Here is a 119,712-nt window from a genome sequence, read left to right on the forward strand (position 1 = left end):
ACTTCCCAATGGACAGTCAAACGTGTATCATGCAACTGGAAAGCTGTAAGCACTGACTTTCAGAGTTTTCACTTTTCTTTAGAAGACTTGTATGTTTATATATATATATATAAAACTTATACATATATATATGAGTTAAGCTGCCCTTTTGTGTGCAGTCGGCTACACCATGAATGACTTGGTCTTTGAGTGGATGGAGAACGGAGCAGTGCAGGTGTCGGACGGACTCACCCTGCCTCAGTTCATCATGAAAGAGGAGAAAGAGCTGGGTTACTGCACCAAACACTACAACACCGGTCAGACAACACGCACACATACAGAAAACTCCGGTTTGTTCTGTACTAATTGTTCACATGGGAATATGTGCGTCTTTCTGCCAGGTAAATTCACTTGCATTGAGGTGAAATTCCACCTGGAGCGACAGATGGGCTACTACCTGATCCAGATGTACATTCCCTCCCTCCTCATCGTCATCCTCTCATGGGTGTCTTTTTGGATCAACATGGATGCTGCTCCTGCCAGAGTGGCTTTGGGAATCACCACTGTGCTTACCATGACCACCCAAAGCTCTGGCTCCAGGGCTTCTCTTCCAAAGGTGAACCACAACAGGGAATCAAGTATTCACAATTATATTTTCATTTTTCTTCCATGTTGTTGTAACTCTCAAATTTACAGAGACCCAGACATGGCATGGTTTACAAAAGCTATGATGTATACGCAAAACACAAATTCGTGGCCAAAAAACAAGTATAACGTCACATGAAATAGCAATTAATAATAATAATAATAATAATAATAATAGCATTTTATTTTATTTTAGGCTGGGAATGAGCTACAAAGACATTCTGAAAGGCCTGGCAATGTAAGAAACCATTACTGATTGCCGCGAATTAGCGTTTCGTGTGCATGTCAAAGCTAATTTGTGGCCACACTTAATTATTTTTTGTAGCATTTTAGCATTTTGGGCTGAAAAAAAAATGCAGATTTTGTGAAGACATTGGAGAAATAACAACATATTATTTATAATATTGAAAATGGCAATTATTTAACGTCATTAGGTCACTAACGGTGGTGATTTCAAATGCAACCATCAGGCACCAACAACTTATCTTATACGGTATATACTGTACAATATGTGAAATGATATGCATGTATAATATTATAGCTGTTGCATGCATAATTAATGCTATCTTAAATATATTGCGTATATACATGATAAACATAAAACTGTCTTCTCCAAAAATAAACCCCTCTCAAAACCTTGAAATATACAATTCCCTTGTGTAATTATATCCCTTCAGTATATGTTTCCCACGCCTGTTTCCCTGCAAGACACATATTTGCATTTCAGCATACCATGCATATCTAAAGAACCTCAAGGGGCTGAGCGTGTTTTGTACTCCGTTTACGTGAATGAGGTTTTACTATGGGTTTTACATGTATTTCTCATATGACGCTGCCTGCGAGCATTCAAAGCTTCGTTAATGTCTGCAATATATATGCAGGAGATCTGAAGTGTCAAATACTGGCCTGAAGTTTGTGGCAAAGAAAGCGCTTCATGGAACAATTGAGAAAATTAAAAACCAATCAAAAGAAATGGAGTGCTTTGTGAAATTAGCAAATAGGTGCTTGTATAAATGTGCTGCCGAGGTGTAATGAGATGAAAAATCAACGGGGAGGAAGAAAAGCAAGCATTCTGATTAAACAATGCATTTGTTTTTAGTGCAGGAGTGTCCAATATATGGTCAGCTGACCAAAAGTGCCCAACCAAAGGATAGATTTCAGTTAAAGAAAACTGGAAAAATGGTTAGCTGGAGTCTCTAAATGAAAGATTTCCAGGTGTCAGCATGAAAAATGGGCACAAACCTCCTTGAATGTAATGGATTGAAGGTGCAGCATGAATCTAACTATTATTGTCATTATATTATTATTCATCTTTTGGAAAATGACAATTATTTCCCAAGATTTTGACTTACATTTTAATTTGATGAACAAAAGGGACCGTTAGCCTTGGAGGCTTCTACCACGTCAAAGATTCCCACATGAGTGGCACATATGCTGATAAATATTTAAATAGACACCTTTGAGGGCCAATGTTATTATAAACAATAGAACCATGTGCCTCAAGCAGCTCTTACACGCTGAGTTGTTTTCTCTGAAAATGCTAATCAAATGTCATAAAGAGATGAGTTCAACTGCAACGCGAGAAGCCGTAAAATTCCAAAGTCGGATTAAAAGTTAAAACCCATGTACTTTTTCTGTTGGTATCTGCTGCAGAACTTTTTACAATTTTACTAGTTGTCTGTGATTCGTTTACTAGTACTAGTAGACAGTTTGACAAGAATTCACACCCTCAATGACAAGGTATTAATAACTATTTAAGTGATCTAAGTCACTAGAACGCTATTTTACTTTCATATTTTTCCCCATATCATCATTAACAAACATCTAAATGTTGGCTATAATGCTGTTAATGTAAAGGTTCTAACTACAGACATGTTTTTCCCCCCCACCCACAGGTCTCTTACGTGAAAGCCATTGATATCTGGATGGCTGTGTGTCTGCTCTTTGTGTTCGCGGCGTTGTTAGAATATGCTGGGGTAAATTTTGTCTCCAGGCAACAGAAAGAGTTCCTCCGCCTGAGACGAAGACAAAGGCGGAATAATAAGGTAAGCTTTCAAAGTCTTGATGATGTGACGCTCATCAAACTTTTGATATATATGTTCTTAAAACAATCACAGCTAGAAATGATGTCATGCCACTAAATCCACAATGTCTGCCTTGAATGCATGTCTTTAATGGCTTTCAGGGTCAAGTGTAATATCACACATTCTGTAACTACTTTCTTAGCCAACAAGCCACTTATGACATACTTGTCTCTGAGCCATTACCTGGACATGATCAAGATTGTGTCATAAAAGTAGTAGGCCTGGGCAATATATCGAGAGACAAGATACTGTATAGTGAGATCTCTGTTTTGGCGATACAGAAAATTACAATATCGCCTATATTCATATATTTTTTTTATTAAAATACTTGTTTTAACAGTTGCTACTTTCACTACTTCTCAGAGCAGCAGTGTGCGTCCTAACCCAGACCTTCCCCTAAACAAGCCACACAACCGAACTTACTCACACGTGCTGTCCCTTATAGTAGAAAAAGCCAAAAGATGCACATATTGTACAGCTGTTTGTTAATAAATGTGCCATTGTGGCGTTTCGCATCAGCAAATTTAACCCAGGATTGTCTTTCCGGGTTATGGAGTTAAAAACCTTGATATTGTATATTGCCATTTTGAGAAACAAGATCTGCTGAACTACAGCCGGGCCTGCGGCCTGTGCCGAATAGCACGTACCGAGAATTCTGTGGAATTACTCAGTTCCACCGAGTAAAACAAATGAAACTGTGCGACATAAAATCGCAATCTACATTGAATTGCCTTTGAAATGATATATCACACGACTATGTTCCGATAAATTGTTGTCATGTGTTGCCATCTGCTCATAGAATATCCATGTGAAAGTACAGCCCACTCAACGTGCGAGCATTAATGGAGGAGTAGCCCCCGTGGCACATACCTAGCAATGGGCCCCATTCATATATTGGTATGCGTCAATAATTCGATACCACCACCTGTCGCAATATTTTGAAATGAGGGCCTAATTGAATTACGTGAGGCATAATCGTAATCTACGTTGAAATACCTTTAAAACAGTATGTCTCACGACTCAACTTTCATTTTTATTTTCTTTTGGGGCCCCCCTAGGCCCTATTTTGAAAATCGGGCTAGTGTACACAACAACAAGAAGAAGAACATGAAGAACAAAGTGAGTGGCGTTTTGAGTCCAGAAGCCCAGCCTGGAGAATGAATTTTGGTCCATATCGCCCAGCCCTACCATCAAAACCTTTACATTTTCTTCTTTGTTAATGTAAAAACTTGCATGGGCAAAAAAACTAAACAAAAATACAAAACTGGATGCTTGAAGGCAACTTGCTCCTATAAAGATCTAGTCTCTGTTTGGTGAAATTGGTGGAATTGGTCTTTGACATCATGAGTAATGAAGCTTTTTAATCACCGATGCTAGACACATGCAGGACATTTTCTTGTTTTCTTTGTAGAGATGGGAGCAGATCTATCTTCTATCAACTTATACAAACACATGAAATATAAAAACACAGCATACTTGGCTAGCACGTTTAGGTTGTATCGGTAATTCTTTATAGCTGTACATGTTCTTACATACTTTTCGGTAATGCTGCAGATAAAAACGAATGCGTGTCACGATTCAGACTTTTTTGGATTGTGGTTTCAATATGGAACTTTGAGTTATCTTGAGAATTTGTTTCAATTACCTTGGATTTGTTTGTAATGGCTCATGAATAATCTTCATTCCGTGGTTTGAAAACAAAAGCCTAGGCAATAAGAAGTAGCAGCTCGTGCTGCCATCTTTTCAAAAGATAACATTCATTCCTGTGTTCCAGGATGATGATATGCGTGAAGGCCGCTTTCATTTCTCCGGCTACAAAATGAGTCAATGTCTGCCGGCAAAGGATGGCTCAGCCGTGAAGAATGCGATTCCGGCTCCCAACCCTCAGCCGACAACCCAGAAGGACACGGACACCATGAAGAAAAAGTTTGTGGACCGAGCGAAGAGGATAGACACCATCTCCAGAGCAGCTTTTCCTCTGGCTTTCCTCATCTTCAATGTCTTCTACTGGGTCACCTACAAGATTATCAGGCATGAGGACATCGACAACAAGTAATCGACAGCTTTGCCTCACAAAACTGAACAGAAACTACTCGGTATCTGATTTCTCAGTGTGAGAAAGGCATAGAAAAACACAGTAAGATGGGAGGGGATACACTGGACTGGAATGCACCGTGCTGATAATGGTGGTGGTCTTTCAGGGATAATGTACAATGTTCATAATGAAATGCTGGTGTGCTGATAATGTGAACAGTTTTTGGGACACTTGTTTGATTTTCTTCTTGCTGCACACCATTTGCAGATGTGTTGGGTGCAAATGGGTTTAAACTTCAGGCTTAGTAAAAATGCTGGTGAAGATGGACCAAATCTTTCCTGAATCCTCTCGACCTCGGCATCATGGTGAGCAAGGAACAAAGAAACTCCATGAAGATCCATGGATTCTTAGCTGTAGCTTAACGAAACCCTCAAAGACTTTTGTGCTTTTGCAGTTTTCTTATTATGGATGCTTAGGACAGTGTTGTTGTCTCATATTCTCATCGTTCTTCCTTTGTCTTTATACAAACTTGAGTCTATTAAACCAGGGGTTCCAAACAGGGGTGGACTGGGACAAAAATTCAGCCCTGGCATTTTGTTTCCAGACCAGCTCACTACTACACATAGTCTTAATTTGAATTATTATTCCCCAAGAAAACCTTTTTTAACCTATTAACGTTTTGAAACTTTCTTTGTCCCATTTTTGCCCCTTTTCAAAAAGTTATTTTTTCAGACTTTAGCTACCCATGCCAATAAATATCCTTTTTTTCCTATTTTTGCAAGTTCTTTTTGACACTTTTATGAATTTTTTTTTTCCTTTCAAAAATCTTTTTGAGCTACTTTTCATCTAAATAAGCTAACTTTTGCCCAATAAATACCACTTATTTCATTTTTTTCCCTACATTTTACCTATTTTTGTTCCACATTTTTGGACTATTGTTTACCACATTTTGCCCGTTTAAGCTACCCTTTCCCATTACATACCACCTGCTTCCTCTTTATTTGCCCATATTTTGGCCACTCTACACTCTTTTATTGCCTTGTTTTTGCCACTTTTGGGCCATTGTCTGCCTCCACTCGCTCGTCCAAAAAACCCCCCCAAAAAACAGCCCACTTCGGGTTGACGGCCCACCAGGACGATGCTTGGTTTGCCAGATGGCCAGTCCTCCCCTGGTCCCTAACAACCAACCAACCAACCAATTAACAGGCTCTGGGATTGTTTCTAGACTTTTATGTTCAAACTAGGAATGTGTCAACGGCAGTTCATTGTTGTTCAATACAACTGCAAACTTGACAAATCTGAGTACGCCACGAACTTCAGTTGAAGATAAAGGCTGTGGATATTTTTCCATTTTAAATCCAGTCCGTGTTGAGAAAAGGAGTTAGGGACCCCTGTGCTGATTTCTTCAAGCGTAGCACACACATCTCAGAAATATTAAGCAGCAGCAAACGTCTCAGGCACGAGGGAGAACAAAGCAGATGGAAATCTGGAATGGGATTCTGATTTTTTTTTATGTAATACCTGAGGCCTTAGATATCAAGGATTCGGCGAGATGAAAGTGCTGTTCCGTAATTTATCAGGCATCTTGGTTTGTTACGCATTCAGTCAAAGCCGAACGCATCCTTTGAGCTTTTCTACCTGTGGCCAGATATCTTGAGGTCCTTTTCGGTCTTGAATTACAAACATCATTCATGAGAAAAATGTGCCCATCCAAGATTATTGTATGTTTTATTCAAACGTTTTTATTCAGCTAGTTATTGAGTCAATCCCTGTTCCAATGTGTCTCACCAAAGCAGAAACAATTTACGTTGAAGATTGACATCTCCATATGACTCCATTTATATTCCAGGAAAAAAATCTCCTAGGGGGCTTTTGTAGATCAGATCTAATAAGATATCTATTCTTAAAAGGGCGTCGGGTTACTGATGTTTATAAATTACTATCTTTCTATATCCTTCTTCTTTCTTCGTTATGGAATATTTCCCTTCACTTAATGTACTTGTTGCTGGATGGTACCTGGATTTGACAGAGGAAAAGGGTCATGTCCATGGTACAGAGCAGCTAAACGCCCTTGCACTCATAGTATATACTGTGTTGAATCTACTTTCTTGAATGCTATTTATGAAAATGGTTGTTTACTGACCTGTGCATCAATAAATTTGACTGTGCGCATATTAACATCCTCTCCTGTCATATTTAAGCGACCCCTGTGAGTATGATCTGATAACATTGCAGACAAAATTGCCTTCTTATGGTGACGGAAATTAATAGGCGTATTCCTGTTGGAAAAAAGTGGATAAATGCCGTTTCACACCCATGCTTTTTGCAAACATTGGCAGATTAAATAAAGAAAAAGGTACTCGCTTCCTTTCAAAGTAGATAAGGCAGTGTGATGACACTTGCTGGCCCGGGGTGACATAGATATGATGTGACAGTGGGTTTTCCATTAATGCACGATAATGGACTTCACACTGTAGTACATTGATTCCATCAGTTGGCACTCGCCCACCGGCTGGTTGGTAAATACGACTGTGGGTTCAGAGTCACAATAGGACAGCTTACACTCATGCGCGGACAAATAAACATCAAACACTGTGAGCAGCATCACTATATTAATCTTAATCGCTTCATTCAGAGGATCCTCTACATTCATGGCTCCCAACTCACACGGCTTCAACTTAAGCTCACTTTTATTTTGACATAAAACTGGAATCTAAAGAGTGATAAGCTACAATGACTTGCAGGTGGTGATGCAAAAGAAAGAAATATTCCCTTTCACACTCTATCAGCTGCATTTTCATCAAAAATCAGAAGTTGAGCTTAAAAAAACATGAAAATATCCCTACCTCAAGCCTTTTTGGGCCAACTTCATACGAGAGTACTTTCATGCACAATACTAAAGTTAAACATTACAGCTATAGAGGAAAAAAAGCTTGAATTACGTGAGGCTATGTGCCATTTAAAGACGGACGAGACATAAACAATTACCTTTTCCTCCACATGAGTAGTAGTTAAAGCCTGAAAAACAATGTGGATCTTCAAAAACTTGAAATTTGTAGTGAAATAGTGAACAAATTGTGCTCTACTGCAGTGATAAATTCATTTGATATGCTGTTTTATTTCAAGAAAATGCACAAATACAAAAAAAAAAACTATATTACAATAAACAAAATATTTGATGCAGATGGCTTCCCTACAAAAAAAAACCCAACAAAAACAAAACAATTACATATATTAATGCATACACATACTTTGTGTTCGAAAGGGAGTAGGTGGCAGTATAAACTTATTTTATTAGTCCCATCCCTTTTTTCTACATTACAGTTACAAATAATCAATTATCAGCATCTTGTTTCCCAGCTATTGCTGCTGTTAATAAATCAATTCTGTCATATATTCATATATATGATTTCGATTAAATACACACAAAAATTGTCATACACTATAAAGACGTTTCCTGTATATTTTCTTTTAAATTTATTGATATTTGTACACTCTTTAATTTCCATTGGCAAACTGTTCCACAATCTTATTCCATTTTTTGTTATCTTAAAATTAACTTTTTGGCCATTTAAAAGTAACCAAGATGTGTGCGTCATTCCTCCCACTGCTTTCATAATGTGTAGAACAGTTTACAAAACCTCATCAGTGGTAATAATCCTCACAGAAACACCATCCATTCTACCATAAGAGCCTTACACAACCGCTCATACTGATGCACCCCCCCTCCCCATGCAATCAAGTTTTGCATGATGACTAGTTGCGGCTTATAATTCAGTTTAGGAGGACAATAACTTTCCATCATGCATGAGGGTTATTGCGGTTGGTTGACGAAGGTCTGAGACAGGAAAGAAATTGGGGTTGCTATGACAACTGCACACCAAATGATTGGGCCAGTGTGAGAGTAACAGAGGGAAAAAATAATGAAGTTAAGCGCACTTGTGCAATGTGCATGGTTCTGTTAATGAAATCTATTATGCATGAATCTAAACCGCACTAGATTAAAAATCCCTTTATATACAGTACATGTAGTTTAGCGAGGCAATGAAAAAAGCAGGAGTTAATTTAGCCCATTTATTAAAGCTCCATGCATTCACAATACATTCACTGCAATAAGGATCAATGATATCCAAGCTGATTTGAAATACAATATGCTCGTCCTTTTCTACATCTACAGCAGTGAGACTCGCTGCAGCTCACCCACAAGACAAGGAATCTATTTCAGCTCTTCAACTTTCTCAAGTTCTTTCTGAATTTAAACACAAGATAGAAACTTTTGGAAATTGTGTGTGTGTGTGTGTTACTGTGATGATCTACCTGTTTCATGATAGACACTGCATGTGCGCACCCTTTATTACGCCCATAACAAGCTGCAGTGGTCTCTAAATGAAAGCAATTGATTTGGGAAAAAAAGAAAGAAAAATCATATAAATAGTCCTCATTAAAATAATCATGGCTGCTTTGAAGACATTAGCATTAATATTAATATAGATTAATATTAAATTAAAGGTAGTCATAATTCATGTTTTTTTTTTTTTTTGTTAAGGTTTTGATTTGTCTTCAACTATAAAATGATGTATTGGTTTAAACCAGGGGTCTGCAACCTGCGGCTCTGGAGCCTCATGTGGCTCTTTGACTCTTTTGCAATGGCTCCCTGTAGCTTTAACAAAACAAAACCTTATTTCTTACAGAGGGTATTGATAATTAATGACGATAACTTTAAATAAAATTATGATAAATTAATTGGTTAATCTAAAAATAAATCACCTGCAACATCTAGAGATCATCAACTTTCCCTGGACCTGGGACTAACCTAAAGGTGTAAATCCCTAGTAAGATAATTAAACTAACAAAAACACTATTCTGGAAGAAAATAAAGATTTCATTTGTGTGGCGAAAGATTTATTTCATTGCTAACATGCTGGCTTAATATGCATGCTATGATATGTTGCAAGAAACTAGCAATTAGCATGTGACATCATATGCGTTATCAAATTCAAGTTATTTTTTTGTTTCCCTTCAAGTCCATTAACTCATAAAATTATTCAATACTATTTTAACTGTATAGAATTTTATACACTATTATCTTCATTCAGAAGATAATTTTTTTCGGCTCCAGAAAAAACTTTAATCCAGGCGAGATGAGGCAAAATGGCTCTTTGAGAGTAAAGGTTGCAGACCCCTGGTTTAAACCAATGGTTCTCATGTAGTCTCACAAAACAAATCTATATACTGTATTTTCCTGTGCAACATGCATTCCACAACATGCCTGTCAAAAGAAAAGTTTCTTTCAAAAATAAAAGACAACTCCAACATGGAAGACATTAAAAGTCCCATATCATGCTATTTTTCACCCATCTCTATTTGTTCTAAGAACCCCAAAAACATAGTATTTGAGGTTTATTTTCCCAAACTCGCCTGTTTTCCAGAGTTTTAGCCTCTGAAAAGTCACTTTCTGAGCAACTCTACACAAACAGGCTGATTTGCGGCCTACTTATACATATTCATGACATAGGGCCAGAGGATGGCCCACCATCCTCCCACCCACTCCGTAGCTGAGCTCATGCTGCTTTATAAATACGAGACAGAGCGCGGGGGCGGGGCCTTCACCAGTACATACATAGACTGTAAAATACATACATAGCACTGTGCGAAGGATGCTGACATGCTCACCTTTGTGGGTGTGTCTGTTTACATGTCAATTATGGCAGAGAGCTTCCTGGAGGCATGGCTTCTCCAGCTCAGTGCCGCCTCAAATTCGTCATCAAAGTGGGAACGCGTCATCAAATTGGAGCGAGGTGTTTGGGCTCACCCTGCAGTAAGAAAGGAGCAAAATCACCCTCTAACTAACGATTGAGGGAATCAATGAAAAAAACACATTAGGCATGTGTATGAAGCCCAAATAGCACTTTTATCATGTTTAAAGCACAGAAAAGTTGATTTAGCTTAACGTGGGCTCTTTAAGTATTTATTTATTCTTGATCAGCTATCTGCAACCGACCCAGTTCAGGATTGGGACCCACTGTTGGGTCCCGACCCACCAATTGAGAATCACTGGTTTAATATTACTATATTTGTGTGGAAGTCTTCAAAAGTAGCGATACCTTTCTGAACATCTTTAATGTCATTAAATACAAATGACAACACAATCTGTCATTTAATAAGTTTGTCAAAGCTAAACTAGTACATTTTCTAATATGTTTGGATGAAATCAGCAGCATACTTTGATTCACCCTGTCGTCCCACTGCCATTAGGTGAGATGGTGTGAGAGGAAAGAACCCCTCTGGTGTTCTTTAACCCTTCAGAGTAAATACAACGTAACAGGCAATAACAGGATGACAAAACATATTCTATTAGGGTCGCAGTCAGCACAGCACACACACACAAGGAAATACCAGTACCACTGAGGTTTCTTTTTCACATCTCCCTCAGGACATTCACTGCTGCTATTTACTGTGGAGGATTCAAACATCCTTATTCCTTGAAGTGGCAGAAATATTGGTAACAGCCAAACCGGCTGTGGGCGCTTTCAGAATGAGAGGGATTGTAGGAGCCCAAGAGTTACGGTGCGTGTGATTGGTTTCACTTTGAATTGTTTACACTTCAACACGAGAAAAAAGGACTTTCGGCTGCAATATTTTATCAATCCACAACAGTCGGCGTGTTATTTTTTAAACTTGTCTTGCAGACGACGAGTTAAAAATCACTCTCGGAAATGTGTCAAACTCAAAGCTCAGGGGCCAAATCTGCCACCTTTGGAGAAGCCAATTTGGCACCAAGGAAAAAGTAAAAATGACAGAGAAAACATGAATCATTGTGTAAATTACCAATGAATTCAGTTGTGAAGATATCTCAGCTCCTCCAAATACACAAATAGAATTAAAATCAACAATAATGCCTGAGGCTCACGCTTTTACATTGCTTATATAACATGATGGCAGTCATTTTTACGCTTAAATTGTTGAAAGAAGTCTAAATATTTCCAAAATCCTATTCTCAATAAATTGCCCAAATTGAATAGAAATTGGTCAAAGAAAGTGCACATCCTGAAGGGACTGATATTTGTCACTTATTGCTCAGATATCGACAACGCCTTACATATTTTATACATGGAAGTGGTAAAATTACTGAAATGAATTTTGACACCCCTGCTCTAGAACAATAGATTTTGAAAAGTAACATTTTTTCTCTATCATTGTATAAGAATGCTGGAATGATGGAGCGCATCCCAAAGTAACTCCAATCTATTCCTGTTGCTATCCAACCAAACCCAAACCTGATGTGACCTCCAAAGCTGAGGTCATATTATGGATAATTCAATTTCACTAGGATGAAAAACCACATAAACAGCTTCAAACGTGTAAAAGAAAGTGATTTATTTCATTCCATCAACTGGCAGTAGCTGTATAAAAAAGCACAATCATCTCCTAGTATACATAACAGACAGAACAGAGGCAATGACAGACATAAACAGGCAAAAATAACAAATGAGCTGGTTATATTAACAGAACAGAATCAGATCACTGTTGTGAAAACCAAAAATGAAATGTCCTTTGTCTGCACATTAAGTGACATTGTTGGATTGATAAAACCCCCTGGAAAATGATTATAAATAATAAAAATTAGCTTAGTAACATCAATGTGTTATTACACACATGCACAAATTCAGTCAAAACCACTTTATCTGGAGGAAAAAAGAGTAAACTGTATTTATGTATTAAATATTAGCAGAGCAAAGTACACTAACTAGCTAAGAGAGCTGCCAAATCCCCATCCAGGTGGACTTTGGACATTCTTTGCACCAAGCTACGATACTGCCCTACATCTACCAGAGAGCTCAAGCTCCTTTTACTCCTCTCCACTTCCTGCTGCCACCCCTCCCTGCATGTCTGCAGCCCCTCCAAACTACCTGGTTCAGGGATGTCCTCGTGTCCAACGATGCTCCTCCTCTCTGTATCCTTTTTGTCTTCTTTACAGAGCAGCAGCAGCGTCAAACACTCTTTGAGGGACATCACCTCCTTCTCCAACACTGAAGCGAATGCTCGTGCTGTATCTGGATGTGTGGTGCCTCTAACAGCCTTCACGGTGCAGGATGTAGGGAGGAACTCCATCAGTGAGTTCAATAACTGGAGCATCTGAGAGTGGCTGTAAAGCAACACCAGGGACAGAATTATTTATCACATAAAATACATAGAAACCAACCTTTAAAAAATGTGTCACACTTTTCTTTTTCCTGTCATTAGTGGGCTGACGCGACGCTTACCTGCCTGTTCAGAGTTTATGAGCAGGATTTGTAGTTTGAAGTGATCTACTTGGCACCAAACTCTAATCTGGGTGATTTTAGGAGGAATATTTCATGCAGCCACATTTCTAAGCAAACTTCAAAGCCTTGTCAACTTTGAATCTATGAATATAAATGAGTGCTGGTCACCTCTAGTTGAACCACAATAATATATACTGTATATATATAGCTATTGCCCAAATACAGTCAACACACAGAAGTGATATATTACAGTTACACATCAGCTACAAATTGAAAATATTTATCCCTCATTAATGTCAAAGTTTCAAAAATTCCAATCTTGGTCCGTAATTAACCGTTCTTTATGAAATTTGTCTCGGTTATGTTATATCGAGTTGGTTCTTCTATTGCCACACTGAGTTTAAACTGGGTTGTGTTGCATTTTATGCTGCGGTTCAGGGACAAACAGAGCTGAGACTTTCAACATGGCTGCTGCTTGGTTCAAGGGTGTGTAATGTTGGAAGCGCCAAAATCTGGCGCTTGACAGAGGCTTGCAGTCTGTGTGCTCTTGTTTTGTTTTTGTCATACCCTGTAAAAAAAAATGTCTGTGAAATTTACAGGAAAACGTTAACTTGCAACAGAATAATAACATAAACCTGGAGGAAAAAAATGTGTGTTAAAATCACTGTGAAATTCAATAATTTCTAAAACAAAATGTTTCTGTTACAATTACAGGAAGAATGTAAGATTATTATCATTATTTATTTATTTTTTTCTAACTACAAATCATAAGAATAAAAAAAACAGATATAGAAAAACAGATAATTTGATCAAAATCACAAAAATATTGCAAAAAGGATTTTTGGAAGTTATTTTAGCAAAAAACAGAATATAACTGTAAGTCACTGTATATGTTTATGGCGTACTTTAAACATGATTAACGGATTGCTGAAAATGAATTACATTTAAATTCAGCTTGTTTTGATCATAACAAAGTGGGTCTAGTGTTTTTCAACCTTTAGGTTGGGATCCCATGTGGGGTCGCCAGGAATTTAGATGGAGTCGCCTGAAATAAAAAAATAAAAATCTGTCAGAATCAGAATCAGAAATGTTTTAATGGCCAAGCACAGTTTTTAGGACAGTACAAGGAATTTGTCCTGGTAGTCGGTGCGCGAAACAAAAAATAAACAAATTGTGTTTTATGAAAATGGTACACATTACAGAAAGTTCAGTACATCCAGCAAGTTTATTTTGTCTTCTAAAAATGAAGTTTGTCTGAAAAATGAAGCCTAAGTATATTAGAAAGTTCAGTTAATCATTATTGTGAGTAATTGTGATGTAAAAACATCTTTTTAGTGTCTGATAATGGAATATTTTACCTGGAATAAACAGACAGCTCCCCCCGGAAAGGTGTTAACTGATGCCATCGCAGAAGCATTGGAGCGGATGGGCCAGCAGAGTTGACCAGTACATACTGGGTGTTGACTTCTACCTTTTTACCACACACTCTTTTCTCCATCCAGCCATTGATATCACACAGGCTGTAGTTGGGAGAGTCTATAAGGAAGTGCCAGCGCTCCAGTACAGCCAGCAGACACAGCAGGTCCTTACTGGCCTCATCTGCACAGATTACACATCAATAAGCAACATGTGTCTGGATTAAAATTCTCACTTTTGCAGATTTACCTGTTTTGAGTTGAGGGTTGGCCAGAAATTGGGTTTGAGAACCGTCATGTATATCTAAAGCAACGTGACCACAAAGCAGGACAGCAGGTGTTGCGTTGCTTGCGAGGGCAAAAGCGTCTTGTCTGTGTGTGTAATGGAGCATGACACGGCACTTGACGCAGCCAGAGTTTAACAGAGGTGCCAGCTCGGTCAATGCAGTCACAGCCAGTCGGCATGTGTTGAGTTCATCCTGTCTGCTGGCGTCGTGCTGCCTGCTTCTTTTGGCTGCAGGCTCTGAGAACGAGGAGGAGGAGGAGGAGGAGGAGGAAGAGTTGAATTCAGGGAGCAAGGACGCTTGGCTGTGGGTTTGGGTGACTGCGGGTGTTGTACTCTGGCCAGACTCTGTCAGGATGGATAAGCTCACGCTGCTCACGGCTCTACAACAGAAAATAACAACACCTCACTAGCAAAGAGATATCAGCATCTCATCAGGATCATCAAACTAAAACTTCACAAAAACAGTCAAATAACAGATTTAGTGTGTGTATGAATCAGGGTTGGGGTCAATTACAATTACGTCTTCAATTATCCATGTTCAATTACAATTCAATTATGATTAGGTTGACCAGCATGTTTTTCATTTTTTTTCTTCCTTTGTCTGCACTACAAGAAGTACAATCTATGTAAAACAAAAATGCATGTTTTGTTATTGCAATTAAATAAATAAATGTATTTCATTGCATAATTGTGGACCAGCATTTTTTCCAATTACAATTTCCCTGAAAGTCAATTACAATGACATTATCAATTACAAAAGTTTAATTACAATTACTGAGCCTTTAATAAATAACCCCAGAAAACATAACCTTCCTCTTGTGTTAGCTTTCTGTTAGCATGTCTTATGATAACAGGTCAGATTGACCCATGTCTTAAATCAGCCGTAAAATATTATATTTTTTTTAATTTTAAAATAAAATAAAAAATGCTAAAAAATATTATCTATCATTTAATGCCTGGGTTTCCAAAGTGGGGTACGGGTACCCCCAGGGATATGCAAATTGTCACAGGGGGTACATGAATGAAAAATAAAAATTGGAATTTAAATTGACCAGCAGTCAAGAGCCTCCATGCATTGCCACAAATTACACATTAGCCAATGTAAGACTACACATGGTTACAGATTATTATTATTTTATTATATATTATTCCTCAACAGGATAGATAAAAAAATTAAATGATCCTGAAGAGAAGTGATGTAGTGGGAAAAGTTAATATGTAAGTACTTACTTACTTACAATACATTTAATTTTTATCAATTATAATGACACCATAATTGTAATTATTATGCGAGTTTACTTATAATTGACCCCAACCCTGGTTTGAATAAATGGCTGAGTGCTGGGAAAGTGATTAACTGTAATTATTTCAGGTGGTGAGGATGCAGCAGCTGTGTGAGAGCTCCAATCACAGCAGCACAACGTGGGCTCTCGAGGCTGTTGTGGTTTTCATCCACACGCTTTCAAAAAAGGGAAGAAACTAGAGCAGGTATGGGTAGACGGTGGAATCCAAAGAGCTTCTTCTTCTTCTTGCTCCCACAAAAACCCAAAGAGGGGGTTATTAAAAACGTGTTTCCATGGTGACCACAGAGCGACCCTTATCTGCCTGGGAGTTGGGCAATCACAAGCCATTAAAGAGGCAGTGTTACAAAGAGAGGGGGGTATTTACTAGAACTAATCATTCACGTCATTATGAAGGAAGGTTTTTTGGGGTAAATTACTCAATTAGAAACACTGTCTGTCAACATTAACTCCTTTGTTTTAGATATATCTAATCAGGCAGGGATGATGCAGCATAACGGGCAGACAGCAGTGCTTCTCAGCAGATTCTGTTAGGCATCGCCCTCAGCGAGCTTAAAGTAAACCATCATAAATTGTCAAAAGATTGTGATTGCGATTATTTTTATAGCAACACTATAGTAATCATTAATCCATTTTCTGCAAATTACTACAGCTTTTAATTTATAAAAAAAGAGCATTGCTTTTACAGGGTTTCCACAGCTTCAGTCAAATTAAATTCAAGACTTTTTAAGACTTTTTCAACCATTTGAAATTAAATTTAAGATCAATGTCACAGTAAACAACTGGGAGAAAAAAAAACGCAGACGTGCAACTGGTGGCCCACAGAAAATACACAAAATTACAGTAAAATACACAAATAAAACACTAAAATAATCAAAATCACTCTAAAAACACACAAAATGACTACAAAAATACCAGAAATCTACAAAACAACTAAAATAAAAAAAAACTTCATTTGACAAGCAAAGTTTGTTAAATTTACATTTCCCCATGTTGTTTAAAGTCCACTGCTCCCACGTCACTGCTTTCTAGTAGGTTCCGCTGTCGTGATTGCGAAATGCTACGATAAATTATAAATAAAAAAAAACAAAACAAACGATACCATTTATTTCATAAAATCATACTTATGTGTTAAAATGTAAGACTTTTGAAACATTGATTATAGACATCTTAATGACAATTAAGGCCTTATTTTTAGATTCACGGATTTAACGCCTTTCAAGACTTTTTAAGGATGCGCGGGAACCCTGTTTTACTTCATTACTAGGTTGGAATACTCTTGAAAACAGAATAGTTTCCCTGTTAATCTGCTTAATTGTACCAAACACACAGTTCACATTTACCTACGTCATGTAAAGAATCAATCTAAACTAAATTACTCGCACAATGATTTGTTTAAGACAGTGTTCCTCAAATGGGGTACGTGTACCCCTGTACACCACACGTATCAAACTCAAGGCCTGGGGGCCAAATCCACCCTTTTGTCTGCTCAAAAAGGTAAAACTGATTAAAAAAAAACATGAAACATTTATTAAATTACCAACTAATTTCTCCAAATTCCCCAAAATCAGGAAAATGTAAGTGAAGATCCAGCAGGGACTGATATACTCACATACTTAATCATTTATATATCATTTATACATGGAAACATTAATGTTGAATTTACTCTTTTTCCACCTAAAATCTGTGGCCCACTTAAGCTCAAACTGGTCCGTGTTTGGCCCCTGAACCAAAATGAGTTTGACACTTCTGGAATACGCGATGGCACTACAGGGGGTACTTGAGAGAGGGAGTACTTTGATACTGCCATGTATGACATATTGTGTACAACTCTGGGGAACCACTTTTAAAACCATAATAAATTATTATGTTTTATTGCAAAAAAAAAAAAAAAAAAAAAAAAAAGGAGTACTACTGATAAACAAAGCAGGATATTATAACCACAAATATTCATTATTTGTCAAATCAAAATTGATTACATTTAAAAAATATTGTTTATTATAAAATAACATAGATAATGTTGAAATTTTTTTAAAAAATACTCTTCCAGAAGGCATTCAAAAATACTTCTCACTACAGAGCAGTAACTATAGCCTAAGAAATCAATTTATGTTTATTTTACCAAAAGCAAGATTAGTTGTAAAACAAAGATGTCTGTCTGTTGATGTTGATTTAAAAAAAAAATGACACAGTAATTACTTTCAAAAAGACAATGTCACAATATATTTTAGCAGTAGAAATATGTTTGGGATTTTATTAAACTAGTACAGTGCCCGTCGGAAATATGTATTCATATAGTGGGAGCTTAAGTAGAGTTGTCAATTATGGGCAAATGAGTATGTGTTTGAGGGTTGGTGTACATACTCTGTACTCTGTAGTGTTATAAAGGAATATATGTGTGGGTGCAAAGTAAAACAGCGAGAGCGATTTCCATGATTTAATTCTATGGGACATGCACATGATAAATTAATAAATAAAGTTTGCACCAATTTAGGTAGAATCTGATAAGACAGATACATTCGTACAAATAAAACTATTTATTTAGCATTTAACATTTCTTAGTCCATGAGTGCTTATCATTCAAGGTTAGTAATTAGGCAGACTGAGAATAACCTCATCAATAAATCATGTGTGTGGCTCACACTTCCAGAGGAAACATGGTGTGTGTGTGTGTGTGTGTGTGTGTGTGTGCGTGTGTGTCTACCTGTCCATCTCTCCTCCATGGGCTCACTCTCACACATACGCACGCGCATCAGCCGCGTGCATGCACTCACGTGTGTGTGTGTGTGTCACATCAGGTTGAAATGCTTGAGAGTAGGGATGTAACGATTCACTCAACTCCCGATACGATTCACGATACTGGGTTCACGATACGATTCTCTCGCGATTTATTTTACAAAATGGGAATGTAGAAAAATGATGATTGAAAAATATTCCTTTATTTTTTGGGGGGAAAATACTGTACTATTTTCCTTTTATTTTTCATTGTCAAAAGAATCCCTTGAAAAACTATTCAAAACAATGCAATTTAACTAAAAATAAATCTTGAATGAAATAAATAAAAGAATAATACAAATGAAGAAGAAGCCTATTAATTTAAATTCTGGTTCTATAGTAAACAATACAAAACTCTATAATAGTTCTTTTTCTTTTTAAAAGTGCAACTGAAAATGTATTTTGTGCCTTAACAATTGGACTTTAAAAAAGAAAACCAGTCTGCACTGTATTTGTCAGATATTTGTTTGGACCAGCAGAGGGCGCTGGTAATCCAGTGGTCGGTTGGCATTCAGATATTCTAGCAGTGAAGAAGAGATGCTATGCTAGCAGACAGAGCTAATAGAAAAACGTGACTTTTACAGATATTCACGTAATATTACACATATTCTTTCGGTGCTAAAGGGGTAAGGAATCATTTATGAACATGTTTAAGAGTAGAAGGCGACCAGAAAGAAAGTAGTAGCAGATTCCGCCCGCCGCCTCAGCAAGAGACAAAAGACAAGAGAAGGATAAATATACAGCGCCCTCTGCTGTTTAAAAAAAGTACTGTGATTCAGTTTTCAGGGAATCGATGTGAATCGTGATACCTATGAATCAATTTTTAACTGCCTTACGATTAATTGTTACATCCCTATTTGAGAGCTTTGCTAGTATATCAGTGTGAGTGTGGCTCAGACGCCCCTCCTCCCTCTCCGCTGTCACGGTCTGAGTTTACCTCCGTACTGAGATTATAAACCTAACTAACATAATCCAATAGACAAATAAAATGTGTCACTTTGAAAACAAAAACAAACAAAAATGAATTAATTTGTTTTTAGAAAAAATTCATTTTTCTGTAGTGCGCATATACAATCTCAGTATGATGTGAACTCAGTACATGACACCGGTCTAACCCTGGTGTAACCTGCGTAGATGCCGCGGTGATTTCAAAATAAAAATGAAGTAAACGTTTTGAAACGTAATCACCAAATAAGTCCAAAATAATAGATGCACACCATGGGGCCATGCGCAAGCCGCTCAAAAAGTTTCAGGTCGAACAGACGCCGCATCTGGGAGAAATTCTCTCTACACGCGCGCACACACAGAACTTCCTTTATTGATTAGAGAGATGTTGCATATAAAAGAAAAAATGCATATGCATGTGTGTATATATATATATATACACCGTATTTTTCGGACTATAAAGGGCACCGGATTATAAGGCGCACTATCAATGAATGGGTCTGACCGGGTCTATTTTCATACATAAGGCGCACCGGACTATAAGGCGCACTGGTTTGTTATTATTATTATTATCATTATTATTATTAATAAGGCTCATTAAGCGAAAAACAAAATAGTCAGAAAAGTCAAACTTTATTCAACTCATTAACAATAATTCTCAACATTGTTCGGGTTTAACACAAAATATAGAACAACACACTCACTTTTTCAGTTCAGTATGTTGAAGCACAGTACTGGTACATATCACTCCACAAGGTGTCTGACTACGGTAGCCCTGAAGCGCCAAAAATCCATCAAGTGGTGCAGCTTCATAGTTTACCAAAGTTGTACTAAAACATTTTGACATAATTTCATACTTAAGGCGCACCTGATTATAAGGCGCACTGTCGATTTTTGAGAAAATTAAGGATTTTAAGTGCGCCTTATAGTCCGAAAAATACGGTATTTGCATTATTTGAAAAGAGGCAACTCAAATGTACTTAACTTGAATGTTATTTATGTTGGGCATAGAAGCATTTTTGTTTCTGCCTGTTTCAGTTTTGTTATATATTTTTTAAATTGTGATTTATACTTGAATATTGTTTTTGTTAGACTGAAACAAACTGATGTTATCACTAATTCATTCCACCATTATGGTCTACAGTAGCTTTTTTAAGCAGTATTCTGAACAAAATGTTGCATTCAGAAGTAAAAGAAGGTTGTACTTACTTGGAAAGTATTTGAGCCGGAGAAGTTTGAAAACCACTGGGTTGAGACGTTGTCATGAAAATGTTGATTGCTAATGCTCACATCTTGGAACAAAACAGACGCACACTCACATGGAGTTGTCGGTTCTAAGCGTTACTCCCACAACCAGTCGGCCCTCACAGATGCGATGCCACAGCTCATCAATTTGAGGTTTGGGACTGTCGTCTGGCACATCTTGCATCTTGTTATCCACGGCATCATCGTGCAGCTCAGCATCGCAGTCCCACAAAGCAATAAGGCCTTCCTGGACAGAAAGTGCAAAGACACGGGCTGTAATAAGCATAGACAAGCATGAGAATACAACGGCTGTTTATGTCAAGCAGACCGTTGGGTTGTGATCTAAATGTGATGTGTTGCTGACAGAAATATGGCAAAGTATGCAGTGCATCATTAAAACTCTTTTTTTTTTCTTTCACTCTAACAAGTTTGAGTATTCATTGTGTCTGGTTATTGCTTTGACAGTTAACATGACTGAACCAATCAGGCAGTATTGATTTCTGACAGGGAGCAGCAGTGATTCACGACCTCAAAGAAGCTCAAAGGCGTCATTCCACAGGGATAAACATAACCTGATGATCTGTGTGTCAGACAAGAATCACTATATGGTGTGTTCAGACTGGAACACACTGTAATCCACACATCCCTCACCAGTTTAAAGATGATGACATTAGAACTAAGGTTGTCAAAAGTATTGATACCTTTAAAAAAAGAAAAGAAATCAATACTAAACCAATGTATTCATATACAATACTCACGTTAAAGATTTAATTTTTAAATTAAATTTCATATTGTGTATTGTTGGAATGTCAGTGCTAAATAAATATATTTTCATATATTTTTTGATTGATTTATTCATTGAAGCAATAATATTGATTTAAACAATTGCATTGAATTACTATTTATAGCCATAAATGTAATGGTACTGATAATTGGCAAAATAGTGTTAGTGTTTCGACCATGGTTTTCTTATTTTCACTTTCGACCACGGATTTTAATATCAGTGCATCCCTCCTTGTTATCATAGTTGAAGTTTATTTTTGCTCAAGTCTTTATTATTATTTACCCTGTGGTCCTGTTAGTTGTTACATGTTGTAATAGAGGATATTTTATATATTTTTTTGCATTTATCTTGTTAAGAAAAATATTTCTATATTTTAAATTATCCCTATCGGCCTCCAGGAGAATGACAGAAAAACAATAATCATTGGCTAAATTACCTAATAATTCACATCCAGATTTCTCAGTCCCATCAGATTCAGTGAAACTCCACAATATGTTCAGGATCTCACTATTTTCCCATGGCTTTATCGACTGTAATCATATCTACCTGCAACTGAATCACAGTTTTCCAAAATCCTATAATTTCTTACAAACAATCCCACAAAATGCTCTAAATTATACAAAAATTGGTCACAAAATTATAGAATTTCAGATAAAAGATTCAGCACTGATATCGATCATTTATTGCTTTAATAGTGTAGGTGCATTACATACTACTGTATATATGAGGTATGAGTGGAAGTGCAAACTAGAATGTAAAAAATCTGGAGCCGATTTGAGATCAAAACTCTCTGTATTTGATCTCTGAGTGAAATTGAGTTTGACTCCCCTGTCTCAGGGCTATGTACTAAGCCCTCTGCTGTTCATCAAAAACCAATGTGGCTTTCCAAACAATCACTATATTTATTCAATTTTAGGGCTGGGCAAAAAAAATTATTTCATCGATTTATCGAATTTGTAGATAAAAACTAGTTTTATTTTACAAATTGGAGTTTAAAAAAATTCAATAATAATTTCCCACCACAGATTTTTCGGACAGATTTTTGCGTTCCGTCCGAGATGTGAGCCAGCCCCCCTCTTTGTTTATATGTGTTTACCCTTTGAGTAGGCTATATGTGTGTGCCACAGGCATGTTTAGTTTTTTATTCACACTATGCTGAGATGCTAAGGGAAGAGTTTATCATTTTTTTAATTGTAATGTTATATGTTATAAAATATGTAGATATCAGAAAATTTAAGCTACTGTGAAGTTGCTGTTGCACTTTTGCGTAAACCTGGATTAAAGCTTGAAATTGTTGAATGACAGAGCTTCATTTACTTTTTATTTTGGGATTGTTCTATGCATTTTAACTCTTGAGGACAATCACAGCAATAAAGTTGCACTTTTGACAATATATCTGATGTCTACAGTCATTTTTAACTGCATTGAAAAAAATAATCAAAAATCTAATCAAAAGTCGAGATTTTTTTTTTTAAGGCAAAATCGCCCAGTCCTATTTTTCAGATGAAATCATACATAACAGAACAATTACTGATGAGAACCAAGGACCAGGTGGCAGATCTGCCATCCTAGAACCATTTAGTGTTCCTATGAGGAGGAGGAAGTGTTGTAGGGGCTGCGAAAAGAAACGTTGTCGTGACACCCAGAATCTGCAGTACAATCTCCAGTTCTGTCACGGTGCAGCACAGGGAGGCTCTGCTGATCATGATGAAACCTGACCAGTTATCATTGAAGCAGCCTCTCCATCGCATGGAGACGGTAATAATTCTACACCACCTGGGTCACCGGGAGGACCCACAACATAATCGAAGACGGCGGCACACACCCACAAAACAAAGTGTTCACACCTCTGCCATCAGGGAGAAGCAACACAAGTGTCAGATCCTGATTATCCAGGTTTGCTAAGAGCTTTTCCAACAGGTCATTAGAGTCCTGATCACTGCACCACAAAGTCTGATCCACTGCCTCCCCCCAAAACACACACCCACTTAATGATTGTATTAGGGCTACACAGCTGCACAACGGCACTTTCTTTTCTTTAAGTTACGGTGTCAATTTAAAAGTGTATGGTTCACTGAATAGCTTTACAGATAAGTGTGTATGTATTTTGTATCTTTCTTGTTAGGGAGAGAGCAGAATTAGTCCATTATGTGGTGTTTACAATGATAAGCTTGTTAAAAGTTGAATATAATTTCTAAACATACATTTTTAATTTACCACTACTAAACGGGCATATTATTTATTTACAGTGTAAATCATAAAATGTCCTTGTTAAATCTAAACATTTTTCATCAGATTTCATTAATAAATGTTTCTAAAACAAGTTCTTCAACAACATAAACCGTCTCGGTTCCTTAATGATCTTATTTTTTCTTAAAAATATAAAAAAGGTAGAAATATTAGCCATAAACCCCATACGTATTAAATGACTCATACATCTTAACACCACCAATAAATATTTAATCGTAACTAAACCATGAATTTTAAAATGCCATGATTGTGGGCGGGGCTTCTGGAGCAGTTAAGACACACCCATTCTATAATATAAAATCTCCAAAGAACAATCTATGCTATGCTAACTAGCTACTCAATACTCACTAAACCTCTTTATTCACAATTCTCTCCAATATAAGCTACTCGCCACAGACTGGAGTCATAAGGTCTTATAGGAGGGGCGGGGCTTACAGTACTGGTTCGTGACCATTATCAGCCAATCGCAAAATGTGATTGTTTTGGGGTGCATTTACTCTTTACTTATTTTTCTTGTGTTAATAACATACACGTACCTGCTCATATGGCGTGAGGGCCGCCTCTCGTCCTGACATCACATCCATCAGAGCATTGACCGACAGCTGCAGAACACGATCTTTTACTCGTACTTCTTGCTGTAGTTCTTGAAGAACGTTCATTCCGCTCTAAAAAGCAGAACAAGCTGATGAGAAACACAAACAACTGAAGTTCAATCAGGGTTAGTCTGGTGTGTTAAGGGAGAATAAAAACAAGATGTAAAGACAGTTGTACCACCATTTCAAAAGGTTATATTATAGGTTTGTGTTGTGTTGGCATTAGGACTGAACGATTAATTGTATTTGCGATATTATCGCGATATCACAAAACGTGATTTTCTAATCGCAAAGGCTGCAATTTTTTTATCTATATTTTTTTGTCTTGTCCTGTCCTGTTAAGTTCAGAGAGTGTTTAAGAAGTGCAGTCCACATGTCTTAAACCTCTAACCCAGAGTTTTTCAACCTTGGGGTCGTGACCCCATGTGGGGTCGCCTGGAATTAAAATGGGGTCGCCTATGTCTGTTAGAATAGAATAGAATAAACCGATATTGATCCCCAAATTCACACGTTGCAGCAACACTATACAATAGCAAAAATAAACTGTAAGAACAAAAATAACTATGAACATAGTAAGGATGAAGGATTAATAGCATTTGCGATGTTATTGCAATATCATAAAACGCGATTTTCTAATTGCAAAGGCTGCAATTGTTAATAACATTTTTTTTCTTGTACTGTCCTATTAAGTTCAGAGAGTGCTTAAAAAGTGCAGTTTACATGTTCCATGAAACGTGAAGTTAGTTAAATATGTTGAAGTGGTAAAGCCACAGATTTGTTTGCTTTATTGTTGTAATCTGTACTTTAAAATGTATATTTTATATTTATTTAAAGTTTAAATACATCTGAAATTGTTTACTATGAAACAGATTGATTTATAGCTTGTGTTCATTGAAAAATAGATGACAAGAGGCCTTTGAAAAAATTATCGCATATCAAATCGCAATATTGAGGAAAAAAAATTGCAATGAAATTATTTTCCAAAATCGTTCAGCCCAACAACATAGGATAATAGTGCAAATATACAACTGTGGGACGAACATAAAGTAGAAAAATAAAGATATAAAATAAATTTAATTTAATAAAAAGCATAAAAAACACAACAATGTACAAATGTAATTGATTAAAAAATAATTACTGATTACATTTTCCAATTTTTTATTACAATTGAATTATTATTCTTGACTACACATATTGATTTATTGTTTGTGTTCGTTGAAAAATACATGACTAGAGGGTCTTGAAAAAATAATCGCATATTAAATTGCACTTGCAATATTGAGGAAAAAAAATTGCAATTAGATTATTTTCCAAAATCGTTCAGCCCTAGTTGGCATAGGTAAATCTGTCTCACTGATTGGACATACCGTAATATTTCTTTTTTTGTTCTATTGTGAATGACAAAATAAAGGAGTTACAAAACGTACAGTTCTTTGACAGTGTTTTATTCAGATTCTAAAATATTTTTTTTCTGATGATACCACAGTTTGCACCTAAAAATTCACAACAGGGCACTGAAGTCTGAAGTAGGGCTGCACAATTAATCGAATTTTAATCATGATCACAATTTTGGTTGAAATGACTAAAATAACCTGATCGTCAGCAATATTTACATCTAAAATACTGGCTCTGCATTCTGCATTTATTCCATTAGCATTTGGTACATTTTTAATTATTGGGTTTATTTTTTTTGGATAATTCTCATTTAAAGCTTCATTTTGCACCGTAAACTGTACACATATTGTTTAACACAGATTTTTTTTCCTATAAATAATTGTGATTATAATCGTGATTACAATATTAATCAAAAATAATCGTGATTAACATTTTGGCCATAATTGTGCAGCCCTAGTCTGAAGTGTCTGTGTTAGCCAAATGATGACCAGAGAACGTCTCCACATACATTACACTCTACGACACTAGAAGTCAGCGCTAATCTTCCAAATATTCTGCTCAAGTAAAATGATGCTAATTAACCCATCGCACCCACTCCTGTAATCAGTAAATCTCACCTGTAGTCTGGATTCTAACGCTTGAAGAGTGAGAAGATGATTCTCGGGTGTACGAGGAGGTTTTGGTGCTTCTGTGTCCAACCCACGCTGAATCAAAGGTTAGTTTTGATTAATTGCAGTCAGAAATTTGAGTAAATACGACAGTTAAGTATGAGATTCTTACAGAATATGATATACCGCAGAGGTCAGTGAGGAGGAATCTTTCTAAAGGCTGCCCATGTTGGACATGTTGGTCCTCAAAAACCAGAAGCATCTGGTCTGTTCCACATCCCAGGAAATCATCCACGTGAAAAGAGCCAACACCTGACCAGGTAGATGCTATCTGAAAAAGGATTATACAAGAGTTAGAACAGTGGTTCGCAACCTTTTTTGGGTCGTGACCCCATTTCTATATCACAAATGAATTTTCTTGTGACCCCAGTGACATTTTTTTTTATCTAGAGTAGCCAGGATTAGTGCCCAAAGTGACAAGATACAAGCCCTGGACTCCATCTTAATCTCCTTGTATTATTCAATATTTAATACAGGGAATTATTACTTTCTTACAAAAAGTAAGTAAGTGGGTGTGGCTTATCACCAGGCTAACGAGATGTGCCAGCTCAGATGTTTTTATACTGCATTATATTTCAACTAGATTTATACTTAAGAAAGTAAAAGTAGAGAAATCTTCTGTTTGAAATTGTCGTAAAGAATAATAATTAAATTGGAATAAAAAATTGGAAAATGTAATCAGTAATTTTTTTTTAATCAATTACATTTACACATTGTTTTGTTTTTAATTTAAATTTATTTTATATCTTCATTTTTTTCTAATTTATGTCCGTCCCACAGTTGTATATTTGCACTATTATGTTGTTGGGCTGAACGATTTTGGAAAATAATTTAATTGCGATTTTTTTGCCCTCAATATTGCGATTGTGATTTAATATGCCATCATTTTTTCAAGGGCCTCTCGTCATGTATTTTTCAATGAACACAAGCTATAAATCAATCTGTTTCATTATAAACAATTTCAGATTTATTTAAACGTTAATTAAATATAAAATTTAAATTTTAAAGCACAGATTACAACAATAAAGCAAACAAATCTGTGGTTTAACTTCACGTTTCATGAAACATGTAAACTGCACTTTTTAAGCACTCTCTGAACTTAACGGGACAGTACAAGGGAAAAAAATAAATTACCAATTGCAACCTTTGCGATTAGAAAATCGCGTTTTATGATATTGCGATAACATCGCAAATGCTATTAATCATTCAGCCTTACTATGTTCGTAGATATTTTTGTTCTTACAGTTTATTTTTGCTATTCTATAGTGTTGCTGCAACGTGTGAACTTGGGGATCAATATCGGTTTATTCTATTCTAATAGACACTTCAGGCGACCCCATTTTAATTCCAGGCGACCCCACATGGGGTCACAACCCCAAGGTTGAAAAACTCTGGGTTAGAGTTTTAAGACATAAAAAAAAATAAATGATGCAGCATTTTGCAAAAAAAAAGATAAATAAAAAATATATATACCTGAAATGTGTCCTTCCATACAGCACAAACATGTCCTCCCTGGAAGAATACAACTAGTAGGCAGCCATTTCTTCCTGTGTTGAGCAGCTGAATAGTTCTAGGCTCATCAAATGGTAGCTGACATGTATCTTTCACCTCCCCATTGTCAATATAAACAAGTTGCTGGTTGGAAGTGGCTGTGACCACACCACATGCGAGCACTCCATCCTCTCTGGTGGCTGACACCACCAGGATGCAAAGGGTGATGCTGATGTAGGGATGAGGTAGAATCACAGTCCCATCAAACACGTGACCATCCTCTATTAAATACCCAGTAGTCCTGTTTGTAGTCGGATTATTATCTGAGCCCTGCAGCCCAATAACACAAATCTGCCCAGTATGAAGGGGAAGTTCTGCTGTGATGCTGTGTGGCAGCCTCATAGGTATCCGTCTGACTCCTTGTGCCTGCAGAGAGGTATAAAACACAGTGTTGTCATGGCTCCACAGCACAGTAGGGCCATGGAGGATGCAAAGGCGTTCTTTTATTTCGTAGGGCAGTGTGAACTCAAAGCGGGGCTCCAGTATGTCCGAGGTGCTCAGTGAGAGCAGGCTGTACTTGAAACTCTGTCTCTTCCCACTTTTCTTAGTCACCAAAACACATGGAATAGCAGCTCTGCTCCGCGTGTCGGTGGCACGCTGACACTTCACTATGTCCACGTGGGAGGATGATTTCACGCTAAGGACGGTTGACCCATCAGATGCCTTCAGGAACCCACGTTCCTCTCGTTTGAACGAGAACCGGCAGAAAGTTAACTCAGTCCTAATGTTGTCAGTCGGAGCTCGTTTGCAGTCGAACAAAATGACGTCACCACAAAGAGGTACTACACGAGGATTGGCGTTTAATTCTTCCCGTGGCATTTGATCCATTTTGTCGTTTCAAAAGCAGTTTTAAACCTCCGTGAGAGTAAACCCTGCTGTCATTTAGCAAAAATGTTAAGTCGTCAGTAAAAACAATACATGTTACCTTCGCTTCTGTTCGAGATAAGATTTTTTAATTTAGTGTGTCTATCAGCCCATTTCCCATGTTTCATAGCGACACGTGAAGTAGCGCCAAGAAAATCCAAACACTTCCGGCTAAAAACGGAGTGCATTCTGGGAAAGTTTGTAACTTTGTAAACAGGATGTCCCATAAACGCAGACAAAAAGACAAACAACTACAATCCACAATGTTAATTAATCTTAATTAAAAAAAAGAAGCTTTAAACCGTATTGTTTAGTTTATAAAAAAACTAATTTAATTGGTTTATATTGTGTATCCTGCACAAATTTAGTATTTTAGGGAAAGTATTTTTTTGAGCAGCACTAATTTAATTGATATAAAATTACACCTGACTAATTTTGTATTTGAACTGTTGCTGTTGTTTGTTAAAAACAATTTAATAATGTTCATTTTTGTCTTAAGATAACATAAAGCACTTTTCTTAGTTAATTAGTTAAATATACTGTCATCAATAAATACTATTATTCATTTTTGATCAAGTTTTAACAGTGACTGCTAAATTTGTGTTTTCTATCTATCGGCCTAACTCTCCTTATTCACTCCCTCATAAAAAAGCTGTAGGCTATTTGCCAGACTGCAAAATCTTAAGTATGAACCACAGGGATTGTGTGATAATTGATAGCCACTCTTTCATGAAATATGAAGGAATGGTGAGAGTTTAGGGAACCCTCGAAAGGTAAAAACAAAAACAAACCTATGATTAATTCTATTTATTTTAAGATTTTTACGATTTAAAGCTGCCGAAATTTTGCATTTCCTGTGGTTCGAAGACAAATGGGACAACTATAAACTTTGTACACTTTCTTAAATAAAGTATTGCAATAAGCATGCAATACCTCTGCCTCCACCCAGGGGGCAGTGTTTTACGCACGCAAGTGATAGACCGATACATTATTATATATTATAAGCCGATTTTTGTCATTTTGTGTCGTTTACGTGTATCAGCATCGGCCGATGCGGACTGTTGCGTTTGCCAATCCGCATTATTTACAGTGAGCAGAAATATTTTCTACTTGTTCTTGTTCTACATCACCTGTTTTTAATATTCGTTAAATATTTTTTTTTACTTGTTCTTGTTCTACATCACCTGTTTTTAATATTTGTTAAATATTTTTTACTTGTTCTTGTTCTACTCACCTGTTTTTCATAATTGTTAAATATGTTTTACTCTTTGTCATTCTACCTCACCTTTGTTAATTTCAATAAATGTTCCTTTTTTTTAAAAAAAAAAAAGAGATTCGTACCATTTGTTATCATCATTGTGTAATTTTTATGTTGTAAATTGAGGAAACAAAAGTAGTATCGGCTCCAAATATTGACTCAAGTAATTCGGCAGTCCGTATCGGTCATTTATATACTTTTTTATCTATTAATTATTTTACGAGTTAAAGAAAACCTCAGAATTAGAAAAAGCGTGCACTCCGGACCGATATTGATTTGTTTTGGGGGGCCGATGCCGATACCGATTTTTTTTTTTCCATCAGCCCAAGCCGATGAAAAAGGTTTAAGGTTCCATATTTTTCAATGATTTGATCTATTTGTTGTTGTTGAATATAAGTTTGAAGAAATATGGAGTTGTGTGCCTTCAGCAGCAAGTGTCATCACAATCACCGTTTCTACCGGGCAGGTAGCATCACTGCAGACCCCTCCCACCCTGCACACAATCTGTTTAAACTCCTCCCCTCTGGCAGACGCTACAGATCACTGTACGCCAAAACAACCCGCCATAAAAACAGTTTCTTCCCCCAGGCTGTCACTCTGATCAACACTAAACAGTCAAAGAGTGTCAGTCCTGTTTCTGTGAAAAAACCCTGGAACCAAACATAACAACCTTGGATCAATCTGACACTGAGAATGTTCATGTACATACCTTTAATTTAAATGTTCTACTGCACTACTTATCAATGCTCTACTGCACTATTTTCCTTTTATTATTATTATATTTTATTATTATCTTTCTTTTCTATTATTTTCCTTCTTTTATCTTATTTTTTAATTTTTATTTTGTATCTATTTATTTATTTTTTATACTATTATTATTATTATTATTATTATTATTATTATTATTATTATTATTATTATCATCTTGTTATTTGCACATTCTAGTCTAACTACTGTTTATATTTATACTTATGTTTATACTTATTATCATCTTTCTAGTTGATTGTTTATTGTTGAATGTTTTCACTATTGGAGAGAGCACAGTTGACCGAGTCAAATTCCTCGTGTGTACAACATACACTTGGCGAATAAAGATGATTCTGATTCTGATTCTGATATTAAATGTTTTCTTTTTCTTCTCAAAGCCACGTTATTTAATCCCAGAAAAGCAGTCAAACGACAGTAAGCCTGCTATCATTCTGTTTACACGCACAGTGTTGCTTCAACAATGAACGAGAAGCTGAAAGTTTATAGTAAACATCCTAAACGGAAGTACAAAGAAACTCCACCCGTCTCCGCTCAAACAAACAGCCTCGCGATGAAGGTGGAGCCACGGCTGTCTCCAAAATGGCGTGCACCGGACGTCAGTTTCACTATTCGCCGTGATTCATCTAGAAGTAACGCTAGCTAACCGGCTGCTGCCTTCACGCGGAACAGACACCCACCGACACAAGAACATGGCTGAAGTTGAGACACAAGAAGGAGAACAGGTACGCTTATTCTCAGTTTTAACATGTGTTTGTGTCGTGGCTGTCTCTGAACAAAGTCTGTTTTGACAGGACCTTCAAAAGAAAATCGAGGAAACGAGGCTGAAATTCAAGAGCGAGTTCCTGCAAGGTAAACAGTCAGTGAGCAGCTCTAACCACTCATCTGTCAGCTACTGACGAACAACATACAAGTGTCTGTGGTCATTGTGTCAGTCAGTCAGTCGTTACAGCTGTATTACCTCTGGGTAGTAACATGTTGACCCAAATGCTTAGAGCCTGGATAAGCTTCAGCAGATGACCTGCTAACATTAGCAGTGTACCACCACTACAGTAGAGTACAGTAGTAGTTTATATTACCAGCCTCAAGGAAACTAGTACTGTTGAGGTTTTTTGTGTATTAATATTACAATCAGAGATGTAAAGATGTATCTTACTCAAGTAGAAGTGCTGTTACTTGATTGAAATTGTACTCAAGTACAAGTAAGTCATATATAAAATACTCAAGCACAAGTAAGAAGTGGCTCAATTAAAAAGTACTAGTATTAAAAAGTTACTATTTATATTTAAGTCTTGCCATGGTTCCCTTGCATACAGTAAATATCTCATGTATAAACTTAAAAAGGAAGAGACCAAATCTTACACACTTGTAACTTAATTTATTTTGCACAGAATAAAAAGTTTGTCAAAATGTACAATTCTTCTTCTTGTTTATTTTATATATATATATATATATATATATATATATAGTAACACCAATGAATTTAATTCAAAATAATATAAATTCTCAGGTTACATTTATTAACTCTAAAACTGAGAAAATAACCTCCATTCAATGTTGTTTTGGCGTTAAGGATCCTTCCTTCCGCTAATGTGGGTTCGAATCCCACTTTTGTCATATATAATTTTTCATTTTAACATATTTAACATGGCAAATTCCACCTTTAAAAATACATTTACAAAGAAATTTTTTTTTTTAGGGCATTTCCTTAGTTAGGGTTAGGGCTAAAATAAAAGGGTTAGAAAAGTAGCTAAAAATGAATATGAGCTAAAATAAAAGTGACGGAACTTTAAGTCACGTGGTGCACCCATCATGTCACCTAAACTGGCCAACGAGGGGTGTTCTGTATGAATAGCCATGGCCTACCTTTAATCTGATTGGTCGGCTATGATGTGATGCATTCAATTGTTGTCCGGTCATTTCTTTTTTTGTAGTTTCCCAATGTTAGTTGATCATTTTACTCAGTAAAACGTACTTAAGTACAAGTTAAATTACTGATTTAGAAATATACTCAAAAAAGTACAAGGACCCATAAAAGCAACTGAATGACAGTAACGTGAGTACTTGTAACCTGTTACTTTCATCTGTGATTACAATACACAGGAATTGTTATTGAAAGTCACATAATTGTGCCTTTTTATGTTAATCATTTTTTTGCAGATTCAACAGATAAGTACGACTCCAGAGATGTGGAGAGGCTTCAGAACAATGATGCCCTGGTGGAGTGGTACCTGACGTGGAGAGTTTACGTGGTTGATGATACCTTGAAAATGATCGATGAGAGTTTTCAGTGGAGAAAAGAGTTTGATGTGAACGGTAAGACCAAAAAAAAAAATAAAAACACCTTCACAATGCTGCTGAATAGCCTGAAATACGATATCCATGTTTTTTTTCAAAAACCAGGGCATTGGATTCCCTCGGGTAGACTACTTCTCCTGTTTTTGTGTTTTTTTTTTTTAAAGTTTACACAGAATCAGAAACTTATTCAAGTTCAATGTCCAACCCCTGCTCAGTCAGTAGTAGATAGTGCGGTTGTTGACATGGCAACATTTAGAAGTGTACACACTGGTAAATTAAATCAGTGGTGATCTTTGTGCTCCACTGGGCGGAATCCATACACGGTGCCATTGTGTGTCCAAAGCCTATATCCCCTTACAGGCCAACCCTGAAAACAGTCTTCTTTGTTCCTCACAGCTAATATTATGTTGTCCAGCTATTGCAGAAAATTGAGTTAAGTTTCAAAAGAAAAGTTGTTGTTTTGTGCTTCCAGATATACTGACATAAAAAGGTTTTTATTAAGTGTGTTGCTGCAGCACAAGCAGTTTCAGAAGGAACTATTTATGAGAAACTGACTTACCCAACACTACACTAACTTCTAAAAAACTATAGGGGACTTTGCTGATTTAGGAAGAAGCTTGTTTGGCTTGAGAAAAAAAAAAATCACGACAAAAGTGTCGTTGGCAGATTTTTAGTCTGCTTCGAGCCAAGTTGAAGTAATAAGCATAACAAAACCATGCAAAAAAAGGTAAAAGAAATTATAGTTTTGATTCCTGACTTTAGATGCAATTCCAGAAGGTCTTGCATCGCCAAAGTTTTCTCATTTTCTACGAGTTTAAAGTCGTCTTTTTGTGCTTTTCAGATCTAACCGAGAGCGTCGTTCCCAAATGGATGTTTGAAACGGGTGCCGTGTACCTCCATGGGTACGACAAAGAGGGCAACAAGCTCTGTACGTGCACATTTATTACCATATTGTCGTCTTTTATAGTTTGAGTATCAAAAAACTTGAAAAACAAAGCCTTTTTGTTTCTTTTTTTAAAGTCTGGTTTAAGGTAAGGCTGCATGTGAAAGACGCAAAAACCACCTTGGACAAGAAGAAGTACGTTGCCTTCTGGCTGGAGCGATACGCAAAGAAAGAGCCTGGGATGCCGCTCACTGTGGTGTTTGACATGTCCGATTCTGGCTTTGGCAATATTGTAAGTATTATGGCACGTTCACAGCAAAAGCATCAGGTTTTCATACACAATATATGGTGGACGCACTTCTAGGAGCGTCGAGGGATCCCGCAGCACCTCCGGCGCCTCCTGTGCGGCGCGTTTTGAAGCTTTTCACGCCGTGGATGCTGCGTGTTTGGAGATTTCAAGCTTTTGAATGCGCGTCCCGTGCCTTTAACGCGTGTCGGCCAATCGGGAGCTTTTTGCAACAGTGACGCATTTCATGACCGGACTGTAGGACCCGGGTGACAACAGGAAGCCAACACAACTATGCCGTGCTCGCTCCTAGCTGTATGACTCAGCGGAGGATGTGAACAAGCATTCGATGTGAACGCAGTATTAGAGACGATTTGCACGTCCTTCTTTATTCCGTCTACCTTAGTTTGCCATTACTTTCTTAATTGTGATACTCCTTTGAATCAATGTTCAGTTTGTGACTCACATTTTTTCATTCCTTTTCACTTTGACATTTATTTCTCTGAATAAAAAATAAAAAAAAGACCAGTTCGTCATTGTAACTATGGAGCTGGCCACCCACCACCTATTTCTCACAGTTTTTCGCTGCAGTCTTGCAGAGACTAGTGCTCCTCCTCAGCGGTTTAACACTTTGAAGATTAAAGTAGCCTTTAAATCCTGATGGTCAATTCGAGTGGGCCGTCTAATCCGCAGGCTCACTCCGTTACAGCCGTGAGCTCCCTGTCAGAGCTGTCAAAGAGCGTGTTTCCTTGTCCTGCCGCCTGTTGTAAAAACGTTTGCCTGAAATTAAATCTCAGGGAGAAGAAAACGCAGAACAAGACAACAAAAAATAGGATGCATGGTAGAAAGCAGAAGAATAAACAAATGGATTGTAGGTGAGTTTGAAAGGCAGACTTTATGCAGCCTGTTTGGTCTCACTGTTGAGCCAGAGCAGCCAGAAGGACTTCATTAGGCTTTGGAGGTGAGTCTCCTGCATCGCAATGAGGCTTCTGCCCAATTACAGAGTCTGCCTGGGTGTAGGAGCTGTGTCAATCCACGCACTGGCTGTTTGATCACTTTAATTAACAGAATACTTAAGCTATGTTCACGCTGAATGTCAATTCCCATTTGGTTTTTTTGCCCACATGTGACATGAATCTGTACAATTTAAAAAAAATAAATCAAATCCGACTCATGTCACTGTCATGTGGATATAAATCTGATACGTATCTCATATTTTTGCAATGCGACCACTGTCTGAACGGCGAGGTCGCATTCAGTCCAACCTTTACGTCATAGAAATGCAATAACGTCATATTTCTGCGTCCCAGGAGGGGATTTATTATGCTATACATATTATCAGTGCCACACCTCTAGGTTTACTTAGATAAACACAGCGTGCCCACGTGTCTTACCAGTGTCACCATTATTGTGCAACATTCCAGTAAACAAGTTAGTGGTTCCTTCAACAAACAGTGAGAACATTTCTGTGAAGACCTACCTGCACATTTTAGTGAAAAAGCAAAAAAAAGAGGTTTTGAGAAGGAAAAAAGAAAAATAAATTGATACTTAGCGCGAGCATATCAATAATCGATCGTGCGAAAAAATATCACGATATCGTCACACTCCTAGTGCATAACCAGAGTGTGAATTCACAATGAGGCACAGCAGGAATGAAATATCCCAACACTAAGCACTGCATGTTATTTTTTGCTCAATACTTTTAGTCACAGGCATTAAATGTTTCTTTATGGTAATTACGTTCACACTTTAGACAGTTGCTTTTTTATTCCCTGTATTGAATTGATCCACTGTATGCAAGCGCGTACGAATAAGCCAAATCGACTTTTCCCGTATGTTTGTAAGGAACCTGACCGGGAATAATTTAGATGAGGTTGCCAGGAGTTTTCATTAACTTTAAAGTGGATGGCTTCAGATCTGGCTGCATTTAAGAGGGAACGTCTCGCCTCCGTCGACGTCTGATGTTTAAACACTTTTAAAGCCCCGATGTGTTGGGTTGCATATTGATTTTCTCGTTTTCCTTTCAGGACATGGACTTTGTGAAGTACATTATTAACTGCTTCAAAGTTTACTATCCAAAGTTTTTATGTGAGTATCCAGACGTGTCATAAAGTGAATAGAGTTGTTTAACAGTGTATGTTTTGGATTTTATAAAATGACACCTGTTTGATATTTACTTTCAGCCAAAATGATCATCGTGGATATGCCGTGGATGATGAATGGTGAGCTATAAACTACCATTTTTATTCTGTTAAGTGGGGAATTCTTTACAGACGATGACGTTGCATTTTAAGTTAACATATCTTTTTTTTTTTTTTCAGCCGCGTGGAAGATTATAAAGTCGTGGTTGGGTCCAGAGGCCATCAGCAAGCTCAAGTTCACTTCCAAATCAGAGGTCCAGATGTACATCGGCCCAGAGTACCTGCCCCCTTATATGGGTGGAACGGTAGGACTTTCAAAATAAAATCCTGCATTTTCACTCAAGTTTTTCCTACACTCTTTCAGAGTTGCGTTATTATGTAGCGTAGCTTTAATTGTGATCCACATATTCAAATATTTTAAGGGGTTTTTCTGGCAGAAATGTTTTATTGCATAACTATTAATTGAATGATGTCAGTGTGACCCTTAAACCAACCACAGTATTGTGCATCCTTATGGGGTTAGTTAGTGTGGAGACACGCGGTACTCTCTTAACTGTAACAAATGAACTATGTTTTGAGAACCATGCTTGTTATTCATCTCTGTCAAAGGACCCTTTCAAGTACAGCTACCCTCCTCTTCCTGATGACGACTTCCAAACCCCCATCAGTGACAATGGACCCATAGTCAGTGAGGATGAGACGGAGAGTAAAGAGGGCGAGTTGGAAAGCAGAGAAACGCTGGAGTCCAGCTTCAGCTCTGAGATTGTGGCAAAGCCTAAAAAGGTACATTCTTTTTTTTTTTTCAGACTTGAGCTCATGGAGTAGTAATTATTAGTGTGGTTGTGTTTGGTGGTTTAGTTGTGAGCGTGTCCCTGTCAGCAGGACACAGTGTAAGCATGTGGTTTATAGGGTGATGACATACAAGTATGAGGCAACAATGTCCTCCTGTTGACTTCATATTCTACTACTTCTATCAATAGCCGTCATATGGACAAATATCACCTCCGTTTCTTGCTTTTTACAGTGTTTTTCCTCATTTTCATTATTTGGTGTGAATTTACTCATTAATAGGGTTTTAAAAAAGCATCTTGTCTCTGTAAAGGTGACTCCTGATGTATCTTGTTGCAGCAAAATCATACATCACAAGCAGCACAACCAGATTATTTAAGTGTTCCTCAGAGGGTTTCCTGCTCTGTCTCTTCAGAGCTTACATTCCTGTTCCCTAGCAGCAGCAGCAGCATCATCAGCATCACTGAGACATCCTGCAGTCTGACTGTCGCCTCCTTTCCTTTGGGTGTCATCATAGTAAAACTATGGTTCACTCCCCATAGGACCTTCCTGTTTAGTACCACACAATCTATTAGTCTCTATTTGTAGCTAGAAGTATGAAGACAATGTGAATGGAAATAATGGATGGGTGTTAAAGGGCTCATCTGAGAATATTTAATAAAAAGCCTGTTGTGGGGGGGCGGTTACTTTTGTCATAAGCCAGAAATGGACAACTGTTGTTACTACAGCAGGGGCCACGAGGGGCGAGGACCAAATAATTAACATTCATTACATTCATGTCGGCATTTAGAATAATGAGCAGTCTGAGGATTAATACAGGAATGTACAAACAATGGTTTGTGTGTTTTTGAGTAATTCTGTATATTTTGTGTTGATTTTTTTTTGTTTTGTATGTTTTCTGTCATTCTGTGCATTTTTGTTGTTCCAGTTCTTTTTTGTTTTTGGTCATTTTATGTTTTTGGAGTAATTTTATGTTATGTTCACAAGTGGGAAAACGAACAATTTCGACATTAATGTGCCTAAGTTTGCACTTTTTACACGTTTTTATTTAAATTAGGGAGATTTTGTGGAATAATTTGAGTTTAGTTTACAACTAAATTATTTTGTGATTTACGCAGTGATTCATGTCACATGTCTGTCATTTTAATGTCTTTCAGCAAGCCAAATCGAATTTGGCCACCGGGACTTGAGTTTGACACGTGGTCTAGAGTAATTTTTTGTGTTTTTTTGTTGCTGTTTTATGTGTGCAGTATGTGTTCTGGGTTCTTTTGTATTTTTTTATGTCTTTTGGTAATTTTGTGTGTTTTTGTGATGATTTTGTGCATTTACTTTAGGGGCTGCACAAAATTAGAACAAGGACCAAATGTGGGCCCCCGAGCCGCCAGTTGCACACATCTGTCCTAAGCCGTTCTGTTTCTACTCTAGTTTTCCAACCCTGTGTTGTTGGTGTTTCCTTACTTGACCTAATTTGTGTCGGCACTGAAACATCACTGATCTGCACATTTATTGTTTAGCCTGTAACAAACTGTATCTACTCGTCACCCAAAGCTGCTCCCGTTAGCCATCTTAGCCTCCCCCAAACAAACAACGCTCCCATTGTTGATAAGTGCCACATTCGCTCCGCATGACCAAATCGAGATTTAAAAAAGCAAATGTATGCAAATCGTGCAGTTGTTCAGCCTCAATAGTAATACTGTGGACACGCATCCTAACTTTGTTTAATGCTGAAGACAATTTGCATGTCCTTTTTTTTTTTTTTTAAACACTCGGGGCCAAATTTCATTTCCTAAACCATCAATATTTCATGCTGCTGTCATGTGAGGCGTCAGCATGCATATCAGGTCATTAGTGTCAGCACTTTGGGAAAGAGGAAGAGGTCTTTTGGGACACCCTGTCAAATTAAAGTTATGCAATCACTATATTGGCGACTGTTCACACACTACAACCAAAAATAAATCACTATTTTCCTTTTCATGGAACTGAATAATTAGGTCAAAATATGAATATGGTGGGGAGGGTTTTTTGTATTTATTTCAAACGAACGAATAAAAAAATGGACGAAAACGAAAAAACAAATATCAACAGAAATCTCTATGAAATTAAAAATTTCAATTTCAATATAATTTTTTTTTTACCATTAACAAACGCAAAATCCAATTAAATAAACTAAAGTGACAATACAAATAAATACTCCACTCGAGTTATTAAGAAAAACAGAATAAAAACAAACAGAATGCACAGGTGCCATCAACATCTGTGAGATTTACTTTCTCAAAGATATAGCTTTTCAAGCGAAACTGTAGGAAAATAATTGTGTTATTAGCTAATAAGCAGAATTGTTAGTTACCCTCCTGTATTTAGTGTTTTTGTTTATTTAAGGGATTTTTGCTGGCAAGTCATGATTACATAAAGGCAGATTTGATGCCAGTCTTCACATTCTTTGCTCTTTGTGCAGCTTTTTCTGTTCAGCTTTTGTCTCGTTTCGGCGCTCCAGTCCCGACTCCATCCCAACCCGAATCCCGCCGAGCTCCAGGAAACGCTTTACTGATAACCTGCTGGCTTTAACAATTAATTGCCTTTCTCTGTGTTTTGGAACAAGGGCTGGTGGTGGTAAGGCCCAGCAAAAGCTCAGCTCACCCACACAAGACGCTCCCGAGTCCACAGGATTTCTGCAGGCTGGGAAGGCAGGTGTATTCCCCTCGGTGCCAGTGCACTCCCCCCCCTCCCCCCCACAGCCGACTGATGCCGTCCCTCAACCTTTCACTATTCATTCTTGGACTGCACATTTCAATTCGACCCCTCGAAAATTTCAAACCTTATCAGTTTGATAGCGTCTCACTTATCGTTTGCTCCATGATTGGCAAATGCTAAATTGAGTCAGATTCTCATTTCATGGTTTAATTAACTGGAAATACAAGACAGGGTAATTCAGTCACTGTTGTCCATTAATAATTTTACCTTACTTGCTGCTTCTATCCACAGATTAGAACTGCTCCGTTAGTTACTGCTGTAATGCAGTAGATGAAGTTATTAACCTGCTACTAATACTTAATTATGTTTCTTTGCGGCAGCATATTAACAGTAGCCATTTGTGCCTGGTGCACAAACATTTTCTTTTACTGACTTGGAAATGTTAATTTTGTTACACACTAATCCTTTGTGCCTTAATTTATACTGTGATAGTAAAAAAAATACTAATCGTAGATGTATATCATGTTTTTGTTTATCAAATTTGATACACATCATTTGCACAAATCATAATGTCTGTAATTTTTAACACTATTACAATGGTCATTCATTTCAATTGTGGTTTGTTTTCTAAATCATTTTTGGGGTTTTTTTTGTTTTCAATAAATTGTAATTTACTTTGTTGAAAATGCTGTGTTGGCAACAAATGCACCTGAATCATTGACTGTTTCTTAATTGTAAGTGTATTTTTAATTCAAATTTGCGCATGATTGTAATTTGTTTTTTTTTTTTTTAAAATGCTAAATAAATGAAGACATTTCATCAGCACCTCATTATCTCCCGACATCTTCATTTCAGCAGACACGTGACAAACCGCTGCTAAGTTATGAGAACTTTGTTTAGTTGCTTATCACAGCAAACTGCACACTTCCCCACTGTGTCACAAACCACCTCATCACATGGAGTATCCACTCACGTTACCCCCATTCCCCTTCCTCTTTATACTCTTCACCTGATTTGCCATCTTTAGAGTATCCCCTTCAAACCTTTGGAAGCACCTGACCTTCTCTATTTATATTACACAACATTTCACAAGTCAGCTTAATGGTCATGTGATATTGTGTAAGTGGGATGTTGGTGAAAGTTTACATGGTTTTTTGAAAAAAAGAAACATCGTCCTCCAATGAGTAATTCAAGACTTGTCTTGTTGACCTGCTTTTGCTTAACCTTTAACATTCAGTCATGAGTTTTATTTCTCCAGTTTCTATTTTTTTTACACAACCAGCTGACTGAGATGCATGAAATTGAAGGCCAGGAAAAAAAAGAAAAAAAAAAAAGTTGCTCTTTGGAATAAAAGGTCATTACAGAGGTTATGGTTTGACTAAAAGCTGCTCTTTACTGTGTCACAAGAGCCGTTTATTCATTGACGCGGTCTGGACTTACATTAACCGAAACTTTTTATTTATTTTTTTTCCAGTTTGTAGGCTTGAGGTGACATTTAATTTTCTCTAAAGAAAATGGATAAAGGGTCAAAATGATGTCGTCATCAGTATTGCAGGAATCTTTAACTCGGTGCTCTTTGTTGTTGTTCCAGGTGAATTTCCAGGAAGAAAATGTAAGGACGGAGGACAACGATAAAGCAGATGCTGGTGCAAAAACCAAAGGGGCCAGGAAGCCCTTGACCACCTTCAATGGACCGCTGCTAGATGTGAGGTAAGCTGTTGCACAGCTAACACCAAACAGCAAATGGTTGATTTTTAAAATGCTTTAACCCCAATTATTGGAGCTTCATGTGTTTACTGTTGTTCTAAGCCTGATCAAGTCTAAGCTTTCATCCAACTAGAACACATTAAGCATGCACTCGTGCAAAAATATTGAGCAATTGTGTAACCATCTTGTGCCTAATTGTGTACAATGTAGTTACAAATTTAGATTTTGGTGTCTTTATTCAAATTTTAAGCCTGTACAGTATGCGTTATCCTGGGAGTTTGGCCCCATGAGATGATATAGCATCCAGAACACACTGGCCCTGACTATATTACTGTAAGTATTGGTATAGAGGGGTGTCAAACTCATTTTAGTTCAGGGGACTATCAATTATCAACTGGTTTAATCTTAAAATAATTAACAATTTAGGCAGAAGAACCAGCATTTTCAACATTAATGTGGGCTAGTTTTCACTCCCATGTAAATTATATTAAAGTATGTAAGGCACTAACAACGTCCAAATAATAAATGTCATACATCAGTCCCTGCAGGATCTACACTTTAGATTTCTTTAATTTTGTGACCAATTTCTATTTAATTTTAGGGAAATGTGGAATAATTTACAAAAAAAAATGACAGGAGTTTGGAAAAATTAAGTGTTCTTTCAATAATTTATAATTAAAAATAACTGGGATCTTGAAATATAAGCATGTGAAAACCATGATGTAAAGCTTCATTTAATAAGTGTATATGGAAGGACTGAGTTAAATTAATGTGTAATTTGCACAATGATTAATGATTTCTCATGCATGCGGGCCGAATTGGATCCTCTAATAGGCCGGATTTGGCCCCCAGTCCTTCAGTTTGACACATGTGGTTCCCAAACTGGGGGGCACGCTAGAATGGCCTTGCTGAATCTTGCATGAAAAATAGAATTTCTTTTTTTTTTTCTTTGCACGGTATTAAAGAGTTTTACTGCTTAAAAAGTTTGGAAACCACTGGTATAGAACAGGGGTTCTCAACTCGTCTCACCCTGGGACCCATATTTTGTCACGGTCATCAAATCGCGACCCAGAATTCAACTGACCAAATTTAGTTTTTTTCAAAGATAGCTGTTGAAAGCACACATACATAATCTTTTTTAAAACTTAAATCTATATATTTTGCTGTGCTACATGCATTTCACAGCATGCCTGTCAAAAGAAAAGTTTTTTTCAAAATAAAAGACAAGTCCAACATGACAGACATTAAGTATTTTTTGTTTTTTTTTTTTTGGGACCAGCTTTCCGCGACCCATCCAGTACAGATCTGCAACCCACTTTTTCGGTCCCAACCCACCAGTTGAGAATCGCTGGTATAGAGGATGAATAGGTTTTTGCTCTTGCCGGTATACTGATTGTTATCCAACTTGCGCTCGGAAATGTTTTATTGTTTAAAGTATTTTCTCGTAAATATAGCAAATCCCATCTTGTACCTAGTCGTTTTAGGCTAACACAAAGAGATGTTAGCAATCCTATGTACTGTATGTACACAGTTACCCCGGGGATCGTCACTTAGCAGAACATACTGTACATGCAGCCTTTCACTGTCCTCTGCATCACTGGTCAACCCCAGTTATAACTATTTATATTGAGTTTCTCATTGACCTATAATTGATTACAGAATAGGAATGCTATCGAATCTGTTGTGTGTTTTCCAATTATCAGGCCTCCATAATGAGCTATCTATGTAGATTTAAACAGTTGCTAACAGTTGTAGTCATTGTGTTTCTATTATTTATCACCACTTCTATCAGCCAAATTGGGTAATAATGGAGCCTTTCCCAGCCTGCAGAGTAAACACAATTATCAACTAACATTTGTAGACAAAAAAAGTAAAGAGTTTCTCTGTGAGACTATTTTTAATGGCCTAACAAGCACATAGAGGTTTATACTGGCACATTTAGCAATTTCAGGCACACTTTGGAATGATGGTTTTCAAACTTTAACGCTGAGTCTTTCAGGCATTTTCCACTGGGTCATTTGGACTCCATCAAAGCTGAAATCCATGATTTTTCTGATCAGGTAAATAGAGTTTTAATGTCCAGGCAAACACACCAACGTTGAGGGCAGACATTATATGAAGACATACCTGCATCTTTGTATAGATTTGGTACAAAGAGGATTTTTCAGGTGCTTTACCTTCAGAGAACTCACGTAGTAGTAGTTTTTTATTCGTTAGTCATTTCATTTCATTAAACATGAAGCAAAACATTTCCATAATTTTGTGCACAGTTACTACTTATTATCCCTAACCCTGTTTACAAACTTCCACGAGACAAAACACAAAGATTTATAATACACAATTCCAAGTGTCCAACAGAAGAGAAATACACATGTGTTTAGAGTAGTTATTTTAACATAAATTTCATTTTATTTTGTTATTTTTATTTTTAAACTAAATCACATCATTTAATTTATTTCATCAAGTCTTTTCATTAGTTACTAATTTATTCATCCTGAGCTTATATATTTTTTTCAATTATAGTAGATTTATGCATCTTTTTGAAAGCTGTGACTGTTCCAGACTGTTTTATTTGATCTTTCAAGTCATTCCACAGATTAACACCACTTACAGAAATACATCGACTTTTATTTAATTTGTTCTAGCTTTTACTTTTTGGAAAGTAAAAGCGAGAGCGTCTTTGTTGTTCAGCATCAACGTAAAACATGTTGAGTATTTATTATGCAGAAATGACATTATGCCTACCCTGTGCATTCTTCCAAACACAGTTCTCATTATTGATCCAATGCCTAAAGTCATTATTGATGTGTTAGTGCCAAGATGTCCTTATTGAAGCTGAAATTAAGGATACAATCCGTCTAGTGTTTATTGAGTGGAGAGAAGTTGATGGTTCTTATTATTAATGGTGCCAAAGTACTGGTAATTAGTGGCAAATAGTAGACCAGTGAAACATTATCTATGAAAGAGGTGAAAACTTAACTTTCTTACCAAATATTTCATTTGTTTTTAAAACTTTTATTGCTTAGAATTGATAATTAAAAAGGGAAAAAAAACCTGCCAAACTGTTGATTTTCAAAGGAGTTTCCTAATGAGAAATTTGACTGGTACTTGATAATGATGAGATATTAATCTGCTTTTAAAGGAACAATGGCTTTAACGCAAATTTTATGATGATGAACAGATTTATGGTCTTGAAAGCGTTTGTCTGAGATGTGTGTTGGCTTTAATTTGAGATGAGTGGCTTTCATAGCGAGAGCGAGGTGTTTGATTTGTGTGTTTGCTCAAGGTTTCTTTGTCCAGAGGATAAATCTGAGCTGAACGCAAATGCCTAACATGCACAACTCTTTACACAGGTAAGGAATAGAAAAACATGCCAGGGCATTGATGACAATGATTTTACAAGCAAAGCCGGTATTACAAGCAATGCTAGTTTCTTCTGGGAAAACTGAGAGTTTCCAAAATGTCGCAGGTGCAGTTTGTGAAAACATTTAGTGCTTGCGAGCTAACCTTTTGTCTTGAGTTCAATCCAGGGTTCTGCTTTAGCTCTGAATTTTGGATCTTATTTTATTTCGTGCTCTGTTTTCTACATTTTAGAGGTCATCGCTTGTCCAAAAATGTGTTATTCAAACTCTTACGACAGCTAATTTGGTAATAATTTCAATCGTATTTATAGGAAGACTCTAAAACACTGCCAAAACACCCTAGTTCAAAAGATTTCAACTGCGTATATCACGTTTGATACCCTTGTTCTAACCGACAGTTGAAGTAAGCAGATAACTTGTGGGTGTGGGTGTGGGTGTGGGTGTGCGTGTGCGTGTGTGTGCGCGTAAGAGAATTACATACTCTAGAGTGAGGGACTCAGTGAAAGAATCACACTGTGTCCAAGTTAAAGCTAAAACTAAACTAAAAACTAGCACTAAAAGAGAATAACTAACAAGGATAACCAAAACAAAAGCACTCAGAAAGCGCAAACCTCCACAAAGTGTCAACTATCCTCTTTGCCAGATATTGGTAGTTATCTGTATCGGTGATCCCGATCATGGTACCACGAGTATTCACACTTTAAAGGCTTGTAAGACATTTCTATCTCAATTATTAATCTTACAGTAGGTCCAAATGTATGGACAACATTACTCTTTCAAAAAACAATACGATGAAATACACAATCCGGAGCCAATCTCGATGAGATCATTTAGGAACCACCCCGATATAACAATCAAATCAAATTTCATAAAGATTACAAACCAAGAAAGGAATAAGGATTTTTGTTTGATTTATTTATTTATTTTTTTCCTCAAATTTTGCCAGTGATGAGAGCTAGGGAATTTTCAACTTTTTAAACTGATCCAGAATCAGTATATAGATATGGATCCCCTCCGGAATTGCTGATTTCAAACTCGTATTTGATGATTTTTGTAAATGATGTCAAAATAATGTAAAGGACATTAAATTGTGTATGAAATGTGCTATATAATCATATTTGCCATACCAGTATGTGGCAGAAGGTTTTACGTTAGTGTTGTAAAGCAGTATATACTGTTTGATGGTGTGGCACAAGGATTTCTTTTTTTTATTTATTTATTTTTTACTAAAATACTCTTGAAATAGGTTATTGTTAAACAAGATGGAAAGACTACAATCCGTCACATGCGTCTGTGCTGAGTCACCATTCCAATACAGCTGTGTAAACTCAGAAAAATACTATGAAGTTGTACAGATGCCATAGACATAGAGGACACCTATGGAAGACCTATATTTGATGACCTAGAAATGTCCATTTTGTTGCACCGCAGCTAGTTAAACATGTTGCTACACTTATCATAATGCAATCCTGAGATGTTTGTTCCATCAACAGATGAGTGCTCTGCCTCAGGATGTCACTCTGACATGTTTTTGACGGAGTGTAATGAACAGAAAAGAGAAAGTGATGCATAAGGGCACATATTGTTAAAGCGCTGATGTTCCCGCTTTCAAACATTCATCAGTGCTAACTCTGAGCTTCTAGCTTGTAGGCTAAGGTTGTTTTCTGTCCCCTGAATGAATGTGGTATAACATTTCCTTAGTCTTGGTCGCCCACCTTTAGGCTGGTGTGTGTTATTAAAACTATAAAATAGATAAAACTTGAAACTTTTGTCTGGTTGTATTTTTAGGTTCTTTCACTCAGTCTGTGTTTTTCTTCTTCTTAAATTTAATAAGGCTCTCTCCTCTCTGTGTCTCTGTCTTCAGCCCTGCAGAGGAGCTCACCTTTGGTTCTGGAGACACAGAAAAGAAATGCCTCATTATCCTCAGCAATGTGACCAGAAATCAGGTTGCCTTCAAGGTGAGGGCTGTGTACACTTTGTGTATGATTTTACATGGCATGGTAAAAGCACAACTGGGAGAAAGAGAATTCATTCGAATTCTAGTCATGGATATAGTTGCTTTTTCCTTTGCTGTTGCAACAAAGTACTAGAATATTTGCATTTCCTCGAGAAAATGCAAGTCAGGAGGCAGGTGCTGGCCCATGTTACACCACATTATCTAAGCTTAGCATTAGCCTAGCATTACCATCAACATTAGCATTAATCTAGCCTCAACCTTGGCATTAGCCTAGCAATATTGATAACCTAGCAGTAGCAATAACCTAGCAATAGCATTAGCATCAGCATTAGCCTAGCATTAACATTAGCCTTGCAATAGCAATAACCTAGCATTAGCCTAGCAATATCTTTCTTACTATGGACTTTATATTTTGTTAGGTGCTCTGAGATGACTTTGTTGTAATTTGCGCTACATAAATAAAGTTGAGTTGATTTGAATATCAATATTGTACCTTTAGCATTAGCCTAGCAATAGCATTTCCCTGGCTATAGCATTGGCCTAGCAATAATAATCACCTAGCAATAACATGGACCTACCATTAACACTAGCCTAGCATTAACCTAAGAATAACAACCACCAAGCAATATCATTAGCCTAGCATTAGCATTAACATTGGCAATAGCTTTAGCCTAGCATCAGCATTAGCTAACATTAGCCTACCAATAGCAATAACCTTGCAATAGCCTAGCAATATCAATATTGTAGTTTTAGCATTAGCCTAGCAATAGCATTTCCCTGGATTTAGCATTAGCCTAACAATGGCATTGGCCTAGCAATAACATGAACCTACCATTAACACTAGCCGAGCATTAACCTAAGAATAACAACCACCTAACAATAGCATTAGCCTAGCAATAGCATTGACCTAACAATAGCATTGACCTATCATTAGCCTAGCAATAACAATAACTTTGCATTAACACTAACCTAGCAATAGCATTAACGTAGCTTTAGCATTAGCCTAACGATGGCATTCATCTAGCTTTAGCATTAGCCTAGCAATAACAACGACCTAGCAATAGCATTAACCTAGCATTAGGTTGTGCAATAACTTACAGGAGGCCTCCTCACTAATTAAAGAAGACCACGACATAAATGAACCACCATAAAGTGAATAATCTGCTTATCCTGTTCAATCCCTTTGTACACAGGTACGAACGACAGCACCTGAGAAGTACAGAGTGAAGCCGAGCAGCAACAGCTGTGACCCAGGAGCGTCCGTAGACATAATCGTGTCTTTACACGGAGGTACGGCTCCTGACTCCACCTTTTCAAACACGGAACCCCAGAACGATCAAACCACTACAGACTGTTACCTTTTGTAAACTGCAGGCAGACGCTTTTGTTTGCACGACATGCATATTTTAAAATAGATAAAAGAACGACTCCCACAACAAAACCTCAGATAACTGACAGCGATGCGTGAGTTGAAGCACTTTGTGGCCCTCGCGGCATTGAAATGTCAGCTGCAGGTTATGATGTGCTCAGCACGGCTCGCCTTGGAAGAACTGCTTGTTTTAGGGCAACTTTTCTCCCAATGCTGTTTATGCTGCACTGGTTTTTTTCTCTACAACGCTGACTTGTCTAATGCGATATCCTTTGAACAGTAGCTCATCGGTTTCAGCATCTTATCAGTGTCAGTCACTTTGGTTTTTCCATTGATTTGGTAGATTTTAAGGTTTTTCCCCCTTTTGTTTTTACTTTTTTTTTCCATTTGCAAGTCTGTCAAAATGTAAGACTAATGATTGTTATTTAAATTATTAAAAGATGATTTTATTTTGATGGGCTTCTGGACGGTCTCTGCAGGCTCCCAGGCTTCGCCACAGGACAGATTTTTAGTGATGGCTGCTGAAATGGAAAACACGAGCACGCAAGAGCTTGCGCAGTTCTGGAAAGATGTACCAAAAGCCAAGGTTATGGAGCACAGGTGTGTGCGTTTTCTCTATTGAACTCATCTGTAATTACAGGATAGAAACCAATAACCATAGAGTTGTGACGATGACCTCTGACTGCGTCTAATCACAACACACTGCTTAATTCCCTGCCCTCCTGCTCTGCTCATTGCTGGGTCTCTCTGGTGCAGGCTACGCTGTAATGTTCTGGAAGGTGTTAAAGCAGCGGCGAGCCCTCTAAGGGACGGTCCTATGGAGACGGCCCCCAGTGGGCAACAGGACTTTAACACAGCGGTGAGTTCTCCTTATTTTGCTGAAGGGTAATTCACTACGGAGCATTACATTCTAGTTTACAGTTTGTGAGATGATTAGGTAATTAAAAAAAAAACCTCTATGTAGAATCTTACTGTTTATTAGATGTAACAAAGTCTATTATGGCTATTTTTTACCATGAACTACAACTGTGGTGGATTTTTCTACACATTTTGTGATTCATGATTATTGAATAAAGAATAAAGTAAAAACAAAGAAAAAAAAAAAGACAACCATAACATTTTAATGACAAACATAAAGAAACATTCAGAACACTCTGTTGACATTTTCACATATTGCATTGTGGGATGTGGAGTCGCATAGACAGGTGCATAGAAGTGTTTTTATGACCTCCTTGTATAAACAGCAAAAATGTTCAGTTTTTTTGCTTTTTTTTTTGTTGTTTTGTGTTAAAACGATTTAATTACACAGTTTATTTTATTTTTTAATTTTTAATTATAACCAAGACATAATGAAAGGACAAACCATATATGGATTATTAATGCACAGGTCCAATATATGACACAGTTTACAGTGTTTTCCTTCTATTCATTAGTGCCTCTGCTCTGCTGTAACAGCTTTGATAACAGGAACAAACCACATTAATGAAGCCATTTGTATAATCAGCAGCTAATGCGAATGATGACGTGCACCTCCCGCATGGAGCAGAAGCTGAACACGTGCCTGTGGGTGCAGAAGGTCCTGGTGGTCCTGGTTCTGGTCCTCGTGGCTCTAAACCTGCTGTGTCTCTACCTGCTGGGAACAACCCAGCAACCATCATGACCCACGACTTACCGTGGCCACACAAACACGTCCTCAGGGTCACAGTGGACCACCCCAGGGACCGTCATCCTCGTTTATTTCCCACACGTGGCTATGATGAAGAGGAGCAGGACTAACCTAAAGGAGGAACAAGCTGCTGTGTTCTCTACAGGTAAACAAACAGAGACCGATTTATTAGTGAAACACCCAAATGTATTTATTGCAGTAAACGCAATATTGTGAAGATTATAGTTATTTTTCTGGACATATTGTATAATTTTTTTATATAACAAATCTACACATAAGGAAATAAACAGCATTTTTCAACATGTTTTTGTTATTAACATTGTATTTATCCAAACCATCCCATCAAACCACTTTTATTCACTTCACTTTTCCTCTGACCTCATTAGCACAGAGGTGCCCAACTGAAAAAACCGCTGCCACATTTGACCTCGCTCAACTTCTCCACAGTCGCTCCAAGGATCAACAACAGAGCTCCATCTCCGCAATTTGTTTTAATTACCACCAACGCTTTAAAAAAACTAAAAATACCCCAGCAATTACCACCCAGCGCTAGGACGAGACTCAGCGTATACTCGTGGCTTAGCGGAACGCGCCGATATCTATAACGAGATCTAGCTCGGAGCAATCGTCACAAGAGGAATGATCAGTGTTTGGGTTTTTTTTTTTTTTTTTTGATGTGTTGATGACATCTGTGTGGCTGCGATAATAATAATATTATTAATAATAAGTTTACTCACAGTGGGTGGTGGATGCTCACAGGGATCTGTACACGTATCGTATAGTGCTTTGATGTGTGATGTCATCCACTTTATGTTGTTCATTGGATTTATGGAAAACGCTTTCGCTGACGGACGTTTGTAGTACGAGGCGGGGTTGGAGTCGATTACATTTTTTCAGTTACAATTACAATTCCATTATGATTACAGTGACCAGCATTTTTTTCCACTTACAGGTAATTAAATTACAATTATTTTTTATTCTTAGAAAGTCAATTACAGTTCTCAATTTTCAAAATTTCAATTACAATTAATCACAATTACTGAGCCTGAACTAAATAACATAATAAAAGTTAACCTTCAGTTAGCTTTCTGTTAGCATTTCTAATGCTAACGGGTCCTAAATCAGCTGTAAAAAAAAACACTAAAAGCATCTAATTTATTTGCTGTCTATTAATGACCTTGTCAGATTTCCTAATTAATGAAAATATAGGTTTTAATATTTTTGGTGTATACATCAGTATTAGGGCTGGACGATATATGGAGATTCAAGATATATCGAGTTTTCCATTTTGGCAATATAGAAAATTATGATACTGCTTATTACATCGATGTGTTTTTATTTCTAGCTTATATTGTAATAAAATACTTGTTTTAGGAGTCGCTGCTATTGCTACTTCTCAGAACAGTATGACAATTTTATTTCTGGTCTCCCATTATGCATTTTTTTCTCTTTTTGAGTCCTTTGGTGTATTTTTGTTGTTCTTTTGTGTATTTCTCCATTTATTTGTACATATTTTTGTTGTCCCACTGAGCATTTTTTTTCTCTTTTTGTATATTTTGTTGTCCTATTAAGTGTTTGTGTTGTTCTTTCTGTGTTTCTCTGTTCATTTGTGTTTTTGTAGTCATTTTGGGTCATTTTTGCCGTCATTTTGTGCATCTACTTTTGTGGTCGCTATAGTTACCCATTTTGCATCAGCAAATTTAACCCCAAATTGTCTTCCTGGTAAGACTTTATTTGATTTAAAATTGTCGAGATGTGTATTGTATATCACCATTTTGAGAGAAAATATTGTAATATTAATTTGTATCCATATGGTCAAGGCCTAATCAATAGATACAGTAGATAGATAGATGTATTGATCCCGCAGTGGGGAAATTTACTGTCACGACATCTCGCATCAGGTAAAGTGCAGTAAAAAAGATCAACAGAAGGCAACACACAGAAAAACCCAAAAGACACTCAAAAAATAGTGCAGTGAAGATAAATAAGCAATACAATAACAGAAGCTATATACTGTATAAATAGAAAAAAGAATATAAAAAGAATAAAGGGTGCAGATATTAGGGCTGGGCAATTTTGCCTTAAAACACTTTATTGCTGTGATTGTCCTCAAGAGTTAAAATCCATAGAACAATCCCAAAATGAAAAAGTAAATGAGGTTCTGTCAATCAACAATTTCAAGCTTTAACCCAGGTTTAAGCAAAAGTGCAACAGCGCCTTCACAGTAGCTTAAATTTTCTGATAAAGAAACCAGATAACGACATATTTTATAACATAACATTACAATAAAAAAATAAAATTTGAACATGCCTGTAGCACTGTGGTGGGAAAAAAGAAAAGAAAAAAATTATATATATACAGGTAAAAGCCAGTAAATTAGAATATTTAGAAAAACTTGATTTATTTCAGTAATTGCATTCAAAAGGTGTAACTTGTACATTATATTTATTCATTGCACACAGACTGATGCATTCAAATGTTTATTTCATTTAATTGTGATGATTTGAAGTGGCAACAAATGAAAATCCAAAATTCCGTGTGTCACAAAATTAGAATATTGTGTTAGGGTTAAATTTTGAAGATACCTGGTGCCACAAACTAATCAGCTGATTAACTCAAAACACCTGCAAAGGGCTTTAAATGGTCTCTCAGTCCAGTTCTGAAGCCTACACAAACATGGGGAAGACTTCAGATTTGACAGCTGTCCAAAAGGCGACCATCGACACATTGCACAAGGAGGGAAAGACACAAAAGGTTATTGCTGAAGAGGCTGGCTGTTCTCAGAGCTCTGTGTCCAAACACATTAATGGAGAGGCAAAGGGAAGGAACAACTGTGGTCAGAAAAAGTGTACAAGCAATAGGGATCACCGCGCCCTGGTCAGGATTGTGAAAACAAACCCATTCAAGAATGTGGGGGAGATTCACAAGGAGTGGACAGCTGCTGGAGTCAGTGCTTCAAGATCCACCACCAAGAGACGCTTGAAAGACATGGGTTTCAACTGCCGCATACCTCGTGTCAAGCCACTGTTGACCAAGAAACAGCGCGAAAAGCGTCTCACCTGGGCTAAGGAAAAAAAGAGCTGGACTGCTGCTGAGTGGTCCAAAGTCATGTTTTCTGACGAAAGCAAATTTTGCATTTTATTTGGAAATCGAGGTCCCAGAGTCTGGAGGAGGACAGGAGAGGCACAGGATCCACGTTGCCTGAAGTCTAGTGTAAAGTTTCCACCATCAGTGATGGTTTGGGGTGCCATGTCATCTGCTGGTGTCGGCCCACTCTGTTTCCTGAGATCCAGGGTCAACGCAGCCGTATACCAGCAAGTTTTAGAGCACATCATGCTTCCTGCTGCTGACCTGCTCTATGGAGATGGGGATTTCAAGTTCCAACAGGACTTGGCGCCTGCACACAGCGCAAAATCTACCCGTGCCTGGTTTACGGACCATGGTATTTCTGTTCTAAATTGGCCAGCCAACTCCCCTGACCTTAGCCCCATAGAAAATCTGTGGGGTATTGTGAAAAGGAAGATGCAGAATGCCAGACCCAAAAACGCAGAAGAGTTGAAGGCCACTATCAGGGCAACCTGGGCTCTCATAACACCCGAGCAGTGCCAGAAACTCATGGACTCCATGCCACGCCGCATTAACGCAGTAATTGAGGCAAAAGGAGCTCCAACCAAGTATTGAGTATTGTACATGCTCATATTTTTCATTTTCATACTTTTCAGTTGGCCAACATTTCTAAAAATCCCTTTTTTGTATCAGCCTTAAGTAATATTCTAATTTTGTGACACACAGAATTTTGGATTTTCATTTGTTGCCACTTCAAATCATCAAAATTAAATGAAATAAACATTTGAATGCATCAGTCTGTGTGCAATGAATAAATATAATGTACAAGTTACACCTTTTGAATGCAATTACTGAAATAAATCAGGTTTTTCTAAATATTCTAATTTACTGGCTTTTACCTGTATATATATATATATATATATATATGTATACATATTTACAGGAAGGGGCAAGGAGATATATTTACATATTTATTTATATAGCACTATACCCTTTGATTACATTTTTTAAAATGGTAAAATGTGTGGAAAGCTTGATATGACACGTACAGTATTTTAATAATTAACTACACGTGTAGAACTGTACATAGAACTCTAACATGGTTCCCCACTTTTGCATTAAATTATAATTGACACTTTATATAGAATTTTCATGGCAATTACAATTACAAAGTCAGTTATCTGAACTCAATTACAATGGAATTACGATTAGAACGGCTGCAGATTTTTTGAATATACAGCTATAATTGTAATGAATGATCAATTATGCGATCACATTTATAATTGACCCCCCACCCATGTCTACTGGTTTGCTCTGAGCACGTGCACTGAGGGAATGTACGTGTTTCTCTTCTGTGCAGCGTTTTGCACTATTTTTGGACTTTTTTTTTTTTAGGAGGAGGAGTGGAGCGGTTGAGGAGAAAAACAAGGATGGGAGTTAATGGAGTGCTAGCCTCTAGAGGGAATAAGGTAAAAGCTTTGGTATCACACATAGCTGGGTTAATTTGAGGCGCGCCTGCATTTTGAATCCGGGAAAACATCCAGACAGACGGAATGAACTGAACACGCCTCCGTCAGAAACGCTGCCAAAGTGTAAAGGTGAGACTTCCACAAACCGACTCGTCTCACTTGATTGTTCACTTTCACTTGTTCTCTAATTACAAGCAGTGGATACTGTAAGTCTCCTCCGTCATATTGATTTAAACATTAAACTCCACTTAAATGGAACCCCTGCTCTGCGATCCTGGGAGGTTTGAGAGGACAATGATTAAGTTGGTATCGGTGAATCAGGACAGAAGGATCAATGGTAGGTAATGAGGGGCTGCATTTAAAAAGAAGGGTCGCCACCATTAGAGAAACTCTTGTAATCCTGGAGAGGACACACACACACACACACACACACACACAGCAGCCCTTTCAATCATCTCACTGAACGACCTATTGAAATCAATGCTCCCTCCAATGAGCTGCTTTACACACAAACCAATAGACGTGGGACATTGCGTGGTGTGTATTGCAGCAGTTCGATCCCTCCCAGTGGATTGTGTTAACCTCACTGATTGGTTCATAGAAAAATACATGTTTCACAAAGTCAAGGGAAACTAGACAAACTGCATTTATAGAGAAAATAAAAGTGAGAATGTTCTATTCATGTTTTACAGCAGGGACGGGGCCCCTTCTATCACATCAGGGGCCACAAAAATGTGATTGTGTGATCCAAGGGTCACATTATTGATCAGTATTCAGAATATTAATGCAGGAAAAAACAAAAAGCTTTGTGTATTGTTGTCATTTTGTATATAGTTCTGTTATTTCTGTATTTGTCATGTTCAGACATTTTGTATATTTTTCTCACATTTTGTTTGTTTTCAGGGTGATTTTTGTGCATTTTTTTGATGATTTGTACATTTTTCAGATGTGTATTTTTGTTGTCAGTTCTTTTGTTGATTTTTTTCTTAAATGTTTTATTTTTTAGTTATTTTGTGTATTCTCTAAATCATTTATGGTTTTTTTTTTTTTTTTAAATCATTTTGTGTATTTTTGTTAACGTTTTGTATATTTTCCTCCCATTTTGTTTGTTTTTAGTTATTTTTGTGTATTTTCTTGTCTACATTTTTGTAGAAAAATGTTGTTCTGCATGTCATTTTGTGTATTTTTTTTGTTTAGTATATTTTTCTCCCATTTTTTTATTTATTTATTTATTATTTTGTGTATTTTTTGATGACTTGTACATTTTTCATTTTGTGTATATTTGTTTTGTATATTTTTCTTGTCCTCTTGTCTACTTTTCTGTCCATTTTTATGTTTTTTTAAGTCATTTTGTTTGTCTTTGTTGACGATTTGTAATTTCCTCAATTATTTTGTGTATTTTTCTTTCTTTTTTTATGTTTTGTTTGACCTCTTTTTGTTTACATATGTGTCATTTTACATGATTCTCACAAAAAACAAAACAAAAAAAGCAAACGTTGCCACAGGCTGCTTTTGGCTGTAGACGAATAATTGAGTGAAAAAAGATCTTTATGGATTGAAACCAAAATGTTCAGATAAGGATATCATCTCCAGCTTCAATGATCATAAGATCACCATGAAATACATCAGAACTTAATAAATAAATCTTGGATTTGGGCAACGAAGAGCAAATGTGACCTATTTAAAATGTTTCTAAATTCATAAATGCCTCAAACTGCTTTTTTTGCACAGTTCTGGAATCCGTGTCCCTATTTGGTTAGAGTTATAAGTGAAGCTCCTAAAGTCACTATTCAGCTCCAATTAGATGTGGGAAAGACAAAGAAACGCCACATCTTCACAAAATTCCAGCTGACACCGTAACTGTGTTACAAGTCAGAAGGTAACTCTTAAGTGTCGTAATTTCAGATGCTTTTGTTGCACCTGTGCGTGATTCTTGCTTGCTCTTCAGACGTGCTTAGGTTTGCTGACTCTTTACTGATGTTCTTTTATTTTTGACACATTGCCTGTGCATGCACAAGTCTGCAACACTGGAATCTCACACGGAAATGACCTTTTTACATGTATATTAGTACGCTATCATTCAGGATTGGGGTCAATTACAATTACGTCTACAATTATGCATGTTAAATTGCAACTTAATTACGATTACCAGTATATATATATATATATATATATTTTTTTTTTTTTTTTTACAATTAAAATTACAATTATTTTTCTCCTGAATTAATTACATTCTCAATTACTTAAGTTCAATTGCAACTTCTCAGCCTTTAATAAATATGCCCATGAAATGTAACTTTTCTTATGATAATGGCTCAGTTTGACCCATATCTAAAGTCAGCTGTAATATACACTAAAAAAATATTAACTATCAACTAATTTGTTTCTCATCTCTTGGTTACATTGTAAAGGCTTCCTAATCAATGAAAATATTGGTATTAATATCTTTGGTGTGTGGGCGTCTGAGCCTTTTTTCTGTCTGTATACCCCAAGATTATTATTATTATTTTTTTTTTTTTAAATGGTAAAATGATTCTCAAAGAGGTAAACTTGATATGAAACATATTTTAATAACTGTTCACGTTTAAGCCGTAGAACTGCAACATGGTTCCCCAGGTTTGTGTTTAATGAAATTGTAATTTACAGTTTTTATAGATATTTCATTCCAATTACGATGACACAGTCAATTATCTGAACTCAATGACAATTGCAACACATTCTATCATTTATAATTTCAATTATAATTACGTCATAATTGTAATGATTATCAAATATGCAATTACAATTACAATTGACCCCAACCCTGGTATCATTCTTTCTGTGCAGTCGCCTAAATTCTAATGAGAGCAAAGGGATTTTGTTTTTTTAAACCACAGAAAGTATGTATAATATGAATGTTTTGGTTACATTAAAGTAAAACAGTTCCAAATACAAGCGTTGTCTTTAATTCCCCTTAAATAGGTCTATTGTCTTATATTTGTATTGATTGTGTGAGTTTATAATCCTTGTAATAACCCAAACTGAGGCTTGTCATAAACAGAATTTGTTCTACTTTCAGCCATGTTGTTATAACTCTGTCCTCTCATGGTTATACAAGTGTGCCCCCTACTGGTCACATGGTGGAACTGTAAGGTCCAGGATGTGGTGATGATGAGTGACTGTGAAAGTGAAAGCTCAGGTTGTCACTTCTCCCTCCAGGGCTGATTGGTAGAGAAGATACTTGATCAGATCCGTGGGAAGGGGAATGTGATGAATGCCACTCAGTCTCTGCCTGCCCACACTTCTCCTGATGCACATCCTGCACAGCTGCATCAGTGGAAACACTCCTGGAAACAACCAAGATGGTGACAGGCCTCAGCATCACACCTGTTGTCATGGAGATTCAGCTACGACTGAATACCTCCTGCCTGCCTCAACATTGTCTCTGCTAAGCTGCCTGCAGGAGCAAAGTCCACAGGCCTTTTCCCCTCTGAGTTACTCAGGCAGTGATCGGCTCCGTGTTCCAGTAGAACAGACACCAGCTCAGGGCTGGATAGACGGGCAGCAATGTGCAGAGGAGAGGTCCCGTTAATGCAGGAGTTCACACTGGCACCTGGGAAAAAACAAGTGGACAGTCATGTTTAATTATACTATAAAAAAGGTATAGGAAGTAGCAGAACTTGATGATTGTGCACAATTTTTTACTAAAATTACTATATTGTAGCACTTGGATGTTGTTGGTTTTCCCTATCGCCCACCATAGGAGCTACTGGAACAAAAAAAAAGCAACTTTTATCATAGAGGTTACCAAAAAATGTATTTATTTATTTATTTATCTAAGGAGACACATTATTTACATTTGAGTCAGCATTTAGAATGTGGAACATAATGAACATGAATATAGGGAAGAACAAAAGGTTTGTATGTGTTTTTGTTTGGTTTGGGAGCCATTTTTGTAATTTGGTGTACAGTATCTGTATATTTGTGGTCATTTTGTAAAGTTCTCTGTTTTTTTGTTTGTTTTTTTTGGTCACCTTGTTAAATTTTTTGGTTAATTTTGTCTATTTCTGTAGTTATTTTTAATATATTTTTTGGTTAATTTTGTACGTATTCCATGTTATTTTAAATGACAAATTGACTTTATTTATTTATTTTTTTTCAAGTGTATTCGTACAGTTGCCGTACGAACAACCCCCGTTTCTATTGGCATGTAACGCCTTAGGGTTAGGGTTAGGTTATAACCCAATATTGTAACAATTTTTAGGGTTAGGGTTAGTCTTAGTCACGCAACCTAAACTGGCCAATGACTGACCTATCACATGACCTAAACTGGCCAATGACTGACTTATCACATGACCTAAACTGGCCAATGACTGACCTATCACATGACCTAAACTGGCCAATGACTGACTTATCATATGACCTAAACTGGCCAATGACTGACCTATCACATGACCTAAACTGGCCAATGACTGACTTATCACATGACCTCTGGCCAATGACTGACCAATCACATGACCTAAACTGGCCAATGACTGACTTATCACATGACCTAAACTGGCCAATGACTGACCAATCACATGACCTATGGCCAATGACTGACCAATCACATGACCTATGGCCAATGACTGACCGATCACATGACCTAAACTGGCCAAATAGAGGCGCTGCGTACGGATAGAAGGTCGGTATATTTATACGGCAACAGTGCGGATAGCCACTGCTTTTTTTTTTTCTTTTGGTGCCCCAAATCAAAAATGGGGCCCCGAGCGTCGATGCGTACACATCCATAGATTATACCTACCAAATTTTAGCCCGATCTGTTCACAAATAACAGAGGAGTAGTGATTTTATTAAAATGAGTGGCATTTTGAGTCTGGCCTAAAAATACAAAATGAAATTAACCAAAATAAATAAAAACATGAGATATTTTTAAAGTGCAGTCTTTACCGAGTTGAAGCAGTTTGGTGACAGCTTTCAGACGCTGATTGGAGCAGGCCACATGCAGAGGAGATCCCAGTGAGGGAATGTGCTGATCCAGGTCTGCACCGTACTGGACCAGAGTCTCAATGCACTCAGTCTGACCTGTGCACAACAACAAAAAAGTGATGATCTTAAAAGAATAGAACATTGGCTCCAAACTAAACTTAAATTCAAGATTACTCATGCTTGTTCTGTTGGAATGTGACCTCTGACCTGCTGCTGCTGCCCTGTGGATAGCTGAGCTGGTCTTGCAGGTCCCCAGAGTCGTGGCTCTGTGCTGGAGAAGCAGCGACACGCAGGTCACATGACCCCGAGCGCATGCTTCTGTCAGGGCGGTCTGGCCGTCCACAGTTGGAGTGTTTACCTTGCATGGTTAGATAGAGACAAATCACAACACATTCAGAACATTTAATGAGTATTTACAGCAAAAACAAGGCCCATATATTAAAACAAATTTGACTTCTTTCCTTAACCCTTGTATTATCTTTGGGGTCAATTTGACACCATTCAGTGTTTATCATTCCAAAAATAGTTGACTTTATTTTATTTTTTTATATTTATATTTTATATTTCATGACTTTTATTTTTTCAATGTGCTGAACATATATTGCACATATTGGGTCAATTTGACCCCAAGCTGTTTTAGCTGTTTAACACTTGTCAGTCTGTGTGTGTCTCATCTGACGTAGTAAATAAATATTTATCAGAGGAAAGGGCGGGGTCACCAACATCAATCGATATGGTTCAGAGAGTCATGAATGTGCACCCCAAATTTAAAAAAAAAAAAAGGTAAAGATACACTATGGATGACGACTATTCAAGATAAATGAATTCTAAGTTTGACCTGATGGTGGGGCTAGGGAACAGGTCAAGATTTAATTATCAAGGGTTTTTTTTTTACAGTATGCATTCAACAAGTAAACAAAGTACAGAAAATCATTTTTTGGAGGTAAAACTCCCTGGGGTCAGATTGACCCCAAGTGTAAAATGTGTATTAATATGACATGACACCTGTTCTCAGCATAAATAAGGTGTAATGAAGGCTGTCATTACGTGTCGTTCGTTACCCTAACCCCACTAGATCCCTCCACCTAACCCCCAAAAAATGCCAACATAGCTCCAAAGGTGTCACAATTTAGTGACAGATAATAACAGCGTAATGTCAGCTTGATGTATAAAACTTCAAATAAAGTGTTACCAAAATGTGTTAAACACTTACTTATCCAGTTATTCTGTAACCCAGAATGTGCGCATGCATAACCTTACAACGTCAATGTTTACTTTCCTAATAACAGATCCACAAGCTAACATGAGCTCCTAGTTTCTCGACTATATTTCACTGATGAAACATTACATGGTGATATCTCACAGTCACTACTGACAATGGCTCCATGTTCCAGCAGTAGCTTAGCACATGCTGTGTGGCCCTGCAGACAGGCTCCATGGAGAGGTAGAACCTGCTCCTGCGTACTCATGTTAACACACGCGCCCTGGCAGCAAAACACAGGGTTGGGGTCAGTTACATTTTTCAATTACAAATACGTCTTCAATTATCCATGTTCAATTATAATTACGTTGACTGGCATTTTTCCCCAATTACAAATACAATTATTATTACACCAATTATGTTCTCAATTACTGAAGTTCAATTACAATTAATCACAATAAACCTTCCTCGTGTTAGCTTTCTGTTAGCATCTCTTATGATAATGGGTTGATTGTTACCCATGTTTTAAATCAGCCTAAAAAATACTATAATATATAATATCTGTTTTTCATCTCTTGATTACCTTGGGCTTCCTTATACAAGAAAATATTGTTATTAATATTATTGGCGTGGGGGCGTCTGAGCCTTTTTTTTCGGTCAGTATTCCCCTAGCTTTCAATTATTTAAAAAATGGTAAAATGATCCTCAAGAGAACTGACAGGTAAACTTGATATGAAACACATTTTAATAATTAATAACTATAAATGTGTAAGCCAGAGAACTGTAACATGGTTCCCCAGGCTGGCGTTTAATTCAATTGTAATTGACAGTTTTTAATAGAATTTACATGACAATTACAATTACAAAGTCAACTAGAATATTTGCACTTCCTGAAGAAAATGGAAGTGAGGATGCAGGTGGTGGCCCGTGTCATGCTGTATTAGCTTAGCATTAGCTACCACTAGCATTTGTACTAACCTAGCAAGAGCATTTATCTAGCATTAGCGCAACATTAGCATTAGCCTAGCTTTAGCTTATCATTAGCATTATCTTAATGTTAGCATGAAACCTTGCATTAGCACTAACCTAGCATTAGCATTAACCTAGCATTAGCATTAATCTAACATTAGCATTACCCTACCATTGGCTAAGCAATAACCTAGCCATAGCTCAATATTAGCAATTAGTTTGAAAAACAATTACGGTTACAACAGAAACAGATTATTTTCAATTACGTTCACAATTACACGATTAGCAAGAACATTTATCTAGCATTAGCACACCATTAGCATTAGCCTAGCTTTAGCGTTAGCTTATCACTAGCATTATCTTAATGTTAGCATGAAACCTTGCATTAGCACTAACCTAGCGTTAGCACTAACCTAGCATTACCATTAATCTACCATCAGCATTAACCTAGCATTAGCTAAGCAATAACCTAGCCATAGCTGAACATTAGCAATTAGGTTGAAATAAGGTTGAAAAACAATTACGGTTAGAATAGAAACAGATTATTTTCAATTACGTTCACAATTACAATTACGTCACAATTGTAATGAATTATCAGTTAAGTGATTACAATTATAATTGATCACAACCCTGACAAAAGATGTTGCTTATACTTTTAAATGTACATTAGCTTCAATGACGCTACACACGTGTAACTTCACCTGGGCGATGAGTCTTTGCAGAGTGAGGAGTCGTCCATTAAACGCTGCATCATGAATCGGGGACCAGCTTGATTCTATATCTTTGTGCAAACAGAAACAACACACGCTTCTATTAACCTTATAACACATACTGTAGTCACACACATTTAGCTACTGTACCTTTGTGTGTAAACAAAGCTGCTGTTACTCACCACTCATCAAAGGGTTTGAGAAGAAAACCAAGCCTTCTTTTTGTCCCACATCCATTCTTCAGTCAGTCGTTTCATAGCCACATGTGTTTGTTCCTCATCTGCACTCTCCATGTGTGGCAAAGCTTGGCGCTGTTGTGTAATTTCCCCTTAAACAAAGTGTTTTCCACGCAGGAAGCAGGCTGGTAAAGTTTGTGTCAACCAATCAACGGGCAAGACGAAGGAGGTCCGTCGAGCAGGTTTTTTCTGTTATTTGACACTGACTGAACATTAGCACGTACCCTTCCTTTAACTACAGAAGACAAGGCCGGTGCTGGGGTAAATGAGTGCTGTTTTAAAATGTTGAAGGAAAACATAATTGACTGGAGCCTGTGTCTAGGAATTAGGATTCAGTGTGAAAGTGAACACAGGGCTCCTCATAGCCAGGCTGATCCCATCTCTGAGAAGTGTTATTCCAACAGGACATGTTCTTTTACAATGTAGACTTACTTGCTCAATTGTTCCCAGCATTCCCTGAAGTCGATTTGGAGCTCGCTAAGTTTGAAACTAGGTCTTTAACTTTCTTTTGAGTTCAAGCTGCCTCAAGTCACCCTGAACTTATTTCCTTAGTCATGCTGCAGCATGTTCAAACTGCTTCTAGAAGCATCTTCACTGCTTAGAGAATCTGAGCTTTATTCCCCCCTCCAATTCTTTACTGTCATACTGTATCTCCTGTAATATGTCTTTTCTTCTCATCACACCCTGACTCAGAAACTAACTATCAACAGAAATATCTGATTTTAATGCTAGTATAGTAGATCAGCAATTCTCACCTGGTGAATCGGGACCCAAAAGTGGGTTGAGGACCTGTACAGGGTGGGTGGTGGATTGTCTTTTATTTTGAAAGATTTTTTTCTTTTGACACGCATGCTGTGAAATGCATGTTGCGCAGGAAAATATAGAGATTTTTGTTTTTGAAAAGGTTACATGTGTGTGTTTTCAACAGCTATTTTTCTAAAACGAAATTTGGTTGTTTGAATTCTAAAAAAAAAAATAAAAATGTGGGTAGCAGATGCGGTTTTAATGACCATGAAATAATGTGGGTGCCAGGGTGAGACCAGTTGAGAACCACTGGTCTAGATTTTAATGGAAAAGATCCAGGACTTTTATGCATACTATACTGTAATTTCCAAGCCAAGAGACGAGAATAGATTCCATCTGGGAGTTTACTTCCTGTTAGAAATGTATATATTATATTATATATATATAGCATAAATGTGAGGTGATGTCAACCATAGTTAAGCTCTAGTGCTCAAATTTGGACTACATGTGCTCGTGAAGCAAAACGTATTACTAGTAAGCGTCAAATCCTATTAAGGGGGCGGGGACAAGAAAATTCAGGCTTGCTATTGGCTTTCGAAAATATTACAACCAATCAGGGTGTTGTATTTGGTTATAATCAATTTTCTAGTACTAGCAGACTAATATCACTGGTGCTACTTTTAGTTTACTAGCAGTACTAGTGAAATATTCTTTTTCTATTCTATTTTTGGCGAGTAGCATTAGTATTAGCTACCACTAGCATTTGCACTAACCTAGCAAGAACATTTATCAAGCATTAGCACAGCGTTAGCATTAGCTTAACATTAGCACTAACCTAGCGTTAGCACTAACCTAGCGTTAGCACTAACCTAGCGTTAGCATTAATCTACCACTAGCATTAACCTAGCATTGGCTAAGCAATAACCTAGCCATAGCTGAACATTAGCAATTAGATTGAAATAAGGTTGAAAAACAATTACGGTTACAACAGAAACAGATTATTTTCAATTACGTTCACAATTACAATTACGTCACAATTGCAATGAATTATCAGTTACGTGATTACAATTATAATTGACCACAACCCTGACAAAAGATGTTGCTTATACTTTTAAATGTACATTAGCTTCAATGACGCTACACACGTGTAACTTTACCTGAGCGATGAGTCTTTGCAGAGTGAGGAGTCGTCCATTAAACGCTGCATCATGAATCGGGGACCAGCTTGATTCTGTATCTTTGTGCAAACAGAAACAACACACGCTTCTATTAACTATATAACACAAACTGTAGTAAACTAAGATTCTTATTCTATTTTTGGCAAGTAGACGTAACTAGTAAAGCTTTGAGTTTTTACTAGTAACACATTTTAAAGTCTGCTAGGACGGCAAGGCCGAATTTACATTTCCCTTTATTGGCATTTAATGCTTACTCGTGACATTTTGCTTTACTAGTGCAAGTAGTGACACTTTTTTTCTTTACAAGTAAAATGCACTATTGAATTAGTAAACCACTTGTTATGTATCCATTCTTTTTGTGGTTGTTTTTTTCAAGATTGTACAGTGTTTTATTCATTTGTTTATTTGAAAATGTGTTCATTGGATCCCCATTAGCTTCTAATTAAGATACTAGTATATATAAGAACAGAACAAATGTAAAGACAGTTAAAAAAAATAGATACAGAAACATTACATAAAAAGGTACATCAAGATACATTTTACACCAACAAATACATGATATATACATTAAGATTGGTAAATATATATATATATATATGATTTTAAAGGGTTTTTAAATATTCGTAAAGTTGAAATGTTTTTTGTCAATTCGTTCCATAAGTTAAAAGCTCTAAAAAAGACAGAACTTTGTAAATGGTTGGTTATAGGACAATTGGTGAGTGACTAAGTTGAAGTTTGAAGCAAGTTGAGTCATGTACGAATGGATATGATGGGAGTATTTGACCTTTTCTGGAAATAATCTTGATTGGAAAGGTTAAAATAATCTTCTTTATAAATATTAGTAAAAATAATGCATTTCAGTTTCAATGAGGGGCCATGATAAGGTAACAATGTATGTCATTGTGCAATGAAATACACACAAAAAAAGGCATTCTCTCAATTCTAAGTGACCAAAGCACATGACATGACTCTCAATATTTAACTGAAAATAGACCATGATTCCTCAGGAGTGAAGGAAAGTAAAACACGTCAAGAGAAAAATTAGACAAAGATAAGGTCGCTGAAATCTTTATTTATCTTAGTTGACGCTATTGTTTCTTAGAAACATCAAGAACTGATGCGAGATGATGACTTTCTCACTACAACATGACCTGGATTAGAGATCCTAACACACGTTGGCAGTATTTGTGATGATCATGTCTCTTACTGTAATGCTGCACCTGCAGTGTCTCCTCTCATCGTGCAGAGGGCAGCCACACCGAGCACATACACGTACAGTATTCAATATTTGGCCTGTACTCCTCCTCAGAGGCCTGTTAATCCCCGGCACCCGGCTACAAACTTTGCAATGGGTTTGACTTTGTGCCCCGTGCAGGAAGGTGCCTGTGGATTAGAGAAACCATTGTGTGTAGTGAATGAAAGCCTCCTCTGTTGTTCTGAATAATGACAACCCTTGATGCTTGCATTGCCCCCAAAATAAATCTGCCTCAGAAAACCCCACCAGTGCTCTCAGATGTCATGCCAAGTGAGCAGATCGAGCAGCAGCAGTGAATGGTTTCCCCTCTACGAGGAGGAATGAATTAGCAGCTGCAAAGGAAAAAGAAAAGCACAAGTCATGCTTTTAATCCGTAGTAGAAAAGACTTCAAATTGAACCTAAACTGAATTTATTTGAGAAACGACTGTCACATTTCAACAATTAGAACAGGTGATGCACAATATTATCGGCCAGTTATCGGTATCGGCCGAAATTGGCTTTAACGTTACAGCTGTGGTACATAAATTACATTAAAAAAAAATAATAATAATTTTATTAGCATCATATAGTATATCGTAAAAGTAATCATTTCTGGAAAAAAATCGTATATCTTCACAGAAATTTTTTTTCGAAAACCGTTTTTTGAAAGTAATAAATAAATATTGTGCATCCCTAATTAGAATGACTGAATCAAAACTAAAACTGCACTGTATAATCATTTAAAAAAATAGAACTAAAACTAAATGGTAATAATGTGGTGGGAGTGAGGATTGATTCCAGAATTAAAAAGCTGAAAACAAAATAATCCACTTTAGTAATGAATTAATAAAGTGAAATCAAAACAAACTATATCTTGTGTTCCACACAGCGGTGCTTTGTGTCTGTGCGGCTCATTGAACAACAGTGGAGGATTAAACTGAAGCACATGATGATTCAACCCCGTGATGTGTCCCAGAGCTGGGTCATGGTCGTGGACTCAGTCCTCTCCTCCTCCGCCTCTCGTCTCTACGGTCCACCATGGCCTCCCCACGGCTGGAGACCTTCTGCTGCCCCAACCGGGACTCAGCCACGGAGTTCGTGGTGACCTTCCAGCCGGTTCTGTTCGGAGCTCTGAGCCTGTGCAGCGCTGCTTTCAGCTTCTTCCTCACCGTGCTCCAGGTTTTACCCAAACGGAAGAGCTACAGGAGGCTGGGTCACTACCCGGTACCCCGGCCCGCTTCCTCCACCCGGATCCTCCTCATCATCAGTGTGTGTGACCTGCTGGGGTGTGCAGGTACAGCGCGTGCGTGTAGTCTTTGCTACTTATGGTTGTATTGACCAGAGTTTCTGATAGAAAGTGTCTATTTGTACGGCTGTCGTAAGCCCTGGTGCTATTGGTACGGTTACCAAAGTACAAGTACGTAGTGTGTTAGGGTTAGTTTAGGGTTACTAAAAGTAGCAGGATATCCTTTCAGCCCCCAATTAAAACATCCCATTTATTTTAAAGGAGTCTTACAAAGGGGTTTTCCTTTAATCATACAAAAATAATAATAATAATAATAAAATAAAATAATAATAAAAATTAATAAAAGAATTAAAAGGGTAAAAATAATAAATCAAATTCTAAAGGGTAAAAAATAATAAATAAAATTGGGGTTAGGATTAGGGTTAGGGTTAGGATTAGGATTAGGGTTTGGTTGTACCCCTGAGGTTACACAATGGCGCTACAGGGGGTACTTGAGAGAGAAAGTGAGTTAAAAATTAACAATAAATTGTCAGTCTTGGTCCCACCACTGGTGTTTTTTTTTTTTTGAGTATCTATTCAGGTGCCACTAAATCAGTGTTTTTCAACCTTGGGGTCCGGGCCCCATCTGTGGTCGCCTGAAATGTATGAAAAGTTTAAAAAGATTTTTTTTTAAAAATAAAATTTTTTTTTTTAATGTTTTAATTATCTATCTTTTTTAATTCAAACACAATCTTAAACTGTTTTTGTATACTTTCACTTTGTGAAATATAAATCTATAGTTAAACTAAAATGCAGTTTAAAAAAATGAAATAAAAAATCTGAGCTCCAACATGATCAAAAACTAATTATATATATATTTAGGGGTCACCAGAAATTTTTGATATCAAAATGGGGTCACGTTACAAAAATGGTTGGGAATCACTGCCACTAAATACTGTTTCTTTCTACTCATGGGATTGTTTAAAATGTGTGTTATCACTCATTCATTCCATCATTATGCTCTACAGTTGTTTCAAACTATTCTGAGCAAAATGTTGTTGTCGGACAAAGGGGGCACATGGACGCAGGAACAAAAAGAGTGTGAGAACCCCTGGTGTATACAGTAATCGGGGTGTTATGCTGCTTGCTTCTTCTTCTGTGGCGGAGGGAAATGGAACCCACTGAAACAACAACCACAACAAAATATCCTTGATAACATGTAGAGAATGAAGCTCTGATCTGTTCCACAGAGATTCATGGAGGAATTAGGAAATAGAAGCGTCCACATGTAGATCAGACTCATTTATACCGACTATTTAAGGACATTCAGGAAAGAAAATAAACAATATTACATGATTAAATGACATGGAGGTAGACTAGTGTCTTTATTATTTTATTACAACTACTTAAAAAAAAAAGGTTGCTTTAATTAAAAAAAACAAAAAAACAAAACTACTTTAATCAATAACACCTTTTCAATCAAAGAAAATGTTGTTTTTGATGGAAGTAATCTTTGTTTTATTTGAGGCATTCAATCCCTAAAAAAAAAAAAAACTTCAATCAAAAAATACATTTTCAATCAAAAACCTCAGTAAAAGAAAAAAAAGTGAGGTTTCTAATATTTAATTTCATTCAAACACATATTGTCTTTGATTAAAGGAGGTTTTTTTGTCATTTTGAAGTGAAACGTTCTTTGTTGGATGCATGTACTTTTACTGTATGTATGTTTATTGTACAGAATCAACCCTATAGTATTTTATGTGACTCTTTATTGTACATTTATTTTATTTTTAAAAAAATGTTTACATTATAGTGTTTTTAGTGGCATTGATTGATTGTTGGTTGTTTTTTTTTTTTTTTTTATTATTATGAAATGACTTTATAAATGCTGACAGTGCACTTTGAGCTCCTTGCACATGTTTTTTTATCCAATGTGGCTTTGATACTGGTTTCATTTATTCAGACAACTTTGTTTCAGGAAATTTGATCTCCCGACATGTTTTCGTCCGCCGACCGTCAGTCTTCCTCAGAGGCATCTAGTGATTGCTTTGATGTATCCCTATGAGTACTTTTCATTCATCAAAGAAAGTTTTTCTTTGATTAATTGAAGAATAAAGATACAAATTTACCTCCAATACATTGATAAGCCTAGCTTTGCTCAGGCTCGCACAACTTCCCTTATAAATAGATTTATGTCATATATTCGCTCTTTTAATCAAGTATATCTCCATATATTCCTATGCAGGTATCATTATGAGATCATCTGTGTGGCTCGGCCTCCCAACCTTCACTGAAACCATCTCCGTGGCCAACAGCACAGATGTGTGGCCAGAGGTGTTCTGTGTGGGGAGCGCAGTATGTATAAATATATCTATGGCAGTAAACACACATTCAAACACACCTCTGTGTCCTCAGTGTTACATTATAAACACCAATGTGCTTTTCCCATGTTTCAAACCCCCTGTGCTACAGATGTGGATCCAGCTGTTTTTCAGTGCCTCCTTTTGGTGGAGCTTTTGTTACGCGGTTGACGTCTTCCTGGTGGTGAAAACATCTGCAGGAATCAGGTTTCTAATACACCGTACATCCTCATCACCTTATCATCATCGCTCATCTATAGTTCATTATCGCTGCAACATCTCCGCCCACGTGGCAGCTGTTTCCTGGACTCACAATAATAGGCTTTCCCTCCCGGGGCAGGATGGGTAAAAACACGTTCCTCCACAATCTTAAGCAAGTGTGTTGCTTTAGTTTATCCAGTTAAAGGTCACTCACTGTAGAATCTCTGTTCAGTTTGACTTTCGTTTAACGGAGCGTCTTTGTCTTCATTTCATAAACGGCTCCGTCCGCGTGAAGGCTCCACGTGGTTGTGAATCAGAGGGAGAACAGGTCATCTCATCCTCCTGCAGGGGATACAGAGCAGCCACACGTGTTGTGATCTCCAATCTCATGACTGCTTTCTTCTCTCTTCCCCCCCCCCCCCCCCCCCCCCCCCCCCCCCCCCCCCCCCCCCCATCAGCACCATTGTTCTCTACCACATGATCACATGGGGTCTGGCAGTGCTGCTGTGTATTGAAGGGGCCGCCATGCTGTACTATCCATCCATTTCAGAGTAAGACTCTAAAAAATAATCACCTTTTCAGCAGGGCTGCTCAATTAATCGGAGTTCAATTACGATTTAAATTATTACACCCAATGATTGCAAAAATAACATAATCGAGAAAAAACGATTATTTAAAAAAAAAATATTTTTTTTCACGTTTTATTTGCTAAATAAAACAAACCCGCTAATTCGGACATCTACAAATAATAAAGCTTGGCACACGCATGTTATTAATACTGACTTTGAGTTGTTTAAGCCACGCACATGCAAGACACACCACGTGCAAGAAGTGTTTTGTTTTGTGCAAAAGTGAACATACCTGAGTTTAGTGTTTGAAGGATTTTAATTATTATTTAAAAAAAATATATATATGTATATAACATATATAAATGTTATATATATATATACATATACAGTATATATATGTATATATATTCTTTTTTTTCCTTTTGTACAAAAAATAAACAACTTTTTGGCTGACAAATAATCGTTTGAATAATAAAATAATCGTGATTGTAATCGAGGAGCCCTACTTTTCAGCATCTGTCACACCTTCACCTGTTTGTTGTCGTTCTAAAGTCAATGCAGGGGTCGCCAACCTTTCTGAAACTGTGACTGTGAGCTACTTCACAGGTCTTTTATAGTCCGAAGGGCCACCAGTTACAAAAGCACTTCTTAAATACTCCGATTTCACGGTTTCACTTTAATTATTAGAGGGTAAGATGATAAGGAAGGCTAGCAGTAGCTTCAAAAGGTAGGAAATGTTTACGTTTCAACATGAAACACTTTGTTTCTCCTAATTTATGCAATTGTTTTATTTTCATGACATTTCATAGACAATTACCATCTTCCTATTGTACTAGCTGCTAACTAACATCTTTTAACTCATCATATAACGTGTAACGTTGGTAAAATGATAAAATTATGTAATATTTTACAAAAATTCACCATCCGTTTTAAAAATACATCTTCTATATCAGTGTTTCTCAAATGGGGGTACGCAACGGTGCTACAGGGGGTACTAGAGAGAGAGAGAGAGAGGAAATTTAACAAACAAAACCATTAAAAACATGGGGTTTATTTTTTTAGTTAAAAATTAGAATAATAATGATGGAATATAACTTGATTAGAACAGTCTTGGTCCCACACCAGGCGGGAGAAAACTGGAATTTTTTTTTTTTTTTTTAAAGTATGGAAATAAATCTATTCAGGAGGCACTAAATAGTATTTCATTCCAATTATTTACTAAATGAGATTATTTAAAAAGTTTCTAATAGTTGTTTTTTCATAGCATTCTGAGCAAAATGTTATAATTGGACAAAAAAGGGTACTTGGATTCAAAAGTAAGGTAAAGGGGGTACATGGGCCATAAAATGTTTGAGAACCACCCTTCTATATCATATCATATCATATCATATATCATATCATATCATATCATATCATATCATATCATATCATATATAAGGTATGACTGACCATACACCAGATCTGCAACACTTCACTTTCAGTGAAAATAAACATTTAAAAATGGTAAATTTCATACTTAAACTTTATCAGCAGTATTTAACTTATCTCCTGAGGGCCCCTCACATGGTCCATGTGGGCTCCCTGGTGCCCGCGGGCACCGTGTTGGTGACCCCTGAGTTAAAGCATCAAGTCAAACTGCTGACCATTGCAAATATTTGCTTAATTTGGTTTTGTCCTTGTGATTTTTCCAGTGTTCCATCATTTATAATATCATTTATTTTCCAACTTGTGATTCCCATAACTGATTGTTTGTGTGTGTGTGTGTGTGTAGTTGTGAGCAGGGTCTCCAGCATGCGGTCCCTCACTATGTGACTATTTATGCTCCCATGCTGCTCGTGCTCATAGCCAACCCCGTCTTCTTCAGCCGGACCATTTCTGCAGGTTGGTTTCCTTTACTAAAATTAAACTTTACACTAGGGCTGAACGATTAATTGCATTTGCGATATCACTGCGATTACATAAAATGCAATTTTCTAATCGCAAAGGCTGCAATTTTTTTATTTTTTTAAATATTTTTTTTTTCTTGCCCTGTCTCGTACTGTCCTGTTGATTTCAGAGAGTGTTTAAGAAGTGCAGCCCACATGAAACGTGAAGTTAGTTAGATATGTTGACGAGGTAAAGCCACAGATTTGTTTGCTTTATTTGTTGTAATCTGTGCTTTAAAATTTACATTTTATATTTATTTAAAGTTAAAATTTTAAAGTTTAAAGTGTTCATTGAAAAACACATGACAAGAGGCCCTTGAAAAAATGATCGCATCTTAAATTGCAATCGCAATATTGAGGAGATTAGATTATATTCCAAAATCGTTCAGCCCTACTTTACGTTTACTTTTCACAAGAAACTAAGGAAATGTTTTCATTTGTTTTTTTAAAGTGACGTCCCTCCTCAAGGGACGACAAGGAATCTACACAGAAAACGAGCGACGACTTGCCAACGAGATCAAAATTCGCTTTTTTAAAATAATGCTGGTGTTCTTTATTTGGTATGTTTATCACCTTTAACCTAATGTTGTTGTTTTTTATCATCACTTTCTGTAGCTAAGCCCCTGAACCAAAAGCTTTACAACAAGAACGCTTTTGCAAAAAAAAACAAGATGATTGTTTAACATACTGATTTTTGTCTCATAACACTATTATATCTGATCGTTTCCTGCCAGAAACCTGAATAAAAACACATTCTTAGATTATTTCAGAACAGTATCTTATTATGATCTTTTTTTGTAACCGTTTTCTTTTCATAAACACCTAAAGGACAGAAAGCCTCTGGTTCTGGTAAAACTGCCTGGGACAGCAGATTATATGAGGCTCTGCTGGTTGCCTAGCAACCTTTCCTTGACAACAAGGCCACAGACCGCTGTCGGCCAGGAAAATCTGTAATGTAGCAAATAACCCCATATAAAACCCCATGTACGCAATTACTAAACCATTTTCTTTTAAATGAACAATTTACACTAAATGTTAGTAGCTATTTTAGTTTTATGCCTTTGGGTATTTTGAAATATGTGCTGGTGTTTGTTATGTGTGCTTGGCTTCCATATAGTTTTTAGTTTTATGGAAAATGGAAATGGAAAAACACCTAATACTCAAGATCAACCTGAGTCAGCATTATTCACAGTGTATAGAATTTAATGGATCTATTTTTCATTTTATAAAACTTGTGTTTGTCATATTTGAGACAGAGAGAGACTAATATGTTTGAGATGATAAATGTTCCACTATAACAATAGCATAGTCTAGATTTTATCACGACACTTGGGTGGCGATTTTTTTACATATTGCGATTGAATATTTAACATTTATTGCAATTTTAATTTCCTGATTTTCCTCATCTAAAAACAAAAGTGAAATCATACACTCCTAGAACCAAGATATGAATCATATTTCCAAAAAACAATGCACTTTGCAAGTCTGACATGTATTTTAACTGCATGAATGTGGTACAGATTATGTACGATGCTCATAACGTGCATAACTGTATTTTATGTTGTATTTGCTGTATTTTTGTGTCTCGCCTTGTTTTATTGTTAAGTGTGATATTTTATTACAACAGATGGAAATTAGCCTATGGCTATAGTCTGACATATTTAATTTTTTTTTTTTAATGTTCATTAATGTGTACTGTCCCTACTTAAATAAAAAGAATCAATAAAATAAGTTATAATTTCCTTATTAGTTGTATCATACACTTCATAAAAATTAATCAGTCATATTTATTTCAGCTGCATATGAACGTGTATAATAACCTATGATGGCATAATCAGACATAAAATAATGTTGAATAAAAAACATTTAATGGGAAGGAATATTCATTATAATGTTCATTATAGACACACAAAAAAATGTGATATACAGTAAAATCATACTTTTCTCAAATCTAATAAATAATAATAGATGTTTGTTTTTTAATAAAAAATCTGATTTTTTTTTTTTTTTTTTTAAGAATTTAGGGAAAAAAATGACATGCATTTTGAGAGGTTATTAAAATAAAAAAGTTTTATCTTTAAGCCTTTAGAAATATGTATTTGCTCTATGGTTTCAGCTGGGTCCCAAATCTCATCAATGAGAGCCTGTTGTTCTACCTGGAGGTGCAGGCGGACATCAACGATGGAGGTTTCAGAAATATCAGGAATGCAGTCCTCATCACGTGGTTTATCATGGTGAGCCAACAAAAAAATAAAATAAAAAGTGTTATCATAGGTTAATGTTTTGAATAATGGAGTTTTCCTCCTTCATGCAGGGCATCCTGAACCCCATGCAGGCTTTCCTCAACACTCTGGCCTTCCACGGCTGGACGGGCTTTGATGTGGACTTCAGTCTGCAGAGGAGACGAGAGCTGGCCTGGGATTCACTTTCTACCTCAGCCCCCAACGCCAACAGCCATAACCCCATAGTGGGGACCACTCTGCTCTTCCAGAGTCACGTCCAGGGAGCTCAGAAAAACGTGATGGGAAAGGGAGAGCATGCTTCTGATGGCGTCAGCGTCCTCTCAGAAGGTAACAGCACTATGAGTGGAGCCCACAGCTCCCCAGTGTACCAGGGCTGGTGAAATCAGCATTAAACCATGTCTTAGTTGTCTTCACTTAGATTATGCTTTTAATCTGGGTTGTGCTCATTAAGACATATCAGTGAGGGAGAGATACATGACAATGTGTGGATGTACCGAAGAAAATGATATAAAATTTAAAATGAACTCAGCTATGACAAAAAATATACATTTTTTTTTTAAAAATGATATTGCATTTTTTTTTCTTCTTTAGAGTTCATGTACAAGACAGTGACAACGTAAGAAAAAGTGTTTGTTTTGCAACGGGAGCAGAAGTCATATCAGAAAAAGAAAACCAGAGCCGTTTCTGGCTATAGGCGCACTATGTAATACGGATCAGTTTGTACTCAAGTGGGCCACATATTTGCGCAATTTCAACATTATTCTGCCTTATAAATATATGTAAAGTAATGGAAGCTACAGGCAATTTCCAGTATTTAAAATTCCTTGAAAAATGTGTGGAATAATTTTAATCAAATTGCAGGATTCTAGAAAGGATAAAGATTTATTTTTCCACAAATTGTGATTAAAAATGGCTGCCATCATGTGATAATAGTGGGAAAACTGTGAGCCCTGGCAAATATTGTTTATATTCATTGAATTTGTGTATTCGGAAGGGCTGAGATGTCTGTAACTAATTTACTTGGTATTATTTTTACAGAATTATTCATGTTTTCTGTAATTTGGATTTCTGCTGCGGGCCGAATTTGATGCTCTACAGGGCCAGATTTGGCCCCCATACCAGTCAATTTGTATTTGACACTTAGATTCACTGCATAAAAGTATTTATTCTTTCATTCATTGAATTAAACTACGTTGTTGGGGGTTTTTTTCTGTATGAAGGCTTTTATATGTTTTGTATCATCGTTGTTTGGACAAGAAAATTAAAAATAAACTCTCAATATCTCACTCAAGCGTAATTGTATGAACTTTGGTCAGGAGTTTTCTTTTATTGTCATGTTCATAATTCCATGATCACTTTTATCACATGATGTAGAACAGGAGATATAAAACGTACCAACACTCTTTGCGTTTGGGACCGATTTGGTCGCATTGACTCCCATTATTACTCCTATCTAATTATATAAAATGTATAAAAATATAATGAAAAACATTATATTTAGGTCTGAAGTTGTTGAAAAGCTCTGATGTGAAAAAAGTGGGAATTTTTTTTATATGTATGACATTTTGAAGACACTTTTATGAGGGTATATTCTCAGTGGGTTTTTTTTTTTAAAGTGACAATACCTCAAAATCAGTGTTCCTATCAATTTTTGACCTAATCAATCAACTTCATATCAAATGTTCCACTTTGTCCCTTTTTTTGAAAAAATAAAATAAAATAAAAATGCATATTTTGTGTTTTTGTCATTGAAAAAAATGTGTTTTTATGACAGAAAGGGCATAAAAACTAAAATACAGAATTATAATGAAAATGTTTTATCTATGGTTAGGTCTGGAGTTTCTGAAAAAAGATTTTGTGAACATTTTTATGACAGTTTAATGAAGGTTACCGTTTTGGTACCTAAGCTTAAAAAGTCCCGATGGTTAAAGATGAAACAACAGGTCTGTGAGAGCCAGAATTCTTGCTTGTTTGTAGGTGCCAAATACTTATTTTATGCAATAATTTACAAATACATTCTTTAAAAATCATACAATGTGATTTACTGGATATTTAAGTGGGATAATTTGCACAATCGGTGGCAGACAAATACTTTTTAGCCCCTCTGTATGTTGTTTAATTATTTATCCAGCTTTCACTTATTACCATCTACAGTAGATGTACGTGGACAAGTAGGAAAGCCATAGACCCAGTTTTAGGTGAAAAAGCTCTATATTGAACTCTGAAGGTTCCTGTGTGGTAACGACAAGTAATCTGCTCCTTATTCTGTTTTGCTAGGTTCAGAGTCTAGTACAGTTGAAATCCACATTTCCAGCGAGCTACAGGACTATGAGGATGTAGACGCAGACGGAGAATCCTTGGAGAACTCTGTGCGCCACTAGCCGGGGTCGTCCACACTCCTCCTCACTCTACTTTGCTGCCTCACTTAGTTGTTTTAGAAACTTCAACGTTTAGATCATGGGTCACCAACACGGTCGAACATATGGCCCATGTGAGGGGCCCTCAGGAGCTCTAGTCACCAATGAGCTCCCTCTAAAATCTGATTAACTCTCCAGGATTCAAACTCACAAAGATAAATACACAAGACAGATGTAGTTGGTATTTAGTAAAGTTAAATACTGCTGCATGTGATAAAGTTTTAGTATTTAGTTTGACCTAATGTTTACTATTATTACCAAACTTGCTGCACTTGCTGTCCTTGCCCATACATTAGTTAAAATATTTCTGCTTTTATAGCCTTCGCTAACGAGAATTGGTTTTATATTTGATGTAAATCTCTAGGTTTTTTTTTTGGGCGGACTACAGATATCTGTAATTAAAACCTGATTCATTGTCAGACAGTACCGTATATTTCCAAAATGTCACATAATCTGTAACCACTAAGGATCCTACTTCAATCTGAACAAAAATTAGTCATGTAGGTCACGCAGAAGCTTAGAAAAACGTTATTTGTTTTGGGTGTGTGACTGCGGCTCAAGGGATTAAATTAACTAACTTTCAATGTTTGTTTTCACTCTGAAACAAATGCTGCAGATTTGGTGTATGGATTGCGGTATATGTATAATAAAATTATAAAGTAAAATGTATTTTTTAAAAACGCTAGGTGGATTTTTACAAACTTTATGATTAGTTAAAAGTTATGTTAGTAGCTAGTAAAATAGCAACATGGGGATTTTCTCTTTAATGTGGAAAATTCAACAATTGAATAAATTAGGAGAAATAAAGTGCCTGCTAGCGTTCTTTGTTATCTTACCCTCTAGTTAAAATGAAACTGTAAAAATGTAGCATTAAAAAACTTATTTTCTAACTGGTAGTAGCCCTTCAGACTATACAGTACCACAGCTTCAGAAAGGTTGGTGACCTCTGGTTTAGATGGTGTCCACTTTCTCTTTTGTTGAGATCTAATCTGCAGTACAGAGTAAGTTAGTAGTAGGTCAGGGTACAGTCAGTCCTAATATTATGTTATTATGAACTAATGAAAGGCTGATCTTTTGTATGACATTTATGTTTTTGTAACTTAAAATCTCACTAGATTTGGAAATTTAAAAAAAATTTATATATATATATATGACAAAATGTCCGAAACTATATAGAATGTAAAAGTTTGTATTACTGTTTTGTACTTTTTCACATATCAATTTGATGCTGAATTAAAGGAGTTGCATTTGTTTTCATTTTGTTGGTGAATTTTAGAAAAAATTGAAAAAAAAAAAGAGCCATGATTTCTGATATCAAAATAGATTTTATTTTCTTTGAGACACTGAATGATTTCAACATTTTTGTCTTGAAAACGGGTGAGTGCACCCGGGTCGGGATGCACAAGCGATAAGGTAGCCTTCCCAGCACATGTCCCACTTTGAGCCCCTGTCGCTCGCGAAAGGATGACCACCACGAACCCACAGCCCAATTTCTCAGTCTGACACAGACAATATTGGCTCTCAATAAAAAAAAAAAAAAAAAATTAAAATAAATTAAAAAAAACAAAACAAACCTATCGGCAACCAGTTTGTGACGTTTAAGAGAGAGGAGAGGAAAACACAAAATAAAAAAAAAAAAAAAAAAAAATATGAACCTTCACTTTCAGCAAATCCTGAATATTTACTGAACTCTACAACTTAAAAAGTGCACTTCATGTTGCTGGGGTTGAAATGGGATGAAAACATGTATTTATTTTTTTTGTCGAGTTTTGTTGAAGTAGGTAGAAAACAGGTGAAGTGCACACTGTAAAAGCACAACACTTTCACTGAGAGCTGCTCCTTTAGCCACCTTCTGTTCTGAATATCATGTGATCAGAGGAACAATGCTAACTTCTTACATGTTGGCTCTCTTTATTTCTCCTCTGGGGGACGTATTTAGATTAAAGATTAAAAACTTAACTGATTTTTGTTTTCACAAATGTGAAAAAAGCTTGATATTTTAGAAAGGTTTAGCAAAGATTAGCTGGGCGAATAGAAAAAGCTGAAGAGGCGTGCACTTTGTGTAAAAAGTGGTCTTCTTGGGATTTAAAGAATCGTGACAGCTCAAGTCATTTACGAGCCCCTACAACAGGATGGCAATAAAGTGTGCTGTATATAAACATATATACACAGTATATAAGTCTGTGTATTAATCTAATTTACATTTCTTTACATTCTTTAAAGTTTACATCCAGACAGGGAGAACGCTCTCTCTGTGAACTACGCTTTTTCACATCTTGACATTTCATAATCTCAATTGAACTGAGCAGGAGGAGGATCAGGAGTTTTTTTTTGTTTTTTTGTGGCAGCGTTCTTCAGTTGGTGAACAGGAATCAGGATCTACCTTGTCTCGGCACATTCAGCTTGTTAGTTTGTTTCGTTTGTTGGTGTAAAATGGAGCCAAATAAATGCAGGAAGTACTCTTGAACCCAACGTTTCTCCACTAGAGGAGAAATGAAAACACTGTGACAGAGTTGAGGTGACAGTACTTTTCAACACAAAGTAACGCTTCTTCAGAAAACCTAAACCTGCGACCTTTCGATCACAGTTTTGTTGCCTCCCACACTCAAAACGCACACGTCTCATTAACACTGTCCTTTTCATCACTCGACTTTGATGTGTTTTCACACCTCGGGACCCCAAAGCTGAACCCGCGGGCCCCCGCCATCACAACCTTTCTTTGTAAGAAATCTGTGGTCCGTTCTTCTGGGAACTCTTCTACCTTCTGACAGGTTCTCAGACAGGTGCAGCATTAAAAACACATTAGCAGACTGTAAGGTGCGCTGAGTTCAGCTGGTCTTTATGCTTCTGCAGTCCACTGGTTTCGCTCCTGTGCAGGTTTTTCTTTTTTTTTCTCTTTTTTTTTTTAAAGTTCACCTTCACAGCCCTTTTTGAGCGATGAGCGAATGTTTGAAGATGACAGAAGATGATAAATGTATACATGATCCAGGATCGGTCAAAGTCCAGCTCAGCTATTTTCGGAGATCCAGAACACACACCTGCACACAGTGAGGAAAATAAGAGTGATTTAGTGACAAGATTTTTAAGTGTAAACCTAAAAAAATGAAAAAAGAACTCACAGTACTCACGTTACTGTAATTGAGTTGCTTTCATGGGTACTCTTTTTGAGAATATTTCTAAATCAGTCATTTTACCTTTACGTTTTAAAAGTCCAACCGTTACTGAGTAAATTATTATTTTATATCTTAAAATTATCAACTGACATCTTGAAACTACAAAAAAATGAAACGACCAGACAACAATCAAATGCATCACATCATAGTCGACCAATCAGATTAAACGTAATGCACGACAAAAAAAACAGCATTGAATGGAGGATATTTTCTCAGTTTTAGAGTTAATAAATGTAGCTATACATACAGCCAGATAATTGTTTTTATTTTTAGTTGAATTCATTGGCGTTATTTTATTTTTGACAAACCTTATGTTTTATACAGATGCCTTTGTGGAAAAATAAGATAAGATTTATACATGAGATATTTACTGTATGCAAGGAAACCGCGGCAAGATTTATTACCAAAAATAAAGTTGGGGGAGTGAAACTAGTAACTTTTTCTTTGAGCACTATTTAATTGAGCTACTTTTTACTTGGGACTTTTACTTATGACTTACTTGTATTTGTACTTAAGTACAAATTCAATCAAGTAACTACTTCTACTTGAGTAGCATATATCAGTATTCTTTACACCTCTGGTAACCGTGGCTTACCGAGCCGTCTGAAGCACTGGCCCCCACTTTGTCCCCTGTGCTGTTCCAGCAAACCTCAAAGATCCCACCAGTCCCCCTGTAGCTGTGCACCAAGGCTCCATTCTACAAACACAAGCACAAATCCATAGAAAACCATTAGGAATGCTCCATCTCTCGTTTATTCCATCACTGGTTGGATGTTCACTACAGACTGGATCTCACCGTGGTGTTCCAAATGTGGACACACTTATCAAAGGAGCCGCTGGCCAGATGTTTGCCGTCGGGACTGAAAGCCACACTGTAGACGGGTTCCTGATGCTTGGTGAGGGTGTGGATACAAACCCCTCGCTCCACGTCCCACAGTCGCACGGTCGAGTCGAAAGATGCACTGAGTGGAAAACACACGCAAATCAACATTTAGAAATGCCTTTCAGTAACAAACTTCAATATTCAAATGACCTTCTGGGAAGGAAGTCTTTGTGACTGAAAACTTCAAAGCGATAAATATGTGAAGGTGTGAAACTTAGACATATTTTTCAGATGGAATCACTGTTAGCGCTGAGTCTCTCTACAGTCTGTAGGGACTCCAAACTATTCCTGTAGAATGTCAACTATGTTTACACATAGTTGACCCCATCCCCCGGCGCCCCCCTGGGGCGCCGGGGGATGGGGTTGGTGCCTGGCTGTGCCCGGGGGTGGGGGTTGTCGCCGTGCTCCGCGGGGCCGGCACGGTCTGGGGGGTGCCGTGGGGGGGGGTCTCTGGCTGTGCTGCTCCGGGGCCCACAGTGCCACTTGCCCGTCTGCGCCATCTACCCTCTCGCGTGGCCCGCCATGCGGACGGGCCCGGCTCACACCGGACAGGCCTCCTACATGTTCACTTCACCACACTCCCAGCTGGTCTGGCTCACTCACAAAATGCACCACACACCCATACCCAACCCTTGGGGGGCTGGATGGTGGGGCTGGGGGTGGAGGGGGCCGCCACCTGTGTTACTATGTAGTGGCGTGGGGGCGGCACTCCCACCCTAGTTGCCCTACTAATCCCTCCAATTTTAATCACATCTCAACATGCCACCCCCCGGAGGGTGTATTATCACTTACACCCTCCGGCCTATTACACCACATACACATAAATCCACAGAGGCTGGATGGGGAGCACCGCTCCCCTCCATCCCCTTCTTTTAATCACACCCCATACATTCACCAAACACACACATTCACACAGGGGATCGGGAAGTGCCTCTCCATTGGGGAATGGAGAGGCACCATAACAGGGTGGTGGGTTGGTACACACATTTGGGCCTCTCCGGTGGGGGCCTGGCCCCTCTGTTGGTGGCTGGGCCACTGCATAGAGTAAAAATACATCACGATGGTGCGGTCGGGCGTGGCGGTGGGTCTCGGAGGGGCTTTGCCGGGGTCTCTCCTTGCGGGGTCTTTCCGGGCGGTGTCGGCCTGGTGGGGCGCGGGGGTGCCTCTCCCCCTTGGGTGTGGCTTGGTGCTTGTTTCGTCTCCTGGTGGCCTTGGGGGCGGGCCCCGCGGTGTGCGGGCCCGGGGCGGCCTGCCTCGCCGGTTTGGGGGGTGGGTGTGCTGGGGGGGTGCTGGTGTCCTCACCGGGGTTGGGGCGGGGTTGTTTGGCGCCTCGGGATGATGCTGTTTACTGGGGGGGCGGCGCTAGCTGTTCCGGTGGTTGAGGTTGCTTTCGGCCGCCTGGTGGGTACGTCCTGCCATCTGCGGACTGGTGGGTGGGTCCGGGGCATCTTTGGCTGGGGGCTGCTGTCCCTTACTTGATGTGTGCCGTTGGGGTGCCTCCGTCCCCGCGGTGGGGGTCGCCGGTTGCTCGCGGGCCGGCGGGGGGCGCTGCCCCGTGGCTTGCGCCGTCCGGGGGACGGCGGGCCCTGGGCTGCTGGCCTTGTGCCGTCTGGGGCTGTGCGGTTCTGCTGGGCTGTGGCCGGGTCCTGGGCCGGGGTGGGGGGCGCGTCCCGGGGGGCTTGGCCCGGGGGCTTGCCCTTGGGGGGTCCTGTTCCCGGGGGGTGCTCCTGGGGCCCGGGGTGCTTGGCCTGCTGGCCGGGCCGGTCGTGGCGGGGGTCTTTCGGGGCGGGTGGCGCGTGCCGCGCCCTTGCGTACCTACTGGTACGGCCCCTGCTTGGGCAGTGCCCCGTGGGGCAGGGTGTCGGGGCCCGAACGGGGGCCACATCCCGGCGGGGCGGTCTGGCTTGGCCCTTGGGGGGGGCCCTGGCTTTAAAAAAAACTGAAGCTCGTGGCGCGGGCGGCATCAGCAGGGGGTGATCTGGGGCGCCATGGGGGGCTAGGTTGGGGTGCCTGGGGGCCGGCGGGGGGGACTCCCAGCGGCCCCCTGGTGCCTTATGCGGCTTGGGGTGTGGTCGTCCTCCCTGGGCGGGCTGCTCCTGGTGCTGCATCCATTCCGGGTCCTTCTGGCCTGGGGTCGGGCCCTGCTGGCTCTGGGCTCGCCGGCGGGTGCCCGCCGGCTGCCCGTTCGGCGCGGCTCTGGTCGTCTGCTGGGCGTGGGCTTCGGTTCCTCCGCTGGGGCCTCGGGCAGGGAGTTCTCTGGGCCCTCCCCTCGGGGGGTTGGGCGCGGGGGTGTGTGTGGGGGGGGGGGGGGGGTCGGTGGGGTGGGGGGTCTGGGGGTTGGGGGTGGGATCGGTGGCGTGGTGCGCTGGGTCCTTGGCTCCTTGGGGCTTTCTCGGGTGTGTATGGGGGGGGCGATGGCTGCCTCTCGGCTTGGGACCTTGGGGGCGTGCGGGGGGCTGCTTGGCCGTGGGGTGGTCGCCGGGGGCCCTTAGGCTGCCCGCTCTCGCTGCTGGCCTGACTGCTTCTTCGGGCCCGGGGGCGGCTCGTGGGTTTTGCAGTGGCGGTTCTTGGAAATACATTTGTCATGTATGCACTGGCCTTGGGCTGTGGGATAACACTCATACTGGGCTCAACCTTAGACACCTTGCACCTTGTTCCCAAATACCTGTTTTATGGAATTTCCACTCACCTCTTCCTCTGTTCACAGCCACCACTATTATTCCTAAACCGCACACTGGTCACCAAACTGCACAATATACACAACCACAATTTCACATCGCATCACTTGGAACCTAACACTATTCCCCACTCATTCCATATCCTATCTTGTATCCCTCTTCCTGTTAACTTCCCCACCCCCCTCCAACCCCTCACCTTGGTGTAAACACTGCCCTCTCTTTTTTTACATCCTCCCTTTAATAAAGTATTTCTTACCCTTCCCTAGGGAGGGCTGGTGATGGTCACAATTATGCAATGAAATAAATAAATTTATTTAATTGCAATAATAAAATATGCATTGCTGTTAAAAGATTGCACTTCTTGTAGTGTTAACCTTCGACAGCATGTGCAGACAAGGTAAAAAAAAAAAAAAAAAAAAAAAAAAAAAAAAAAAAAAAAAAAAAAAAAAAAAAAAAAAAAAAAAAAAAAAAAAAAAAAAAAAAACTATGTTTACACATGCATGCACAACTAGGTCAGCGTGCACGGCTCTGGACTGTCGACAAAGGAAGCAGAAGGATTTGATCATGGGTACCTTTAAGGGACAAGTGCAATCCTCATTTACAAATATCTACATTGGTAGATTTATACACTACAGAAACAAAACAGGGACATTAAACTTAACTTTTATGTGCTCGTGAAGTGTGGTACTAATAGTGTGTGTGTGTGTGTGTGTGTGTGGCAGGGTTGGGGTCAATTTACAATTACGTCTTCAGTTATCGATGTTCATTTACAACTCAATTGCAATTACGTCAAATGACTTTTTTCCCCCAAATACAATTAATATGTTTCCCTTGAAACTCAATTACAATTATGTTCTCAATTACATAAATCATAATTACTGACAAAAAAAAACATGAAACTTAACCTTCCTCTTGTGTTAGCATCTCTTATGATAACAGGTCAGTTTTGATCCATGTCCTAAATCAGCTGTAAAATACAACAAAATATATATATATATATTTTTTTTTTTTTTTCAGTTTATTTCCGACATGGTTACATTCATTTTTTTTTTTTTTTTTTTTTTTACATGTTTTTTTTTGTACATGCCGAAAAAAGAGACGAGAGAAGCAGTTTGCTTATCTGGGTCCCGTCCACTGTTTTACCATCGCAAATTTACATGGGTTTACATGTCTCTCTGGTCAAACATTCTTGAGTTGTTCTCATCTGTAGTCAGTGTTGTCTTGTTTTTATTCCTCCTCCTCTCTATCGTTGTTCGTGTTGGCCTTGTTCCCTGCCAGACGTTGTTAGCATTCCTCCAGTTCAAGAATAGTTCCTCTTTCGAAGGTGTTTGGAAGGTTTTTTCCTTTTCATCCATAATGTCACCACTCGGGAATGTCTCTTTTGGACACAAGTTTGCAGCTTGTTTTGTCTCTACATCAAGGTTAATCCAGCTGTTGTTAGTTCTATTGGCAGTGTTGTATTTTCCACTGTTAGATTTAACTTGTATAAACACATTATTATATCTTAGTTCATAAGCAAGGTAGTAATTTCATTGTACAGGAAAACGTGTTTCTAACTGCACATATGACAATAAACACTTTGAATTTAAATTTAATGTAATCCTTAATCACCCCACCACCTAGCAATTGAAATGAATAAATCCTGCAGTTCCTTGTCCACGTTTTTAGAATCTTTCCTCTTTTTTTTATTTGGCGTGCCTTCCATGCGATGCTTGCATTTTTTTTGTCAGGCTTTCTTCCTTGCTTTAGTAGTTGTCCTTTGAATTTCTTATTCGTGAAGGTTATTTTTACAGCTCTGTAATCATTTTTCTTTGGCAGGAGATGGCAGGAGTTGATATTGTCAGGGTTCAGGACAATGTTTTTCGACTCCAGGTAGTCAATGACCTGTTGTTCAATCAATTTTGTTTCTTCGTCACTCGCGTAACTCCTGGGTTTTATCTTTAGGCCTGTGATGATGACATCTTTCTCTCTTTCCTTTTGTTCCAACTCTTCAACCCTGGCGTTCAACAGTTTTATCTCTTCAGCATTTCTTTCATTCTTTTCTTTCAGTACCTTTGCTTCGCTTTGTAGGTTTTCCAGTGAGTTTTCCAGCGTCTTTTCCAACGACTTTATCTCGGCAGATAGGTTTCGTAGACCCTCGCGTATCATCTCCTTGACCTCTTCCAAACCCGAATTGGGTTCTGAAGGGCCTCCCTGCGGTTTTTTCACCATTTTCCTTCAGTCTTGGGCCCAATTTTTCAGGCTGTTCAGCTGTAGCCAGCTGTAGCCAAGGTCATGTTATCGGAGCGAATGAAAACACGTCTGCGCTCTCCAAAGACCAGAGATACAGTATATGTTGATCTATCATGTAATTTGTTTTCTATCTCTTAAGTTACCTTGATCGACTTCCTTATCCATGAAAATATTGGTATTAATATTTTTGGTGTGGGCGTCAGAGCCTTTTTTGTGTCAGTATGTACCCCTCGATATAAAATGTTTTCAAATGGGAAAATGATCCTCAAGGGAACTGACAATTATTAAACATATTTTAATAATTGTTAACTACGTGTGTGTGTGTAAGCCATAGAACTGTAACATGGTTCCCCAGGTTTGCGTTCAATTAAATTGTAAGTGACAGTTTTTATAGAATAATTTGAACTCAATTACAATCACAACAGATTTTTTTCAATGATGTCATAACTGTAATTTTTTGATTAATGACCAATTGCAATTATAATTGAGCCCAATCCTGGTGTGTACTACCTTGCCAGCATGATGTTGGAGTTGGGGTTGTTGGTGCTCGGACCTGTGGGGCTCCACTTGATGGTGTAGATTTCCTTACTATGAGCTTGGAGGTCATGGACACACGATTCCTGTTTCATACTCCAAATCTGTGTTTGATGGATAATAGATAAAACTGCAGTTAAACACAAATCCACCTCCGTTGTGGAGTGTGAGTAGTAGCCATACCTTCAGCGTCATGTCGTCAGAGCAGGAGGCGAGCAGCATGCCCGATGGATCCCATTTAATAGCATTAACCTCATTCTGTTAAAAAAAAAAAGAAGAAGAAGAAAGAAAACAGGTCATTAGTGCATGTGTGAGGGGCGCTGGTGAAGCGTTGCCGGGAGATGAGAGCAGACAGGTTGCTCACCGTGTGGCCCTGGAACGTCCTAAGGGGCCGGTCGGCGCCAAGGCGACACACGTGGATGCACATGTCTGTGCTGCAGGAGGCAAACGTGGTGTTATTCTGCCAGTCCACATCCAGTGCTGGTGCTGTTGGGCAGGAAACACTCAGTAAATACACAAATGATTTATTACACAACTCCTCTGGATGTACAGCACAACTCACTGTACCTGAGTGGAAAGGAAACTGCTGCTTGGCCTCTCCTGTCTGCGCATCCCAAATGATTGTCGTCTACAACAAAAAAACAAATAGTAAGGCTGTTTGAACAGATTGATGCAACACGGTTATTCATATCACATTTACTATCAAGCCTCATAAAGCAGCAGAAGCACCAATATTAACAGGGGCGAGCACACAGAAAGAAACACAAACATGCATACGATTGAATTGTCACGATGTAAACAAAATTTTCGAAATGTGAAGTGATTTTTTAAAATCTGTTACAATTCCACACATGAAGAATTTTGATTGCATCGTGTGTGGTTTGCTCTAATAAACTCAACACATGAAGACCACACAGAATTATTCTGTCTAACCACTGATCTTCTTTCATGACAGAAATCTTGTGTTATCTAATTCTGCGTACCATGCAACTTGAAACTATGGATTTTTCCACGTCCTACTTGAAAAAGTGCCTTGGAACCCCACCTGAAGTCGGAGCTCCTACATGGTAATGTCGGGGGAATTGTAGTATTATATCAGTCAGCCATGATTGAGATATTTCAACGTGCTGCTTTAAAGGTCCTGTCTCATGCTACATCAACTTTTTTCAGCTTTTAACCTTGTTACAATGTGAATTTCTTTTCAAAAACATTCCCAAAGTATTATTGGGCTTCCTTCCTGCATCTCTGAGCAATCCTCACTAATCCTGCTCTCTGAGCTGCTGCTCTGCCCTCTTCTGAAACACAAGCTGTCCCTCCGGTTCAGACTTTAGTGACGTCACCAAAGTCTTCCGCCCCTTCCAGGAAGTGAGTGCTGCCTGCGCCACGCCTCCACAGTGAACATACACGGCCACTCTCTTGGAGCTAAAAGCACTCATAAGGGGAAAGGCGGAGCTCCAGAAGAACCATGTAAAATAAGTCATATTTCTTAATAAATTGTTTTTTTTTTTTTTTTGCAAAATGTAAAATATTACCCATATGTGGCTGTAGTTGATTTTGGAAGGTGTTAATATGGCATGATATAGATCCTTTAATATTTGTTTAAATGTTTCTGATTGTTGGCTCCGATCCGTTTCGGAAACGATTATTTGGACAAATTTACTCGTCACACACCTAAGACCACAGGATAATCTTATAAGACACAAGTTTCGACTCATGTTTGCCATCCTTGGTCAGGAGGGAGGAAAATTAGGGACAAAAACAGCCTAATTCTCTTTATGTGTGTACCCCAAGTCAGGTTGTATTTTTTTTAAGAAATAACTGTTTCTGATGAGTGTTATCAAATAAAGAGTTTTAATATTGTGTGACCTTGACAGTAGGAATGGGCATTAATTGGTAAACTTCAAAATGAAACAATAGTTTGTTAAAGTTGATCACATTCTACTGTCGTAAGATATCTGATCTTTTTCAAGTCTTGATGGTACATATAGGACTTCTCATTGTTTCTCTGCTTTGACTTTATCACACATTGTTAGCAGCACAGATTTATTACTTTTCTTAGTGTGGCGTGGAAATGTCAGAGATTGGTAATGGAAAAAAACAACCTCTGGTCTCATTATTGAAAAACACATGCATGCTGGGAGACCTTTATGAAGTACCTTATCTACGCCAGCGCTGAGAATACAGTTTCCCTTCTTGTTCCACTTGAGTGCAAATATGGGCCCTTTGTGCTGCCCCAAGGTGCTCGCCAGATTTCCTAATGGACAAGAGTCATAAACTTTAAGAAGAGATCCCTTGCAGACTTGTCACAGAGGTTGTATTATGCATGATACCAGTGTCATAAACTTAATGAACGAGGAGACGACAATGTGTGACTGATGTTGGACATTATACCGTCTTTTGTCCAGATCCTGGCAAATCCATCATAGGAGCCCGTAGCAAGGAGAGTCCCATCGCTCTGCAGGACAGAAAGATAACACAGGCCTTACTTCACTGCTCTCAGCGGCCCACTCACTTTTCCACCGTTTCAAGTGAAGAGAAAGTTGGACAATCTCAAACCTACATTCCAGTCAAGTGAGGTGACGTCTTTGTTGCTGGGGACATCTTGGCCACCTTCTCGGATACAGTGGCGCAACACTAGCTGGGTAGAGTTAGAGTTATTATTCTCGTTTAAATTCCAGATCCTGGCAGTAGAATCCCCCGAGCTGAACACAATACCAACAAGCGACAACAGAAGGGAGTCAAAAGATTGTAGGGAGAGAAAAAAATGTTCAAACCATGGCTACATATTTCCTATCTACACTGCTGTGTGGATATAATCAGAGATGACTCATCCTGAGGGATTTAAGGCAGCCAAGACAGAAACTCACCCCGAGGCCAGCAGATCGCTGACAGGGTTCCAGGCACAGATGAACACCTCAGACTCGTGACCTCGGAGCACCGTGGCTTTACTGGCAGGTATCTCAACATCCACATCAAACTCCATGGCTTCACTGTGATTATCTGGAAGGAGTGGACAAAGACATGTTTACCGTACAAACAACATCTGCCTTCATTGCAGTCTTTACACATCTATTGTGTCAAACATTTATCTGTTTCCAGGAATTCAATGAATGGACTTTAAGTCATTAGTGTAGTTCTAGTGTGCCAAGAAAACATTCAAGATGGGGCTGCGAGTAATTAGAGCTGCACTGAAACCAGCTGTTCTCCTTTCACATGAAGGGTTCATTATTTTCAAGGTTTAATCAAAACTCTGTTTGCCAACTCTTTCTAATCCCCCCCCCCACAAAAAAAACAACAATGTGCAGCAGATTTAGAAACCTTCAAAGAAAACCAACTTAGTTTCTCTTTGCCCCCGTCTCAGCTGCACATTCTGATCTTGTTGGCACCTCTTGATTTCTATTTGATCATTTAATTACTTGACTTTAACCAATGCCAGTTCCTGCTGGGAGACAGTTGGGGAAGGCACCATTTCTAAAATTCTACATACTCATGTTGTGAGTGCCGTTCTCCTCTCCGTTGATGGTGGTTTCTCCATTCTTTGGTGCGTTGGACTGGTTTCCCGAGGTTGAAGCTCCTATCGTGCCGGTGGCCTGCTGCTGGGCTAACTTATCACGGAACGCTTGTTGCCGTGTCTGCACCACGTCGGGCATCACCGCGTCGATTAGGGACAGCGACTGAATTGGTCGTCCATCGAAAACTGTGCCATCCTGTAGTCACAGAATGTGTGAGTAACACTTCAGGAGGGGGTGTGACATTATTGGATAAAGAGCGATTATTACAAATGTGAAAAGATTTTCCTTTAAACACACTTGAGTAGACTTTTCCAAGTAATATTGGCCCATTAGTTTTGGCCCATAAGTTTTTCAAAGCGTCAAACTCTATTTTTCTATCTGTAAGTGAGAGCAAACATCTGGGGGAGTCTTCACCTCATTAATGCTGATTTCTGCTTCCACGTACTGAAGCCCCTTCTGCAGGATGGAGATGAGGGCTGCAGGGGGCACTAGTGTTCCATTGATGTTGGACTGGCTGATGTGGCTCTCGATGCCAAAGGTGAAAGCTGAGTGGGAGAAACCTGTAAACCAAACATCATTCACACTCATTAGCAGCACTGCCAAACTGAAAACTGGCACCAGCAATAGGCATATTCAAACAGCATTCTTATTTCATCCAACGAAAGCAAAAATGTAATTGAAAAATGGAAATGTGTGCCATAAAAGTGTGGTAATTAAAGAGATTTAAAAAAAAAAAAAAAGAGGCTTGCCCACGTCAACAGTTAACTATAAAGGAACTGCTCTCTGCCATATGGCTTCAGACATAGTCTCAATGAACGGTAAACATAAAAACCCCAAGCTGCTGAGACTTTGATTATTGATCCAAGTCCTACAAATCCAGAACCAAGAACTGAGTAGTGTGTTGGCATCCCAGTGAAATACTGTACTCAGTGTTCACATTCCAACAGCAAAATGGCTGTTTACTTGGTGTAAGTGAGCATACAGAGTAATGCTGGGCGATATATCAATATTTCAATTTATGTCGATATATTTATGAGCACAATATCACACAGGACAATATCCTTTATATAGATATCGTTCATTTTGCGTTAAAATACCAATATAGTCATTTCCATTGGCCGCAAATCCGCACCTATTTCTCCTCTCCCTCTCCCGTGTCCATGTCTCTGTCTCACACACAGCCACTCTGCTTCGCCTCCCTCGCGCTGACAAAACAGCCCCTCCTCCTCCACTCACTGTAAAACACTGTGTGCAAGCGCACTGTAGAGATCCAGAGGTCTCCGTAGGTCGATAACGTTGTAAGCTGGACTCAAAACAACTCGTTACCATCACACTGCACATTTATTGTATGCAGGGGAAGCTCAAACATAGCTTATATGTCGTTTCAGACGGGGCGGTATCAGAGATGTAACATAAAATTCCGTCCTTGCGCTCAGTACAAATCATTAATAAGGCCGGTCTAAACTCTGACCTTACGTAACCATGGCCCTTAAAGGTATAGTCCTCAGAAGGCCATCGTTACAGCGCGTGTGTGCGAGTGCATGCGTGTGTTAGTAGTGGTAACTGTTTATATATTCTGTATGCCACTTTGGATAACACTATCTGATCAATTCTCAATAATAATAATAAAAAAAAAAAACGATAGTTAATTTTTAATAAAAAAAAAAAACTGTACAGCACTTTGGTAGCTGAAGTTGTTTTTAAAATGTGCACAAATGCACAGAATTTGATTTCAAAATTTTGATATTGTTCTGTGTGACATTTGGCATGTGGTTTTAACTGACTTACCTTATTTTAAGGGTTTGTCTCTGAACAAAAGAAACTACCAGTAACAGGTATGCTATGCTATGCTATGCTATGCTATGCTATGCTGGTTCGATTGTATGCATCAAGGCATCATCTCAAGGCAAGGGGAAAATATAGAGATATATCAAAATATTGAAAAAAGGTCATATTGCCCAGCCCTAATGTAGAGTTGGACAATGCGGAACATAATTAAACATAGTCTTCATGTTCATCCTGAGCAAAAATTACAATCGTTTCTTGGTTGTGCAAAAGTGACAAAAATTCATGCAGCTGTTCTGTGTATGTATGTAGAGAATGTATGAGGCATTCAGATCAGACGTGAAGAAGACAAACCTGATTCCTGGAGGTATCTGTACACCAAGAAGTTGACTTCGTCACTGGTAATACTCATCTTAGCCCCGATGAACAGGAGGAGGTTTGTTGGAAGGTTGAGCTCACTCCTAAAAAACAATCAGAAACATAAAAGAGGGGCATTGATTTTAATGTCTGTGTTTTCATCAAGTGACTTCATCAAAGCTCATGGACCTTTTTTTCACATCTGAGTATAAATAGAAACAGCCCCACTGTTCGCCCAGTGATGGGACACACTTTGGACAACCCCAGATCCCAGGCTGTTAGTTCTATCTCTCTCGCTCTTTACCCATTGCTGCACGACATATTCCATTATAATCTCAATCCCTGGTCTATATAACCTTTAAGTTCCTCCTAATAGTTCAGTTTCAACCTAATGAGAGTATCTATATTCGTTTAACTGACTCAATGAAATTAATACAGTTTCACTGAAATGACCTGGAAAAACTCTGGGCAGAGGAAGCAAGAATAGGGCAGTGAAAACAAGGGTGGATGAAATGGCATTTTGTAATTTATAGGAGAATTAGTCACATGATGCAGCCTAGCCTACAGTCATTTCAAGCTTTTGTTAATACAGACAGACAGGAGTGGTGACAGGTATGATTCCTGCTTGTCTGTCCAACTTTCTTTGCTGAAACAGTGAATATACTGTGCACTAGAGCTGTAACTGGGCATAAAAATTAGATCCGACCCAGCCGGAGCCCGACAGAATACTAGAGGTGGGCACTATAAAATTCACTTTAACGGAATCACGGAATCAACCAATGAAAACAGAATCCACTGTTGAACACAAAACTTGACACACCGTCATCGTGAGGAAAATAACGTTTTTTTTTAATGGGTAAATGTTTCCAGGGAGCACTCATTAGGTTTTGTTTAATCATTACAGTGCGGAATGACGTCATCAGGATAATTCAAAATAGGTTAACTTAAATTTGGTTGATCAAAACTTAATCAATAAACCTGCTCAGATTCATTAAACAATTGATTCCTGAGGGGACAATAAATAAATAAAAAGGAGCAGCCAGAATTAGGGGTTTAACAGACGAGTCGACTTTAGTGTTGTCTCGCGACTCTGCCCACGTGACATCGACTAGTCGCAGTACCTGACTTTTGCACAAGATGGCGGCGCAACACAACAAACGAGGGTGCTGGTACCCCTGCACAGCAAGGCAGCACAACATCGAGCGTTTCTCACTCCTTCCTGGTTTGTGCTCAAACTGCAGCTGGTAGGCAGATACTACGGCTAATGTACATGCTAACGTTAGCTGTAGTGGTAACATGTCTGTGGACTAAGCAGATCTGGAAAACATCAGCAGCGCAGGACAGAGGCTCTGTTAGCGGGGGAAGACCGCTAAAATGATTAAGTCGTTCAACCCCTAGTCAGAATAATCCATGTCAGTACAACTTATATCTACATTTTAATTGAATCTTACTCAAATTACATTTTTATTTTTGACATACGTTTTTGTTTAATTATGGTTTTCTTCTTTTTATTAGTATCTATTAGTAACTCCTCACAGGAGTTAAATACTAATAAAAGGAATTTAAAAAAATAATGCAGAAAACATGGAATTTGGAAAAAAAATAAATCGGAATTTGGAAAAAATCAAATGTATTTTAAAGGGCCCTAAAATACTATTGAAACACTATTGAAATCCGTGTGCGCGCATGTAGAATGATCCAAGGTGAGTTTATATGATATCTTATTCTGCATACAACTATAAACATGTGACACTACATGCTACGTACCGGTTTACTTCTGTCGTAAAGCATGTCGTAACACTGCTGTAACGCACAGACTTCACATACGCTCTCAACATATGTGCATATGTGACAGCAAACAGCTCCAGAACGAGTCGGGTTCGGGCAAAGACTTGCAGCTCTACTGTGCAGCTATGTCCTTTCAGTGTTTTTATTGGAAAACAAACTGCTCCTCCTATAGGCCACAGCGGCTACTAATGCACAAATCTGACTCTGAGGTATAACCAGACACAATTATCCCAGCAGAGTGAACACTCTCACTGTTACACACACACACCAATCCCATGAAACGATGAAAGATTACTCAGAGACAAAACAACCCTAAGCCTAGATGTTACGATGGGCACAATACCCTGATCTGACCACTGCCAGCATGTTTCTCTTTGACTTGTAGGCTTTCATGTGAGCCTAGGAAAGAGTAGCCACATCAAAGCAAGATCACCCTCTGCCCTCAGAGCTCTACCACTTCATACCAAACAACTGGGATAGCAATTAAAAAAACAGGCCTGGGGGGGGGTTAGATTAGAATGAGGCAGCAACAGCCATCCTTTCATTGAGATGATCAGAAAAAGAAAAAAAAATAGATAAGGTACTTCTGGATAGTTAGGAGTCATTTGGCCAAAGTCTAGTCATGCTGTAATGGCTCTAGGCTGTATCAACATAATTGATAAGTGGAGTGAAAGGTGTTTCTTGCGTGAACCACAACCTCAAAAAGTAATACATTAGAATGATCACATTCTAAAAGAGGAATATTACTATTATGTAAGTGAATGTTTAATTAACAATTACACAAATATGAATTGCACATATCGACTTCTTACTTAGCTAGGGACCCAGTAAAAGTGTATTTATATTTCTGAAAATATAACAATAATGTAAAATATTGATACTAGCATTAAGTATCTTGCCCACCACTATACATTTTTTTATGTCTGATTGCATGCTGGGAAAAAAAGTGGACACTGATGACATTCTGCCCACGAGGGACCAAGTAAAAGTTTGTTTACAGTAGATTCTAAAAATAATATGGTAACTAGTATTGAGAATCTAAATCACCACAAATAGAATAAGTAAAACAAATAACCAAATACAATAGAGCTAATGAATAGTTAGCATAGCAGGCTAGCAGCAGCACCAGCCCTACAGTACAAGATGACCATAAAGATCTATAAATTGACTGCTATGCAAACAGTGAGCAGTGAGGAGGTGCAAGAGTTTGTAGATGCTTGTAGAAACATACAGAAATACAGTGAAACTAGGAAAGCTCTGATTGGCTGAGTTAATTATTATTACAACAGTGCCATTTAAATAAGTTTTTGTATTGCCCTAATAAGATCATTTGAAGCAAAAAGCAAAACTAAAAACTCAGACCCAACCCTGTACCTTTGACCCTGCTCAGATAGCGCTGCTATTTGCTAAGGTTACTAAAACATGTCTGAACGATAGTTGGCAAGGAGTTCCCTCAAAGGCTACGCTCACACTGCAAGCCTTAATGCTCAATTCAATTTTTTTTTTGCTAATTTCTGATTTTTTTTTTTGTTTGTCCGTTCACATTACCATTTATAATGTGACCTGAATCAGACTCCAGTGTGAATGGTTTGCGGCTCCAAACTGAAACGCATGCGCATTGTCGCGTTTGTCTCAAAGTTTTTGTGCAGTGGAGCCGGATAATGAATGAGCAGGTGGAAAGGAGGACGAGGAAAAAGAAAAAGAGAAACAAATATGTGGTGCCGTTTTGCTTTTAAACAAAGACCATTTATGATGTGAACCTTATGACAGTTAAAACCTATTTTTTCCTCATACAAATAACATATTTACATTTGTTTTAGTGGTAAGCATTACTTTTATGAACAAACAACTGTTAATGTCAACAGAACAGATCAGCGCACGGGGAAAGAAGCACATGTCAAACGTACATTAACATAATTCAGGTATAAAATATCCATGTTCTTGTGCAAAAACAGGATTGATTCAACAGTGGATTCAAGCCTGTCCCTCTCTGGTTTGTGGTGAGCAGAGGACAGTGCACAGCCGCAGCGCACCTCTCACTGCTCCAGCTGTTAATAATGACGTCAACATATCGAACGCGCATAAAATCCGCCTTGACCGTTCACACTGCAGTTGCATGGCAAAAGATCGGATACGTATCTTTATTTAGGACTACATATCCAAGTGACCTGGGTCGCATTTGAAAAAATTGGATTTGGGTCGTTCAGACTGCCATAAAAAGATCAGATACAGGTCGCATGGGGCAAAAATATCGGGGTTGAGCATCAAGTCCTGCAGTGTGAATGTAGCCAAAGTCTCAGAGAAAGACAGTACATATCTTACTGTATATCTAATAATTAGAAAGATTTACACAGAGGCTGCAAACATTTCTGGCTACAAAATTGTAAACTGTAAATTGCCAGTGTCCTGACTCCCGTATTCCAATAACAAGCAGAACAAAGCATAACCTAACCATGTTACGTTTTTGACCGACTATTCAATAGTCAATCAATGACCATTGGATACTTTTGGAAACAATGACGTTAAATAAGATGGACAGATTTGGTTCTCTGCATGGCACATTGTTCTACAAAATTCAACAACAGTGTCTTTGTTACAGTGTGTCCTACATGTTCACCAACTCATTTAGTTTTCTGTCTGGCGCTGAAAGATCACAGCATATAAAAGCATGTCTCTCTTGACACTTCTTGCCCTTGTAGAGCCTCAGATCGTTGCTGTAAGTCTTTTGATGAGATTAGATCAAATGTAGTGTCAATCACATCCAACCAAACAAAGGGGAGTCCTTTTTAAAAACACAAATATGAGCTCCAGCTATTTTTTGGACATTTTTGAAAGGCAATTTATTTGGCATTTGGGATTCGAATTTTAAGAACAAGATGTTTGCTTTGAGCCAAGATGTCCCTTCACAGAATGTCCAAAAGTAAAATGTTCTTTTTGCTGGATGCTGTTCTGTGTACACCATCAAATGAATTCAAAAAAATGTTTCAAGATGATCTATATTCATTGGAATTGTTGTATAAACTAGCTGAATGCAATAAGCTAAAAACAAAGTTAATGGGCCAATGTTAAGATTCACTATGTAGAATATCAGGACTCTACACTACCTACAATTAGACCAAAAGCAGTTGGCATGGGCAACATTTGGCTCTGGACCTTAGGGTGTGTTCACACTGAAAAATCCTAGAGATGTTAAAACGCTCAAGGATTCGTTTGCTGAGATAGTCCGCCTCGTTTGGGCAATGTGAACACTAGGAATGTAACGATTAATCGTAAGGCAGTTAAAAATCGATTCATAGGTACCACGGTTCACATCGATGCTCTGAAAATTGAATCGCAGTACTTTTTTTAAACAGCAGAGGGCGCTATATATTAATCCTTCCAGAAGCGGACGTGACGGGCGGAATCTGCTACTATTTTCTTTCTGGTCGCCATTTACTGTTAAACATGCTCATAAATGATTCTTTACTCCTTTAGCACCGAAAGAATATCTGTAATATTACGTGAATATCTGTAAAAGTTGTAAAAGTGTAAAATTTTTCTATTAGCTCTGTCTGCTAGCATAGCTTCTCTTCTTCACTGGTGGAATAACTGCATGCTAACCGACCACTGGGTTACCAGCGCCCTCTGCTGGTCTAAACAAATATCTGACGTAAATACAGTAAAATGACTGTTTTTTTTTTTTTTTTGTTTTTTTTAAAAGTCCAATTGTTAAGGCACAAAATACATTTTCAGTTGCACTTTTAAAAAGAAAAAGAACTATTATGCAGTTTTGAATTGTTTACTATAGAACCAGAATTTAAATTAATAGGTTTCTTCTTTATTTGTATTATTCCTTTATTTATTTCATTCAAGATTTATTTTTAGTCAAATTGCATAATTTTGAATAGTTTATCAAGGGATTCTTTTGACAATGAAAAATAAAAGGAAAATAGTATAGTATTTTCCCCAAAAAAATAAAGGAATATTTTTCAGTCATTTGTCAACATTCCCATTTTGTAAAATAAATCGTGAGAAAATCGTATCGTGAACCCAGTATCGTGAATCGAATCGTATCGGGAGTTGAGTGAATCGTTACATCCCTAGTGAACACGCAAACAAAGTCTAAAGCAGACCGGGCAAGCGAATTCTCGAACGATTGTGTTAGCCGAACTTGGAGCGTTTCCAATCGAAGTCTAGAGTGCTTTAGGTGGGCTGTGAACCAACAGTCTTGGCTCGGACATAACAAAGGAAGCTTCGAAGATTACTTGGAGGACACGGCATTGTGGGTTGGCAGAATACCGGTGTCTATGGGGCAAACGAAACATCAAAACCACTAAAAGCAAAGCAATTTGTTGCTAGTATATTGTTGAATGTTGTAGAAGAATTTGCTGGCTTTGAACAATAAATTAGACAATCTTCTTCTCATTTCGGTTTGTCTGCCGAGATTGGTCTCTACTACAGCAACTGCATCAGAGCTGTTTGTATACCCCAGAGAAAGTGTGCAACATTATTTTAACCAGTTAATTTTTGCACATTGCATTGGTATGGAGTGCTGTCTGAGGAGCCAATGCCGAACCATGGGCAGCACAGCCGGAGACAGGACCTCATTAATCGCTTTTAAAACGTAAAGTATTAGGGGTGTCCTGATCCGATATTGATAGTGGATATTGGTCCAATATCAGCCAAAAAACAAATGTCGGATTTTATCGGACTGCATCTAAAATCTATGATAAATATTATATTAATTCAATTGTAGAATACTGTATATATTATGTTGAAGGTTAAAATGTATGTAACCAAATGGTTAATAATAAATGGGTCAGTTTTTCTCTTACCTACTGTTGCTGACTATTGTTCTCTGTTTGAATAACATCACTTGATTAAGCCTTTGCTGACATTCCACACTACAAAATAAGTTATAAAAGTACGTATGATTCGTGCTGATATTGTATCGCATCGATATTGGTCAATATGCAAGGCCACAATATTGGTATCGTATCGGAAGTGAAAAAATATACCTCAAACCCTGCAGCATTTCATTGGTAGTGTGATGAAGTATCCTATCAAATGGGTTAAGTTAGTTGTTAAGAATTTTAGTCAAACCTAAACCAGAGTCCATTCCCCTGGCAAAGCTGTTCACTGCCTCCGTTATCCTCTTCAACATGTTTTTATGAGCTGCTTTAATTCCTGTTATCACAATGCCGAAAGGCACATCTTTGTTTTGCTCCACTTCAGAAGTGAAGATGCTGACTTCCATCACGGAAAAGTTTCTATTCTTGCCAGTGTTTCTTCTCTCCATGTTTGATAAATCACATGCGTGTTCAGTCATAACAAGATCAATTCTGCATCCATTTTCTTGCAAGATTGAAAAATGAGGGCCGAGGAATCTACATACACACAGATCGTTAGCTCTGTCTAAAAATAATCTGTCCACATTGCAGCATTTTTAAATATTCTTGCATCTAATTTGAAGGGAAGTACATTTAAGTCCAATGAGGTTGGATTGTGTGCTTTTCAGAAAGGTTTTTACTCGACAAGTACAATTTAAAAACAGCACAAGGAATTTAAAATATATATATAAATATAAAGGATAAAGGTATTATTGCATTATTGCACACCACTGTTGTGGTGTAATAGACGTAATGAGCAGGTGTTCTTTTCGTTACCGTTTCCTAATTTTGTGGGTAAAGTGCCCTCCAGACTGCACAAATGTTCCTGTAGTTTGTAATGTTTGGCCATGAAAACTGAGACGTTCAGTAGTGACGTATGAGGCGGCCTCAGTGTGGCTCAAGCACATGGAAACCCAAAGCCCGATGTCCTGGCCACAATCAACAAAAGCCCCAACTGGTATTGAACCTGTTGTGGACAATGGGCTGAAACGGTCGGAGTACACATGCATTTTGCAGAGGATACATAAGATGGCGCAGGGCTTTGTCTGATTGCTTTGATAAAAACATTTACCATCATTAAACATTGCTACACAGCTGGTTTATTCATACAGTTCAGTGATCTGGGTGGAGCAACTGGAGTTTTGTTGGCCTATTCTCTTATATTCCTTTAATTCCACTCAAATACAACCAAGTATGAATCCTTTAACGCTCGATAGTTTATGTTATCCAACCACTGCCTAAAGAAACATATATAAAGCAAAAGTAGGAGGATACACTAATCTTTTAAACATTAGAACAACCAGCAACACAAAGATAGTTATTATGAAACCACTAGCTACATTTGTTAACAGTTGCATCACGATAGATGTGCCAAACCTCTTGCATTATTTGCCTGATGATGTAATCTGTTCTTACTGCACGATAAGCAGCACTTCGAAAATTCAGACACTGGACCATATTGAACTTAGCAGTAGCACTGACACCAAAAAGCATCTTTTGTTTTACGTAAAACATTGACAACAAAAAATATCTGCATGTGAGAAACATATGGGCACAAAGATGATTACAAACACTTCACCATCTACCCATCTCCCTTAGCAGATTTAGAAGGAATAACGTTAAAACACTGCATACCACAAAGGCCATTTTCTCCTGAACGGTCACCCTCTGACAGATGTGCAAACAAGACCTGGAAACAGCAGCCATTTTCTCTTGAACTGCTCTGCTGAGTAAAACCCGCCTTTGAAGCTTCTGGTTGGGCTGCAGTCTTGACGGGGGGAGGGGAACGACAGCAACATACGCACACGCACGCACACACACACTCACATACAGACTTGCACACGCACACGCGCACACACACACACACACACACACACACACACACACACACACACACACACACACACACACACACACACACACACACACACACACACACACACACACACACACACACACACACACACACACACAAGGGGATGGTGGAGGAGGGAGAGTGGGGCTGATACATAATGATTCACACACAGGTAATCAAAAACAACCTTTTGTGCATTGTCCTCTGCCTCTCTCTTTGAGTCATAAGTGACAGCCAATGTAGGTCAGCAAACAGTGGGGGATGGTAGGCTTCAGTCTTGAAGGAAAACACTTCTCCCACGCTTCCTATGGGTGGCAACGTTTTTTTAAATGTTTACCAGGGGTGGCTCGCCGTGTGCCAGGACAGACAACAGTCTGCAGATTTTCATTCCAACTCCACCCTCTGATTAACACTCCTTTTTAGACGAGAATAACTCGGATGTTAAATTACCCGCTGAGGTAATCAGCTAGAATGAAAATCTCTGGCCCTGCATTTGCACACATTTGGCCACCCCTGATATCAGTAAACCTAAACTACAGAGTCTATCAGGAGTTAATAGGAAAGGTCATCGGGGTAAAGCTTTACTGAGGGCATTTGTTTCTACAACAGCTTACGCAACCATGCCTCAGTCTTGTGATTGCGACACAGAACAAGAGTGAACTGAATCATTGATATTCCAATAGATTTACAGCAGGATGATTGGTTGGATGTGTTCTTCATATGTAATAAAGACTTCATCATGCAGAGACTAAGCACTAAGATAAATGTGTTTCATTGTTACCCGAGCAGCAATGGTGGGGGATGGGTGGCAGCTGGGAATGATCACTACAGGAATTATCACAACAATTTCCTATTGGAAACATAAGGACCACAAGATTCTCATTCATGCCAAACTGGTTACCATCAAATAAAGCTGACAACTCCCACTTTGTCTCTAGGTGAATCTTAGTATACACACTGTATAGTAGATTCTAACAGCAATACCGGATTATTCAGGAAAAGGAAATTCCTTGGCTTTCTTCCAATTATGTGGATGAAACAAAAAGATTTCTATCCATTACAAAGACAGGACTGTATTTACACACACAAAAATGCATTGTACATTAGCAATGTTTGTCATGAATGACAGAAAATGAATACGCTCTTTTCAAATAGCAACACTTCCAATTTCTTTACAAAACTCTATACGAGTCTATATTGCAAACATATGAATCAATTGTGGGATAGTTGCAACAACAGCCATGGCAAGAAACAAACACTTATTTTAGATTGTTGTACTGAATGGGCAATGGTTCCCAATTACTGATTCTCTACTTGTTCTACTAAGAGGATTATACAACTATTTTGAGTCAACACTCTGTAATTGGGCATCATATTAGATCCTCCGAAAAAAAACCTGGTTTCATAGATGCAAGAAAGCACACAGGGAACCAGCCGCTGTGGGGCACGCATGTGTATTATATAGCTCTGTGGGAGTGGTGCCCAATGAGTACTTTGTGTGGAAACGACTGAAAAACAGAATGCTGTTCTGATGCCGAGGGTTGTACACGTATATATATTGAACCACGCCATCTTCCTTTTGTGCTTCTTTAAAGAATGCAGCAGGAAAAAAAATATTATATATTTCACTGTGACGTATAAGCCTTATGCTGGGACGTTTACAGTATATATCAAAACAATTATCGAAAACCGGTCATTTCTTTGGCGTATACGGCTTTTCTTTTAGATCAAGAAGGCACCATTGAGCTACTAGACATGAAAGAAAGGAACGGGTTTGTGTGTGCTGCATATAGAATTTGGAGCAGATCTGTGTGAAGATCTGTTTTAATAAATATACTGCATATACATTATTTTGACAATATTTTAATGCATCCACCTATGAAACTAACAATATATGTCTAACATGCTAACAAAACCATTGAGGAATGTATAATGTTTGTCTTGATTTGATAGAATAAAGCTCCCTCCCTATAACCCGTCAATATTAGAAGAGAATTCAGTGTCCTTGATGCTGTGACAGTCGATATTGAGACATAGGCAACACACTGAGAGGATTGCACAAATAAGCTGTAAACATGGAGACAAACCAGTGTAGGCAATACAACTGTTGCCATGGATACCAAAAGATCTCGCTTCTCTGTCAACAGCTGCTCATGCCACCCTAAATACCCCCCTCCTTCATCCTTGAATTCTCCTTCCATCTGACATCAGGGTCAAAGAAAAAAACAGACAAGTGCGCTGAAATACTGATCTTGATTCTGAGCCCAACTGTTACTGCACGCCACACACTCCTCTGTTAAATGGTTTCTTTAGTCTTCTGTAATACTACGTGTAAAAAATCTTGCAGCAAACACAATCAAAGCAGGGCTCGACATTAACGCTTGCCATTGGCAAGTAAATGTTATAGTGATGCAAGCTATCACTCCTAACTCTGAAACAGAGTTTTTAGAGTGAGGAGTGCGACTGCTGTAAGCTGCTTTTAGGGTGTGATCACACCCAAGAACCCTATAGCGGTTAAAACGCTCTAGCACTTACACCAATCATTTTTAGTCAGACAGAAAGGAATGGTTTTGTCTTTAAGACCGGACGTTTCAGTGTGTAATTGCAGGCTAGGCCCTCCGATTAAACGTAAAAAATTAAATGAATGTCTAAAACAGAAAACGCAATCCGACCCATTAAAATCGGTTGTCAACATGACCCTGAAAAGGATAAAATAATATTCACACTGAAGCTATGTTTCCATTAAAGATTTTTGCAAAATAAAAGCAATATTTCTAAATGTTGACAAAGTGTAACTGCGTTTTGAACGTGTTTCCATTGAACGTTGTTTTGGGCAGAAGCCTCGTAACTCCCGTGAAATCTCATCCCGCGAGACTTCGCTGCAGGAAGGAAACCTCCTTAGAAAACTCTGCATTCTTTGTTGTATCACATCTAATGTGGCAGTAATATTTTTTAATAATGCTAAGAAATGTCCCAGCCTCCTACACGTACAGTACCATGGTTTCTCGGAGAGAAGGGGTCATGTGACCAGGTACGCGACTTGTATTTGTGGGAAAAAGTGTTTCCATAGCGCTTTTGTGACACATTTCAATATTGAAAACGTCAGAAATTCCTCCTCACGAAAGAATAAAAACTTTTAAGCGATATTTGAGTGTTTTTATTTTTCTTGCACTATTTAGATTTTGGGCAATTCCAAAAGTAATAGAAACACAGCTAATGATACTTTTGTTACAGTTTGACTAGAAAATACGTAGAATAAAGTTAAACAAAAGAAAATGATCTTGTGGTCTTACGTTACACAAGGAATATTGAATATGTTTGACAGATAAAGTAAGAGTGAAGCAGATCTTTACAGTAACAGAATTACATACATTTACTTCATTATTGTCAGCCACTAGCACGGAAAGTACAAAACACACAAAAACAATCGAAGCACACAGAAGACAGTTACCATATTTTCCTAGAGGGCTAGTTAAACTCTACAAAGCTGTTCTTTAGGCTCTAAAACATAGACTTACTCTTTTCAGTAATTGTATTAGCCAGCTATGAAACACAATAAGCAGTAATGGAAAGGAACAAAAAATGAGTAATCTTCCCATCAACGTTTGCCTTGGCTTATGCAACTTTCATATGGCTAATCAATGTCACCTGACAAAAGGCTGCATGGCTTCAATATGTAAAACAAGAATGAATCCTAAGACAAATCAAGGTAACTTTATAATGTGTACTGCAAAATCAGATTAACATGTCAATGACCATTTACTTAGTATATTGGAATCAAATCAAATGGCATCAATGCCAATATGGCCTACATATTTTTTTTATGAATTTCACAAGAAATGTATTCTTCTAGGTGCAGTTTTATTTGCAGTACATGGCTGCACCAGGATATGGTAAGAAGATTCAGACTGGGTGAAAACACAATATAACCTGAAGCAAATGGTTTCTCACCTAAGCATGGACGTGCTTCAGCACCTTCCAACAGCACCTACTGTTCCATCACGCGCACATTTGTCAACAGTGGAGACGACTAATCTGGGTGAAACCCAATGCAGAACACTCGACAAGATGGAAAAAGAAACAATTTCTACTCTTAGTGTTAAACCAGTCACTGCTTCCTTAAACCCTGTTTGAAAATAAATAGATGTTTTGTTAAACCACCACTATCCATAGTGTCCGATTTTTTTTCATTTTATTACCAGCACACCCTTAAAATGATGTCAATTTGCCTCTTTCATGGATGTTTACTACACAGGACTAACCAACATCACTAACAAGTCCTTGCTTTTGGCAATAAATGGCGCCACCCTACAATTAAAAATGCATCTAAATAAATAATTGCAGCCTCCGACTCACCAGTATTTGTGTGGCTGCTATTTCAGAGTCTGTCAGTTGGCCTGTAGCCCATGTACCCTGAATGTGTTTTTTTGGAGGGGAAGAAAGGCTCACCTCCCCCCACAGCCCATTATAAATAAATACTGCAACAGAAATATTTGGACAGCCTGATACTGAGACCTGCCGCACCACAAGTCTGGCCTGGGCTTTCTCAGGGACTTCCTTTGCCCTAGTTCTTCAGAGGAGGACAGATATCTCTCTTAAACACAATATGGTGGAAATCTCTCGCCTCTCCAAATGGATTAATCAATAAGAATTTAATACAAAAATAAGCCAAGAGAGCATTAAGGGATAACTAATTTTCCAATATTCTATACAAGCCATCAGGTTGTATTTATATTTCCCAAAACCAGACAAAAACTGACACCAAAAAAAACAACGTGTTTCATTTAAAATCTTGTCACGCAACACAGGCAGTCAGACAATAACCTGTGGGCTAACAGCCTAGTTTAGTTAAAGCCACCTAAGACTTTGTGGTAACAATAGCGCTTGAACGCAAAAACAACTTTTGGTGTTAACAACTACAGCTGATGCAATGAATGTGCCAACTTTTGTTAAAATAACCCACTATTACCAATTCAGATTATATTGCATGCTAGACATTTACGCAAACTTATTTAGAAATCAATAAACGTAAAACTTAGGACACCTAGATTTGTCAGCGGTTGTCCTTTAATGGGTGGCACTAAACCTGTTTTTGTAATGACTGCTATTAGAGTTGACAGCAAGTCCTCAACACTGGGAGTGGGAACGAAACTAGTAGAAAAAAATAGCACAAGAGTTAAATTTGGTCATTAAATAAAAATGCAATCGTCATCCATGCTTAGTTTAAACAACCAATATTTCTAAACTACAGTAACATACACTAAAACCATAACTATTGAAAGCATGTATAGCATGACATTTAAAGCTGCAATTTCTGGCACACTATATGAAATGCCAAAATAATCTATCTTGTTGGCGCGTCGTTGCGTTTGCAGGATTTCAAAAATTAGGTTTAAAATGACATGATCGTGCCAACTGCAGTAACCTGTTCCTCAGGTCAACAACAAGGTGGTCATTAGCTATAAGGCTACAGCTCCAGGGTTCAACTTTTCAAGACAATATCGTTCAGACTTGCCATACGAGTTTGTTTGGTCTTGTTCTTTAGCTTAAAGCCCTTTTACACAATTATAGTAACATGTGATATCTGCAGGCAAGTGCGATCCACAATGAACTGGAATTACTACCAGCCACAGATGATCCTATGGCAAAGACGAGGGTTATTTATGACAGGAAATTTGGAGTCTTGTTTTAGTCGACTGAATCTGTTACAGATAAAATATAAAGCAAAAGATCTTTATGTTCATTAAAGATTCGATTTCCGTTTTTCAACCTGAATGTTTGTAAATACACAAACAGGTTTGATGCGATCAATGCGTAAGGCCACGAGTTAATGTACGCAAACACAATCAGCTTACTTCCTATTGGATGCCTTACCGGCTTGTCCCGCCTTCAATGCAACAAAAGCCATTTTGATTGGATACATTCCAAAAATATAACTTGGCGCGGATTGGATTTCGTCCCATGTGAACGTTATAGTTTCATTTTTTTATTCGTTAACGAATACGTCAATATATTTTGATGTCGTTTTTGATCACATGTGATTCATTTAAATTAGCCGTAGTCTCGTTATAGTCAAGAAATGTAGTCGACGAAAATTCTTGGCTCACAAAATCAACACTGGCGAGGGCATTAGTGAAAAGAGGATGGTGTGACCCGCGACGTGACCTTAAACATTCTTCAAAACAACCAGGAAAAGGTGGCCGCAGAAGCAAAGACATCAAATCGAGCCTACACAGTTTCATTCCAACCTAATCGTTCAATACATGTTCACTTATAACTAAGGCAGAAGCGGCATCAATTTGGGATTGAATCTTGAAATTAAAAGAAAAATCAAATTAACAAACAGGTTAAAACTAAATTGAAATAAGCAGGCATACTCCTTTGATTCACACCCCTTATACCCTGCATTAGAATACATCATAGGCACAAATTATAATCAAGTTTAAAATACTGATTCCCATTATATCTGAAATAGGCCCACTAAAGGAAATCAGAAAAGTGTTCACTCTAACTATGACATTTGTGCTCACCATTCAAAGACCCACATTTACTAAGGATTTATTACATGTCCTTCCTTTTTAAGATATGCTTCCAAATTCAAAACCAAAATCAGCAGCTTAACATTGTAGTTATACAGTAACATGAACTGTCCTTTGAGAGTGGTGGCAGGCTGGCAGCATAGTACAGTATAGTTGAATGTCTTCCCCTCCCCCACACATTCACCTCATGAGTCTGCATGGAAACATAATTATCAATCGTTTAATAAGTATTTACGCTTTACGTGAATTAATCTATGCAGAAGTAAATCCATATAATCATTTAAGTGGTGTAAATTAGGCAGAGTAAGCTTTTGATTTGGCAAAACAAGACAACGTGGCCCTTTAAAACTTGATGTTTTGGTTTTTTTAAATAGCGTAGTTGGGTATAAGAGGGTAAAAGCCTATGTATATGAGATTAAAACGTTATAGTAAGGTGACAAAATAAAAATAAATAGAGAATAAGTTAAAAGAGGTGGGGGGAAGCAGAAATGAGAACACACGTGTAGAGTCAATGGGTGCCGGCTACCTTCCTTCTCGTAATCTCCACAGTAATCAGCAGTATCTCAAAATATAGAGGGAAGCCTCCAAACAACAACAACAAAAAAACAACAACCACACCGTGTAGTTTCTTTACCTTCTACTGAGGGTGAACTCGTGGTCGTGTCCGCCGCCGCCGCCACCTCTTCCTCTTCCCACAAGGAGAGAAGAAACCTCCAACTTCAGCAAGACACCAGCGACTTTCCTCTCATTTCCATCACCGTCATATTTCAAGTTCCGACTGCGGCTTGCTTTGGCGTCCGTGTGACTCTCACTGTCGGCGGGGTAACAACAAAAGCCTTAGCTCGGCTCGTCCTCCTCCACCAGCTCCACCGGCAGCACCAGCAGCAGCACCCGCAGACGTGCTCTCAACTGGCGGTAAAGTTGGAACTAAGCCCGGGTTGTTGTGTGGTGGCTGCGGGGCTTCAGCCTTCACTGAGCGGCAACGTGAAAGAGGCAGCGGCGCGCACAGAGGGGGGGCTGTTGGGGGGGTGGGGGTGGTAGGTGTGGGGGGGTTGAATGAATGCTGGCTGACCTTAAACCTGAATATTGAAAACACACCGTCATCTATATTTCTAACATAATACCACTTTAATTACACGTCATTGTATGAGTTAATGGCCACAATGAAGAGGGAGACACCTACACAAAGACTCTAATGTCCTATTCACAATAGCCGTGTTTATATTACACTACATTTTCGAGCATAACGTACACATTAATTACTACTACTACATGTGATATATCTAAACTAAGCCCCTCTCTGGTGCTATCCTATCCAGTGTCAGACTACAGTTTGTAGCATGTTGCCTGCTAGTCTCAGGCCTCAGAGAGCCTCCCATCCCCCACACACACCAGTCGGCTATTTTTCGCCTGCCCGGTCACACAGTGGGTTGATTAATTCTCCTTTCGCCCTGCTCAGTCATTCAGATTTGGAAAGTAAATAACAAGTTGACATCAGTGTGACACATTCCTTTGGTTACCGTACGATGTGTAATACGAGTGCGTACTTCCTGCCAAAACTCGCAGCAGCAGCTTTTTGCTAAAGTCCCCTTGGTTTTCACTTGCAGAGACCACAGATTTTGCAGAATTTAATGGTCAGCGGAAGATAATAAACAGCAGATATGTGTCTGTTTGGTAAGATACAAATCATGCGATCATTAAACATTCAGTCGTCGTCGTCTTCTTCTAAATGTTTGGGTTTTTTTTAAAGATTGTTTGTATTTTAGGCTAATTCGGGGAGGAACAAAAGGCTCCGTCCACTGTATTTTTAGCTTAAGGGAGGAAACCAAGGGAGCATGAATGCTGTATAGTGATTGATGCTTCTATCTCACTAACACAAAGGAATTCCCCTGGGAGCTTTTCTGTGAAGTTTGCATGTTCTCCCAGTGCTTGCACAGTTTTTCTATGGCTACTCTGGATTCCTTCCACAATACAAAAACACAGGTTATTTGGATTTGCTGAAATTGCAACTCCAAATAAGGGAATGAGTATGATAATCATTCTTCATCCATTTGTGTTCTTTCCTTCTCTTGTTCATTATATAATTACAAAATATATTTGGGTGAAGGAATGTTATTGCAATTAGTTTGTAAGACAATAATGCATCTTTTTTTTTTTTTCGTTCACTGCATTTTAAGTATATGTAAATAGTAGAGTTGTTGAAATAATTGGATTTGGCGATATATCGCGATATTACGTTTTGCTATTCTCGGATCGATTCAAAATGCATCCATATCGATTTATTTTATTTTTTTTTACCTTTATTTAACCAGGAACGTCTTTTCCACGGCAGGAGACATGTTAACCAGCTTGTGTTTTTTCAAAACAATCAAAAAGTACTAACTTTCTGCATTTATTGGTTGTTCTAGGCATATACCTCAGTTAAGTTGCACTAAAGTCAAAGTTGGTTTTAAAGCCACAGGCAGATTGTATGTTATTTTTATTTTATTTTTTTAAGTTGTTGGCACATGGCATGTTAAAGCCAATGTTTTGAGTGTAAAAAAATAATATATATTTCATACATAATGTTCTCATGAAGGTGTACACATTTACAGATTAGTTGTTTCTTAAGTCATATATTTAAAAAAAAATAAATAAATCGCAATAATCACCTTGTACTTTAATATTGGGATATATCGTATCGTATCATATATTGACCTGTGTATCGGGATATGAATCGTATCGCCAGATGCCGGGCAATACACACCCCTAGTAAATAGTATGAACCCAAAATCAAATGGTCAAAGTCATTTACAATCAACCACCCTGTCCAATCAGAAGTAAATAAATGTGTTTTCCTTGTAAACCTCAATTCGGAATTACAATTTCCATGTAAACACAAAGCAGAATACTTTAATTCCCGAATTATATATCTCAAATAATTCATTTAGAATAAAAAAAAAAAAAAAACAGCACGTAACCGCGGCCACTGTGTTCATGTGCCTTGTCCATTGAAGGTTTAACCGCAATTATCACATAAAATCCTCTCAGTGTTATTCATGAATCCTAACTGGCTATTAAAACTGGAATGTAAGACAAAGGTCAGAAGCACTCAATGGGTAGAGATTGCACATGCGGCTCAGTCAGGAATGCTCTAGTGCAGAAATAAACATTTTAAACCAGTGTTTTTATTCAGACAGATTGTGATACGTCTAATCAAGTGCTGATCAGTTAGAAATAAGATATGATCGTTGAATTATCGTATGTTTTGAAAGTTGCTGGACATTACTGTAGTACTGTGTCTATATGTTGTGTTTTCATGTTTAAATTTGTTTACATGTTTAAATTTCATGACACGTTGATCAATATAATTCTGCCCTGATCTTTTCTAGACATACAGCTTTTTGTTTCTCTAAACCAGGAATGAGCAACTGGTGGCCCAGGGTCCACATGCGGCTCTTGGTTTAACTTTTTGCGGCCCCCAACTTTAATGTACAAAATGACAAAAAATACACCAAATAACTCCCCAAAACACATAAAACCTACAAATCTAGCTGAACAATATACAAAACAATAACCAGAACATACAAATTTACATGAAAACACACAAAAGCTGAACAGAAATGACTACTAAAATATCAGAAAGACGTACCAAACATGTCAACGGCAACAAAATGCACAAAAAACATACAGAAATATACACAAGAGGATAAGATTACAGAAGGTGGCAACAAAAATATCAGAAAAAATATACAAAACGACAACAAAAGTACACAAAATGACTCCAGAAAACATAAAATTCCATAAAAATACACAAACCAACTACCTAAATAAATAAAAATACATATACAAAATGACTCCAAAAACACACAAGCCAAGACACATGCAGACAAAGCTTTGTATTAATGTTCAGATTGGTCATTATTCTAAATGCTAACATCACTGTTCAGAACAACCTAAGAATGTTTGACCAGAGAGACATGTAAACCCATGTAAATTTTCGATGTACAGAACAGGGGATGGGACCTAGATAAGCAAAGTGCTTCTCTCGTCTCCTTTTTCGGCATGTACAAAAAAAAAATGTAAAAAAAAAAGTGAATGTAACCATGTCGGAAATAAACTAAATAAATAAATAAATAAATGTTGAGAATGTGGCCCTCAGATCAGATACAATCACATTTTTGTGGCCCCCGCTGTGATAGAAGTTGCTCATCTCTGCCCTCGACTATAGTCTTGTTTTAACAAAGAAATCTAATTATTAGTTTACATCAATCATTATTGGCAAAATTTTCAAACCACTGCAAATGCGTGTTACTAACAATTGTAAATACCACTCTTCTTCTCTGCATAAGTGCTCAAAATCTTTTTGATTTGCCAAAACGCAGACTACAGTACTACTCCATGCACGTCTATTACGAAGCGTACGGTAGCATAGCTTCCTGCTATAGAGCAAAGGCTGACCTCCTAACAAAGAACAGGTTCAATCTGCTTCCCCTCCCCCAACTGAGGAAGCTGTTGAGGGTCACGTGACCTTTCTAGACAGCACTGAGGAGCACTGGTAATATGTAAGGCTGGGGGAGGGGCACTGCAGGTCACACGACTGTTGTTGTGTCGTCGTTATTAGGCTGGGGAAGCATGTGGGGAAGCTTATTTTGTAGCAGGGGAATATCCAGATGAGTATCTATGTCTCACTGTGCTGGTGTCCGTTGACATATTGGATTTAGTTCCTTTAAGCCTCGCCTGCTTTGCACACAGTAATGACACGGGTCGACATACAAGAAAAAGGTTTGTGTGCAGGTCTTTCTGTTGTATAGGCGTGCATGCATGCATTCACAAGCAAGCGTGTGGCAATAAAGAGAGAACAACAAGCCTTGTGTATGCGTATGCGTATGCGTATGTGTATGGTAGTGCACTAACAACACCTCCCCCACTCTATTTTTTTTCCCCTCTGCAGCCTTCCACCAGCAGCAAGAGAAGGCAGAAGGCGCTCTGTGGTACAGTGTTATGTCACAGCCCACAAAGCTTTTTTTTTTTTCAGACAAAGCAAACCAGACTACAGGAACAAATGTCTCTATTTTCAGCTTCGAATGCTTTTGTTTCTCAGAGGCAAAGAAAAGCAGCTGAGAGAGAGTGAAATGGACCAAGCAGAATGAAAAATGGTGTTGTACATTCTCCCTGAATCCAGATCATTGTCATTGGAACATTAGATTGTATATATATATATATATATATATATATGTTATTGGCTTTTTATTATTGTGTTTTTTTTGTTTTTTGTTTTACAAAAGAACAACAACAGTGGATTCTTTGGGACGCAACATTCCTACTCTGGTTGTAATCAAATTCCTTTGACAGTGTATGGGTGGGGGGTGGGGTGGGGCAGGGAAGGCGGGAAAGGCAGACAGATGTGAGAGCTTCAAGGGTCGAGGACAGAGGTCAAGGGTTGGTGACCCAAGTAACCAACAGACTTGCCTTTCCTTTTACTCCCCTAGCAACACAATAGCAGTCAATGACTTTACAATGCTTTCTGCTTACAGTGTCATATAAATCTTTCCCAAGACCCCGCCCTGAAATGTAGGCCGCACAGAGGATATACAATGTTTTTTTTTGTCCTATGGTTTCACAGCAGTTTAACTCTTTAGGTAATAAATGTTTCAATAAGCTACAGTTGCTAACTAATAAATCAGAATGTTGATTTCTTTTTAATGGTGGCTGTTTTTTTTTCTGAGATATGTTACATTAGGCAACTTTAGGGCCCAGAGGTAGGCAATTTTTATCACAGCGGGGCCACAATGAGCATTTAGAATAATGAGCGATCTGAGCATTATTACAGGAAAGAACCAAATGTTCTATGTATGTTTGTTGTTGTCTTGCTTGTTGTGAGGCATTTTGTGCATTTCTGTTGTCCTTTTGTGTATTTGTCTGGTAAAATATATGTTTTTTGGAGTCATATTGTGTATTTGTGCTGTCATTTTGCATTTTTTGGAGTAATTTTTGTATACTCCTGTTGTCATTTGGCTTGTTTGTTCGTACTGTGGAGTCTATTTTTGTGTTTGTCTTGTCTTTTGTGTATAACCGTTTTGTAGTAGTTTGTTGTGTTTTTGGAGTAGTTTTCTATCTTTCTTGTGTCTCTTGTCTTGTCTCTTGTTCTCTCTTTGTCTTGTCTTTTACTGTATTTTCCTGCAATGTTGTAGTTCTTTGTGTATGTACTGTATTCTTGCTCTTGTTTAGTGTATTTTTCTTTCATTTTGTACATTTACTTTGAGGGCTGCATAAATTTAGACTGAGGGCCGAATGTGGCCCCCCGGGCCTCCAGTTACCTACCTATGGGCTATAGCATCAAATGTTCTTAGTATATTTTATCTCTAATCTGATTAATTAAAACAAAATTTTGACAGATACCGACACACGTTCACAAGTACTCTTACAATACCCCGGACACTAACTCATTTAGAAACCCTTTTCTATTGTAGACTTTGCATTATTTTTGCCACTGTAGGAAATGGACCACAATAAATGTTGGGAAGTAACGGATTACATGTAACAGTGTCACTTAATCAGGTTACAAATTATAAGTAACTGTAATCCGTTACAGTTACAGTTTAAATATTTGGTCGTCAGATTACAGGTACATTGTTGAAATCAATGGATTACACGATGTCACTTCTCTTGTTTCTCCGGTTTATTCACTCTCAACATGGCAACGCGATGCATTTCCCAGCAGCCGAAATGTAAATATGGGGAAAAAAAAGGATTTTATTTTGAAAGTAGCCTTCTAAACACTGTCCAAAATCAACACTGGTCACTAATCAATTGATATAATAAATTATACAAATATTTTCTAACCGTGTTTTGTCACGACAGTTCTTTTAAACGTGGGTGCCTTAAGGGTGTTCGGTTAAAATCTTACTCCACCCCAGTCTTTGCTGTTGCTGCCTTGGGCAAGGCACTTTCTCCGCATTGCCTCCTACAATGATGGATGAAGTGATTTCGTAGGTTCCTATTGTGCACACATCGTCAGCCACACTGCATCAGCCTATATCAGAGCAGCTGTGGCAACAGATGTAGCTTACCATCACAGTAGCCTACTATAATGACATCAAATGATGAAAAATAAATCAAGCCCTTTTTTTTTTTTCCTTCTGATTGATTCCGTTGCTCATGGTGACGTTGGCAAGAATATTAATTTTGTATTTATTATGTGAGAATGTAAAGCCCTTAAATCTTTTTTGGTTGCATTGATTTATTCTTCTCGAAGAGCTAGTAACCTTTATTTACAACATACTTCTTGTTGAAGTCTATAACTTGTGGTCAATTTCTTCCTTGAAGATTTTCACTAAGCCAGGGTGTCATGGCGACTGGTGTTGTTTGACACTGTTTTCTCATAGCAGCACAATGAAAATTGATGAGCACCCTCTCTTAGCCTGTTACAGCATTGTCACGTGTCACACCACACCAGTCCTCTCTTGACCTACATGTGTCAGGGATGACAGGTAAAGAGTACGAATGTCTGGCCCTGGTCCTGTTTGTTTCTTCTAGGTCAAAGTGGTAATCAGTAATTGAGTCGGATGGATTTCCATTGAGATTCATGGGACTGCAGCGTATAAAAGTAAGCATTTATCACACACACACACCCTTCCATTGAGACAAATGTGTCAAAAGCCTTTGTGATCCCACATAAAACACACCTTGGCTCCATTATGATTTGTTCCCATTACATAAAATTAATCAGGTTATGCAACTCTGAAGAATTTTGTTACACAATCTTGTTTATATATGCTGGAAACTGCATTTTGGTGCATGAGAGAGATAGAGAGACTCCTTAATGTGTTTCATTTGCCTTGGTATCTTATGATTTTGTTCTTCAGACAAGAAAAGCCATCCCTCTGATCAATCCTACATGGTTACATCTGATGGCTGAATCATCGCCAGGAAAATATTCACTGAAAAAAGAAAGACAGAGAGATATTTTATGTCTCAAGGACTTTGCTTGGGTCTGCTCTTTTCTTCTTCTGCGTACACATTGCCATCTAGTGGAGCAGAAGCAGTACATTGCATATTCATGACCATTCAGATTAATGTGTTCAAATCAAAGAGGCTTCATGACTCTGTCCTCCTCGTGTCCTTTAGGCCTATTTATTATATCCAAGCTGAAAATAACCAGCTGCCCATTTGGTACAACTATTATCACCTATAACCCGTTAACAACCACAGAGGGATACTCAGCTGTCAGTCAACCATCACTGTCTAAACTCAACCCCAAACCCAACTGTTGGGGGGGGGGTATTTGTGAATAAGATCTTGTGCTGGACCATAATGCCCCTCTTGATTGCACAATGCTGCATTGTTGTTGGAACGGTGGTGAAGGAAGGAAAATATTGCACGCTGTGTTGCATTCATGCCACGAAGAATTTTTCCGACCTCAAGCGAAATACAAATATTTTCACTCAGAATGTGAGAGATTCTTGTGCTCACTTCAGTTATTTGACTTGAACTGTTTAATAGACAAAAGTGGCTGTAGAGTTAAAGCAGACAGCTTTTTAAAAGAGAGTATTTTGCTACTTTGAGGACATAAAAGCTCTCATGGGATTCACTCTTGACAATAAAGCCTAAGTAAAGACTAAAACAACGGTGCCACAATACTAGATCTGTAATATAAAGATGAATTATGTAGCAGTTTAAATCAATACACCGCTTCTTTATAACCAGTGTTTGCACAAAAAGCTTTAATGAAATCATAACTGCAATATGTGATTAGCCATTACAGTATTATCATACTCTATTTCAGGAATCCCTAATGTAACAATATGGTGAAGGTTGATTAAGCCATTCTTTGCTATTCAACTATAGTAAAAACAGACCCATAAAGCATAAAAACCTCCTAAAATTGTTTTTTTAAAAAAAATTTCTGTTAACATTGGCCATACGTTAGCAAGACTTGATTTAGCTATATTGCAGATATAAACTGCTTCCATGATGTCAGTTTCCTGGTCCCGCAGATACAGTGTTTTCTTTTGCATATCAGTGATGGATGTCTGCATGTCTTTGATTGTTTTTTTTTTAAAGTTTGAAATCTATTTCTATCATAGGGAGTTATGTGTGTGGGGAACAATGTTTTTAAAAAGCAGCTTTCAGAGATACGAAAATCACAAGCATAGATTTCACTGAATGAAGCTTTTTATATTCAATTCTACAAAAAACAAAACAAAAAAACCTAAAAAACAAACAGAAAAACCCATAGATAACACATGGGACTACATTGCATTGCATATTTGAAGTAGAAAAAAACTCCAATCTCTTATTTGCAATGGAGAATCAGAATCACGATCCTTTTATTGCCATTGTGCATATGTTTCTTCACGCACAATACAATTACGGTGGAGGTCTCGACTTCCAGCAAAAGAAAAATGACGTAAACAGTCAGTAAAAAAAGGCATAAATAGTCAGAAAGAAATAATCATAAATAGTCAGAGAGAAAGTAAAAACCCAAATATGAAAGTATAAACACAATCTAATTCAAGTTTTGAGTATATATGACTTAAAATCATCACCTCCGAGTTTGTCAGGGGGAATACTTCATCATTTCATTGATGTCTCTATATGATAATGTGTGTTACAACAAATCTATCTATCTATCTATCTATCTATCTATCTATCTATCTATCTATCTATTTGTCTGAAAAGTCATATTTTGTGTTTTTTGTAAGTTAAATAAGATTATTTTTATTTATTTTTTGCCTCTGTGCTAAATACTGAGCTACTCTTTGTCTTTTTGTGAGAAAGAGCATCAAAAACGAGTATTTAGTCACTTATTTGCACCGAATAGCCTGCTCGCAATTACAGTAAAAAGCTAATTTTGGCAGTCAGCTGATAGTTCAGCTTATTAAGAACCCATTTAGCTGCAGCAGAGCTATAGCTATTCTTCCTTGGGTCCAACTAAAATTGTACATACAAACCCCCCCAAAAACATACAAAAAACATTATAAAGCAATTCAAATGAGCAAAACAAAAACAATGAAACCTAAAGTTTCACCAGTCTGTCCTTAATTTACATATACATACAAAACATACACATATATCTCTCTAAATACAATATTTGACATCTTATATATTATGTGCATATATAATATTTCATATCATATAAATTGACATCTTATATCTTAATCTCTTATCACCACATACAGCATTATATATCCTTCATATACACATACATACAAACACCTATGTTATTATCACACATTTACATACAGTACATATACAAACACATACAAAGTCACACAGTTGATGCTTCCGTCATTTTGATAGATGACTAATATTTGAAATGTATTTCAGTTAGTGGTGAGTTTGATATGTTTCGGTAATACATTCCATGCTTTCATACCTCTATAAACAACTGTTTTTTTATTATCTCACTTTAGGCATTGTAAAAATTTCCCACAGCTGCGTGTCTGGTTATGTATTTATGATTTATGATGGTCTACAGTTAAACTAAATATAAGTGTACCATAACTGAGACATGGTAACAGGTAACTGGGTCCACTTCTATATTTTTAGTCTTAGTCGTTCACAACGAGAAGAGGCTTTTTCCCAGTAAATGAAAGCATGGCGTCAGAGAGATCCATGTCCGACAGGCTGCAGGAGACATCAGACCGCACACAGACACTGTGTTTCCTCCACTGCACACTATAAAACGCCCACCACACATGGCTGTAATAAGCCAACAAATTAAGCCATTAGGCTGTTTCTAAGGAACAGACTTCCATGCTGAAATATTTGAAAAAGAAAGCAAGGAATCTCTCACCTTAAGTCACATTGAACTAGGAAAATAAATCAGAATTGGTTAATTTTTTGTGAGAAATTGTGAAGTGCATAATGTCCTCCAAGACAAAATGTGTGTTTTTTTTTTTGAAAGACGACTAAATAAAGAGCCTTTCAGTTTGATTTCATGATTCCATCTTTGTTGCATACATAGTTGGATATTTAGGATGCCTTGATAGGCTATAAATCCACTCAGAAACACAAGTCATACCATTTGGCACAAAGGAAACCCGACTAACGTCAAAGAGATCCTCACTGAGCCAGATCTGATGTTGCTGTGTGAGTGTGTACGACTACTCTGTACATGGGTTTAAAGAAACACCTATAAAACTTCATTATGCTGCTGTTGTAATTGGGTTCAGGAAAGTACTCCAGGAGCTCACTAAAGCAGGATACTCATGGAAACCCTTGAGGGATTTTTTCTAATTAAACACTCACTCCTTAACTCCAATAAATAACAGGGATTTCAAGCTTTTCCTACAGGACACATTTTCTCACCACCTTGGGCGATAAAATGATGCCAAAAGTCAGCTTCCATTTTGAGGAATTTAGACAGGATGGTTTTAATGGTTTTCCATGTTGAACAGTTTTTCCAAGCTACTGTGAAGCTGGGAGGAGAGAGGGCTTCCCTGGGTTGTTGGCAAGTGTCTCCTCAGCCATATGTTGATTTTAATACAGAAAACCTGCTGATGACACAATTCAGATACGCTGGATCATTAGTACGTGAAACAGGGCCAAATTGTTCTCATTAGACGGTATGAAGCTGGTCTTTCTGTTTTGTTATTACTGGGACATATTTACTATAGATATTTATTGTAATATCATTCTGAATGACAATAAAGAACAATATTATTTATCTAGTCTTTATATATATATATATATAAAGTATTTGATATTGTGTCATTCCCCACTTCATTTTTTAGTGTAAGTTTTGTTTACATGTCCCAAAGTTGAATAGAAACTTTTAACTTTTTTTTTATTTTAAATTATTTTAGATTATTGATGGTAGATTATTTTCTGATAAATGCAATGTCGTTGTTGTTTGACCTGTTTTTCTGTTGTGTGCTTTTTATAGTTTTCACTTATTTCACTTTTCATTCGTCATTCCCCACTTCATCTTTCAGTGTATGTTTTATTTATTGATTTATTTTTATTTACACGTCCCAAAGTTGATGAAAAACTTTTGACTGCAAGTTTTTCTGCATGACTTCATTTTTATTTCCACTAATCCTATGACTTAACTTCAAACCCACAGATTGATCTCAGTACACAGCCAAGATCAAACGCACTTCGATAGAATATAAAAGTAAATTTTCCAATCATTGTTAATAAATATGCTTGGATGTTTTTCATTCTAGTGGTTTTTACTGCCTTATTCCCAGCAGCACAACTTCCTGTGGTAAAAGAAGAGGAAGCTTTTAGCGAGTGATTCAGCAACCACAGCTGTTCTTTCTAAAACCATTTAGATGATGGTTATACTTTTGTTTTGTTTTTACACATTAAGCTATTTTATGATGTTCTAACAGTAAACAGGAGTTCAAGTTGTTTCACAGATATTTATTGGGGTTCATTCACATTTAGTAAAAGGCAACAGAAAAATAAGTTGGTGTTCTTTCTCTCTCTCTGTGTGGTACTTGGCTGTGTGTGTGTGGGAAAACCCGCTTCGTCTGTTTAACCTAAGAAGACTAACTGTAACAGCATTTGTTTGTCTTTGTTTATGTTTTATGAATTTATTAAAGATTGG

The 119,712-nt window shown here is 37.9% G+C and overlaps 6 protein-coding genes across 23 annotated transcripts in view; 3 read left to right on the forward strand and 3 right to left on the reverse strand.

Annotated features, from left to right (window-relative positions):
• glra2 (glycine receptor, alpha 2) overlaps positions 1-5,544 on the forward strand; it is a 12,628-nt gene extending 7,084 nt beyond the window's left edge. The window contains exons 5-9 of one of the 2 annotated variants that reach the window (XM_028436201.1): positions 1-45; positions 159-296; positions 381-595; positions 2,520-2,669; positions 4,483-5,544. The exon at positions 1-45 is cut by the window's left edge and continues 38 nt beyond it. In XM_028436201.1, coding sequence (XP_028292002.1) covers positions 1-45; positions 159-296; positions 381-595; positions 2,520-2,669; positions 4,483-4,764 — 830 coding nt within the window. In that variant the 3' untranslated portion in view covers positions 4,765-5,544. The remainder of the gene's footprint in view (positions 46-158; positions 297-380; positions 596-2,519; positions 2,670-4,482) is intronic. The other variant, XM_028436202.1, reaches the window with a different exon arrangement.
• Positions 5,545-12,099: 6,555 nt separating this feature from the next.
• fancb (FA complementation group B) lies at positions 12,100-32,139 on the reverse strand. Of its 3 annotated transcripts, XM_028435245.1 has the most exons (10): positions 32,064-32,139; positions 28,138-28,581; positions 26,777-26,935; positions 26,614-26,700; positions 24,545-24,673; positions 21,049-21,221; positions 16,992-17,069; positions 14,673-15,088; positions 14,366-14,606; positions 12,100-12,889 (listed from the first exon to the last, which is right to left on the reverse strand). In XM_028435245.1, exons 2-10 carry the CDS (start codon positions 28,555-28,557, stop codon positions 12,487-12,489), a joined length of 2,106 nt encoding a protein of 701 aa, XP_028291046.1. In that variant the 5' UTR covers positions 28,558-28,581; positions 32,064-32,139; the 3' UTR covers positions 12,100-12,486. The 3 variants fall into 3 exon arrangements, with proteins under 3 accessions (XP_028291046.1, XP_028291044.1, XP_028291045.1); XM_028435243.1 differs by lacking the exon at positions 32,064-32,139 and having other exon boundaries at positions 28,138-29,257; XM_028435244.1 differs by lacking the exons at positions 16,992-17,069; positions 32,064-32,139 and having other exon boundaries at positions 28,138-29,257.
• mospd2 (motile sperm domain containing 2) lies at positions 31,631-58,108 on the forward strand. Of its 6 annotated transcripts, XR_003672571.1 has the most exons (17): positions 31,632-31,827; positions 31,897-31,954; positions 33,263-33,418; positions 34,242-34,328; positions 34,421-34,575; positions 36,597-36,657; positions 36,753-36,791; positions 36,891-37,015; positions 37,320-37,493; positions 41,782-41,900; positions 47,124-47,217; positions 48,410-48,506; positions 49,065-49,185; positions 49,342-49,444; positions 50,090-50,396; positions 54,713-54,915; positions 57,985-58,093. XR_003672571.1 is itself a non-coding variant. In XM_028435248.1 (15 exons), exons 1-15 carry the CDS (start codon positions 31,795-31,797, stop codon positions 50,243-50,245), a joined length of 1,575 nt encoding a protein of 524 aa, XP_028291049.1. In that variant the 5' UTR covers positions 31,631-31,794; the 3' UTR covers positions 50,246-50,556. The 6 variants fall into 6 exon arrangements, 2 of the variants coding, with proteins under 2 accessions (XP_028291049.1, XP_028291047.1); XR_003672573.1 differs by lacking the exon at positions 54,713-54,915 and having other exon boundaries at positions 57,985-58,108; XR_003672570.1 differs by lacking the exon at positions 57,985-58,093 and having other exon boundaries at positions 54,713-55,684.
• Positions 56,845-63,004, reverse strand: LOC114454645 (ankyrin repeat and SOCS box protein 9-like). Of its 6 annotated transcripts, none has more exons than XM_028435250.1 (7): positions 62,817-63,004; positions 62,626-62,699; positions 61,131-61,238; positions 59,962-60,112; positions 59,716-59,850; positions 58,187-58,378; positions 56,845-58,112 (listed from the first exon to the last, which is right to left on the reverse strand). In XM_028435250.1, the coding sequence occupies exons 1-7, from the start codon at positions 62,869-62,871 to the stop codon at positions 57,961-57,963; spliced, it is 867 nt and encodes a 288-aa protein (XP_028291051.1). In that variant the 5' UTR covers positions 62,872-63,004; the 3' UTR covers positions 56,845-57,960. The 6 variants fall into 6 exon arrangements, with proteins under 6 accessions (XP_028291051.1, XP_028291050.1, XP_028291053.1 ...); XM_028435249.1 differs by having other exon boundaries at positions 62,626-62,705; positions 62,817-63,002; XM_028435252.1 differs by having other exon boundaries at positions 62,626-62,734; positions 62,817-62,951.
• A 3,720-nt stretch (positions 63,005-66,724) lies between these two features.
• Positions 66,725-77,124, forward strand: gpr143 (G protein-coupled receptor 143). 2 transcript variants are annotated; one of them, XM_028436532.1, is made up of 9 exons: positions 66,725-67,321; positions 69,498-69,607; positions 69,725-69,819; positions 70,272-70,364; positions 72,154-72,263; positions 72,759-72,867; positions 74,424-74,541; positions 74,622-74,877; positions 76,828-77,124. In XM_028436532.1, the coding sequence occupies exons 1-9, from the start codon at positions 67,066-67,068 to the stop codon at positions 76,929-76,931; spliced, it is 1,251 nt and encodes a 416-aa protein (XP_028292333.1). In that variant the 5' UTR covers positions 66,725-67,065; the 3' UTR covers positions 76,932-77,124. The 2 variants fall into 2 exon arrangements, with proteins under 2 accessions (XP_028292333.1, XP_028292334.1); XM_028436533.1 differs by lacking the exon at positions 70,272-70,364.
• Positions 77,125-78,693: 1,569 nt separating this feature from the next.
• Positions 78,694-108,456, reverse strand: tbl1x (transducin beta like 1 X-linked). 4 transcript variants are annotated; one of them, XM_028435785.1, is made up of 15 exons: positions 107,806-108,456; positions 92,119-92,225; positions 90,394-90,539; positions 89,955-90,174; positions 89,335-89,467; positions 89,028-89,169; positions 88,859-88,922; positions 88,624-88,721; positions 87,035-87,095; positions 86,832-86,953; positions 86,651-86,725; positions 86,444-86,571; positions 80,937-81,102; positions 80,736-80,837; positions 78,694-80,005 (listed from the first exon to the last, which is right to left on the reverse strand). In XM_028435785.1, the coding sequence occupies exons 2-15, from the start codon at positions 92,174-92,176 to the stop codon at positions 79,979-79,981; spliced, it is 1,542 nt and encodes a 513-aa protein (XP_028291586.1). In that variant the 5' UTR covers positions 92,177-92,225; positions 107,806-108,456; the 3' UTR covers positions 78,694-79,978. The 4 variants fall into 4 exon arrangements, with proteins under 4 accessions (XP_028291586.1, XP_028291587.1, XP_028291589.1 ...); XM_028435786.1 differs by lacking the exon at positions 107,806-108,456 and adding an exon at positions 100,413-100,606; XM_028435788.1 differs by lacking the exons at positions 92,119-92,225; positions 107,806-108,456 and adding an exon at positions 91,216-91,601.
• Between the last annotated feature and the right edge of the window lie 11,256 nt (positions 108,457-119,712).

The sequence above is a fragment of the Gouania willdenowi genome, chromosome 21 (assembly GCF_900634775.1).
Source record: "Gouania willdenowi chromosome 21, fGouWil2.1, whole genome shotgun sequence".
Lineage (NCBI taxonomy): Eukaryota > Metazoa > Chordata > Actinopteri > Blenniiformes > Gobiesocidae > Gouania > Gouania willdenowi.

Excerpts from the sequence above, each read along its gene's own strand:
- fancb (XM_028435243.1), bottom strand. The coding sequence starts at position 29,043 with ATGGATCAAATGCCACGGGAAGAATTAAACGCCAATCCTCGTGTAGTA. Across the intron at positions 26,701-26,776 it reads TCTGCGGTATATCATATTCT|CGTGGGTTGGACACAGAAGC; the intron begins GTAAGAATCTCA and ends CCTTTGATTCAG. Across the intron at positions 15,089-16,991 it reads TTTAAACAACATGGGGAAAT|AGCCGTGAGCAGCGTGAGCT; the intron begins GTAAATTTAACA and ends TTTCTGTTGTAG.
- mospd2 (XM_028435246.1), top strand. The coding sequence starts at position 31,795 with ATGGCTGAAGTTGAGACACAAGAAGGAGAACAG. Across the intron at positions 34,329-34,420 it reads CAAAGAGGGCAACAAGCTCT|TCTGGTTTAAGGTAAGGCTG; the intron begins GTACGTGCACAT and ends CTTTTTTTAAAG. Across the intron at positions 36,658-36,752 it reads TTACTATCCAAAGTTTTTAT|CCAAAATGATCATCGTGGAT; the intron begins GTGAGTATCCAG and ends ATTTACTTTCAG.
- LOC114454645 (XM_028435249.1), bottom strand. The coding sequence starts at position 62,871 with ATGGATGTGGGACAAAAAGAAGGCTTGGTTTTCTTCTCAAACCCTTTG. Across the intron at positions 62,706-62,816 it reads CTCAAACCCTTTGATGAGTG|ATATAGAATCAAGCTGGTCC; the intron begins GTGAGTAACAGC and ends GTTTGCACAAAG. Across the intron at positions 58,113-58,186 it reads AATGTTGAGGCAGGCAGGAG|GAGTGTTTCCACTGATGCAG; the intron begins GTATTCAGTCGT and ends GGTTGTTTCCAG.
- gpr143 (XM_028436532.1), top strand. The coding sequence starts at position 67,066 with ATGGCCTCCCCACGGCTGGAGACCTTCTGCTGCCCCAACCGGGACTCA. Across the intron at positions 69,608-69,724 it reads TGTTCTGTGTGGGGAGCGCA|ATGTGGATCCAGCTGTTTTT; the intron begins GTATGTATAAAT and ends CCTGTGCTACAG. Across the intron at positions 74,878-76,827 it reads CGTCAGCGTCCTCTCAGAAG|GTTCAGAGTCTAGTACAGTT; the intron begins GTAACAGCACTA and ends CTGTTTTGCTAG.
- tbl1x (XM_028435785.1), bottom strand. The coding sequence starts at position 92,176 with ATGAGTATTACCAGTGACGAAGTCAACTTCTTGGTGTACAGATACCTC. Across the intron at positions 88,722-88,858 it reads CAGGATCTGGACAAAAGACG|GAAATCTGGCGAGCACCTTG; the intron begins GTATAATGTCCA and ends CTTGTCCATTAG. Across the intron at positions 87,096-88,623 it reads TCAGCGCTGGCGTAGATAAG|ACGACAATCATTTGGGATGC; the intron begins GTACTTCATAAA and ends TTTTTGTTGTAG.